Here is a 144,179-nt window from a genome sequence, read left to right on the forward strand (position 1 = left end):
CCAGCGCTCGCAGGAGAGGGGACCCCCTTGGGCACCACCCCGTCTCGCCCATGCTTACAGTGGAAGGGAGTGCCCAGGCAGTGTGGAGGGAGGAAAAAGTGTCCGTAAAAGCAGCAGAATTAGCAACGTCTTGCACAACAAAGCAAGTCCTAAAGCAGGCAAAGCAGCAGCCGGGGAAGGTAGCGACCCAGCCCCAACATCCCCCGTTGTCTGTCCATACACCTCGGCACAAGGTGGGAGGCAGCAGGCAGCTCCAGCGCTGGCACCCTCGCCTGCTCGATAGTGTGATGAGCAGGAACAGTGCTTGGTATCATCCCAGATATCTGCCTGCCTGCCTGGCTTGCTCTTTAAAACAAGCTGTCAAGCACAAATAGATGTTGAATCAATATGGACTTTATTCTACAGCCCGTGCTTGGTAGTTGTCAATGCCACTTCTGCTGACACGGGGTGGACTGCGCTGCTGTACACCAGGACGGATCCGGGCTACCAGGGAGGGGATACCAGCGCTGACTCTTTGGTGCCCGTCTTGGATGACTGTGAGAAAGCAGCCAAACAGGAAGACTTCAGAGACGGCGTCTCTGTGTTGCCGCTGCCAGACTCCCCTGCCAGTGCCAAACATGCATGTTTGCCAAGCACAGAGGAGAGTTTGGATACACTGCAGTCGGTCAGTCCTTTGGATGAGATGTGAAAGCAGAGGCTTCCTCCACCAGCCCCACAGAACCCATTGCACGTCCCAAACAGACTGTGAAAATCAGCCAACATCCAGATCACCGTCCCCTCTTCCACCGGACAGCTTCTCGTGCCCGTGCCAAGGCTGTAAATTGCTGTGGATAATAGCTGTGACATTTACCCGGACTGTGGCTGCCTACCTGTGCTTGTGTGGAGGGTCCGGTGCTTGATGGTCCCGTTGGAGAGGTGGCGTCTGGCTACTTGGAGCTTGTGTACTTGGTGACAGCCTTGGTGCCCTCCGAGACAGCGTGCTTGGCCAGCTCTCCTGGGAGCAGCAGGCGCACGGCTGTCTGAATCTCCCGGGAGGTGATGGTGGATCGCTTGTTGTAATGGGCCAGGCGGGAGGCTTCTCCAGCGATGCGCTCAAAGATGTCATTGACAAAGGAGTTCATGATGCCCATGGCCTTGGAGGAGATGCCGGTGTCGGGGTGGACCTGCTTTAGCACCTTGTAGACATAGATGGAGTAGCTTTCTTTCCTGCTCTTGTGTCGCTTCTTATCACCCTTCTTCTGGGTCTTTGTCACAGCTTTCTTGGAGCCCTTTTTGGGGGCAGAGGTGGACTTCGCTGGCTCCGGCATCCTGACAGCAATTTCTCTGGGTCTTGGAACTGCTTGAAAAGAACATAAAAAAACCCTCAAATTATTTTTTATTCTTCTACAGTATAATTTTACTGAAAGATGAGAGAGACTGAGTCGCAGACACGCAACATCTCTGAATCTGAGACACACACCCCATGACCCTGTGCAGGCATTTTTGAACTGCCAGTAAGAACTGCTCTGGTTTGTGTATGATTTTTTGTTGGGATTTTTTTGTTTAAAACCCCATAATGCTGGCCTTGTAAATGTCACTGAACCCAGGCCTAGTCAGCATCTACTTAGTAAATATGAGCTGGGGGTGAATATATTTCTGAGGACAACATTGCAGTTCCAAAGAAAACACTAGCTGCAGCATGGATTAAATAAAATCTTTCTGGAATGGGTTGGAGACTGTTACAAGATATAACTGAAGCCACCTTTGTATGAGACTGGTCAAAAATGATTTTATGTGGTTATTACAATCTCCAGTAGGCCCTTTATTTTTGCAAGTACGTAAAAGTTTATTTTGAGAGTGCTTGCATTTCTGTGGCTATTGTTTTACACTATGTATTCCAGTGGAACATAAAAATCATAGCTAGCTAGCTACCTGAGCTACTGGAATCTCTCCGTATTCACGTTAGCTAGCAAAAATACCAGGGAGTAGAAGGGCTCAGAGGAGGTGGCAGGAATCACCTGACAGAGAAACAGGAATGTGGATAAGAGGCAAAAAATCAAAGTGCCTTTGGGCTATGTGTCAATGGAGAGAAGCTACATGGACTGAAATTGTTTCCTGTTATCTGGTGCTCTTTGCTTTTGGGGTAGCAGGCCTCCGCTGGGCAGTTTACATCAAAGATGTGTGATCCTCCCTCCGAGTTTTTCTCCATTAGGCCACAACCTGCAGAGCCCTGACCTGCAGATAGCTGCTGTCATCCAGGAGTGCCATAACAAAAAGATAGTATGTAAACCTGCCATAAAAGTGGGTGTCTCCCCTACACTACAAATTTATGTGTGTGTTACTATGTGCATCAAGGGAATAACTGTAAACAGTTTTGTTTCAGAGTACACCTTGAGAGCTCCCTTGAAAGGCAAGGCTTCTCCAGGCTTTGCTGGAGGATCAGCTTCCAGCATCACCTCAGGGCTTGGGCTTTTATTGCTCTGTGCCTCCTTTGAAGATGACCTATGGATTACAGTCTGTTGGCCAAGAGGACTAGAAGAGAAAAAAGAGCTTCAGGGCTGATGCCGCATGGGAAAATGTTTAGAAGTAAATAGGAGAGAGAAATCTTGGATGTGACACATGGTCTGCACACAGAGAGCATCAGAGAGGGACCTAAATGGTGCCTGTGCCAAAGCAATGGCTGCATACTCAGCCCTGCCTCTCCTCCTTCAGAAGGAATGAGATGCCACCCTCCATCCCGGCCTGGTTTCTCCACTATTGTTTGCATCTGCAGTCAAAGCCAGACACATCAGCCGTCTTGCAACCAAATCTTTAAAAAGCTCCCGGTTGTTCCTTGTGGGAGCAGATGCCTTCTGTGCCGAGGCTGGATTTACATGCCCACGTCTCGGTGCATACCAGCTCCTGCTTCCAAACTGTGTGAGAAACCTCCGCAGCTCCAAACCCTCAGTACGTGAGATGCTGCCTTCCACGTGCAGCAAGCACCAAGGCTGCTGCTGGCTGCTTTACCCTACGACGCACCAAGGCTGGGCGCTGGTGGCCGCATGGTCTGGCAGGTGATGGGCAAAGGGCAATGCTGAGCATTTCAAGCGGGGACACGCTCAGATGCAAGGGCAGGCTGGCACTACTCGGGAGGCCAGGGAGCGGGGAGGCAACGTCTCCACCACAGCCCTCCAAAATGCCCACCTGGCTACAAGCAAAAGTTGACACCAATGTCCTTCACATTGAAATTTTGCTCAAGCAAAGCAGTTTCTTCCTTGCCATTAATGGGAGTTTTGCCTTTGTGAGGCCTGAGAGACCTGTTCAAGTTTCCTGTGCTTCACCTTGCAAAAAGAAGTATTTTGTCGGTCCAAAATGGGATATTGTCTAACTAGGTGGAAAAGGCCAGTGTACAGGAAAACTTCATGTAAGAGGCTGCAAGCAGACCACTAACTCTTCCTTGCACCAGAACCTCAAACTTCTCATGACTAAAGCATACCAACATTAAAAAAAAGACCAAAACTGGGTAAATACATATAAATCCCTCTCAAATCCCTGGAATAACTAGCAATCTAGCATCAGGTATGGAGGACAGAAAGAAAAAGAAAAGAAAAAAACAAACAAACAAATCAAAAGCTGTTGATTCTTTCCTCTAGTTGGCCTTTTGCTAGGTTCCGGAATCCTGTAGCTGTAACGTATACCAACTGGCAATCATACTAACATATTTTGCTGACTTTTTGAAGTTAAAGGAAAAGCCGTTTCATTGAAAGAGGAAGGGGATGGGTACAATGTAAGAGTAGTTCTCTTTCAGGTGAACTCACCCCTTGGCAAAGCTTCACAGCCCAGTGAGCTGATCTAGACGGAAAACCACAGAGACCACGCCCAGAGACACGTGGGATGCTCAGAGAAAAGCGGACTCTAAGACTCGGCATGGCAAAACACTCAGTTCGAGCATATGGAAAACAGTGTCACAGAAATGCCAGAAATGTGCAGCTGGAAGCCTCCAGAGCTCCATGCTTTGCTTTGAGGGTACCCAGGCATGCCCTCCTAGATCAATTTTTTACCTTTTCTTTAAAAACTCCAAATTTTCACTGAACTATGTGCTTGACTCTGCTACCTCATCCCCTTTACTAATTTTCCCGGGCATTCTTCCGAGTGGAGGTATTTGGAAGGGCAGGTGCTGGACCGCCCCTAAAGTCCTGGACACCCTTCAAAACTCTGACATCTTCCCCCTTACAAACCACATTTTCTTCCTCTGGTGAAACCATGATTTTTCTTCCTTTCTTCCTCTACTTGGGAAGCAATATCAGGAAAAGAAATCCCCTACTGCTCTTGTTTGCGGACTCAAAAATACGTCTTTTCAATGGAAAGGCATTTTTCCAAGAGAAGAAACAACTGTGCACTTGCTTCTTTTTCTCATGAGCTAATTTCCTGCCTGAAAAACACCACAACCGAAAAATGTAAATGACTATTTCTGAGGCTTTTTAAGAAGTGTGTCCTTCCAAAATATGTATTAATTGTTAAGTCCACTCGTACTGTGGCTTTTAAAAAATGAATAGAGCACCCAACAGGCACCAGAGTGATTTCATATGTCTCCAGAAAAGGTCACACCTACAGGACTTCTCTGTCCATTTGACCAGCTAATGCTCAGATAGTGCAGCCAGGATCTCGTTCTTCTCCCACGTATGGCTGCGATGAGGGAAGCAATGACGCTAAAGTTCAAAGATTAGCTCAAAAGCTTTGGTGTTCTTGCTTCCCTCCACCCATTTCTTTGCAGCCTATTATTTAACAGGTAAATAACATTTTCTCTGGGAACAGGTTGTCTTCCTTCCAGTTTGTTTGGGCAGTGCCTAGCACAAAAAGCCTGACTGAGTTTGCCATGTGCTAAATAAATAATGGTAATAATGGCCAACAGTATCACCAATCCTTTTGTCAACAGTGTAATGCACTCCACAGGCAGGTGCTGCTCTTGTATGAAGATGGAAGTAGTGGGATTATTCCCAAAGCGTCCATGTGGAGAGTTTGTTTTGGGAAAACTACGTGACCTTCAAAAAACACGTGGTTTTGGATGAAAATAGTTGCATTTTTTTCTTTTTCATTTAAATAAAGGAGAAAACCAGAGGAGGTTAATAATTAGTTTTTGCATTTGGAAGTGTTGCCATCATGACTGACTTCTCTACTGTGAGGGTGACCGAGCACTGGCACGGGTCGCTCAGAGAAGCTGTAGGGTCTCCATCCTTGGAGATACTCAAAACCCAACTGGACGTGGCCCTGAGCAACCCGCAGTGGCCAACCCTGCGCTGACAATGGGCTGGACTGGATGGTCTCCAGAGGTGCCTCCGGCCTCAGCCATTCTGCAACTCTTGGAGACTGGGTACCACTTGCCTAGAACATGCCTTAAGAGCTGTGTTCCCCCGGTGGACACTTCCTATGGCATACTGCAGCCAGAGACTCCCACAAGGAGCCCTAAGGAGGGGAGATGGTGTTCATGTCCAGGTCCAAGCCACTGAGGTCCCTGGGACACAGGGTATGGCCATGCAAGAGGAGGCACTCTGAAGCATCACAATGACATTTGGAAGGTTTCAAGGTTTTGAGGAAAGTATTTGGGCACATTTTTCTCTTTACAGCTTTGTACACTCTGAGTCAATCAGTTATCAGTGCTGGCATTTTTCCCTTCCTCAGAAAACCAACAACAAAACCAACCACAGTATATTTTCTTGCTGACTCCAAGCAGCAGCCTGCCTGCTGCTAGAAACCAGAGCAGTGCAGAGTGACAGATACATCTTCCTTTGTGTTGACACCCCTTTCTTCAGCATCATTAAAAAGAAAATGAACTGAAAACATATTCAAACCTACAAATCACTGCAGTCTCTCAGATCTGAGATGGGAGAGGAGCCCTGCTGAGAAATCCCACGTGAAGCCTGATGCTGTCTCTGTTTTCCCTAGACCTGATATATTGATGGAGAGGTAGACAGGCAGGGAAGCTCCTGCAGCATTTTTGTTTGGTTTTGGCCTTGCTGCTGAGTCTGTAGGACCAGTGCCAGGCTGGTGCCAGTGGTGTGCATGGGTGACCAGGGGTGGACCTCTAGCTGGCCTTTTGGATGCCTCCTCATGCAGGGGTGGAAACAGCACTTGGATTTTTCCTTTTTCCTAATAAAAGTTGCCCTTTCTGTGACAACTTCTGTGGCATCAACTGTAAATCCCCACACCCACCAGGCTGCTCTCTTGCTGTAATTACCTAAGCAACCATAAAAATTAGATTTCTAGAACTGGCACTTTGTTCTTAGGAAGTTTTGGTGAAAAATTAAACACTTGCAGGAAAAACTCAAGCTCTTACCTTTTGGACATCTGATATTCTGATATTTACTAATCTTCTGATGATCTATTTTAATTCTTGCTAGAGTAAATGAGAGCCAATGGGCACTTGCTGTTTATTCTGCCCCTTAAATAGCAATGTCCTGTTAGTTCTACCCAATTATGGTCCCTTTCCTTAGTTTTTCTTGCTGTATAAAATACAGAAAACTTGGCTTTAATCCTACACGTCAAGAAATGTGAAGTTAAATTAGCTGCTGCTTTTTGTTTTACTCTGAAACACAAAGAAAGGCAACAAATTAGGGAATGTTTCCACAGAAAGGAAAAGACTTTCTAATGGCTTCATCTGCTTCAAAATACTTGTATAAGCACAGACAGCAGATCTGCTAAACACAGTTTACAAATTACCAGATGTCAGCAAATGAATGTTGTTTCAACAGCGTATTTCTGCAGACTGCAAATCCCCTTCTTTTTATAATGTAGAGCGATCTACCTGGAAGTTATGAAACAAGAATTTGCTCATCCAACAGGTGTCATTAAGTAGTAATAACTGAGAAAACAAGCAGATATTTTACAGTTACTTGGAAGCAAGCTCTGCCTTAGGTAGTAAAGCAAACCAGAAGCATGATGAGTCACCATGAGACATCAGTGATGCTCCCTCATGTGCAAAAACTGATAGTCATATTTTAGACTGGAAAGAATTTTTTTCTCAGTATGTTGTCTAGCATGTGATGATGAGGTAATATTTGCCTTCTTCTGAAGTAACAAGGAGGAGAATTTCCTAGAATAAGGTAAACTAGTCTGAAATACATGATTTCTTCCAATGGTGGAGGGGCCAGAGAGCAGTTTTGGGATGCCAGGTCTCTTCCCAGGTAATCCATTACCAATAATAAGACCCCATCCCAACCCCACATGCTCTGCTGCATTTTATGTGATTGCTCCTGTTATAATTTAAATGGCTAACTTTTAACCTTGGATACACACATGCAATTCTTCTAGTGAGGAGATTCATGCTTGCGTGTTGGACCGTGAAAATACGTTAAAATTGAAGATGTCCCCTCCTTAACATCGAAAGAAATGCTACAAACTCACTCCCTGGCACAGATGCACTATGTTCAATGTGATCTTTAGATTTCTTCAGAAGAAATATAAGCAGAACAGAGCACTAAGATACACTGGTGTCCTAGCTCTTTGACTAATCCTTATCACTGCTTGTGTTAACACGTTGCCTGGGAGTTCAGTACAGGATACTCCCTACAGTAATATTTTCTTTTCACTTCTTTTCTTTTCTAGCATGTCCATTTACAATTTCAGAAAACACATTTTTAATCGCCAGCAACAGCTCTAATATCTTGTGCTACTTCTGCCCAAGCTGCAAATACTTCTCACGGTTGTGGGGGTATCAATCAGAGATGGTTATGTGCGGAGTAAGGAGCAGGACCCTAGACCAGAGCACTCTGCAGAGAAGATATATTGAATTTTTAAAGAAAAGAAAAACTTAGCCATGAGTCAAGTAGAGCAACAGAGGCACACAGTGCTGCAAGAAGAATGAGTGTCAGGAGGCTACATACTCCTGCCCTTACCCTGATTAAAGGAGTGCCTGAAGTCAATGGGGATTTGACCTGGGTCTGAAACCACAAATACAATGTTTAGAGATGCTCAGCACCAACAGCCAACATTGATTTCCACTGGAATCCAGGAGGCTCAGTACTTTAGAAAAATCAGACTCCACATTTCATCAGGGTTTTGTTACTGTGAATAAATAACTGAGTACTTAAAGAAGCTTTAGCATGAATTTATCTGCTCTTTATAAGCACTCTTGTTAGCTACCTGCTTTGGAATCTCCTTTGATCTACATGCTTGACCAACTGAACCTAATAAATGCAAAGAGGAGAAATGATGTTTTCTGTAGACCAATGCTCGTTAAATGTTTAAGAGAGTACACCCAGTACCAGCATCTGTTACAATTACACTCCAGTCAGCTTTACCACAAAGAGTGCCAGGGTTTACAGAAACATGTATTATCCCAACCAACCCCAGAAAGCTCTCAGTACTAATGCAACCCAACAGAGACCACAACCAGGCTCACTCCCTTCCTGGGGCTTTATCAGTAAGTCAAAACCTTCACACAAGATAAACTTCAGCACAAGCTTCCTCTCCAAGTTTCATAGTCATCAGGATTCGCTTCTTATGCCACAAAACCTTTCCGTAAGCAACAGGCTGCTGTTCCCTTCATATCCCACTTCAACTAAACTGGACCTACTGGGGGTCAACCCACCAGCAGCAACTCTGCCTCTTGGTGCAGGGTTTAGCTCCTGTCCTTAGACTAATTCAGGAAAGTTGCTCTGAAGGCAGGGAGAGGTCAGAGCCTGCTAACCACTTACAGGCAGATGATCTCCGGCTGACCCAGAGCCATCCTTTTGGGCAGCAGAAGCAAGGCACTGCAGCAGCTCAATTACTTGGCAGCACTGCATGCTGTACAAATCCTCTCAGCAATTTGCAAAGTACAGATGATTGGAAATGGGTGTGAGAAAAATAAATCATATGTGACTGGGGTCTGTAATACTAACGACCCATTACACATCAGAAAGGTGTTTTAGTTATTCCGTGCTACTTCCATTCCATTCCTATGCTACTGAAAATAAAAAGCCTAGATCCAAAATAAATTGCTCTGTGCCTAACAAAAATGAAAATCTCTTGATCTTTGACCTCATCATTTCAGTTTCTTTAGAAAAGCAGAGGACCATATACTTAGTCTGCTGTATCTAAATAACTCCTTCTACAATGGAGTCATGATCTCTAAACTAGTAATGGTAATAAGCCTGAAGAACTTCTGCGGCATTTAAGCAAATAATTTTTATGGATTCTATGGAGTAATGGAGAATAATAGAAATTCTGGACTATTTTCATCGGTGCTGAAGAAGGCATCCATTAAAAATGTACTAATTCAGCCACGGACAAAAATATGAAAAGCTACAGCCCAACACCTGCAGGCCATAAAGGGAAAGGGGGTGGGAGAAGGAGAAGCCGCCCCAGGAGATGAGGGCTGCTTCTGAGTTGAGGCACAAGTTACGCGGGAACCAATGCAGACACATGTGGCACCTCTTCCTCCCACACACTGCATCTCCAGGTTTCATAGCTTTCTATGACCTTTTTCAGTGCTACAGATAATTTATGTAACAAAAATAAAAAAAAGCAGGGACCTTAATCCCCAAATGTTTCATCTGGCCATACCACATTGACTGGGAATACAACATATGGATTGAAAACCATGCCAAAGTGGAAAGCTGTATTCCCAAGTTAGTCTGAAGATCAGACCAAGGTCATTAAAGTTTTTAAGAGTGATGCGATAGGTACAACCCAATGTAAGTATTACCATGTCCACAATGACAGGGGTGAGGCAAGCCCAGCAAAACATTTTAGCAACCTTCATGCCATGTGGATGGGTCTAATGCATGTATGCTCAACAGACCTGGGCAGTGAGCATGACCAACTCTTCTCCTACAGGCGGAGAAAGAGCCAGGCGAGGGCATGACGTGTGCAGCTGTAATCAATCACGACTGACATTCCTTCTACATGACAGTCTCTGACTTCAATTGTTGTTTCCCAGTTACACTACCCACATTTCACTGAGTCCTGAAAATGTTTTAAAAAAATTAGTGGAAAGCATGCAATTAATGAAGTATGTGAAAGCTGCTTTATCATGGCCGTAAAAGATGGGTGTCTGGGAACATGAAGTGTACATGCAGGAGCTGTGGGTACCACACAGGTACATCCAAAAGGACTGGGTGCCATTCCACAAGCTGAAGAGCAGCGAGTCAGATTTCATTGCTACAGGATACTGAAAATATTGTAATGTGTGTATTAATAATTAATTTGGCATGGTGATAGAAATTTTACTGTAAAATGGAGATGCAAGACTATTACTGGAGCCTGCAGGGAAACAAAGATAAATGTCCTTCCCCAGATCTCACATCATCCAATAACCGGATCAGGAATACAATCCAGGACTGCTGACACCTTTCTCTGCTGCAGCCACTAGATCACGTTACCACAGGCAAAGAGTCCTCTGAGCATTAGAGGTCATCTTCTGTACAAAGCAGGAAAATAGAGAACCTGTTAGATGGAATGAGAGGAGAAAAGCATGGCTGGGACAGCACAGCAAAGCCCCATCGAAGAAGGGTGCTGCCTACTCTCCAGAAATAGATAGGGGTGAGCACTAAGGACACAGAAGTTAATGAAGGTAAAAGTAAACTCTGGCACAAGAACAGACAATAAACCATTTTAAAATGTTTGTGGATAAATTTACACTGGAGATGAGAAGAAGGAACCTCACTTACATCCTTACTTGGACGTGGGACAATGAGGGCAACAGAGGAGGGGAGAAAGATGAAGAAACCCATACCTTTCATAGTTCAAACACAAAACCTAATTTTTTTTTCAAGATTTCTGCGATATGGCCCTGGCAATAGCACATAACGTAACTGCTCTGCATTAACCAGACAACACCTTTCTGTTCTATGTTGATGTGCTACTGAAGAGGTCCTTCTCTTTGCACTTCTTTCCGTTATTCTTTTCTTTATTCTTCCTTCCTTCTTTCTCTCACACCCATTACAAGTACCAGGAGGTTCAAAGCCCCAGCAGGTTTGCTGCCACTTGGTCCCATCCAACATGTGATATTTGTACAGAGACTAACACATTACTTTGAACAGCCACTGGGTTGAAAAGCTTGCAGTTCTCCAGGAACATTGAAAAGAATGGCTTTCAGGCCAGATTAGCCCATGCCCAAATACCACATTGTACAAATTGCCTGTGAATAGTGTTTTAATTTAGCTCTAATTTGTGACAGCATCATTATCACATGGACTTAGTGTGCGAGTCACTATACTGATACAAGCTAAAAAGGGCCATCTGCCTTCCAGAGAAATCAAAGCATAATTAGGGATACATCAATATTTGCATCAGGCAGGGCTGCAAAGAGCTCTCTGCTGAAGACTCAGTTGCAACCATTAGACCAGCAGTGAAGAAAATGGGGGTTGCTGGACAAAATGCCAGCCCCAAAATGCCAGCAGTCCTGGCTGGTCACTAGCAATCAGAACAATTAAATGTAAGGCTCACTTTTCAAAACACAGAAGGGTTTTCAAAGGCAGCAGGTTTCAAATGCCAGTGGAGTGTCATATTATCTGTACCACACTGTTGTTTTTAACGCTCCGTGGCTCCATCCTCCTACACTGATTATCCTCCCGAGAAAGTTTCCACCTTTAGTTTCCCCACTGCTATGGTCTCCCAACCTGTTTCTTCCTCAGAAGTGCCTCCCTCTCTGCTCTTCTTCCTCCCTGCTGGTGCCTCTCAGCATGCACCCTCCACAGAGCTCATTAGTGCCTCTGCTTCAAGCAGCACATCTTTGTGGGTGACTCCTGAGTCCTTATCCTGAGTTATGCCCCAGTTATTAGGCAGGCACAATCAATAAGAAGGAGCTGGGCTGAGGTCCCCCAGTGCAGGACAGGAGATAATACGGGATTAATTCTGGTGTGGGAGAATGAGGAAGGTGTGACAGCTGCAGTATCCCTATCTTCAGGGCAGAGCTGCTGTATCTGCAATGCATTTTAAAGCTTATACACATTGAGAATGGAAATAACCCATACTTGTATTATGTACAGTCAGACAGCTCATTCCTGATGGGATGCTCCCTGCCTCCCGTCCTGCAGCACCCCACTTGTCAATCATCCTCCAGGTCCCCAGGGACCCAAACAGGACTTCTCCCTTTCTGTCAACGCTGCAGCAGCTTCCCTACCCTTCCTTCATCCACATTTGTCAAGGGTTCACTTCAGTTCTTTTGCTTTTCCCTTCCTTCACATTCCTTGATTCTGCCTGCCCTTGTGACAGAGAAATGAGGAGACTCTTACCAAATGCTCTCCCTGGCCCTTCTTCACACTAAGTGCTGAGCTCCAGAGCGGTCTCGGCTGTTCCTTCCTCTCTGCCCTCCCTGTACCTCATTTCAAGAAATTTTTCTGCAAAAATGTCACATGCTTCTGTGCTCAAGCTTCCTCTCACTTTCCAGGGTAACTTATGTCCTCTTTGTAACTCCCAATGACCTTTCTGGAGATGCACTTTCAGCATCTCCTACTCGCTCTTCCATTGCCCCCTGCGCACACTCTATTTACAGTACTGCTACCTTTGTGTTTTGTTCCGATTCCTATCTTCCCATCTTCTTTCGTGTAGTAATTTTCTGCTTGACAAATATCAGTCTACTACATACAATCTCTATCCTCACAAGAGACAGGGTCACATAGGTTATATAAACAGGTTATAAGGAGAGATTTTATGTGCCCAAAAGCATGTCTGCTTTTCCTGGATCTGTTGGTCTAAAATAAACATTGCCTGTGCTGAAAAAACATGGCCCTCTTAGATCCTTGATCATCATAGCTACAGCCCCACAGTTTCTTCCTCAGCGCGCACCTCCTGCAACGATTACCTGGGGGATGGCCCTCTACCTTCAGCTGATGCATCTCAACTCTCCAGGAGGCATGTCTCATGTCATAGGTGAGTCCCCTGCAAACGGAAACTCTCTTCCCTGATCCTGGGGTAACCGCCAGTTTGCAACAAATAACACAGAAAACTTTATTGCAGTGGACCGCCTGTGTATTTTCACCAAATTCAGAAAAAAAATCCCTATTCTATAAGAAGTTTTAAGGCTAGTTTGAAGAATAAACAATCTCCCCTGACAGAGCCTTCAAGAAGGTTGGTGAAATAATATGACAAGGGTAGTGATTAACTCTCACCACACAGGAAAATGTTGAGTTGATGTAAGTGGCGTATAAAATCCCCCTCTCTCTTTATGAGTCAGGTAAGCTGCCAGAAAGCAGAGGTGGAATCTGTGGGACGGAGCTGTTTTCATTCCAGCCAGTTAGTAGTATGCTTTTTGAAAGACAAAAAAATAGTGTTATTATTAAAGCAGATTTTTTGTAAACTAAGAGTCTTATTCAAATAGCAAAATCTAACATTTGTCCTTGACCACCAATGATGCTGTTTTTAGTCAGGGATAGTCAAGGGGAAATATTATTAAACAACTCCACCCCCACCCCCTGAGGTTAATGTAGCATTTTTGGGTTATGCATCTATAGTTCCACCTCCCACTCACCCAATGCATATGATCCTACAGTCACAGCTCTCTCCTCTCCCTCTGGCTCCCAAAAAAAGGGAAGCTGATGAGCTGAGATCCCAGCCTCGCCCCACACAGAGCCCTTTTCAGAGGCAGAGCTTAGCTCTGATGAGGAAAAAAAGCGTTTCTTTCCCAATAGCTTCACAAAAGTGGCTTAACAAATGAATAAAATAAGACAACTGGCCAAAAAAGACAAGCATTTTGTGGGGTCTTATTTTGGATCAGTCCAGGATTCAAGGGATAATTCAAATAGATGGTGGTGTCCCCTATCTAAAATTATAGACTTTTCATTACCAAAAATCAGAAATTTAGAAATGTGAAGAAAATGCCTTCAGGTCCTTGGGTTCAGGGGGCTTACAATCCTCCTCTGGTACTGTCAGGGGGAGCACAATAACCGCTCTGTTCACAGTGCAGCCTGAGCGAGCTGCTTTCTCAAGTCTACTTTGGAATTTAGGAACGTTTCCCACATACTTAATTCTTCAGTGTATCCGATACGTGTGTTTAAGGATGGGCAGGAGCAGCATATTTCAGGTGCTGAGAACGGGATGCAGAAAGATCAGACTATCAACCTGAGTCATTTCTTTGTCTCAGCTGGAGAATGGAAGATCTGGAGTGGAGTAGAGATACATGTACACACACACACACACACACACACACACACACACACACAGACACACACGTAAGTCAGGAGAAAGGATGGAGGAGGACAATGACCAAAGGAACAGTGTGGGGCAAAAATGTCGAGAGATGGTATAGTAAGGCAGTGAACTGAAGTGAGATGTCAGAAAGGAGACAGAAAGACAGGGTATAAAAACTGGGACAGAAGAAGAAAAATAAAAGGATGGAAGAAGGAGACAATATATGAAAGGGAACAAAAATGAGAGAAAAGGTGTGAGTGGATAAAAAGCAGAGACAAGGGGGAGGGTAAACTAACCAGCGCAATGTTTGGCAAGACAGAAATACTGAAGTGTAAATGAGACACAGAGAAAAGAGATGTGGAGGGTCATAGAGAAAGACAGACCTTGCACAGCAGAGATGTGAAATAAACAGCTGGAGAAAAAAAATCACCTGCCAGAACAGCACTTCTGAGAATCACGAGTGAGAGGTGCTGCTGCCCCAGCGAGGGGCAGAGTCGAGCCCTGGGAAGCGACAGGCTAAACCCAAGGAGAACAAAGGATGAGGCCAGGAGAAGACAAACGATACCCTTGTACTAGGTTGCTGCCTTTTGTCTAAAATAGAAATCATGAAGGTCATTGAAATTGCCACTTAGATCTTACACCTGAAACTTTTTAAAAAACCTTATTTTTTCCCAGTAAAATCCATCATCTTCCTTCTTCTCTCCCAGTGTTGGATTAAATTAATTACTGTACGCTTCACCGTTACACCTCCCTGCCAGGGAAGAAAACCTCAGACACCATTACGCCTACAGCAGACCGTGCTCTCTGGCTCCCTTTGCACACAGAGGCTTCCACAGAAATGTTTTAGTAGACAAAGCCAGATTTCCCACAGCTCCAAAATTACCATGATGGAGTTGGGTATCATTAGCAGGATGAGGAAAGAAAGATGAAGCAAACGGGTGCATACTCAGGGAAAAGGCTATTTTTTTTGTTTTATAATTAGGAAATCTTACCAGTACAGAGGGAAAAAATTGCTGCTGGTAGATAATCTGTCTCTCCTTTGCAGATTAAATAATAGGAATGAAAGAGGAGGGTGTGGGAAGTACATTTATATTATCAGACCCTTTCTGTTATTAACATGTGTTCCATGTAATAAAAACATAATCAGGAAAATAACACACTATAACAAAAATATAATGGAGGCTATTGAGTAAAAACCCCAGAAAGATCAGTGTTCCCAGGGTAGCACCAGTCTGAGAAACCAAAGCTTTATTAGTAGTAACAGGAGCAACATATGGAGATGAATGAAACCATGTTTGTAAATGTGATATGCAATTGCACACTCTTGCTTGGCTTTCCTTTTTCACAATCTGACTCAGCCTCCACATGGCTCCACTCCCCCATCTTTTGATTCATAAATTCTGGATCTCAAAAAGTAGACAGTTACACAGACAGCATGCAAAGGGCACTAGATGACGTGAAATACGAGGACACTGGCAGCTGTAGAACGCGCTGTCCATCATCAGCCTGCAAACAGACAAATCTGCTGGAGAAAAGCAGCGGAGCCAGGGCCATCCCCTCTGGGGGCTCGCCGGAGGACGCCGCACAGCAAACCACGGCTCGTCTCCGTTGCGCTAGAGGCACGCGCTGAGGTAGACAAATCTATTACAAAATTGTACAATATTGCTTACGCTGCACAGCATTTGCTCCGTTAGGCAGTCCCTGCATTGCCAAACCCAGAAGAAGATGGGATGAGAAAAAAAGGGTTTCTTACAGCATATACTCCCCTCATTTCTTAAGCTACGAAAAAGAGATCAGGGTTAACGACAAGCACCGCAAAACATAATAAACGGTGCATAAGCAATGGTGTACAGCCCTATATGCTTACTAATTAACGAACAAGCATATACGGGGTTGACACAGAGGTGCCTACACCCAGGAGGGGCCCCTTTCCTGCAGGCCCGGGCTCCCGAGCGTGTGCGTGGCGAGGCTGCAGCCGGCCAGCCCGGCCTGCCGCACCGTCGGCCCGCCGCAGCCGCAGCCGCTGCCACGGAGCGGCGCAGAGCAGGTACCCCGGGCTGGACCGCGGCCCCCAGCCCTGCCGCCGCCTCGCCCGGGCTCGGGTGCGTGCTTCGCCTGCAGCCCCCGCTTAACCGGAGCGCGGCTGGCTCCGGCCATACGATTCCTACGATTACAGCAAATTGTGAAGCCCGGAGCACAACGGCGCCGCTGGGCTCAGGATCGGGCCCCCACGCACGCCACCCTACCCGTGCCAGAGCGTTACGGCGCAGGCCGCATGACAAATCGCACGCTGGGCCAGCGCGACCCCCGCTGCAGGCTGCGCCGGAGCGCGATGCAGAGCGCGGCGGGCAGCGCGGCCCGCGCCGCCGGCAGCCGCACGGTACGGAGGTGGAGGATCTTGCCTGCTGGGCGTCGGGACTCCCTCGCAGGCGAGCTCCGGGCGCCGGGGCGGCGCAGGGCAGGCGCAGCCGGGCGCGGCGGCGGGGCTGGGGGGCCGCTGGCTGCCGCTCCGCGCAGGGCCCGCGCACGCCGCGCCGGGCGGGCCGCGGGACCCGCCGCCTCCCTCCGCCTCTCTCCGCCTCCGCCGGCCGCGGGCGCTGGGGCCGGGCTGCGGGCGGCGGGACGCCTCCCTCTGCGCCGCCGCGCTCCTGCGGGCCGGGCCGGGCCGGGTCCCGCCGCGCCGAGCGGCCGCCCATCGCCCGCCCCCGCCTACTGCGGGCTCCAGCCGCGGGGCCGCCCGGGGGCGGGGCGGGGCGGGGCGGGGCGGGCGCGGCCCCGGCGAGCGGCTCCGGCGCTGCGGCGGCGGCGGCGGCTGCGCAGGGCGCTCGGCACGGCCTCGGCGCGGACGGGCACCTGCTGCCGCCCGAGCCCGCAGCGGGCAGGGGCGACGCGCTTTGTCCGGGGCTGAGGGGGCGCGCCCGGCCCCGGCGGCGCCCGGCCCGGCCCGGCCCGGCCCGGCCCGGCCCAGCGACCGGCGGCTCTCCGCGGGGCGTCGCCTGGCTCCGTCGGCCTGGGCACCGCGGGGAGCGTGAATGAGAGTTTGCTCCGATTTACGAGCAGGGTGAGTGCCCCGGCGGGCCGCCTCGGGCGGGGGGGAGGAGAGGGAAATAATAATAAAAAATATTTTTTTATTCTTTTTGGTTTTTTGTCCGAGGCTTCCCGCCCCTCGGGCCGGGGACTGGGGCAGGGCTGCCTGCGGGTCGCGGTGCCTCCCGGGGACCCCGGGAAGGGGGTCGCTGCCCCCCTTCCCTCCGCCGCCTTTTGTTTTGTTCGGCTCGGCGGGGGGCGGACCGGGGGGGCGGCGGGGGGAGCCACCGGGCAGCTCGGCCGGCGTCTCCGTGTTCCTGGGCCTTCTTCGCCCGTTTGTAGGGAAAGGGACGCCGTCCCCCTGGGCGCTGGGGGCGTCCGGTTGCCGCCGTCGCTGCCCCCGGGGCTGGAGGAGCGGCGCTGCCCCCCAGCGCTGGGGAGCCCTCCGGGGCCGCCGGCGCCCGGGTGCAACGCGGAGCAGGAGCCAAAGGCTTCAGGAAACACAGCGTCTGTGGGATGGGGGTGAACCTGGTAGAGGTCACATCTTTCCGTGCAAACGCAGCTCGTCCTAGCTGGCCTCCCGAGTTGTTGTCGTCTCGGGGACCGCGCTGTCGCTGCCAGACCTGCTCCTCATCTTCGCGCTGCCCTGCAGCTGGCTTTGGTGGTGGTAGTGTTTCCTACAGCTGCTTGCAGGGATCTCCCTTGGCGAGGAGGCGGGGGGCAGCGCCAGCTGCATCGCACGCGTCCTTCATCTCTTCCCGCCCCCCCAGGCTGTGGTCGCATCGGGGTGGCATCCGATTTAGAAATGAGACCTGGTAACGTTGATTTTGGTGCGAGATTTGCATCCTGAGCTTTAGCTGAGCCTGGCTGGACTAGGGGCTGGCCACATGTTCAGATTAAATAGTAGCCAGCACTGTGCCAACCCCTCAAAGCATACAGCGTCTGGTGCATCTTGGTGTGGAGCGATATGACACTGGAGTGTTGGAGGAGCAGGAGCAGAGAAATGCTGCTGGAGAGCTTACTTTCAAGGAGACTGAGGGGATGGCAGAGCCGTGGTGCTGGGGAAGTGGCTGTTTTACAGTCCAGCTGTCAACCAGACTCCTTCAGAAAAGCTCCGGTAGGCGTGCACATATCTCGTGAGCCTCCTTCGTGCTTCTGTGGGTCACCACTGGCCTCAAACGTATATATGGGGCAAACGGGAAAATTACAGCTTTTTGTCATGTTTTCGTGTCATGCTTCATTACTGCAGCTGCAGAGTTTTAGATTGAATAGATGGGATACTGTTAAGCTTGTGTGAATGTGGGATGAATGATGGACTGATATCGCGTTTCCAGCGGTGGTTGAGATGTGGGTGGGGAGGGGAAATATTTAACAGAGTAGGGATCCCAGGTGTCTGTGGTCGGCGTTATCTGACAGAATCCTGCTGTAGTTTTTAACATGTCGTAAGTAGTTTCATTCCTCAGAATGAGAGGTATGCACTGTCTTAAACCTTTTTTTTTTTTTTTTAAAATACCATATCTAGTTATCAAATTCTGTATCTAGTTATTCAGAAAGGGAGGACTTTTTTTAAGGCCTAGGCTGTGTTCTTCTGAAGCTGACATTCAAGCTACTAGCTGTGAAACTGATAAAATATAAAACGAATTGATGGTGTTATGATGCCATATTGTGCAAAAATCCCTGAAAGCCTGAGTTATGTTTCGCTGTTTTTCATATGGTGACCACAAGTACGTTTGGCTCATCCTTCTGCCATAATAAAGGTGGTTTTGGGCTGAGGTGCCAGACTGAATTGCAGATGAGCCATGTCGTGTTTCCAGCTCTGCAGGTAAGCACTCAGGGATGGTTTTGGCTGGTGGCAGATGGGACTGACCTGAGATAAAGCATCAGACCGAAGGGTTTGGGTTTTTTCTTTTTTAACTGTGTCACTAGTGAGACCTGGTCTGCTCAGTGTGTCCCGGGTCAGGGGGTGACTGTCGAGCGGCACGGGAGAGGCTGCTGCTGCTTGAATGTGTGCATGCCGCTCCTTGGCACGGTTCGGCTTCTGCTCTGGGTGAGGGCATCAACCAGGCTTTGATCTCCCTGCAGCCTGCCTTGCCAGCATTGCTGTGGCCTGGTGACCTGACGTCAGTGCCCCTGATGGGGGAGGGAAGAATTAAGGGCAGCAGCTGGGAAAAGCCTGTCCTGGCTCTGCTCTTCGGCGGGACCCAGTTTTGGGGAGACTGGCAGAGCAGAGATCCTGACTGAGGAGGGAAAATCAGGGGGCTGACATGCAGCCCTGCTGTCTTCCTGGCTGGAAACTAACTCCTGGTGATTTACAGCAGGTAGCCACTGCAGAAGCTGTTTCCTGGCCCTACCCCTTCTCCGTCTCCCGGCATGTGATATTCAAAGCTTGTAGGAACTGAAGTTCATTATAAGAACAAATGGCTGGGGCGATATTGGATGCCAGAGGCATTCTATATTGTTTGAGACCTGGGAAAAAAAAACCCCAACTTTAATATTTTATTCTGGGAAGGGAATGTCTGCAGTGCCTGAGAAGTGATTAATGCTGCTCTTAAAGGTCAGGTATACTTCTGGGGTACCGAACATTGTGGATACACGACATACGTGCGATACTACATATATGTGTTGTTTCTTCAGCATTGTTCTGACACTTGAGTATTCAGTCTTGAATACTGGGACTTCAAAGCTAAGGAGGAGCATTAACTGTTTAACCCCCAAAGTGATGACAGATCTGTTGGAAAATTAACAAAGACCCCATTTCACCTCATTTTGTCTGCTGAAAAGTCATGCTTTGTTTTTTGACTCAGTCACCACTAAACCCATAGGGATTCTTGAAGATGTGAGACTGTGCTTTGTGTAACATATGGTCCCATTAACAGTTTTATGGTGAATATCTATTTAGAGGAGTAATAGATCATATTTCCTGAATTTTTGTTTCATATAGGTCTGGAAAACAAATGCTATTTGGGAATTCTTGAGTCAAGTGCAACGTGCACCCTGCTGAATTTCTTAGGTTAAAGCTATGCTGCTACTCAGTAGCTTGTCCTGGTCTCTTCTTCCCTCTCCTTACCCCCAGTGTTTATCAGGCTTAACAGTGATAACTCTCGAACTTTGAAGTCCTGAAAGCCCTGGCTGTTACCAAAATACTCCAGTATTATGTGCAGAAAAATCTGCCATCCCACATTGGAGGCTCTCTTGTCCAAGGTACACAGTTTTCCAGCTTTGTCCTGTAATACTGTTTCCTTTTCTTTCCTATGTAGATTTTTCTCAGCTAAACAATATCTGCATGGCAGCATACACGTAAGAGGAGAGATGAGTTCCTCTAATGTTATTTTTATGACACAGAGTTTGATCAGAGGGAAGGCTTTTGACAGGAAGTGCTTAATCAGGGTCTTCCAGAAGAAATTACCTCTCTGCCCAGTACCCTGGTCTTGCACTGCAGCAGGTTAATCCACAAAGCAATCTGTGCACAGAAACACAGCTGTGAAACACAATTTTTGGGTCATAATGTTGGGTGCTTCCAGGCTTTATGTGTTTTGATCTTTCAAGTGTCCGAACAAATGCAAGTTTCTCTTTTCATCTTGTGGTCATTGTCATTGATACGGGGGACACACACAGACAAAACCCAAAGTGGTTAGGCCTTTTCCTAGGAGGTCAGAACTTATTAAAACAGTTAGTGGTAAACTCACCTTAAAATTTAATAAGTTAGTGCTGCTTTTTGTTATGACATAAGAAAATGAAGTAAGGAGTCTTTGAAGCTACTTCAGACTTCATAAATATTAACAGGCTCTGCAGTCTTTGCAGACAGCAAGTTCTGGATGTTTTTTCCTTCACCTTAATAGTACAGTTTCTTTTGCACAATAAATCTTCTTGCCTTGACTAAACTCAAAGAGCAGTTATCGGATGCAAACCAAAAATACTGTATTTGTGGTTAGGAGCGCTCTTGCTGGTTTTCCTCTCCTCTTTTGAACACCCAATCCTTTCTCTTAGTACACACTCATGGAATTAAATTTACTGCTACCAGACTTACAAGACCAGATCTTCAGAGGTGCTTAAATGGTGGAAGACGCAGTTGTTTGCTTCTGAGAATAGTGGAAGGTAAAGATTCCCAATGTGTTCACTTGTGCTTGAAAAATCCTTTCTATTTGCATCTTGGGTCACCATATGTGTTTAATACTTGTCTGTGTTAATGAGGAAAAAAAACCGCTGGCAGCATTTTCTAAACATGCCTTGAGAATACTTAAAATTGTCTCTTAGTTTAAAAGCTACGTCTGTATCGCAATGGAAACTGAAATTCCATTTAGTTGCAGTTTCTTTCAAATCCTGAGTTAATGCAGCAAGTTCTTTGTGATGGTCTGTGATGAACACATCACCTGTTCTAGATACACATGTTAACAAGAGTGCATCAAACTTACTGTAAAACTTGTTCGAGGTGTCTCATCTGTGAGAAAGAATCACAGATTTCACAGAATCACAGGGTGGTTGAGGTTGGGAGGGACTTCTGGGGCTCAGCTGGTCCAATCCCCTGCACAAGCAGGACCACCGATAGCAGGTTGCCCAGGGCCAAGTCCAGACGGCTTTTGAGTATCTCCAAGGATGGAGACCCCACAACCTCCCTGGGCAGCCTGTGCCAGTGCTGGGTTACCCTCACAGTGCAAAAGTGTTTCCTGATGTTCAGGTGGACCCTCCTGTGTTTCAGTTTGTCCCCACTGCCTCTGGTCCTGTCACTGGGCGTCACTGAGAAGAGCCTGGCTCTATCATCTTTGCACCCTCCCTTTAGGTGTTTATATGTGTTTATAAGAATCTCCCCTTGAGCCTTCTCTTCTTCAGGCTGAACAGTCCCAGCTGTCTCAGCCTTTCCTCACAGGAGAGATGCTCTGGTTCCTTTGTGGCCCTTCACTGGACTCTGTCCAGTATGTCCATGTCTGTCTTGTACAGGGGACTCCAGAACTGGACACAGTACTCCAGCTGTGGCCTCACATTTCCCAGTAAGCTGTAAAAATAAGACACTTCTAAAGTAAATTTTGAGTGGTTTTTTTTTTTTTAGGATGCAGGTCCGAGCGGTCACGTTGGTGCTTTAAGTCACTGATGCAACTTCTCGGAGTACTTTTGCTCTTCCACAGGAGCTGATGTTCCTTGTCAAAAAACCCTCAAATGCTTCAGTGTTTTCCTGATCCCATGAATGCAGGCTTTGACACTCTTTTGACCTGTGATCAAGGGGTTCATGACGAGGTTTGCTGGCTACACATGCCGAATAAGTGTAATGATTAGATGCTGAGTCACACGGGTACATGCGTTTCCTGGGGTGCGTTCATACGGACTTCTGTCTGAAACCGAGCTCATCTTGGTTTTGAGTGAATGCTTGCTTACGTTTGTGAGGGCATGTCCTTGCAGTGGGCTGGTTTGGCTCTCCAGCAGCCATCCCACGCTGCATTGCACTCTGTCGGGGCTGACCTGCCTACTCCATGGGCGCTTTCTACGTCACTGCGTTTCCCTTGTGACATGTATGAAGGTGAGCATCTGTCTTCTAAACTAAACTGAGTGAAGTTCAGATGCTTGCTTATTCTGCCACATCTGTTTTGTATGCTTATATATGTAACTCTGTAGTCGATGTTAAATATAGAATCTGTAAACAGGGGGTTCATTTTTAGGTCAGCACTTCAGGTGCAGAATAAAACTGTTAGGGTAATGCTGGTAACACCCCTCACGGACAGGAGGGAGAGAGGAGAACCAGAAAAAGGCATAAAGCACAAAATATCACTTTACCCTTGGGATTCTCATCAAACTCTGTGGGAGGGGACACTCTCATTTCTTGACCATTGAGTGTCCCCTCCTGTATATCTAGATGTGTAGCTGGTTAAGGTTTTTTTTTTTAAGGTTCTTAACGAATATGGCAAAATTATGTGGAGAAAGCAGTTAGCAGTAGCTTGCCTTCTCTGTGTTCAAATACAATGGTTAGTAGACACATTTTAAATTTCCATAGTACTCCCCTGAAAGTAACTGCGCAACGTGAGAAGTCTATACTTATCTTAATTAAAGAGAACAAAGCCATGCACTCCATGCTGGCCTGATGTATGCAATTAGTGACTGAGTGCAGTTAGTTTCCAACCGCTAAAACTGTCTTATCAGGGCTCTCGATAGAACTGTCAGCAGTTTGTATTAGTATCTGGCATTACTAATGATTGGTATTTTTTACCATGTTGTAAAAGCCACTTGTTCCTTCAATATTCATTTCAGGTATCAGATTACTTATATACAGAACGCTTCAAATTCACTGGTTTGGAAACCAACCCATTCTCTGAGACTGAAAATTAGTACCAGGTTTTTCAGTGATGGAAGCACAAGCATCTTTAGGTACTCAAAGCAGGGTTTATTTTGTAATCTGAAGTTCATCATTAGCTTAAATTTTGAAAAGTGGCTTCTTCAAGTTAGAAATGTATATGCAAAAGAGAGCTACTTAAGAGTTTTAGCTCTAGAGCTACCTTCAGAAAAAAAGTCTTCCAGTCTCTCACCATGGATTTTACTACCTGAGACTGCATGTTCCTTCTACATTTAGGAAATGGTTTGCATGTTTTTCTTCCCCTTTCTCTGAATCTCATCTCTGCACTCCCAGGTGTGCACAGTAACTGCATTTTAAAATAACTCGATGCACTTTTCAAGGTTAACAGCATGTTGTAATTCCTGGGGAAATGCAGGAGGGCCACAGAGAGGCATGTAGATTTATAACTGTCAGCAGTATTTAAGCAGCGTCACAGCCATAGGGCTGGAGAAATGTGAAGCCTCTAGAGAAGGATCTCTTAAAATGTAGTTTGAAGGCCGTGCGTAGTCCATGATACCGTGTTACGAGCCTGTCAAGGATATCTTTTTTCCATCTTGCTTTTTGTAGAGCCAGCTGATGTCTGTAGCTGTATAGCTCAGGGTCCCTCCTAGTTATGTTAGGACTGGTGTGGGTGTCTAAGTCCTGTAATTTACTCCGGACCTGAATTTAGGGAGCCATATAGTTGTGTGCTTTGGGCACAAGCTGCTTTCCGAGGCACTCCTGTAGTAGTGTGACCGCTGCCAGTATTGGGATTTGTTCCAGGGATAACGTGCTGCCAGAAACTTGGTGAGTTTATGCTTTCTGGGTTGGCAGGTAAGGGTAGCATGCCTAATTCGAGTTTCGAGGTCTGAGCAGGACAGAAGAGACCAGTCTGAAAACATCCATAACCCTGTTCTGGGGGTGAAGGAACCAGTGGGCTGGGCTCTGAGCATTTTGTAAGATATGCAACTATTGCAACAAGGTACCCCATTCTAATGGGGGGAAAAATAGCATGTTCAGCACCCAAAAGTGAAATGCTGTGTACCTTCAGTGTAATGTTCCTTGCACTTAGATGGCCCTCAACGAACACTTTAGCTACCTGATTCAAAATCAAGCTGCAAGAGGATCTGTAGCCTGGGATCCTTTCTCTGAACTCATTTTTGGGTTTGGGGATTTCTTCATCTTCCCTCTTGCTCACCTTTTCCCTTGTGACACAGGGAGTATTGCCGAGGGAGTTGCCTGCACATACCATCCTTGAAGATCCTGGATGCTTCCTCTTACTACATGTAGCTGAGAGGTTTGATTCCCAGCAGCTGCCACCCTGTTTGTGTGGGGCAAAGGTAGCTGTGAAGTGTGGGACCTGAGAGCAGGAAAACGGGTGACTAATATTGGGGTGACTTTGGACTGTGATCATCAGATAATAGTAAAAACCAGCTCTGTAGACTATGAAGTCTTGCATCAGCTTGCATGGATTGTGTCATCAGAAGGAGTAGGAATAAGTGGAGTCTGTATAACTATGTTATTTATGTAGTCTGACTTTTCAAAGCATTAAACCACTTCTAGGCATTATTCCAGTTTGATTAACTTTATAATTCTTTGCACTTCTGCAGTGCTTTTATCCAAGATCTTCACTCTCCTCTTAAAGGATAATCTACAAAGCAGCCCAAAAGATGTTGCTGAGTGTCTGGGATCACCTTTTGTACGAAAACATAGTGCGGCTAGGTTTTCTGTAAAACCCGGCGCAATCTCAACAGCTCTGTGGGATCACCTGGGATTGTGCAATGAGGAATGTCCTTCCCAATAAGCTATGGAGTGTCTGGCTGGACACACGGTTCCTTTAAGAGAACTGCCAGCTGCTGCAGGGAGCTCCTTGCTCACAAGATTTTTTTCCAGCTGTAATTAAAACTAATGTCAAGAGTTTGCAAAACACTGCAGAACTGAGGACTGTGGTCTCTTCCAGGTTATCTGGAGCTAGCCCTGTTTTGTCTCAGAGAAATGTTCTGACTATAAAGCTTTTGATGCTTATAAAAGGGTCTGGGCCTACTTTGAAAGATTTTGCCGTCCCTCCCCAGTGGAGTTGCTTGTGGGATAGATGAATGCACGCACATTCAACAGCTGGGTTGTTTGTTTTTTTTTTTTCAAACTTTCAGGTATGGGACTATCCAGCCAAACTGGGATAGTACTGACTTCCTCAAAAAACTCTGTTAAGAAACATTTTTACAGCAAATACACTTTTTCTAAAGCTGCTTCTGCTTCTTTCCTGTTTCTTCCAGTAGCAACCTTTCCCCAGATTAAGGGCTCTGCCAACGATTATTTCCTCTAATGTTGGATCACTTATCCCTCCACAACAACACAATGAAAACAAGTGAAGCACAAATAAAATTTATTGGGCTATTTTACAGGACGAATGCAGAGCTCACTTTGCTCAGCAGTTTGAATTTGCCTGGTGAAGCTCTCTGGCCCTCGGCAGTCTTCTGCTGAAGCAGAGCAGGGACAGCATATGCTTCTTGAACGACACACGATGACTAGCATTTTCAGTCCAGTTTTCCTGGTGGAATGCAAGCCTGGCTGTGTGCACCATCCGCTTCGCATTTCACTTGGATGCATAGAGCTATCCTGGTTGGAGATGATGGGATCTATTCAAAACTAATTTTCTGTTTTGTTGGTAATACTTTGAAATTGCATAAATATTTTTTTCTTTAGAGATAAGCTTTAAGTATTAAGCTGTTGTCTGTGACTCATTAGTCTGCTGTTGGTGACAATTTATCTTTTTTAAACTATGGAAAATCTTTCCATGCAGTTCGTATTCCTTGTTGTCTGAAGAAAACTACATCTGTTTATCTTACCCGGAAGGTGGCTTTCTTCTCAGCTGGCTAAAAGTTAATGATAATATCTGAGAGCGAGTATGAAAGTACAGCAGACCTCGCTCATTGCACAAAAAACTTCATGTGTGTATTTAACTGTTCAACAATTGTTAGATGAGTTTTGGAAACACTACATGGACTGACACAGAAAAGAGTGTGTGTTTGCTTTGAAGGCAGTGATTTGCTTTTTTTACTTTCTCCTCCCTTTTCAAAAGCTCCAGCTGAACCAAGTGTTGGTAGTTACATACACTGACATTTTCTAGAGCTTTTTAAAATTCAACTATTTAATTGCTACGAAGCTAATACTACATTCTTGTAAACGTCAGAAGAAGAGAAGGTAAAGACAGATATACTTACTGGAAACACTAAGAAGGGGTTGTACCTTGAAGATGACTGTCTGACCATAGATTGCTCGTTATCTGAAATGGGAGATGAGAAACCATGTTTAGGAAGCAGATGCATCGCTGGTGTTTTCGAACCGTGGAGGAAATGGCAGATGCCAACTCTTGAAGTAGATAGCTAGAAGCATGCAGATTTTCTTTCTTACAAGTTGATAATAATTTGAAATAACTTCTTTTTCATTTTAAATAAAGATTAACCAGTAGATTGAACTCTTAAAGTTTTTTTCAAAATGCAGTCATAATTAGTAATGTGAGTATTGTCACTGGAGCGTGAGGGAGAGCAAAGTTCTCTGCCGGCAAAGTGGAAAGGAAAGCTCGCCTGGTAGCCAGTCCATTAAAGAAAACACCTTCATTTAAAGGTATTCAATTGCATGAGGTTGAGTAGTCCTGTCGTTCCTGAAGGGAGACAGCTTTTTTTGTCCCCCACGTGCTTTTGTACACACCCTTGTGTAGGAGCGCCAGTAAGAAGTGGTCTGACCTCCTCTGTGGCCTTGTTAACTTATATACCAAGTACAAAGACACTGTTTTGTACATGTGTGAACTCTTAGTCAAAAGTCTTAGGGCTAGCTATATACAAATCAGACCCAGCTTTCCCGTCTTACTGTTTGTTGTGATTCCTGCACACCCAGGAACCTTTCTAATTACTGGAAAACAGTCTTCTAGTTCAGAGAAACTTGTTTTCATGTCTTCTGGGTGTGTGGATGCCTCTTCTGAAGGAGAGGTTGTTGCAATACAGTTCTTGGAGGCCTTACGCCTCTTGTGTGCTGTGGGGCATCAGGGTTGAGTGCTGCAATAAAAACCCAGAACAGTCCTTGATTAAAACTGCTGTTTAGTTTCTGAAGATTTTGTGTGATCCAATAAACAGAAGGATTTGGCAGGAGTGTCGGTAGGACGTAACTATCTCTTTGTGTTTTAACAACTTTTCACCCTGAAGGCAGCCTGTTCCTGTTTCTTGTCATCTCCTCTTCTGTGACTTAGGTCTTGCTTAGAACCGGCTCCTGTTTACAGCCATCCAAGTCCCTGCTCAAATTTAGTCAGCCTGTCTAGATCCTGCAGCTGAAGGCCCCGGGTACCTACAGCAAAGAAGTTCAAAGATGTTGTCTTTCTTTTTCTGTGCCCCGCCCCACCTGCCCCAGCAAACCTCATGCTTGCATTTGGGTACAGATGGGAGCCTCTTGGAATCGCTAAAATATTCAAGAATAATATTGTATAATGTTGGGTGTTTTTTTTATGGTGTGGTGGTTCAGTGTGATGGTTTTTTGTTGTTCATTTTTGTGTGTGTGTTTGTGTTGTTTTTTTTATATCGATGGCCATTATATAAGCAAATCAGAGGTTAGCGGGAGTTCAGTGCTAGCTGGTGGTTCGATCGTGTCCTGCAGTCTTCAGCATGCTTCTGTCATTAATGCAGAAAGTCTCAGAATTCCAAGTTTCCATGACTTGGAGAGACCGTATCTGTTGAAACATTTGTGTAGTGTAAACAAAAGGCTTAATATCCCCAAACCATATTTGAGCATGGTTGGTAATTAATCTTTTAGGATCCTTCTTGAAAAGTGAAATCCATAGTTCAGTTTTTAAAATTCCAAGATTTAAATATGTGAATATTAATGAAGTAATTGGGAAAAAGTGAGAGCTGGAAGAAGTCTTGGTCAAGAGACTGACAGAAGTGTCAAAAATGTTGCTCTCTGTCTTTGTTTCTACTCCTTCCCCCAGATTTTTCAGGGAGTTTTAGGGAGGTTGTTCGGAGGTCTGTGGGTGGTCACTGGGCTTCAGCTTTGTGGCCTTCCCCACCCCAACCATAACTGCTCAGAAAAATATACTGTGTGCATATGGCTCTTTTTCTTAAAGTACTTTGACCTTTGGACCTTTATCATTGCTAACCGAAGTATCATCATGGCATAAATAAACCCGTCAGCTCAAGTAGTGTAATTCTGGCCCTCATCCCAGTCTAGAGGCAGATATAAATGCCATCCTGTAGCTGGCTCTTAAGTTGCTTGGTCTGATTGAAATGATGACTGAAATAATCTTTTTCTTCTCCCTTGGTTTCTTCACTTTGTTACTAAACTCTCCATCCTGCTATCTTTGTGTTAATTTAAATCTATTTCAAGTCTGAAGGCTCAGCAATGTGCCAGGTTGCTATTTACTGTCATTGGGTTTGTAACATTTTAGCAGCCTGACAGGCTTGACGGTGTATTTGTGACATTTTGAGATGAGAAAATACTTTGTTTTGAAATAGAGCATGCAAAAAGTGTGATAGAGTGCTTGTACAGGCTTGGTTAATAAACCGAAGAGCTGAACACTACTGATTCATAGGTTACCCCATGTCTGGGGTCAAAAAACCAAACTGGCAGAGACTGTGTTTCTGCCTCTTCCTTGTGTCTGGTACATCTTGTGTTGAAACACAGTGGAAAACTTACTAATATGGCTCTATCAAGAGAGGAGCTGGCTTTTCTTGGGAGAAACGCCACTTAGCACGTACCTATACTTGGGTGATGCTACCAAGAGGAGGCACTCATCAGTAGAGGAGGGAAGCTGGGTATGTTGGTGTGCCCTGGTTTATTGAAAGGCTTGCTCTAAGATACCTTGTTCCAGTTGTTTCAAGCAGTTTCAAAAATGTAGTTGTTAACTGCTGTGTATAATTTTTTTTGCTATCTGCAGTTATGAGGCAATAGGATATAACAAGCACGATTAACATGTTAATTTCCTACAAATATGGCCAAGTTAGTAAGAACTGGGCTAGTTTATGGTAATAGCCTCAGCTGACTGGTTTACTTGCTGGGAAGAGGCTTTGTACCTTCCCTGCAGACTTACATAACACGTCATTTCTGTGTTTTCTTGAAATTATGCTATTTTTTGTTTAGTTTTCCTCAACTCTATGCATGCTTTAAGGAAGCCTCAAAATTGCTTATAGAATATGGCTGTATATCTCCATCTTTCCTCCCTTCTCCACTGGTCACACGTGTAGCCATGTATGCCAAGCTGCTGAAGGTGGACAGCCGAGCTGCGCTGTGTGTGGCTGGAGCCGCATGGGTTATGATTGCTGGCCGGAGTTCATTGTGGTTGAGTGTTGAGTGTTTTGAGTGATGAGTTATTTTGGGTTTGTTTGCAAAATGAAATTGGTTTAATGAACTAATAAAATTTGGGAGAAAAGACAAGAATGCGTGGGAAACTTAACTGGAGTAATGTTGTCGCCGTTGCCCCCTCCCCCCCCCCCCTTCTTTCCCTCTCATGTATTTCCCTATGAGTCTGACCCGCAGGCTCTGTCACTCTTTATGAGGTTATTCCCCTTCCTGACATAGACCCATGCTGTTGTCCCCAATCTATAACTGCTGGTGGGGTGAGGGGACACCCTCTGCTCAGCCTCACCTTGATACTTCTCCACCAGTTGCCTATTTAACTGTCACAACTGCTAAGCACGTATGGTAGCCTTTCCCTGGGCTGGACTGGTGTCTGTGTTTCAACTACTGTTTCCTCTACTTAGAGCAGTTACAGATATCACCAAAGTTGTGTTGTGTTTTGTTTTGTTTTTTTTTTTTTTTAATGGCGGTTGATTCTATGCACAGAGGTTATAGGGAGAGAGTGTGGAGGAGATGCCCAGACTACACATGCTTCTTGGAAAAATCAGAGTTAATAGCAAAGATTTCCACTTATTTTTGCTGTCCAAAGCATGTTAAAATCAAAATGTGAAATGAAAGTTGTGGCAGAATACCCAAGCAGTTTGCTAAACAAAAGAGTTAACTTTGAGGATTGTGTCTATATTCCTTGTGGCTCCGCTAGTTTCTCATAGGGATGGATATTCTGCTCCTTGGTCTGCCTATATCAGCTTGGTTTTAGTTTGGGGGTGGGTTGTGTTTTTTTTTTTTTTGTTTGGTTGGTTTTTTTTGTTTGGTTTTAATTCAGGATTACTCCTGTAAGCAAGGGGACAAAGAGCAGATATGCTGCCTACTGAGGGAATGATGCAGTTTGAAATGTGAGGGAATAGAGGCTTGTTCCTGTAAGGGAGATTACCTTGAACAGCAGGGCCTTTCAACCTTAAGCCTGCCATTTCATTGTGTTGAGAGAAGTTTGTTAAATAGCCAAATTATTTAAACAAATAATTGCAGTCCAGAAATCAAAACTGTCTTTTGGGTACTGTGATTCAGTCCTGTTTATAGCAAATGTGCCAACAGTGCAGACGAACCTACGTACAGAGTTTCTCTCTGAAGGAACGGAGGAAAGGTCTGTGATACCTAGAGGACAAGTTCGGTACTTTTCTGTGTGATGCAGCTTCCTCTGCTGCTTCCAAACTCTGCTATGTGGAGAAAAATATCCCTCTCATCTTTTGACGAGCTGTGTGGGTGGGAATGGAGGAGGCGGCTCTTTTCCAGAGTGCTGCTTTCCAACCGAGCTGCAGTTCACATTTCTGTTGGTCTGGTGGGAGCTTGACCTTGAATTTTTTACTCTGTGATAAGATTTGAGGGAATAGTTTACATGGCTTTTACAAGTGGCTGTGTAGTGCAGACAGTACCAGGAATGAAGCTGATGCCTGAAGCCAGACTTACTGTATGAAACTTGCTGTTTTTACATTACTCCTTCATGTAATTTGGATAAATCCCTACTTAATGTGTTGTGCAGCATAGCAGCCTTTCACACAGTGTCCTTTTACATCTTATGTGTGCAAGTTTTTATGCAATCCTCTGTGCCCCTTCATTTAGAAGTTGGCATGATGAGGAACTACAACACTACAAACTTGCAAAATCCACATAGTAATTTCTTTTTTTTTTCTGCCCTATACATTCTGTGTTTGTAGCACCATTGTCAGGAGCATTTGCAGGTTTTTGTTGAGAGGAAGGGATAAGGAACAGAACACAGCAGCACTACTTCTCACATGGATATGTGTGGGGATTTGAGGATTATAAACATTCTTTGTAAGCTCAGGCCAGTATATAGGATGGAAATTAAAGGTTCTTAATTATAGTGGTGGTTGTAATTTGGTATGTGTTAGCTATGTCTTTGTAGTTCTTCTTCATGTACCAAAAATGTTGAACTTATTTACTCATGAGGGGAAAAGTTAAAAAATTTTGACTTATTAAAATTATTTTTATGACTGTATGGTGGTTGGAGAGCTACTGGTGTTTAGTAAGACTCAGTTCCTTTTGTCAGCTGTGTGCTGACTACAGAAATCAATGATGGGCATCTCAAACACTTACCTGTTTTTCATGTGGTTTATTTTTGCAACATAGGTATTTTTGAGCCTTAATGGATTCTCAAATCAGCAGTAGAATAGTTAAAGCTTGCAGAAGCAAGTTACAAAGTGTTGTACAAAAAATCACCGTGTCCTGGGAATCTTTCTCTGAAATCTCACATCTGTGCTGTTTCATGATAACTTTTGTTACTTGCTTACGGAGCTGTTAATGTTGGGTCCTGGTGAATTGTCTCCCTAAACTGAGGGAAGCCCCTCAAGATAGACCAACTTGATGTTCTCAGTGAGGTGTCCCGATAGCAGAATGACTCAGGGACTATGAACGTGGCCCTGTGGTTCCTTTGCGAACAAAAAACTAGGGGAGTTCATTTTATCATTGTATATGTAGCACAGCAGTTGCAGGTCTGCCTGATAGCTTGAGTAACTCCTTTGCTGTGGTCTTGCCATTAGTGAAACTGTAATGCATAGGTAGCTTGGCACTGTGGCACATGCAAAGTGGTGTTCAAACCAGCAAGCTGCCTATGCATGGTGCTGTGAATGTTTGTTGGTAAGGGCTGGGTCAGGGCTCTCTTTCAGCAATGCCTTGCGTGCTCTCAGCTATGCTCAGTGGAGGTACAGACCTTGCGTGGAGGCCAGTCGAGATTTGTCAGGCTACAGTTGTTAGCCGTGAGTTGCTTCAAATCCTGCTTCAAATGTGTACCTCTTATTTTTTTTCCCAATGAATAGCAGGGTGAAATCTTTGCTTACCAAAACAGGGCTATTTCATTATTCTTCAAAACTAGACCATGTTTTATACCTTTGTTCTGTTCCTGAAGTTGCTGGGTGAGCTACGAGCAGTCACTCTGAGCAGATGAAGTGCTTGCCTGCTGCTGAGAGTCCCCTTCAAGAAATACCTGTTAAGTCCAAGCCATTCTGCATAGACCTTCCAGGGCTGTTCTCAAAGTGTCTTTTTCTAAGCCTCAATTGTGGTTTGTTTCCACAGTGTATTCTTGTAGCAGTACCTCAGTTCTCTGATTTACCTGTATTTATCATCCGAAGATAATGAACATGCAGTTAAGGTTATGAAAAATGCAGTCAGCCTCAAACACGTATAACTGCATTGGTCTCAATAACCTGCACTTATTGTACTTGAAAGGATAGAATTAAAATTCTTCTTCAGGGCTGGCATGGTTCACACTTCCTAGACAGCTTAGTGATCACTTTCCATAATATACTTACTAGTCTGAATAAGTTGTTCCATGCTAGTACGTGTACTTCTGACTTTTACCGATTTTATTCTGAGTGCTATGTCAAGCTAGGCTGCTTCTGTTTGAACAGTGGAAGAGGAGATACATGCAGTGATAGCCTAATCTTACCCTTTGTTATCCATGCCCCATCCTTTGCCCCCATCCGTCACCCCTATGTCTCTTTGTTTTTAGAGGCAGTTGTGGTGCGTGCTTGTGGCATTGCTTTCCCTGTGCCCTGGTTTTTTCCTTGGTTGAAGACCAGCCAGACCTGAGCTGCCTGAGCCTTCTTGAATGCAGAGGCTCTTGCTGAGCTGGTGATGTTCATCCTGCCATCTTTGCCCTCAGCTCCCCTGACTAGTAGGCAAAATTCAGAGTGGAGAAGCAGAAAAACCCTTGTGTCAATGCTGAGCTGTGACAAGCTCTTTCCCCATCCCTCAGAGGAGGGACTGAAGCTCTGGTGTGGGACTGATTTCTGAAATGCACCTTATGGCAGCTTTATAAATGTTGTCTTTAGGGTGAGGCTTTGCAGTTGTTTAACCCGATGTAAGTGCAGGTGGCTGCTGTAACAGGATGCTTTCTCTCTCTGCCCATGACCAGAAACATTTTCTGTGTGGGAAGGACCACAGCTCTAATAGCTTGTGCAACCATGAGTGAGGCCGCATAACTGTCTGCTCTGATTAGACTGACCTTGCCAGAAAACAAACACAAAAATTGGTTGTATCAGCATTGAGCTGATAAACTGCATGAGTGGTCAAGTGACATAACGGCCATGGCAGGAATGAATGGGGCTGCTCCCTGTGGTGTCAGCCTGTGATCAAGCAGACTTCAGGCTTGGCTAGGCTTGTCTGGGATTGAGATGGGTATGCAGCAGGGAGGACAGGGGTGGCGAGGGGGGGGACCCAGTGGGTGACCAGGAAAGGAGGGTTTCATCTGGAGGGTGATAAGCTTTTACTACTGTCACGACACACTACCCCTTTCACAGGATATCTGCCAGGCAGAATAGCTGGCAAACACCAGTGCTGAGCAACTACTTGCTGCCCCATGGCTTGAACTGGTGGCTTCTCCAGTCTGCGTGTGCTGCCCGAGCTCCTCTGTGGCTTGGGCTTTTTGGTGCTGCTCTTCAGATGGAATAGTAAAAGTTTCACTTTTTTTTTCCCCCCCACAGGCATCTTGAGGAAAAAATGGGCTTTATCTTCCTGTTTTGGGAGTTAAAATTTCCAGTTTACCACTTTACAAGAAATTAATTTAACAAAGCTTGCTAATTTTAGGTTTCATGATGAAAGAGAGACAGAAGTGTGTAGGGTGTCATCCTGTTTGTGGAAGGGGTGTGTTTTTGGAGGTGTGATGTTAAGTGGGGGATTAAGTACAAAGTAGGACTTCACAGCTACTCAGCTGAAATAGTCACCACCCTAGGTTTCTTTCTTGACACAATGGTGTGTGACCTATAAAGGTACATGTGTGTGGTTTGGTGTTTGTTTTTTTTTTTGTGAGCCTCTCCACCCACAATATTCCAGTGATGATCAAACCAAGACCCCCAGTTTCAGCTGGCTTGGGCACTGTCCCCCTAGCAATAGAAGCAGCAGCTTCCCCTTCTCTGTCCTTCCATGGAGGGTCACTGGAGGCACCTCCTCCTCTGGCTTGCTGAAGGGCCTGTCCCCAGGTGGTCAAGGGATAATGCCTTGCACAGGTCTGAAACTTTGCAGGGACAGAGCAGCTCATTTTGGGAACCTCTGCCTTGAAATGTTTGCCAAATAACGTCTGAAGTGCCCTCTGGCTGAGTCGTCAGGTACAGAAGAGAGTCCTACAGCCCAGTGCTGCCATGTCATGTGTGTACCCTCTTCCCCAACCCCTCCCATCTGCAACAGCCGAGCTGAAGGTTTTGAAGACAAGTCACTTTTATCGTACAACCCCGATTCATCTCCCAGGCAGCTTCATGTTGTAAGCTGAATGACACGTTAGTCTCTTTTGGGAAAAAAATAGATTTTAGCGTAATGCATATTCATGAAGCTGCATTATGGTTGCTGTGGCAACCTCACCACTGGCAAGCAAGATTGGTATGTTGAACCTCTGTCTCCCATCCCCGTGTTGTACCGTAGTGCATGGTACACTGCTTTCCACTTTTTTGTCCTCCCCTCCTCCACCCAGTCAGTGGGCAATTTCAATCGTTTCAAAGTTGATGCTTAATTAATAGCTGTGTCTAATTAAGCCTGCAACACTGAAGCACAACTTCCTGCTCATTTCTGACCCATGTTAATCGAGCGTTGCTTCTGCCAGCAGTCCGTAATGCAGGGGAGATGATTCTGGTGGTATTTCCTTTGTTCATCTCCCTTTAAACTCAAGGGAAAAATAAACCTGGATTACTAAGCATAATATTTCTCTACACTATAGGTAGCCTAACTGATAACTTCATCTCTCATACAAAAAAAAATGAACAGTCTATCCCTCTAGTCTATTGCTACCTAGTCTAGACTATCCCTAGAGTTTTAAGGACTCCTGACCCTGAAAGGGTTGGGAGCTTTTAGTAGGTGTTGCTCAAAACCAGAAAGCAGTTTGCTCTGTATATGCATTACATCATGTTATGACCCTGGGGCCAAGGGTGACGTAGTTGGAGGAAGGCTTTACCACGCTGTGATGCTAAGGCAGTGACTAATTTCAGGATGAGCCTGTGATGGGTTGAGTGTGGGCAGAGCTCCGCTCTGAAGGTCAAGCCCTGCATGTTTGTTGATGTCAGAAATTGAGGGCACTTGTGCAACGCTTATAACTTTTGGAGAGTGTTTATAAGCTGCTCTTGGCCAGTTCAGCTGGATGTTTGGCCCAAAGTATTGCTGTTTCTTCGTTTCCAATGAGAAATGATGACATCATTCTATACAGAGAACTTAACGTATTGCGTAGTCCTGGAGGATATGTCTCGCATGGGCGCCATTCATGAAAGGTCTCCACTGAGGTTTGTGTCCAATCTGTGTGCTTAAGCATCTTGTTGAGTTGAACTTAATGTAAAGTTTTCTTGAAAGGTGCCAACTTCATCTATGCAAAACCACTCCGTGTTGCTCAAGAAGAGACCCTGTGGGTAAGTTTTGGCTTTCTTCACAGATGTAAGCCTTCTGGAGAGCAAACTGAGAAGTGCGTGCACAGAGGGAAGAAAAGCTGAGCAGACAAGGAGCTCTCAAGTGCAGTCAATTGATCTTACTCTGGTTAGTTTCTTAAATATTAATAAGTACAAAATGTTCAGACAGTGACTTGAGATGAGATTCTGTCCATTAAAATGAGAAATTGGGGAGAAGAAAAATCGTGTAGCAAGAGGGAGCTTTTTGCACAGAGCAGTATATAGAGCTGGACCGTGAATCTGTTCTAGGCTTAGATGTACTCACTGAGGCTTCCAGTTTTAGTTAGACACGTCCAGAAAAACAGCACAGCAAGCTTTGTTTTCAGTATCAGTTGGTATGTGGATGGCCTGACTGTGTCTTGTGTTCCTGCTCTCCTGTCAGCTCTTTTAGGGTAGTATGCAGGGGCATTTTAGTGAAGTAGTAATGAATAAGTAACATAACACTGATACTTTCTACTCCCTCAATTCGCACGTCCCTGGTATGATCAAAACATCCTGGTATTGACACAGTGTCTGTATTTGTTCCCACACACAGCCTTGCTTTTCTTGGATACCAGAGCTCTTACCCTGGACTTCTGCAGAAAGGCATTTTGAGATTAGGAGAATCTGAAGGAGATGGCATGTAAAGATGAGAACTAGGGTTATGCTAGATTTGCTTCAACTCCAATGTTGTCTTCAGCTTTTTGAAATGCCTGTTTTCTACTGAAAGCAACACAGGTGCTTTGAAGGTTACTTTGCTGTGTCAGTCTGGTATGGCCTTTTTGACCTAAGATGAAATTCATTGACGATGTTTTAGTGGGGTTTTCTGTTTTTGTTTTTTTGGTTTTTTTTTTTGTCCCCCAGGCTCCAGATGAACACTTGCTGAGGTAATGCTGTTTGACTTTGTGTAGCTGGTTTGAGTTTTGTTAACAGCTAAGGAAAACTGAATTGCTGTGTTGCAAAGCAGAGTCCTTTTCCCAACAAAGCGCATGTGAAGATTTATCTGTTCAATGTCTGCCTGGTCTACCAGGCCACAGTCCGATTCAGCATATTCTTGTGTAAAAAAACCTGGATGCAACAAAAGAAAACCAAAACCTGTAAGCCACTTGTACAGAAGATAGTAAGGCGAGTTAAGGCAGATTTCAGACAGCAGCAGTGCACTGAGTGCTGCCCTTCCCTGAGTTCCCGCCTGCCTTCTGCATCCCAACCTCTTCCACGTTGATGCAAAAGCAGAGTGTGGGAGGAGCAGTGGCACAAAGGGGCGGGGAGGATGTCCATAGGAGCAAACGAATACCCTTCTAGGCTGTGCTCACAGGCTGGCTCTTCTCATTCTCCGGCAGCTGGTTGTCTTCTTGCTGAAGCCTCTCTGTAAACATAGGCAGAAAAAGCTGTGCTAGATCTCCGTATGATTTTTATGTGGAAGTTTGGTAAAACTTGTTTTTTCTCTACTTAGCATAAGTTTGGAATGTGTGCATATGTTGGTTTGGGGTTTTGGGTCTTGATGTATTCGCTTAAAACTGAACGTCTGACAGTTACTGGGGGGTTAATTAAGGGTTTTCATATTAGGTCCAAATAAAGTAATCTCTTCTTTGGCCCTCTGTAAAAGGAATAAAACTTCAGCCTTGAAGGATTTGCTTTAGCAGCTAGGTATTAGTGTCAACTAAAAAAAACACCTTTAAAGATGATTTTAGTTTGGTGGGGGTTTTTTTGTTTCTTTTTTTAATTTTAAAGTCTGGATAATATAGACCTTTTTCACTAATCAAGTCCTGCATACATAAACTGTTGCCTAGTATTTTACTAGATTATTTGGGACTTCGGGATAATTTTTACAGGCTGCTGTTTAATTTTGCTGGTTTGACCCCTGCTACTGCAACAAGAGAAATAAAAGCTACCTTCTTAAAAACCTGTTGCCTGAATAGCCTTGTTTGTAAGCATGTTAATGTAAGATATCCTTACTATATTACGAGAGAGGGCCTGCTAGTATTATTAGATCTGGCTGAGGTGCAACAAAGTTGGACCTAGATCAGTCTTGCAGAATCAGCGTCTGCCTTACTGTGTTCTGCCGCACTTGGTTACAGCATTGAATGTGGGAAAGATCTCCTGTTGCTTACGTTAACGGTAAGGTGTTTGTATGGAGAAATAAACTTGACTTGGGAGGATGGATCTGATTTTCATTTTGCTCAAGTTAATAATTTGCAAGCATGATACCAGTCTTAATTCTTACTAACATCTTGTTTGTTGTATGGTAGTGAGAACAATTATTGTTACATATATGACAGTGTTGGGAGATGGGTGTTTACAATGCATGGACTTAAAATGGTTTTATTTATATTATAATTTCATAATGTTTGTTTACAGTTTGAATGCAGAAAGAGATGCAGGTCTACATTCACACTCTGAGCTCTGCATGTGCTGAACTGCATGTTGGTTTTGCTGTTGCTGGTATGGGGAGTTACTAGAAACAGCCCAAAACTTAGAGCTGAGCGAGCTGAGGCCGTGATGTGGATGGGTAGTTGGGAGAGGGTGAGGGTATGAATAGCAATGATGGTGAAGCAAGTGGTTTTGATATTTAGTTACTGTATTTTACAGTAAAGCTAATTCTAGGTCAGATTCTGGTCTTCTATTTTACAAAAGCTTCCTCAAGCTTGTCTAAATTTGATCCAAGCTACTTGGAATACAAAGTCTTTGAGAAGTTTTTTTTTTCTAGTGAGCCTGAAACTGCTGAAGTGTTCCCGTATTTATTGATCTTTATCTAAAAAAAAGAAAAGCTGCTAGTTGCAAGAACAGCCTGCTGACATAAAAAGCCTGTCTTAAATTGTGCATTTGGCTGGAAGCCAGATGATGAGTTTCTATAGGAGCTTCTTGGCGAGCTTAGGTTAATCTAATGTAACTGTAAGTAATCTGGGAGCCTAGTGCACTCAAAACAATTTTTAGACAAAATGATCTTATTATTTTTAAATTATAACCGAGCAGATATTTTTATACAACAGCTTCTTCTACTTAAAGCACTTACAAAAATGACTAGGAACATGATTCTTTGACCATTAAAAGAGGAAGTAGTAACCTACTGAATAATACTTCAAAAATATTGACACTGATGACATCTCTCTTTGCTAGCCTCTGTGTTACAAAATTTAAGCTGACTGTGTTCAGTGGAGTGATCTGTTAGCACTTTAAAGAAAGGTTTGAATTTTTAAAAGACCAGGTGGTAACACACTTACGGGTAGGTATATCAGTTTTAGTAGTAAAAGAATACCATAAGTGTCTTCATGGGTACATCTGTTGGCCAGGTTATTCTGTGACTAGGGCTGAAGTGCATGAACCATCCTAAGAGAAGGCTGGAGTTTAGGACTTCATGTTCCCAAATGGTGTCCAACCCAGGTAGTTACATCACTGGGCCTTTTCACTGGCCTCATGGGTCTCTCATTCTTCATTGCCAGAAGTCAAAGTTTGAAGAGATGGGTTGGAGGTTGCTCTGTCTCAACATGTTTTCATTGCTTCTCACTTCTTTTTCGTGGTAAGTGAATGTGAATCCCTCTAAAGGGAAAACTGAATTCATATCTTGAAATGTCCATTGAAGTGCTGTATAAGCCAGTCTGTAAAGAGAGGTCTAAGTCCAGCCCCTGGTCTTTGGGGAGCAGTGGATAAATGTGGCTTTAACAGGTGAACACTGAGGAATCCTGATTCTGCCCAGGACAGTAATGTTCATCTGCAGCCTTGAGTTATTTGCTCCATCTGTAAGAGGGATAGAAAAGGCCTGGGAGGCATGCTTGTCCTCCATTGGTGTGGGCTGATGAGTGCCAACCAGAAAAGGGATAGCACCCTACCATCCTTATTTCTTCATGTAGCTGTATCATTAACAGTGACAGCATGGATGATGAACAAACTGGGCTTGGTTTGCAACTGCTTTGTTGTAGGTCTGACTTACATAGTATGTAAAGGTGGCTGAACGTAGATGAAGATCTTTGAGACGGGAGGGAGCATGACACAATTGTGCTGGTGCTTGTCTGAGGTTTAAACTTCCCTGATAACATTTGCTCTCTAGTTGCTATTAATAGTAGGGCCTAGAGATATTCCTGGATGTGATAGCTGACAAGTTTCTTCACCAAATAGTCAATGAACAAGCAAGAAGCGTTTCTATTTTAAACTTGGCTTTGACAAGTAATAGAACTTCAAAGAAAAGCTTTTCATAGAAAAATAACGTTGGTGTGAGTTACTGCAGGTGATTCTCTAAGTGAAATATTAAACACAACTTTAAGCATCTCCAATAAAGGAAGAGTTGGGGGGGGGGGGGTTGCCAGCTGCACTATAGGGGATTTGTATTAGCTTCAAACTACTGCGTTTAAGTGAAGGGTGCTAATAAACCTTGACAGAGGTGCAAACTAAGGCAGACTTGAAGGGAGTGATCTGGTTTGAACTTGGTGTGAATAGTCACTGCCAAAGTGTTAGGATAAGCAGAGAATCCACAGGGAAAGAGGAAGTGCTTTGTTGAAGAGAGGTTTGTGTTAGGTGAGAATTGCCTCAAGTGCAAAGGCTGTGGGAGCCAGTAGCGAAAGGCTCTCCTTTCTTGCTCTTTATTTATATGCCTGAAGTGGTGCATGTCTAGATCTGCCTTTTGCTTTTTCATCTCATAACAGTGCCTGGGATGATGTGCCATAGAATTATTAAGGTTGGAAAAGACCTCTAGGATCATCAAGCCCAACCATCAGTCCAACACCACCATGTCTCCTAAATGATGCCCTGAAGCGCCACGTCTACACGTTTTTTTAACACCTCCCAGGGATGGTGACTCCACCACCTCTCTGGGCAGCCTGTTCCAATGTCTGACCACTCTTTCAGTGAAGAAATTCTTCCTAATAACCAATCTAAAACTCCCCTACTGCAGCTTGAGGCTGTTTCCTCTCATCCTATCACTAGTGACTTGGGAGAAGAGACCAACACCTACCTTGCTACAACTTCCTTTCAGGTAGTTGTAGACAAGCTAAGGAAGAGGAGGGGAGTGTTGACCATTGCCGAAAAAGGATAGTCACAGGAACAATTGCCTCAAAATAAATATTTTACCACTGCAAAAGTCCATTTAGGAGAGCGTTGTGGCACCCTCCAAATGGAGTGCTCAGAGCTGAGGAACAGAATTTACAGGAGAGAAAAGTGTGTCTGGTTTGTCATAAACTGCCAGAGCGATAGCCACTTCATCTTAGAGTGGCACGATGAAGGACCTAACTTCTTTCCTAACTTTTTTTTTTCTTAAAGTTGGACCTCGGGACCTTTTGGTACAGAATGTGGTACGTGTAGAACACTAAACTGGAGCGATTCAGATGGTCTGGTTTAAATTAGAAATGATACAGTGCAGTGTCTTGGAATGCTACCATTACAATGAGTGTACATACATTAATTGAATTTTCCTCCATTGTCTTTTAAAAAGCAAAATCTCAGTACAATTTATGATTTATAATTTATAAATTAAGTATTGCTTATGTCAAATACTGTCTCAGGAAATGAAATGTCCTGGGCATTTCTCATTCCTCCAGATGCTGTGGCACCTGCACGTTCTGAAAAACTGGCTGCACAGTTTGTCTTACAGTAAAGTTTTGGTCATACTAGTTTAAAAAACAAAATGTGAAAGCATCACTAATAAAGTGATTCTCCTTTGCATCTCAAAGGAAGTAATAGAAATCTAGCAAAGGGTATACAGGATTGTCAGTAGTGGTAATTTTAAGGATTTTGGCAGTGCATTTGAATGTGGTTTATGGTAGATTTCAACAATCTCTAGTTTTTGGTGGGATCTTCTGCATGGATCTGTCTGGTGGCTTTCTTCAGTAAACCCTTGGTACTTTCTGTTTTCTTAGCTTGAAGCAGTAGGGAGATATGATAGCCTTGCTATGTTTTTTGCTCCAGTTTTTCTGGGAATGTAAAGATCAGTTGTGAAGCTTAGTGGAATTTCACGTCTCTGATTAGAAGTATCAGCAAGTTGAAGAATGTGGACTTATCAGCTAAACTTCTTTTTGTTTCAAGTAACCTGTTAGGAAGTGACTTCCTAATCTTTCTTTGGAGTGCAGTTTGTTAGCTTGTGCCCATTTTGACTTGATTCAAAAATAGCCATGCGAAAGAGGCCATAATAGTGTGGGAAGATGTTAAATCATCAACTACTGAAAAACAAATCGTGCATCTGTTACACTGTGGAAAAAAATGCCTGTTAAAAAAGCTAAGCTGCATCATGTTTTCCCTCCCGTGGCAGGAAGGCCCTTGAAAGATGGTTAGAAGTAGTCAGTGATTAGAATGCATGTATTTAGGTTTATTATAAGCTTTCTAAAGTACTCTTGATGTCCTGTTTCTTGCAGAGACTCCAACCGTCATGTTAAGGTAAAGCAGAAAAGTGCAGTGCTGAACATGCTAAAGAAGTTGGATAAAATAAGGTTCAGAGGTCACAAGAGAGATGAGTTCCTTGATTTAGCAGAGTCTCCAAATGCTTCAGACACTGAATGTGGAGATGAAATCCCAGTGAAAATACCTCGAACATCAACTCGAGACAATGAAGAGCTGAGAGACCCTGTAAGTACTTGATATAAGTATTGTTATATTATGCTATATAGCTGTCAGGCAGAAGAACAACAGAAATTAATAATTCTTTGTCCCTATATTTTGGATTTAACACTTGAAGATTTGTGGACTAGGAAGTAACCTTCCAATAATAGGTTTCCATTTTGTGGAAAGATCAAATTAATATCTTAGTGTTAGCGTTCCTTGTCCCTGCTATTGGTTTTAAATGTCATGGATTGACAGGTTTGTTAACCTTGGACGTTTTTCTGAGTGCTGTCTGGTTTTTATTTGCTTTGCTGAGTTACTAACAAACAGATCTGAAGGAAAGACTTCTTTTCAGTCTGAGAAGCTCAGATCGCTCACTGTCCAGGACTGTAGGTATAAGACTTCATTAGAGTTAGAGAATCACACTCTCTAGCTGGTGATTAGAGAGTCACTGGTGGCTTCATCAGAGTTAGTGTCACACAATCTTGTTCTTCACTGCAGTGTTGTATCCAGTAATACTTCCATGCTACAGAGCTGGCTTAAACCTGTGCAGGAGGTGAGCAAGGCTCTTCAGGTGCTAAAATCTTTTGGTGCTTGTAAGCAGAAGCACTCAAACAGACCTACCTTTTTAAAAGATGCTGTTTCAGGAAAAGTATTGATTAAAAAAAAAATCCTGCTTTAACAGTTAAAAAATGGCTGTGGATCCTTGAGCTTAGAGTACTATAATCTAAATTACAATTTGTGACCTGTATTCTAGAACGTGACTTGGAAGTCAGAATTTCTACCACCCTGTTTGGAAACTCGCCATGCAGTTTTTATCCCCAAAATGTGGTCAGGCTGTTGTGTGAAAGTGCATTTCTAGAAGCACAGGGCTTGCTCACCACAAGTGTTAAACTAAGACTTCTAACTGTATACGCTTAAGCATCTCCTTTGGGTTTGGCAGCTTGTATCCTGTTCTGTAGCTATTAAGTTCTTTTAAATTTAAGTGGCCTTGTTTGGTATCACATACAATCCTGCTTATATGGAGCTCTTTTGCCAGAGTTTTTTTTCCTATGATCATGGAACAAAAAAGTGGTAACAACATAGCATTTTTCAGTGACAAAGTGTCTATTGTATGCAGATCCTCAAGCTTCATGGACAAGGAAAGTCTGTTGAATGCCTTTCCTTTGCTTATTCTACTGAAGACTGTGATTTGTTAAGATATAAGCATTGTGTATGCTGGGACCAATCTGTGCTGCTGCCCTTCCAATGTGGTATTTTCTGGTTTTTTTGTAGGTAAATACTGGTTTATTTTCATTAAACTTAAGGCATTGTATTTATGTGTGGAGAGCAGGGAATACCCTTTGTATCTAATCAGAAGGGTCTGGATGGCAGAGCTAGAGACTACAGAAAGATCTGTCTTAAACTAAACCCTAGATACTATTTTCCATATTTCTTCTCCTAACTAAAGGAGGTTAGCTCCAGGATGGCTTGGCCGAGGGAATAGTGAGGTAAACCTACAGTTTTGACTAGTTATAAAGCCTTACAGCTACACATCTGCAGTGATGGTTTCTGTTTTCTCAAATTGTTGAGCTCTGTGTGCTGAAAGGTAATTTGAAGAGAAACACTTGGATTTCTGGCTGATAACACACTGTTAAGCTGGCTGTCATGATCTACGTTCTTGGGATACAGTTGAGTATAGTTCTTTAAAAACGGAGAAAGGGAGAGAGGAAAGCAGCAACAGCATCAGACTTGTTGTTTTGCCCTGCTCCTGATGTTTGGGAGCTCCAAAGCCAGTGTGAATCCAGAATAGTCCAAGAGCAGCAGCTGTGTTACAGATACGAGCAAAATAAGCAAACTTGCATGAGGAAAGAGGTCTGACGCATAAGGGATAAATTTCAGATGGGAAGTTTAGGGGATTAGCACTTGGCCCTCACTGGCATCTGCCCACTAAGTGCTGCTGCCCATCCATAAAATGAAGGGAGAAGAAGTAATCCCGTGTGCTGCACAGGTGCTGGGAGTAAAGAAAGTAATGCTTGTATATTTAAGTCAATATTAAAATAGTGGCTGAGAGATCATGTGAACAGGGCAATTCTGAATTATGTCTCTGTTTCTTATTGAGATTATATGGTTGAAGAGTGCCTGGATTGTTTTTAATTCAGTGACTAAACCTTATACAGAGTGATTTTCTTCTACAGGCTCTGTAAGCAACTTAGTATTATACTTTCATTATATCAATCATGAGAAGACCAAGTCTTGTTGGTTTCTTCCTGTTTAATACCTTTGGGGAACTGTTGACAGCATACAAAAGTCAGTGCAAGTCTTGTGCATAAATTGAAGTTAGGCTGCATGTTTTTTCACATAGATGTGAGCTGTACTGTGCTTCTAGTTCTGTTGCTTCACTGTTTCTATTGAAATCTGAGTGCAGAACTGATGGGCTTGCAAGAGCAAGACTGGTGGCTTGGAACCGAGCATACACATGTAAAATTTGAGTCCTGGTCCCCTTATCTGCATCTTCAATATGTAGATGTCTACAGCTCTACTGTCAGCAATTCCCTTGACAAGGGCTTAATCTCTGCCCCTCTGTACTTCCCCCCCCCCCCCCCCCCCCACTTTTTTTTGTGGTAGTTCCCCCCCACCCCCAGTCTGGTGTATTAATCATTATGGAGCCATTAAAGAAAGATCTCTGTCTATGAGAACAGTACAGCACAGTCATATGAATGAAAGGCCCTTCTGTACTGTGCCTCAAGGGTACGTAACACACTTGGAAATGTGCACATTAGGTGCCTCTTCTTTATGTATGTGCCTGAACTTGACAACAAGTGTATGCAAAAAACTTGCTACAAGTGGAGGTTTTAGACTAAAAAGCCTTGTCATAAAAGCTTGTGATTGTAGGGTCCTGACTATCTGCAAAGAGCATCCTCTGTTGCACACCTCCAGCAAGTGAAGTGAATGTTTAGTCCCAAGCCACAGATACAGCAGTGGGACTTAGTCCCAGCACTAAACATGTCTTACTGAAAAAGCATTTACAAAATTTACACCCTGTGGAAGGACAGAAAGGATGGCCAGATGAGGTCATCTTATAGTCTTTATCTTAAAACTCTGAGCTTTACCTGTTTAGTTCAATAATAAACATCCAAATTCATGTTTGGGTAAAGCACACAGCTTGGTCCTGGTAGGAGATCTCTGAGGTTGGAAGGATTTGTTATTTTCCTTTGAATTCTCCTCTGGTTTCTGAGACATTTTGTTCAAAAGGTGTCTTACTATTAATTTGAATTAGTTTGGTCTCAACTTACAGGCTGGCTGTTTGCTTGTGTGGGTACTTTTTCCCCCTCTTAAGTGCCCTGACTACCAGGTGTGTCTTGGATGGCAGGTACTTGGGTCTCTGTGGGTACTTGGACACTGTGATCAGATCATTGCCAAGACAGCCCTATTGGTTTAAAAAATAAGCTCTCTCCTAAACATCTCTTTCAGCTCCTGAATGGCTTCCCAGATTTCTTCTTCCCTTCCCTCTCTGCCATAGGTGGTTGGCTGTGTTTTTTAAAGCAAGAACATTCAGCACTGTATACAGCACTGTAATTTCTGCATTATTTTGTAAAAACACCACAATCATGAAATAGATGGAGGGGTGACTTGGTTCATTCCTATTTCCTAATAGTGAATGTATTGGCATTTGTCTTCTTGTGACTTTAGAAATTCACGTGATGCTTGCTCGGTAATTAAAGTTCCCTTTATTCAGTGCCATTGTGGTTTCCTGTTCTGTAGATGCAACATGGCTTTCTTCCCGCTAGACCATAATTCTGCACCTAAAAAAAGCTTTAAAACATTGCTCTGGCAACTTGATTTGCGAAGTTTCAAATGTTTGGGGATGGAGACTGTGCCCTGAAAATCATACATCACCCTTGTATTTGCCAGTTCTGGCTTGATTTGTCTCATTTTGACTATGTTTCATTTTTTTGTACTATAGATGAATTCATGTACTCTTAATGTGAAAAATGCCCTGGTTTTATAAAAGGGAGATGTTCAGTACTATGTACGGGTATACAAATGAACTCAGTGCAGAGGAGGATCATGTCCCCTTTGACAGAGGAGGGGAAAGAACAAATTTGTGTTTAAACCCATGGAGGTTCTGCACTAACCCGGCAGTGAGCATTGCAAATTGAAGCTCTCTTGTACCTGGCATATTGTACTGAATGCAGTCTAATCTACTTGTTCAAGTTTCCTGCCAGTGTGCTAGGATTAAATCTGAGTTATTGTAGTACAGAAAACATTAAATTAATTGCTGTTCCAGTACAGTATGGCTTTTCCTGAAACAGGTCAATTAAAACCTTAAACACTTCTATATCGGTCACCTTATTTACAGTGATTGGAAGATATAAAGTGTGGTGCAAACATTACAGTTAAGGTATTAAAGGCTCTAAACCTGGCTAGCACTAGCTATTTTTAAAATTTATGCAAAATATATCTGTGTTTTAGGAGCTTGCCAATATGGGTATGCTTCCCAGAGTGGCTACTAAGGATTAGCTATTCATGCAGAATGTTCTTGGGCAGTGTTGCTGGGTTTTCCCTTTCCTTACAGCAGGTAAATGCAGCAGCCACAGGGAACCCTTTCATAATTTGAAGCAAGAAAATGCACACGAAGTGTCAGTTGAGAAACTTGGGAGACTGTGACCTCTCTAGATAAGCTCCGTAGTTGTATTACTGAAGAATCATAGACTATTTTGAGTTGGAAGGTCATCTAGTCCAACCCCCTGCAGTGAGCAGGGACATCCCCAACTAGATCAGCTTGCTCAGAGCCCCGTCCAACCTCACCTTGAATGTTTCCAGAGATGGGGCATCTACCACCTCTCTGGGCAACCTGTGCCAGTGTTTCACCACCCGCATTGCAAAAAATTTATTCTTTATATCTAGCCTGAATCTGCCCTCTTTTAGTTTAAAACCATAACCTGTTGTCCTATCGCTACAGACCGTACCTGACTTTTCCCCCGCATAGCTGCTCGCATGAATGCAAGTTAAAATTTTATATTTTAAGCTACCTCTTCCCTGTGTTGTGTCCTGGTCACTGCTGGGCCCTGAGGAGTGACTTGGGTGGTTGGTTTGGCACATTGTGTCCTCATTGCTTCCCATCCTCCATGTTTGAGACCTGCTCTTCTCTAAGTTAATTACAAATTTGGAAATGAGACCAGCAATTTGTTACATATTCTACATATTCCTAGAGAAAAATAATTTGTGTATGATGATGTGCAAGTAAAATGAAAGGAGGAAGTTGGTCAGTTACGTTTCTGTGTGATGCTGAAGATGTGCGGTGCTGCAGGTGGAGAGGACAGGTCTGCATCTGTTCAGTTAAGGAGTGACTTGGACCTTGTCCATGGCTGTACAGTGAAGGCGGTGTTGGTGCTTGGTGCACAAAACAAAATCCCAGGGCTCACAGGATGAAGGGGGTTTGGGGAGGGAAGGCAGAGAGCTCTCAGGCTGGGAGGTGCTGTTATGAAAAGCCCGAACTGCAGATGGCTTGAAAAGACATTTGTGGGTAGATGTGGTTTTTCAGATCCGGAGCTGGATGTGGCTTGGAGCAGCAACTCTGAACTCTGATAGTGGGCTAGAAGCAGTCTGTCATCGTCAGAAATCTTTCTTTAACCCCTCTGGCTCTGACTCTCCTTGCTCAACTCTGGCATTTTGCTGGCTTACTAAGCACTGCCAAGCCTTGTGCATGGTCTTCACTAAGTAATAGTGATTGCCAACATTTTAAGAGGGCTCCTGTGTCAAATACTGTCAAAGCAAGAGAGGCAGAAGGAAAAGCAGAAATCTGTAGAAGCCTTCAAGGCTTTTACTGTGAATCAGAAGCAAGAAAGGGCATCCGTAGTTCAGTTAAAAGTGTAGTTAATCCATCCCAAATCACAGCACTAGCCTGCAGAGGCAGCAGAAGAAAGAAACTTTCCCCAGCTAATGCTGGAATTAATACAAGATATTTTTTTTGGTTAATTTGGGAGCTGAGGCAGTTATGCTAACTTCAGACAGAGGTACTTTTTAAATTCCAGGGCAGGCAATTGACCTTCAGCAAATGTATAGACCTTATTTCTTTTCTTTGTAGCCTGGTAACACCTCTTGACACAACGAGGTGTGTTGGTGTGGGGAAAAAAGTCTTCTGGGACAAAAGGAGCATCTGCTTAAATGTCTCCCATATCACTGTCCTGAACATGCTCAGTTTTCTGAACAGTTCTGACTTGTATTCATTAACACATTATGGTGTCACTAATTTTGGAAATTATGGGCTTGCTTTTCCACCAAACTTGTATCACTGTATCTTACTACTCTGGTTAAACCATTTTATTATTCCATGAGAATAGCATGATCTTGCTGCTAGTATTCTTAGCAAGCAGCCTTATGTTTTAACTGTGTGGAATTTTTTATTTTTTTCCTTTTTCTCTAACTTAGTAATTAATTGTAACCTTTTGGGTTTAGTTTAATGATGTGCACCTGCTGATTTTTAACCCATTAACTGATGTCAGACTTCTTGGGTCTAACACTTTAGCATATGCACACATTTGGAAAGTTTCTGAAAGAATTCTGTTCACTTAGTCCCCAGTCCTAGGCATCTTTTGCTGTTTCCTGCTTCCTAAGAGACACAGTCAAGGTATCCTGGACTTTAATGATTTCACATCTCTGAAGAAGCAAAAGTGGAACTGGTTCACTAGATGGATTTCTGAAACGTAGCTCATCTCTTGGTGAAATGCCTTGAGTATCTTCAGTGAAGACAAAGACTTGAATATGCTTAGATATCTGCTAGCCCCTTTCTTCTTCCTCTCCTCCCTCACCTCAGTCTCTGTGTTCCTGTCCCCACCGCAGCATGTGGGGTTGGGGACTGGTTGGGCAGGAGCCAGGTGCTGTCTTCTGATGAACTGGCTGCAACCCACATTGTCTCTGCTGCTCCTTCCTCCTCACACACTTCCGCTGATCCAGTGTGGGGTCCTTCCCACGGAGACAGTCCTCCATGAACTTTTCCAATGTAAGTCCTTTCCACAGGCTACAGTTCTTCATGAACTGCTCCAGCGTGGGTCACTTCCATGGAGTGCAGGCGGTATCTGCTCCACTGTAACCTCCATGGGATGCAGGGGACAGCCTGCCTCACCATGGTCTTCACCAGGGGCTGCAGGGGAATCTTTGCTTTGGTGGCTGGAGCACCTCTTCCCCCTCCTTCACGGACGTGGGTGTCTGCAGAGTCATTCCTCTCATGTATTCTCACTCCTCTCTTGCAGCTGCTGTTGTGCAGCAGTTTTTCCACTTCTTAAATACATTATCCCAGAGGCAGTACCACCATCAGGGATGGGCTCAGCCTTGGCCAGCAGCAGGTCCATCTTGGAGCCAGCTGGTGTTGGCTCTATGGGACATGGGGGGAGCTTCTGGCAGCTTCTCACAGAAGCCATCCCTGTAGCCCCTCCACTACCAGAACCTTGCCGTGCAAACCCAATACATGCGTGGACCCTGGGAGCATCTTGTTCTTTGACCTGTGTGTGATTTTATTTATTTACCTATTTATTTTTAAGCAGTGGCACTGTTTCTTTAGAGAGCTCCATATGAACTCCTGCGTGCTAGGGGCAGATATTGTCCCTTTGTACCAGATGTGGATATACAATATAGAAAGCCATGCTTTAATGCCTGGGCAGCAATCTGTATTTTAATAATGCTTTCCTTTTGCCTGTCTGTAGAGCGTGTTGTAAGGGTGCTGCTGTTTGACTTCAGCCACACCTTCCTCCTTGGGGCTTTCCAAGTGCCTGGCAAGTGATAATGCTAAATCTTCCTGCGTAAATAGATATGACCTAGCTCTATAGATAAGAAATCAACACAGAGGTTAATTGCCATTCCATGCTCATCTGAAAACAGACAGCTGTTAGTCTTCAGCAGCAGCTGGAGTGGTTGCAAATGATATGTCTTGCTGCACCTCTCTGGCTAAAGGCAAGTGCGAACGGGAAATCTGGAGCATGGAGAGGAGGATGCTGGGCTGTAGCTCACTGTGTGAGGACTACCCTGGGGTCTGTTGGTCTCTGCTATGGCATGGTTCATGCTGGCAGCACAGGGCTGCTGCTGAGGTAACAGCTTCTGTTCGTCGGGGCTGGCAGTGTTGGCAGAGTGCGGTGTGGGTGTAACTGCTGCTTTCAGGACTGGAAATAGTATCTCTGCCTGGTACTGTATTGAGCAAGCCCAGGCAGGGAGTTGGTACCAGGTAAATACCATGCAGTAAATGCCTACAGAGTGCTAATTTGCATGTACAGACAAATTCTGAGGCTTAAACTCAGCATCTGTTCAGCTCAAGCAAGAAAACAGATGTTTAATAGGTATTGGCACACTGTTTTATTTTAAAAGTGCAAATCATTACCAACAGTGAAGTACTTTGCTGTCAGTGAGCTTTAGGTACATCTTTCCTAAACCATAGAAAATGTCTTTTAATTAACTCTCTTGTAAACTAGTTGGATTTATATAAGTATGTAATTTAAGCTGTTATGGTTAAATATATGCAAGCTGACTTTTGAAAGCAATACAGCTCCTGTATGTTTTCAGAGCTCAAACAAAGGGGTAGGGGAATGGTTATGGTAGGTAAATAAATCACTTTTTTTGTCTTGAGATCATGTCTTAGATGTAGGCTTCTACACTAATCTATCACTTTGGTTTTGAGTATAAGCTGTTGGAGAAGCTCCTATAATTCTCATTGACAGACTTCTTGTACCTAGTGGGGACTGCACACAGTCCCTGAATAACCATTACCTGGGAGATGCCCTCACATACCCTTTCTCTTGCTGTCTGGAAATGCCCACTTTATGGGAGAAGGACAGCATCATCTGCCTTCTGCTGTGTGGGCTTGGGGATTTTCTGTACACCCTTCGTGGAGGTGGCAGTTGTCACTGCTCTTGCTAACTAATCAAGTCGCTTTGTTGTTATGTTCTGCAGTATTTCTAGTGCCATGTTTGTTCGAGGGGCGCTGGTACATCCTGAGTACCCCCTCTCCTGGCCTGCCAGGATGAAGCTTCTGGGCACCAACCACATCCTTTAGCAGTAACTGGGCAGTGCTGGTGGTGGGGTGGTGGTGGTTTCCTGCACTGATCTTCCTTGCAGAGAGACCATGCTCTTCAGAGTTACACATCCATAAATAGATATTAAAATATGCAATATGTGGTTTCTAATAACTTGGTGAATATTTGGTAAAGTATTACTTTTGCTGGTTTCACAATTTCGTATGTAAAGTATGTTGCATTGACCATCCATTGAAAAGGGAAGAGGAGAGGGATAGTGTAAGCATGCCTTTTAAATTAGCAGAAGAAAGGCTAAATGGTGATGCAGCAGAACTGATAAGGGAGAGGAAAAAACCCCCTTTGTTTTTTGTAACTCAGGTCTGCAGAAGTGCATTTTGTAAACTCATGTGGGAGAGATGCTGTGCATTTCATTAGCTTTTATTCATTTTGGTACTTTAATGCTGAATAAGAGGTATGCAGAGTTGTTGAAACTTCCATGTTTCTCATGTGGCTGTTTCTTTACTGCCCCAGAAGAAAGTTGATGTATTTAAATGTCAAAAAAAAAAAAAAAAAAAAAAAGTACTTCTGAGCTGTCAGTGTGTTCTGGCTTTCTTTTAGGCTGGTCCAGGGACCGTCATCATGGCTTCAGGAGTCCAGGACTTCAACAGAACGGAATCTGACAGACTGAATGAGATCAAAGGTCACCTGGAAATAGCCTTGCTGGAAAAACACTTTTTACGTAAGTATAAAATTAATGTTCTGTGGAAAGGAATGGCTTAAGCCTGCTGAAATAAGGCTTCTCTAAACTGTGGAAGTTGGCATCAGAATTTTGAGGTGGGCTTATGTGCAGGAAGAACGTGGGCTGACACTTATCTAGGAGGAACTTAAAAGTATTCCTAAGGTTTCTAGGTCATTTGGATTTTCTTTTCCTCATTGCATTCCTCAGAACATACATCACTACATGACAAAAGCTGCTTAGTTGAAGTCTTGATGTTGACATCTTCAGGTTATCTTAGAATTAATTCAACCTTAATGTGGTTCCAATAGGTGGGTTGTTTTTTTTTTTTTTTCTGGTAGTAATTGTAAGAAGGAAAAGATTTCTGAAGGGGTGACCAATGCATTTCCTTGGTAGCAGTTCCAACAAGCAATACTTCTTAAAACAGATATATCTTAACCGTATATGAATTACTGGTAAGTGGTATAAGAAATACAGTTAAGAGTATCTGTAGATTTCAAGTGTTACTTGTTTGGTTTTATGTTTGGGTATGTATATGTGTGTGTATACACATATATATGAGACAAAATTTTCATCCATGGCTAGAAGCACCTGTAAGACACTTGGGATTTTATCTTAGCAGATATGAACTGCTGACTTTTAAGGCAGGATGGTTAGAACTGAAGAAAATGGGAGACAAGCATTCCTTTAACTTGGTAGAAGTAGAGATCTCTGTAATCAATAAATGAGAATTCTTCCTCAGTTGCTTCCCCAAATGGTAATTTTAACAGATTATTTTTGAACTTCAGAATGAGGTTTGTTTTTATGTTTGAAGCTTGTCAGATATTTTCTAAGGGTTGAAATAACAAGGCTATAGATTTTATTCAACTTCTAGATTATAAAACACAAACCTTGTTGTTAGATTATCTTCAGCATAGTCCCAAGGATTTGGAATTTTCTGTGACTTTTTATCGTTTGGCCAGATTTCTTTGAAATTTTTTTTAAATAATTTTTTTCCCCTTGAATATGAGAAGGAGGCATGATAAAGGAGACTGGGCAAGAATTTACAGTGAGCTGCTGTCAGCTTCCACTGGTATCTGGAAGAGGTATCATGACTGGAATATCAAGCAAAAACTGAAAGTTCTGTTTGACTTGCCTTGTTGGTTTTGGTGATGTATTTGAATTCTTAACTGTGCAGTACAGCGTTAACCACATACTCCTTCCATCCCCAAAGACGTATTGCTTAAGCTCCTATTATCAAATTGTTTTTTAAACTAGATGGGACGTTTGTGATTTCCTGATGTAATGTGATGTGTAACAAACAGTACGACTTCCCAGAGCTGATTCTTGGTTTGAACTAGGATGTGCTTTTTGCTGCAAACACGTGGTATGGTTCCCAAACACTTTCATGGCTGATGAATTCGTTCTCATTCTTTAGTATGTGGTTTCAGTAACTACATGGGGTGCACATTTTTGTGAATATTTGTGAATATTTTTATTCTTCAGGTTCTTGCTGTAGTTTGAAAACCTTCTGATCAACTATGTTACCACTTTTAGCTGAATCTTTTTCCTTTGTACAGACCTTTGTAGCAAAGTTCAAGGTAAAAGGTAACGAAGCTCACCCTTTCGTGTAAACTTTGAGCATATGGCTGGAGGCTCAGGCCAACGGGCAGTTCAGCTGAGTGGCGTGGGTCAGTCCTGGGTGTCTCCAGCTCTTACTGCTAGGTCAAGAGCTCTTCACCAAAGCCTGAGGTTTGGTGTAGCCACAATTATAGTGTTGTCCTGGCAAGTTGGTTGTAAGTCTGTACATAAAAACAAACAAGAGAATGGTAAACTAGTAGAGAAATGTGCACAGTGAAGCTTATCCCTTATTCCGCTACACCACATTCAAAATTTTGGGCTGAAATGTGTAACTGTGCGTGTCAGTTGGAGTGAAGTAGGAGCTTACTGTTTGGATATGGTTCGTGTATTCTTCTATTTTCATCCTCCTCCTCATTGAGCTTGGGTTTGTTTTGTTTTGTGTTGTTTTCTAGTATTAAAAAAAAAAAAAGCTTCATTATATTTTTCATCCCAAAAATGAACTGATGGTGAGCAGAAAAATATTCCTGAAATGTGCAGTTTGTTTACTTTCATTTGCCCTTGGAAGAAACCCTGATTATTATTCGTTTTAAATCCTGTTGCTGCAATAGGTGTGTTTTAAGAAGGTTAGTCACTCAGCTGTATTTGCATACTATTTTTAATTATGGCATTATGAGGGGGGATCTTATCAGTGCTTATAAATATCTAAAGGGTGGGTGCCAGGAGGATGGGGCCAGACTGTTTTCAGTAGTGCCCAACGACGGGACCAGGGGCAATGGGTTCAAGCTGGAACACAGGAAGTTCCAGCTCAACATGAGAAAAAACATCTTTCCTGTGAGGGTGGCAGAGCAGTGGCACAGGCTGCCCAGGGAGGCTGTGGGGTCCCTTCCCCGGAGACATTCACACCCCACCTGGACGCATTCCTGTGCCCCCCGCTCTGGGTGTGCCTGCTCAAGCAGGGGGGTTGGACAGGGTGATCTCCAGAGGTCCCTTCCAACCCCTACCATTCTGTGATTCCTTAAGGACACCTTGCTATAATTGTATTTGTACATAAACTGTTTGCCACATTCTCTTACTCCATTTCCTCCAGCTAGGTGTGCAAAAATCAAAGCAACTGCAGTTATGTGAGGGAAATATTTAAAGTTCCATGTATTTGCTTTTTAATGTGTTGGGTTTCTAATCCCTGTCAGCCTGATCCTGTAACTTTATTTTTGCCTCTTCTATACCTCTTATATGTATAGGTGTGTTGTTAGCCAGGGGGTTTAAAGAGGAGACATTTCCTCCCAGCTACAAGTTGTGTATAATCTACGCATACTCAACACAGCTACAAGTCAGTGTGGGTTTGTAGTTGCAAGTGCCTGGTTAAAGGAATAGCAAACTGTTAGTCTTCTCTAAACTCCATTCAGCCATTACCAGGCACAAGTAAAAGGTGCAGTTTGGTTCAGTAGTGTTTTCAGTGAAACACATCCCAACCCAAACTGTAGCCTCTACAAGCTGCAGAGGAAATCTGGAGCAAGTAGTTACTGGAGACAAACAGTTGTCAGTAAGGGAGAATATCTTAATCTAAGACACTAGATGAATCTTCTCCCTAGTGAAGAGATGGAGAGGAATTGCTTAGCGTGTTGCATAGCTGTAAATGCAAATAAAATGTGACTGGAAGTGCGAGGGGTTTAAGCTGCAGACTGACAGGAGGGTGAGGCACGTGGAGGAAGGGATCTTGGATAATGACATCTTAAGCAAGGGAGGGATCAGCTCTGACTCCTCCAGCCAAAAGCTCCTTCTGAGCCATAGTACAGGAGTGCTGAAAACATTCAATGCATGTTGGGTCCGGCAATATTGCTGTACTGGGTGGGTTCCTGCGGAACAAGGCTTGAACACCTGCTGAACAAAAAGTGCAAAGAGCTCAGTCTGCTGGACCTCTGAATGCACGTGGACGGATGAAGTTTTGTCTTGGAGCTGTTGCCATCAGAATCATCCATTGCTGTAGGATTTTGTGTGTTACTCTGACCTTGTTTTCAATGCACATGAACGCTGCCTTGGTGCTAGCTGAGTTCAGGCTTGGAAGGCAACTACTGCACTGGGGTAGCTAGATTAATGTGCTACGGTTAGTGGTGGTTTTAGTGCTTCCATTTCAAAGCCTAGTTGTATCTAAACAAGGAATAAAAAACTTGCTTCCTGTTCTTGCATTTGAAAAAGAAAATGATAGGCAATGCCTTTTTCGGTTTGCACCTCACTGAGGTATGCGTTCTGCTTTTCTTCCCGTTACTGTTTTTGTCTGCTTATGGAGGGTAGTTTTGCAGATATCAGCACTCTGGTCCAGGTGCTACAAGATGCTTTGTAAGCACCCGTACATCCTCTGGTTCACATGAAGTATTAGCTAATTCCCAGACAAGGATGTTCAAGCCTTTTGCAGTGCTAATTTTAGCAGCTCAGGGAAGAGGAGTTGGTGGTAGCAGCAGCTAAGAGTAAACAAACCAGGTGGCTGTTAGAGAAGAGGGTTAGTCATGAACTGGTAAATTGAAGAAGCACCCCATGAAGATGAAGAGCTTTAAGAGGAAATAAAGCCCTCTCCCACAAGGGTTTTCCATTCCACTCTGTACAGCATGCTGTGGCAAGAGTCTTTAGGGGCTTATAAAACTGCTGGGTTTGGTTATGATTTTTATACCAGCATTATAAAAGTCGTCAGAATTATGCTCCCCCACACTCTTCATTCACGTGTGCCTTCTTAAACCATGTATATGGCTGACTCCACAGTGTTTTCTCTGGCTTCCACTTTCTGGTATAAATGACCAGATGATTCTTTGTAAGAAGAACGACCTAGCAGAATAAAGACTTAATGAAAGCAGAGCTCTAGAAAACTATGCATGGTCCTTGGACAGATCTGGGATGTTAGAAAGTGGTAAACCTTAGAGATGAATTGTGCGGTGGTGGTTGTGACCAGCAAAAGACCTGTACTACAAAGTCCTATTCTGTACAGAAATGCTAATACCTCCTTGAACAGGCCTACTAATTGTACGCAGCAAATTGACTATGAAGCCGAGTCAGAGTCCAGTTACCAACGGCGTCAGAACACCCTTGGTATAATTTCTCCTGTTGTGAGGGTCAAACACCTGCAGTAGCAGAGCTAGAGAAGAGCAGAGGAATAGTTTCACTGCATTGGTTTTACTGTCGTCTTAATGACCTGGCAGCCTGTAGTCACCTTTGGTTCAGAAATCTTGAAGTAGAATAAAGAGTTGATTTGTGTAGCAGGTGAAGACTCTGGTAGGAGAGTAAGTAGCTGCTGTGACTATCTGAGGCACCCAAACAGCTGTGGGCTGTAGCAGCCATACCTTGCTAGATGGTCAACCCTGGCCAAGGGTTCCTGACACTGCAGCACGAGCTCCTAAAGCACGCTGATGCTGGTGAGTTTACCCTGGGCTTCTCCCACTTTACTCCTCCCTCTATGCCTCCTGTCTTTCAGCTTAAAATCCTGGACTCCTAGATGCTAACAGGTCGTTCCTGGGAGATTTGCACATGTCCCTCACCCTTGTGTAGTTCCTCTGAGGACTGTGGTTTATGTATGGTGACTACTGGGGAATCTTCTTGAATGTTTTTAGTGGGCACCCAGCAAAGCTGCAGGAAACAGATGTGAGTCCAGGCTTTGCTGCAGAGCTGTCTGTTTACCAGACCCACTCTCACGTGCTTTGTACTAACAAATTTGTTCAGAAGTTTTTCTAGGTCTGACTTATGACTAAGAGGCTTCTCAAAAATAGACAAAGTTTATTAAGAGGTGTAGGTGCTTATACCCAGAGATGCTTACATGATGCACCATGTATATCGAGTTCACGTCTAGTCTTCCTGGACAAAAAAAATCCTCTGAAGCTCTGGCTCAGTTTTCCTGCAAACATTGTTGGAAGAGGCAATCGTGAGCAGGTTAGAGCACTTGACTGGGGTTTAGGAGGCCTCAGTACAGATAGAGGAGGATGCAGACCTCCATTTCTCATCTGCAAGGACTCTGCTCTGACTGGTAGAGGATGGGTTGTGCTCTTGCTCACTCTCAACTTGGCTCCCAAGAGCATAAGCTTCCTGAGACCAGGGAGAGGGAAAGGGTGTGACTCCTGCCCAGCGCAGCAGCAGGCTGGAGTCCTGGGCTAGTCCTTGTTCTGGGTCCAGCTTGTGCAATCTGCCCTCATCATTGGACAAAGCATGTAAATCGTGGTGGTGTGAAGATGCCAGAATGCTGGAGGGCCCAACCCAGGAGTATCACGTGCTGTCACGTCGCCTTTTCGTGGGGCTGATTAACCAAAGTGCAGCACTGCGCTGACAGAGGCGCATTGTTTTAGCTCCTCCACCGGATCAAACAGATGCCACTTGTGCAACATGTTATGTAGGTGGGGTGTGCTCTTGCTTCTGCCTTTTGTTGGGTGCCCAACTTGGCTTCATGAGTTGTGGATTCAGTGTGAATGCTCAGGCAGGGCAGTGGTCAGCACTGCTGTGCCGGTCCCTTTTGTATAACCGGGCCAGAGATTTTGGGAACCCCATGTGGAACCTGCCCTTTCCAGCTTAGTAACATAAAAGCTCTGAAAGAGTCTGCTGCTTTTTCCAAGCCAGACGTTGAAATGTTTATAGCCTGTTTCACTTCTGCCAAAAACAGGGAGTGAAAACAGTTTCTGCAATAATGACAAAAATTTTGCAGTTCCTTTAATTTTGCATGGATTCTGCAACTCTTCTGGCATTTTTAGACTCTGAAGTTTCTGAAAATTCATAGAGCAGCAGTACTTTTCATTACTTTTAAGCCGGCAAAAGTGTATCTAGCAAAAGGAAACTTCCCACTTGATGTTTTGAGATGGGGATCTCTCTCAATAAGCTATTGATCTTTACAATAGTTCAGATATTTTCAGGAAGCTTAGCTTAAAATCCTTCCATAATGAAGGGGAAATGATCCTGTGTGTGTTAAAACACAATAAGCTCCACTGAAACCACTATATGTAAATATAAAGTTACTAATTAGCTGTTAGCATAACTATTCTGTACATACCATAGTAATAACATCATAATTCTCTCTATCCCCACCCACTCGAAGTGGGACATAACAGGAAAGGTGAGAGGGGAGACTAGACCAATTTGCACAGAGGAGAAAGATCTTGTAAAATATGATGTGCTTTGTAAATCAGCCTCCCTCATCACATGAAATAGAAGAACACTTCACACTGCTGTTGAGGTGACGAAAATAGTACCAGGGGAGTGCTAATTGCACTGAGAAGCAGGGTGATGGTTCAGACTTTGCCTTCCCTCCGCTGCTTCTGGATCAGAGTTGGCTTATTTCCTGTCAGCACAGAGAGATCCCACGCTGCTCCCCGCCCTGTAGGCGTATGCAGAGAGACTCAAAAATTGGTCCTCAAAAGCTATGCTTATTGTAAGTACTGGAGCAAGAGCTCTGCCTTTGAAAGAGCAGAGAGGCACAACAGAAGGATGGAAACAAAAAAAGTAAAAAGAGGGATTGTTTAACTGGCAAACCTGTGTTAGGGTTTTTTTTCAGGCAAATTGGTGTGACTGTTTCCGAATATGACAGGTCACTTCTTCGTTTTGATGTGTACAGCTAAACCAGACTGAGCTGGGGAAAGGTTACAGAGAAAATGTGGGTTTTATATTTAACTGTTTCGCTTCTCCACTCTACCAAAATGCCTATATAAAACAGGGTAGGGAGGAGAAAAGAATATACACTCAATAAACATAGTTAATCTTTAACGTTCCTGTCTGCTTTTTATGACGCCAGTATTCCTATTAGAAAATCCTTCCCCCTTTTTTCTATATGAAGGACTCATGCAAACAAGCAAGAGGCCTGACCACAATGGAAAACCATTAAATTGACAAAGCAAGTTGTTCTCAAATACCAAAAAGCCATAATAATTCTTCCCTTAGTTTTCCTTCTTGCAGACTTGTTTCTGTTTTGGTGGGTTTTTTTCCCCTTATCTGATTAGTATTTGTATCTCTTACTTTTTGTTCCCATCCATTGACCGGTTGGGTTAAAAAAATAATCTTTGTATGTTTTTAGCATTATTTTCTTCTACACAGTGTAGCTGAGCAAAGATCAGTTGAAGGTAGTAGTTCAGGATGAGTCTTTTGGAACAACAAGGAAAGAAGTTTTTGAGGAGGAAGGAATGAGAGCTCATTGAGGATTAGCTGTGTAGCTGAATGTGTGGACAACTCATTTTGATCCCTATATAGTAGTAGATCACTCTTGATTTTACCTTTCCCATACAGGGGTTTCTTTGCTCACCTAGGACTCCTCACCACTGAATAAATAAGTTGTTGAATGATACAAAAAAATGTGACAGAAGTTCACTCTTGTTGTAGGGAATTTCACTATGACGCTAACTGCTAATGGTTGTGGAGTGGAGGTGAATCAGGGCTTGTAGATGGCTCTGTTCTATCTAAGTAGCTAATGCTTTCACTGACACCTTAAACTGTGCTCTTAGAAAGAGGAAACTCTAATCGCAATATACTGGGAATAGTTTTTGTGTAGTGCTCTCAGATGCTGTAACATTGGCTGCCGTGGCAGTGCTTAGCACCGTGCAGCACCTCTGGCAGAGGAAGTTCCTGCACTGCAGGCAGGTGGTGCTTCGGATGGTACTGCCACAAGTCCCTCTTCTTGTGCCAGTGGAAGAGTACTTCCTGACCATCGCCAAACAGGATGCTGGGCTCAGTAACTCTTTTGTTTCACTTGATATAGCCACTAAATGTTTGTATATGATGCTTAGCCTCTTCAGTGTTGCTTCACAAAATACCTACGGCAAGATAAAGAGGGGAAAATAATTATTCTTGGTTTTGTGTCTGAGTTGTCATAAAGAACCACCTCTGAGTTAGGCAGAGACTGAGAGCTGCTGCCTTCAGTTTAACAGGACCTCCCCTTAATCTACATGTTTTTAAAAACTAAATGGTGTAGTATGGAGTCCACATAAAACATAATTTCAAAACGAATTCTGAGGAAGCATTTGGCAAAAGAGGGATCAGTGATGATGAAACGCATTGTTATGCCTCACCAAGTGTACTCGTGGCTTTTCTGAATTAATGGGAATAAAAAAATAAAAATGTAGAGTGTGAACATAGGTTGGCTTTAGTCTATTGGTGTAAAAGGGTTGCTGGACCTAAGGTCACAATAATGTAAATTCCTACTTTTTCAGCAAAGAATGTGAGGACAATGTCTGGGGGGAAAAAATGATGAAGAACATTTTGAAAAGTCAGTTTACAGTGTTGTATTGAATCATCTTGGTAATAGTATCTAGTATTGTTATAGTAGGAAGGAATTTCTAAAACTGTGATCAGGTAATGCCACAGTCAGGCAGTATGCCCGCCCTCTTCCCACTGTTGCTGCTGTCTGTCTGCTGAGATGACTCTCCAGACCACTTATTGTCTAGCTCTGGAAGAGCTGTAAAGAACAAGGCTGGTGTCTGTTTCAGAAGTGACCACCTAACCACACAAAGGAATGGTTAGACAGTCAACCCGGAGTTTGGGGCTTAAGAAGGGAGGGGTTTTAGGTTCTTCCTTCTTAAAATGTGAAGAGTAGTCCTCCTAAGCAGGTGAGCTTGGTGCTTCCCAAGTGAAGTCCAAGCAGAAAAAGGACATGACCTTAAGAGGTGACTTAAAGAAGAAAGGACAGCTAATAAAGTGGAGCTGCTAGAGTGATTGCTTAGGCAAGGCCTTTTCTTTCCCAAGCATCTGACATGCAGAGTACTAGAATGTTTGGGATCTAAAGGCTAATGTTTTATCTGAAGTCTTTTGGATGGATCTGTGCTAAGTCTTTGGCAGTCTCTCATTCTCAAGTCACTGGTGGAGAGGACATAAGCCCTGAGGAAGGAGAGTGAGAGATTAGATGAAGAACAGGTAACACAGCACACAATTAGGGTGTATCCAATTATAGCTACGGATTGTGAACTCTCCAGAGGAGTAAGGGAATAACAAAATAACTGTAAATAGGAAAAAACAGGTCAAGGATTTTGATTGTGGGTCCTTCCTTCATCACTGCTTGCTGGTCAGACAATTCCTTTGTATCACAGGTGGTGGAGCCATCCTGTGTCTTTCACAGCATTGCCATTTGCTACTTGTGTTTAAGATAAAGATTAAAAGCTCTTCAGGGTCTATGGTGATGAAAATAGACATGTTGTCAGACTCCTAACATCTTGTTAGTAATGTCATATAGTCAGTTTAGTTGGGACAAAGTTAAAGTATTAGCTTTCTGTAGGAGTTGGGAGTCTGGCAAGGGTAGAAGCTGCCTGTGCTGGAGAAAACTCTCAATATCTCACCCCATCAGCGCGACGGGTGAGATCTACTTTGGTCTGTGGTTGGGATTTAGTGCGTTTAGCACTAATTAAACAACATACTTGAACTCTGGTGATGTTCAAAGGGTTGTGGGGAGATTTGCCGTAATTAACATCGACGTAGAAGGGTTATTTCTGTCTTGTTAAGCACTGGTGTTTCCCCACGTAAATATGACAGAGTACATGTACGCTTTTTGGCATTTCTAGTTTCTAACGCTGTCTCCTTAAATTTAATGCTAAACTGATTTGGTAGCTAGGAACAGTGGTCTGCAGTCTCTAGCTGTGCTCTGAAAGACTTTTTTAAAATTTTGTCGCTTTGTTCCAGGGTGGGATTTTGCAGCGTACCTGTAGGCCTATGAAGGAATGCTATTATGTAGAAGAGCTACTAGGAGATTCCCTAATCTACCTCCAATCCCCCTCTTAAGGGATATATCTGCTTTACTGCACATGCCGTATTGAATTAGAAATCCAACCTGCTGCCATGCCTTCCAAGCTTGATGTATCATCCTTCTTTTCTAAATACTACCCAGATACTGTTCAGTCTCACCTGAACTAAATACTTTGCTATGTAAGAGCTTTTAATCAAAATATTTCTTACAGGCTTGTGTATTCTGGGGAGCAAATTGGAATTTTTCAGTTGCTCTGGTGGCTGATGACATACGATGGTGCAATGAAATGCTGGGTAGCTTGTCTTTTAACAATTACATGGCATCAACTAAACTTTTTGAATTGTTAAGTCTTTAAATTTAAATGATCAAATCCTTAGAGTGCAGGTGCGACAGTTGTGTTATACCTCATAGAGGATGAAATGCCATAGAAGACCTGAAATGGATATGGTTTTTTGGTAACTTGTGAAACGCATTGCTGATGGTGGCCTTTCCTATGAGTGAACTCTCCTAAGGATTTACAGTGCAATAATATGGAAGTTAATGTAGTTGAAAATTGTTGTTGCCTTTTCTCACATTACCAAAATATTGTCCTGCTTTTCTGCACAAGTTGACTGTTAGAAAGACTTTTAAAGCATTTTTGAAGGGTCACACCTGCTGTCACGACCTAAAGGGTTACCCAGCCTGTGGTTATACAGAGGTGGTGACTGTGGGTTGGTTGGATTTTGCAACATACAAGGACATGAAGGCATTTACTCTAAATTTCTCTACTTTATTACAGATTTCCAAAAATACCACAAAAATCCCTACTAGCAACTATACCTGTGATTGATAAAGTGAATACATGTACATGAATCAAAAAAAATATGCCTATATATATGAAAAGCTGTTATAAATTATTGGCAGCAATCAACAGTATGGCAGCAACCAAGTAGGCGTATGTTATTACAGGTTACTACAAAGTTATCACTAGTGAAGCAAACTTACTAATAATATAACAGCAGAAATACTTATGATAGCTTACTTACAGGTGCACATATGTGCATGTTCACAATAATACCAGTACCGAGCTTATTAGACAGATCTCAGAACATGCCAGATCATCCCAGAGGGGAGGACAAACCTATGCCAGCGGGGGACCCAACCATCCCAGAAGTGGGAGGACAAACCAGACCTCCCCCTAGCAAGGGTCCAAGATCTCTTAGAAAGTTTGTGTGGAGAGTTCAACCCATTTAGGAAACGAAAAGTACATGCAGCATGGGAATTTGTCAGAGAGAGAAGCTTCATTTTGAATAAAAATAAAGTCCTTTTTATATCATAGAGAAATAAGGAGGTGTAGGACACTACCACTTCAGCAGCCAACAGATGCTGTTAATTTCTATTTTTCACCTGGAATAGCCAACAGATGTTGATGTTTCCTGTTCTCTCAGGCAATTTTTATTTTTCCAGACTGTTTTCCTGTTCTTGCAGATAGGTCAGCCAATGGTAGTTACCAGTTCTTATTTTCTCAGGATGTTTTCCCTTTTTTCCAGACTACTTTTCACCTTTTCAGATGGTAAGTTGCTGTTACAGTTCCTTGTTTTTGCACTTGTCTATGGTATCTCAGGATGTCACCGGTTTCTAGGTACCCAACTGTGTACTTCTAAGAGGCCAGCTGCACTTCTCAAGGATGCTTCTGGTTCCCAGGCTGGCAAGCATTTTGTCTGTCACCATTTCAGCATACATTTTCTTCTGTTCAGTAATTTTCCCCTTCTAACCAGGTCACCTTTATGGCTGCTCACATCACCTCATGTCCAGTTAAAATGTGCACTGAGCCTTTTGTAATATTTTAAAGTTTCTTGCCTGGCAGGAGTTACGGAGCTGAGATTGATACCCCTGGGAGGGAAATTATGGAAGCTGATTAATCTTGGACCTGAAGCTCGACCTTTTACGTTTTACCCTTTTGTGTGGGTGTGTAGGGGGGAGGATGTTTGAATTTTGACAGTGTGACGATGAAATCCAAGGGGCACTCTGTTCTCATGGTCAAGGAGGATACTCATCTATAAAGTTTAGTATATAGATACCACGGTAAAGTGTTCTTACAGGTTCCCTCAAGGGTCCGTAACCTCCGCTCCTTGTAGCCAACCTCTCTTGTTCTGCAGGAGGACCCCTCAGGGCTAGAGAAATGTCGTCTGTAAGTTCAGTTCAGCTTGGCCAAATTGTAGATTATTTCAGGGGAGAGAACAGGGAAGAACACTCCCTTCCCTTGCTTCCCCCCCTCCCCCCAGCTCATGGTTTCAGTTGCTTAGCAAACATATTTAACAAAACACAGAGGTTTTACAATACCAGACCACGCTGCTGTCAAGGTAGCACAAACACTGCTTTAAAGAACAGAACTTCCAAAGAGTTGTAGGGGCCAGAGCAGTCATAGTGGGGTGGATTTAGATTGCAAAGTCATGTGCTTGGAAGTTAGGAGATGCCATGAAAAGTGAAGCTGTGACAATCCTTAATGATGAGATGCTGTATTTCTTGTTTTGTTCTACAGAAGTTCTACGTTGTTCGTTTTGTACCCTTTAACACTCTGCCTCTTTGCATTAAGAAATTCTGCGTCTCTGGCACTGCCTGTCATCCTACTGGTCAAGTATCTGGGGGTTTTATTTTGTTTTTAACGGAACAAGATGTAGTGCAATTAGAGCAACTGGAATTAAGGAAGCTGGAAGATCTGCATAGACTTTCAAGGGCATTGAGGTTTAATTTACACTACTTGTGGTTTTCTTATGTACACACAATGCATAGTCACTTCCTCTAAAAAAAAAAAAAGTGCTTAATGAAGAATTTTTTCCATTTAATGGTCTTGAGAAGATAACATCCTTGTAAAGCTTTGGAACTTTCGTGATGTCTTCATGATATTGCACAACCTCCAGTGCATTTGAAGTGCAACAGAAGTTTCCCCTCAGCTGTGTGCATGGTCTTGTTCTGGAACAAGGCAAGCCCTTGAAAGTAGGGTAGTAGTTTTCTTATTGAATTTAAAATTCCTTGAGGACACATAATTACGAACAGCTCCATGTATAGGTATGCCCTTACATCCATTTATTTACAGAAGAGACAATACCTGCTGTAACAGTGAAAGTTCCCTACCCCACCCTTGGGAATAAACTTCAGTTTTAGTTGCTGGAGGATGACTTGGTTTCTGTGCTCCAACTCTTCTTTCTGGGGTCACTCACAAAGCATCAGTGGCGAGATGACAGCACTCCTTTCAATTTGGTGGAGTTCAACCTGCAGCTTGATGGTGGAAGCCATCACAATGTACTGCCCTCTTGATTCATTTACCTTTTTGCTGTCTCTCCTAATTCTGTGCTCTAAGTGTCATGGTGCTGCAGGAATCTACCACCACTGAACTTGCACAGTGGATAAAATGATCGGAGATACTGCACAACGGCCTCCCGCAGAGGAGGGAGACTTTATCAGTTCTTCTGAGTATTTGCACTAGGGCTTCAGACAATCTCAAAACACATAATGACTGGAGTCAGAAAGGCTCAGATATCAAAATTACCTGATTATCAAGGATTTACAGGGCAATATATAAAAAGAAGCAGAAGAGGTTGCTGGAGGGTAGAACATAATGTATAAATCTTGTAAAATGACATGAAGTCTGAACCCCTGTGTTTGTACTGATAGTGGAATTAGCAAGTATTTTCTGTTCTGGTTTGCTTAAAGCTTGAAATACACCTGCTGTTCTACTGTTTATTGTTGAGATTGAGCTTATAAACCAGCCCAGAGACCTAAATGTAGAGTAATTTTTTGATTTTGTGTGTGTGTGTGTTTAAGAAGGGGGGGGGGAAGATTCCCAATCTTCTTCTCACTTCTCTTTGGGAAAAGTGATCAGTGATAGTGACACTGTTGTAGCTCTAGAGTAAAATAAGGTAGTGAACAAGGATACTGCCAGTGACAAAAAAGCAAGGCTAATTAGTCACAAAAGAGCCTTATGCATAGCTGATACTAGGTTCTCATGAAAAAGGTTGTGAGACTGCGTATGTGTGTTTGTATAAGTCAATGTGTGTGTGTGTATATATTTTTATAAAAATTATTACATGGAAGTTAGTAGGGCACACTGTAACCTCAGAAAAGGGTAAAAATCTGAACTTGGTTCCCCATCTCATAACCCCTTCTCAAAACTGTAAGATACTCAGGTCCACAATGGGGCCATCTGACTTACATAAAAATACAAGGATGCCAGAAACTGATGGATAGAGGGTTATATGGCATCATATAACTTTATGTGAGTTCGTGTTTGGGGATTTTTTCTACCCATAGACATGGGGGAAGAGAACAGATACTTCTTTTTTTTTTCCTTGTTGTGACCACTGGGTTTAGCAATAGACAGCCTTTCCAGCAGATTATTTCTTTGGGGAATGAAGGGTGCGTGACATTGTACTTAGTTAAAGGTAGCTTCTACAAAGGGCTTATTTTTGATACATTGCATCTTGAAAAGAAAAAACTTTAAAGTTGATTTTCTCCTTGCGTTAACCATTGTAACTAAACATTTTCTACTTGATAGAGCTGTGAGCTTTTTAAGAAGTCTTTCTAGCCCTTGATTAGTTGTTTTTCTGGTGGGTTTTTTTTTTTGTTAATATATTTGGTATAGCACAAATAAAAAAATCCACCTAATCTGTCATAATTAGGTTATAATTCTCTTGTAGAAATACTTCAGGGTAACTAAATCTTTTTCTTCTCCCTTAATTAACAGAGGAGGAGCTCAGGAAGCTGAGAGAAGAAACAAATGCTGAAACATTAAGGCAGGAGCTAGAAAAGGAACGGCAGAGGAGATTAGAACTAGAACAAAAAGTCAATGAAGTTCTTAAAGCAAGGTAAGAGAAATATCTAAAGCAAGGTAAGAGAAATATCTTCATTGTAAAGCTGAAAACCACTTGAGATCTCTCTCTGAAGAGTTCTGGTGAAAGCATCTGTTTCTAGCCTAGGCTCTCTTAAAATAAATTAGTAGCTCACAGAGAGGGAAGCTGTCTGTTTTCCTGTAAAAGTACATCTTGTACACCCACGTATGCCTGAATTACTTGACCATACATACTGTCCAAGATACAGAGGTGTCCTCACACGTGTCTGGTTGGGATATTCTTCATTTCACCTTCTCTGATACCTTCCCTCTGGGATCTCGCCTACCTGGAGCTACCAACGTGCACTGTGTGCTACTGAATGCCAGAGCCGTAACCGTGCCATTGCGTATGCTTTGCCTCTTCAAAACCTGTGTTACCTCCAGACTGCCCAGTCCTTGTTACTCCTGTTCTAGCAGCAGCAAGGACATTTCAGTACCACAGCACAACCCTTAATGTGTGGGAGTGACTGGAGTTGGAGCCTTCCTTGCCACTGCAGTGACAAATGGAAACATGTCTCTCTATACTCCTAAGTCTTTTCAGCCTTAGGACACCCACCTTGATGATGCAAAACATCACATTTGTTGTTGTCTTTCCTTAGTCTGCCTAGCTGTATGGACTTTAGATCTTAAGACCATAGCAACTGCTTGGTGGCCTTGTTGGTCTAGGCCGCTTACATATGTAGCTGCGTGTGTTATCTTCCTCAGCAGTAGCTAAGATTACTTGGCTGAGCAGTAGGATCTGTGGTTCACCATCAACTACTGTCATCAGGAGGTTGTGCAGGCTGAGTTGGTAATGGCATGCGATAAGCACTGCCAGTTACTTAGAGGTGAGAAGCAAGAACGAACAGGCAAAACTTTTTGCTTGGATATGAGGTTTTCCAAAGCCAAACAAATTCTTTCCAGCCTGCTGCTCCCTTCTGTACTCTTTCTGAGTGTAAAAATGCCTTTCTGGTCAGGCCAGCAGTCTCCGTCCACTGGCATTCTGTAGGAATGGAAATAGGAGCTATTTATAGGAAATGTGTGAGCCTAGTTGCTTTCTGTGGCCTGTATACCTCCTACTACTGTGGAATCATAAAATCACTTAGGTTGGAAAATACCTTTAAGATCATTGAGTCCAACCATAAACCTGCCAAGTCCACCATTGAATCACATCCCTAAGCACCATATCTACATGCCTTTTAAAGACGTCCAGGGATGATAACACAACCACTTCCCTGGGCAGTCTGTTCCAACTTCTGACCACTCTTTTAGTGAAGAAATCTTTCCTAATATCCAATCTAAACCTCCCCTGGTGCAACTTGAGGCCATTTCCTCTCATCCTATCACTTCTTACTTGGGAGAAGAGACCAACACCCACCTCACTACAAGCTCCTGTCAGGTAATTGTAGAGAGCAATAAGGTCTCCTCTCAGCTTCCTTTTCTCCAGACTAAACAACCCCAGTTCCCTCAAGCAATCCTCATAAGCATTCACAAACACTGTATTTAGGGGTATCAGAAGGTACATTGCTGCCTTTTCACTTCAGTATCTGTTTGCAGTCCTGTTATCCATGAATTTATTTAACCCTCTTTTAAAAGTGCTGGAGCTATCGACTATGGGAAGCTATGGAGGAAATACATTACAGAAGTCCACTCTTTACTAAAGCAGCAATTAATTTTCTTTCCTTTTTAACAGATTTCTTAGTGGTTTCAAGAAGTGCCTCATAGTTAAAGAATTGTGAGATTTGGTGAATAACTGTTCAGCATTCAGCTTACTTCCCACCTCTGATCAGTCCTTCCCTCTCTTACTCTTCTTTCTAGATTGAAGAGTTCTAGCTTTTCTAATGCCACCTTAAGAGTACTCCATCCTTTTCATCACTTCAGTTGCCATTCATTAACTGTTGTGTCTAAAGATGAAGAGGCTGAGTTCATGCAGTATTCAAACTGTGGGTTTGCCAAGGCCTTATATAAATCAGGCCTTCTCTCTTATCCTCAGTACCCAATACAGTTGGGGTTTTTTGGCTGATATTTTCCATTAATGGTTTTCCAAAACCACTGGTTCTGTGCAGGGTCTGTCCATGTGCAGTCTTGACCTGAACTGCCAAGTTGCATGCTTGGAAGGGGTTCTGTGAGGTTCTTGTGGAGGACTCCTGTTCCCAGGCCAGTCCTGTGACCATGCACTGGGAATGTGATCTGGACAGCTCTGATCGGGGCTAATTTTTGGTGATGTTTTACAGTTGCTTGTACCTGGGAAGTGGGAGTGTATTGTTATTGCTTATGCTGGTTGGCCTGGCTGTATGCACATGTAACTTCCATTTTGTGTCTTGACTGATGTTGTCTGGTTGAGTGGTCTACTGGGGACAGTGGAAGAGGACGCTTTTGGACACGTCCCCATGCTGAGAAGTATGTTAGCTCCATAACAGTAGCACAAAGCAATGAGTATTGTTTTCTGCTGTTGGTAGATAAAGCTGATGCTTCAGGATACCTTCTGTCTCTGACTTGCTGCCTTGAAAAGTCATTGAGATGCAATTCCATGTGCTTATCTTTGAGCATGGTACAGGTTTGTACCATTAATGGTGGTGTAGGCCTTTAGGATTTCTTCTAAGAGCAGGTATGCCTGGGTTCTATGTCATGTGCAAATGAAGGGGGAGACTGATCCAATCATTGCTGGGAGTCCTGGAGAAGGATGAGGAGACGCCTTTCTCTGCAGGAAGGTTACCCATCATCCTGCCCTATTTGAGAGTCATGAGGATGGCCCAGGGTCTGATGTGGCCCACTGCAACTTATAAGTAGTGTGTTTTACAGAAAAAAAGAGTTTGAAGGTCTTAGTTTATCAATATTAGTGTCAACAGCTGTGTCTTATTGGATTGTGGACAACAGCAAATCTCTAGCAGGCGTGCCATTGCTAAATTAAGATAGCATGACCTGTCTGCTTCAACACTGTATTCCCATTTAGATATCCTAAGGATTACACTAGCCCTTTTAGCTTGGGTATTGCACTTGAGGATTACATTCAGGCAATTATCCACTTTATCCAAGTCTTTTTCTAACTAGTCTTGCTTCCAACCTTTTTGGGGCAGTCAGGTGTATGTAAGATGACAACAAAAAAAGACTTGAAGACTTTCCCAGTTTCTACCCAGAAAAAGAAAAATGAAGTTGCCTGTGGTTTTTCCTTAACTTGTGCCCCATTGAGTGAAATTCTTTTTCACTGCTTTTTATCTTTTTGCACTTCACTGCAGGCATTTTAAAATACTTTGATTAGGACTACAGGCAAAGTGTTGGCTGATGCAATCAAACACATAATAGACCAAATTTATGCCTGATGGAAACTTAATTTTATTAAGCAAAGTTACTGCAGAAAGTCATCTCTGCTTATGTCAACATCACCAAATTTGCCTTGCTTCTCAGTTAGCTAATTTTAATATGACCTTTAAATAGATATGCATATAAACATGTTTGTATGTACTCTTCTTTTTGCTTACAGAAGTGAACTACTAATGAAAACCAAATGATGCTGTGGTGTAAGAAGGAAGAAGTTATTTTAATAGCTACAGCATTTGAAAGTATTTGAAGTAGATCAATACATGTAGCTATATAAATACATGCTGCAAAGTGTTCAGCAAGGCGAAAACAAAGAGCTAACAATCTAGGTGTTTTTTATTGGGTTTTTTTTTTTTTTTTTAGTAAGGAACACGGGCTTCTTTCATTGAATAGTTCACAGGGAGGAGGGAGGAGTGGGAGAGGGAGAAGAGGATATTTAGTGGTTTCGCTGGTCATCATGTTCATTGTCTGTATGTATTGAGTGTTCAGAAACATGGTGGCCTCAGCTTAAGTTTTCCGCAGACACACCTTGGGACAGCCCTACATTTGGTACAACAGCTGAAGCTTATGACATTTTGCAAGTGGAACAATGCATAAATAATTTGGAATCGTGTGTGTGAGCAATGCTTGTTTAGTGTAAATTGTGGGCTGTTGCTGCCTTATTTTACAAATTGTGAGCTAGTTCCATCACACAGAAAAGAAAAAAAATTAACAAAAAGTTTTGCAACAACACCTACCAACAAGCTGTGACTTATGCAAACCTTTTTATTAGTATCATTGTGAGCTATTTTTAAGAGGAGAAAATAGACAATATTTCTGCATAAGCTACTGTTCCTTCTGTACCACTTATCTTGGTTAACTCTTCCTGGCCTCTTGTTAAATGACATTGTCTTCCACACATTTTGAGAATGGCTGAATTTGATGGTTGAAGATGTCTCAGCTTGAGATTGCTCTGGAGGCTGGAAGTGTTCCCTTCTGGAAGGACCCCTGTCAGGCTGGGACTCCACACAGGTAGCAAGAACCTGAGACCTGGGTCAAAAACTTCTCGCCTGGCTGCTGTGCTGTGCTGGGATTGCTGACATGCATACGTGATTGCTGGTCTACCCAGTTGGCTGAACTTCATGCATGCCCTTATTTTTAACTTAGTAGCTTTGGTGACAGGCTGCTGCTTTTAAAGTATCTCCTGTCAAGAGTTTATTTTAATATTTTTTTTCTGCCAGTGAACATGTAGATCTTGTACAACTTTCAGTTGATGATATTTCTTCTGAAACCTTTTCTTTTGTTTCTGAAACTACCAGTTTAGGACACTAGCCGTGTATGTAAAATGTGGGAGTATCTGGTGAGGACAAAGCCTTCTGAAATATTTGGTTTATTTTAATGGGAAGGAGATGCAAAATGTGAATATGTTTTAATTCAGTTTTGTGACAGAAGCCAAGTATACTTGAATCATTAGTCTTTAAACTAGGCTGTGAAAATACCTCCTTTATGCTTATTTTTGCATTTCTGAGGTTGTAAGGTGCTTTTGATGGAAGCGCATACACATTCATGTTGCTTTGGGCAGTAAGAAAGATGTAAGAGTTTTGACTGGCTTCTACAACAGCTGTCAAAAGAATGATGATGGGTTGCTTGTGAACTCAGTACTCAGAGTCAGCCTATAGGAAAATTGCTTTTAATATGTCTGAGAACATCCTGGCAGCAACTGGACCTGTTGTGTGCAGTGAGTCCCGTCTTCACATAGTGGTTAGGGAGAGCCTGTTGATTCACACACAACTCGCAACTGTGTTCAAGGCCAAAGATGCACAAAACCAAAATGTTTAGTTAAGGTAAATGGCCTTGAGTTCCAAGGCTCCCTTAACTTTTGTGTCGTACTTGCAGCTACAAAAATAATCCTTTGGCTCTGTTCTGTGGGGCAGCATCGAGTGGACCCTGCATCAGCGTGTGCTGGTCATTTTTGAATGCTACATGTCTGCTAGTCACGAACAGCTCTAACAGTCATGCTTACCTGGGTTCGGTATATATTTAAAAAAAAAAATTGGCACATTTGTGTTTGTCTTCTCCATTGGCTGTTGCTGCCTTTATCTTTTTTGATCAGCCTGTGCTTTTAAATGGGTGCAAACTCTAGTTGCATAAACATGACCTAGCCTCAGATTGGGGATCTGTTGGCATTGCAAATCACAGCCTTTTTTCTGGGTGGAAAGCGTGGTTCCAGAGGAATTCATGCAGCTTGTTTTCTTTGATGCAGGCTTCAGTAAGGAAGCCCACATAGAAACACAGTCTTTTGCGTTGTTCTGGGGACCATTTATGTTTTCCAGCCTTTTAACTGGTCTCTGGCATGAAGAGTGGTTCAGAAGCTGTAGGAAATATAATTCCTCCCCTCTGTCAGTGGTCTTGATGTACTGGCTGGTTCAAAATGACCTGGTTTTAGGATTGAGCTTCCCAATGGGTGTGCAAGCCTAAACAATGAATTCTGAGCTTCCTGGCCCAAATCTATCTGAAGTGGCTAATTATAACCTGGTTCACAGGTGCAGTAATGATCTGTCATTAACCTGATGATTCGTAAAGGTCAGGTTATTCACAGGGAAGGAGTAAGAGGCAGATGGCAAGTAAAACATTGCCAGAATAAAATGAAACAGAAAAGCACCAAGAAGGGCCAAAGCCAAACCGTCATGTGGAGCGAGGCTGCTATCCAGAGCTGCCTCTTCATGAGATTTTTTTGGAATTTCCACACCCCCCACCCCACCCCCCCCCGAGAAACACAGTGTGTAATGACACTGTGTTGCTTCTGAAAATATATCCCATCAAGGAAGACCCAGCCTGAAGGCTGTGATGGTTGGCAGTGGTGGGACCCCATCTTACCTCTGTCACTGGAGCTGTTCAGGTGTGACATCCCCTGCAGTGCCTTCACATGACTGGAGCAGGTTGAGTAACTGGCTCCTGCCTGTGTAACCTGCTTGTGAATGACTACATCCTTTCTTCCAAAATGTGTCTTCAGCTTCAATGAAACACAGTGGTAGTCATAGATTGAGGATGAAAATGTTCACCTGTATGGTATAACTGTCTGATGTGCTGATAGACGAAAACAAGACATTGCTATATAATAGTTTGTGCAAATTTGATCACACTAATTACTGTCTGTCTTTAGAGAGACAGAGCTGGAAATGGAGGAGATTCAAAGGTGGGGGTGAAAGAGTAAGGAGAGGAGGTGGTTTTAGGCGGGGAACCCACAGTTTGTATAGAAACTGAGGAAAAATAGCATAGAAATGAAAGATAAAGTTTAGCTAGAAAAAATAAACTGGTGGAATTTCAGGTGGCTTTTGAAAAGAAGAGTTGCTGCAAATGCAGAAGTCATGTGGAAGAGTCACGAAGAGGTGTGAAAACAAGTGGCGTTGACAGCAGAAACTGTTGATTTCAGCTACTGTACACTAATAGATGTCCAGTTATAATTTTAAATCAGTAAATTATTTCTAAATGTTCCTTTTAGAAATGAACCAGGATGTGGAAAGCTCATTAACTATGGGGAGTGCTTAGGAAGGAAGGGAGGTAATTAGTTCTGTAGTTTCTCTGTCATACTTGTTCTGACTGCACAAATTTGTAATGGCCTTTTCTGTGTGCAGACAGTACGGCGAGATCTTTCCCTAATGTACTTTCTAGAGGAACATCAAGAGAGAGGACTATATATCCATCTATATTGCTGCAATCTGCCCAGTACAGTGGGATCCCTCTTCCCACTCTGCATTTGCTGACCAGCATCCCACTTGGCTCCCTTTCTGAGGAGCAAAAGATGAGGGGGACATTTGAAAACACTTAGATTATCTTATAAATGAGTAATAATGAAATCACACGACCAACAAGTTTTTGTTTCAAGCAGTAATCTTTTCAATCATACAACCCCCTGTCAAGTAAAGCTTGCTGTGGCTGGTGTTATGTTGTCAAAGCTGCTGCTTCATTAGAGGAATATTTCTGTAGGATATCTACATGGATGGCTGAAGACTTCTGGACTGAAGCCTGAAGTGTTCTCAAGACAGGTTGGCAGTTGGAGGCTGGGGAGAGTACAAATGTAATTTGAAGCCTTGCACATGTGCAGAATGGCAAAAGCATTTGTGTTTTCCAAAATCTGTTCTCTTTTAATAGATGAGAATATTATCCTTGACTTGTTTTGAAAGATGAGACCAATGATGCCTGCTACTTGCCATATATTTTTAGAACATTTTTTGTTTCAGTTTTTCAGGCCATTATTTAAATTTTGCAAGTTTTTTAAAATATCTTTTTAAAATTGGTTGGTATCTGTGCATTTCAAGAGCTTACAACATAACATTTTAAATAATTCGTGACACCTCTTCCTCTTATTGTGAAGATAAGTGGTGTTTGACTCTAGGAACAATGGCAAAATTCAAGGTTCATGCATTAAACTGGTTTTGTTCTAGTATTGTGGTTATCAACTTGTGATACGGAATCCCTTTTCATTTATTACTGTGGGAAAAGTCAGGGCTTTATTACTGTGGGAAAAGTCGGGGCTCTGAAGTGTTTTCCTGGCAGACATTGCAATGAATATACAACACAAAGGCATAAGTAGTGCAACAGATTTGATGCTAAATTATTTAGTTGTAAGATGAAATTGAGCTGTTGGTGACAGGAAATGACTAAACCACACTTCTTCCAGTGGATGGTATTTCTCTGGATCCTCAGTGCAACGTGCAATGAATATTTTGAATCCTGCAAGAGGGCATAAGTGTGATTTTTCTCTTGTCGTGGTTGTATTATCTCAGCTATGGAAAACATGGAGGTTCCAGTGCTCCATTTACCTAAATGGGAAAATTTTAATCATCTGTAGCATTTCATATTGTTTCCATTTTCTTTGTAGGACGGAAGAGGTGCCTGCAGCTCAGCAACCTGCAAAGCCACAGACACAAGCCAACGGAACAGGTAATCTTGGTCAGATCTCTACTAGGAGTTTGATTTAGTCAGATTTATTTAACCCTCTCACCTGATCTTTGGAAGATCAAACCTTGCTGAAAAACTTGCTGATTCTTTAGCAGGCTTCTAAAGCAGCCAAATAAGAAAGACCATTTGAGCAGCTTACTACCTCTGTACGTGATTCTGCATTTAGTTTTTGTAGTTGACTGTGCATACGTGAGCAAGGAATTTATTTTGTATTTTAAAGCCTTTAGGAATGTAATGAAATCTGTTGCCTGACTTCACCATTCTTGCATGCATTGATGATCCTTGATTTACAAGAAAACAGGTGTAATACATAGAAAAGATGTTCTATTTGTTCTTAACTGTAAAGGATCTTTTATGCCGTTAACTCTATTACTTCCGTTTTTTAAAAGAAAAGACATTCTGGAGAAGGGATAAGCTTAAGCTACTAATTTTTTTTGGACGCCTCCACTGTCGTCTACAATTCTCAAGCTGCTGCTTATTATGAATTCAATAATGTAGTGATTTCTGAAAGAACTAAGGCAACAGGCAGATTCTCAACCTTTCAGTACACTTAAGCTTTCCTCCCCATGCCTCTTGATCGAGACAACCACTTAGGCTTCTAAATCTGCAAGTTAAATTTGAAGTTGCGCCTCCTCCATTCCCATAATCTCAGTACTTTCTGTTCCATGACCTACAACCTGCCACTGCCATTTTTTTCTGTCTTGTACTCTCAAATTTCTTTCTCAGTGCTATCAGAAGTATTAGCATGTAGGAAGCAACCTGATATTTTTTTATTTTCAAATATAAGTGTTGTCTCAGATGTAAACTGCCCTTAAATTCCTTGTTTTTCTAGGTATCACTGCCATTAATTAATAAATAGTTTGATTCAATTTTCTGGGCACCACTTGCTTTTTTTCACATGCTTAAAAGGACCATTTTGGCTGTTGTAGTTGGCTGATTAATCTTTCATGCCTCTGTCTAATCATATCTTAATTTTATGGAGTTCTGTACTAAGTTTAGTCCTGGAATAGTTATGACCGGTGTCCTCTTTGTGACATTGCTGTGTTGACTACCTTTCCAAAGAACAGTCAGCCTATTGCTTCTAGACAGTGATTTTTTGAGTTACAGGTAAAGCAAAAGGTGATTGTTTTGTTCTCACCTGTGCTGTCTTAAGGCCTTTACCCTTACATTATTTCCATATACCCATATACTTATATTTTTCCACTGAAACTGACTTACAGAAAGTGTGCATTGCTTCCTTACTTTGCCATATAAGACTTTCCAGGCAGTGTTATGACTATATGATATATTCTATATATAGAAAGTGGCATGTACAGCATATTTTCTGTAGCCTGGCTTCAGAAAAAAGAAAGCGCAAGTTATATATAATCTACACACACACACAATCTTTGCAGCCTATAAATGGTTGGAAAGTTGTAGTAAAAATGTTTCTCGTAGAATTTTGCTTAAGTTTCCACCTCCCTTTCTTGTCAAATTCATGTGGCTGCAGGTGGTTGTCCTGCTCTCTGCTCAGGAGTGTTTTGCTTTACACTTGCTTTTCTTGTGGTGACCCTTCAGCACAATAGGAGTGCCGAGATCTACGTCAGTGTTTTGTTTACAGGAACCTCTTAACCAGAAAATGTTTTTACAGTGTTTGCTAAAAATTGTCATTTCTTAGGATGTTTAAGTAATCTCTGTACTTCTGGTAATAAGATGCTTCCATGTGCCATACTTAGAGCAAAGCAGGTGTAACCTTTAGTCTTATTTTACCAGCTTAATGCAGTCAGGGTTTCTGTGCAAAAGCAGAAGTAAATTGCATAGTGAGTTTCTGATAAGAGTGTTGGCAAAGGACAGGAAAGCTGTACAAAGTCTGCTTCCCAGTGAAGCATGGTGTGTGGGAAAAGGGGCAGGCTTTGTATGAAGACATCTCTAGTATTATCCTGATACTTAGTGCTTCTTTTTTATAGATAAGCGTAGTCATACAGTCTGTTCGAGACTCCAGAAGTGGTTTTGTGACAAATTTGGGGAGTATGTTGAGGACTTCAGATTTCAGCCAGAAGAGAATACAGTGGAAACAGAAGAGCCGCTTAGTGCTAGAAGGTAAATCTCTAACATGACTGTGCAGAATTGTTGGCTTCTTTACAAGTTGCTTTCTTTTCCTCTCTTATTTTTTTACAACCTTTTACATGTTTGAGGAATGTTTGCGTAATGAGTAATAAAACTGGAAGTACAGAACCATCTCAAAAGGTCTATGAATGCTTTGGCCAAACATGAAATTTGAAGTTTATCTGCTGTCTGAGGTAGAATAAGAGTTATATTATTTACCAGGTTCCATTATAGGCCTCTCAAAAACTGTGGTCGAGGTCTTAGGCTGGAGAGCTTACATTTGAATTTTTGGTCTAATGCAAGGTAGGCTATATTAGCTACTGGGAACACATTTCATAACAGGCAAGAATGAAACTTTGTACACAAACATCTAATTTATAACTGTAAGCAGTATTTCAGGGACCAAATGTACTCAAATGTGTGCTACTTGCCTATTTAACAAGTTGCTTTTATCCATTATTTTTCAGGTTGACTGAAAATATGAGAAGATTAAGTAAGTACTTAGCAGTGTTTTATTTTCTGGAAGTAAAAATAGTTCTTATTAACCCTATTGGGAGGATTGCTGCATTTTAAAATAGTGTTTTGAAATAGTTCTGCCAGTTCATAAGCAGAAATGATTCTGAAATCCTGAATTAGTATTTGGAGTGCAAAGTAACTTAGAGGATCAGTGGTAGAAGCTTGCCTTTAGTCTTGAATTACATAGGGTATCTCTGAACTAAAAAAATGTAATTTTAATTAAAATGTGTAAACATTTTAAACAGACAACACCAAGTTGGGTGGGAGTGTTGGTATGTCTGAGGGTAGGAAGGCTCTACAGAGGGACCTGGACAGGCTGAGGCCAATTGTATGAGGTTTAACAAGGCCAAGTGCCGGGTCCTGCACTTGGGTCACAACAACCCCATGCAACGCTGCAGGCTTGGGGAAGAGTGGCTGGAGAGCTGCCCGGTGGAGAAGGACCCAGGGGTGCTGGTCGACAGCCGCCTGAACATGAGCCAGCAGTGTGCCCGGGTGGCCAAGACGACCAATGGCATCCTGGCTTGTGTCAGGGACAGTGTGGCCAGCAGGAGTAAGGCAGTGATCGTGCCCCTGTACTCAGCACTGGTGAGGCCGCACCTTGAATATTGTGTTCAGTTTTGGGCCCCTCACCACAAGGACATTGAAGTGATGGAGCGTGTCCAGAGAAGGGCAGCGAAGCTGGTGAAGGGTCTGGAGAACAAGCCTTATGAGGAGCAGCTGAGGGAGCTGGGGTTGTTTAGTCTGGAGAAAAGGAGGCTGAGGGGAGACCTTATCACTCTCTACAACTACCTGAAAGGAGGCTGTAGCAAGGTGGGGGGTCGGTCTCTTTTCACAAGTAAAGAGTGATAGAACGAGAGGAAATGGCCTCAAGCTGCACTAGGGGAGGTTTAGATTGGATATTAGGAAATATTACTTCACTGAAAGAGTGGTCAGGCGTTGGAACAAGCTGCCCAGAGAGGAGGTAGAGTTGCCATCCCTGGAGGTATTTAAAAGATGCAGCACTTCAGGGCATGGTTTAGGAGACATGGTAGCGTTGGGTAAATGGTTGGACTGGATCATCCTAGAGGCCTTTTCCAACCTTAATGATTCTATGATTCTATGTATTGAACGAGAACAGAGTATTTGTCCAATGGCAAAAGTAATAATGTTCATACATTTATGCCTGAGCTGCTTGTAGTTTGCTTGCTAGATATTAGCTTATATTTTCAAAGGAGGAGGGGTTGGACAATGCATACCCTGAGTGTGTCTTACATTTCTTTCTCTTGAATAGCTGAGGAATTATTTTGGAAGGTAGAGGATGCAAGGTGGCAGGTTAAACAGAGTAGTTAACCTCTCCAAAAGTTCTGTGCAGCAAAGAATTGCTAGCCTGAAAAAAAAGGCTGATTTGTGCTACAAATTGTTAACTTATTGTAGGGGGAAGCTGAAGTTAGAATAAGGGTCTGTAATCTCCATGTAAGGTCAGTTCTGTTCTTATTCTAATACTGGTATTCCTTCCAGTTTCATTTGTTCTCTGTGGTAGACGTGCTTTGACTTCAGAATAGCTTTAAGAAAAAAAGCAGTATTAAGCTTAAGCTTTGAGTGGTTCTTAACTTCTACTAGGTGAGCCACAAAATCTAGATTTCTGTGTCCAGGGGTACCTGACAACCACCTGGAGCTCCTGAGACCCTTGGTTGCTCTCAAGATGCCTGTTGTCACCAGCATTTTCCAGTTGTTGACCTTCCCTGCAGGTTTGATGTAGGATGGTGGAGCAGCACTTGAGTCCATGACCTCCTCCATGCATGCCCTTCCACTTACCTCATCTGCTGCTTTGTTTGTGCCACTTATGCTCAAGGAAATCTAGTCCTGGTTGTTTAATTACTTCCCATAGGGAATGTATCAAGTATAGATGAATTTCAAGCCAAACAAAGACAGCAAGTCACAGGCTGTCTTGAGAAAAGCTTTCAAAGTTGTGAGCTGTACTGCAAGTGAAGGTGCATACTCCTGGGGTCCCTCGTGCAAGCAGAGTCTTCAGTTTTCTCAGCAGGGAAGGCAAAACCACTGCAAGCAGAGAAAGCAAAGGTCTTTTTCCAGCAGCCCTATCCTTTTTTTTTGGTGTTCCCTAGATAGTTTGCCCAAGTGGTAAAATAGCTTAGAGGAATAGGAAGGGTAAAGAACAAGTGGTTTGTTTTGTTTTGGGTTTTGTTTGGGGTTTTTTTTGAGGGAGCTGAGGAAGAGCTCCTCTTGCTGTCCCTGGTTGGCTCTGGGCATCTGTGTGTGGGAGTGACACCTCTCCCAGCCCAGGTTTGTCTTCCGTGCAGTGACAGTGAGAGCAAAGGTCTGCAGAGGTGGGAGACAACAACCTTCAGGCAGGAAGGTCCTGTGGGTCCTGTGTCTCTTGGCTTAGGAATAGTAAGCAGCAAAATACTATCAGTGGATAGACTCCTGCAGAAACGTAGCCAAGAGAGATCTAGCCTGGTTTTAAGCCAGCTTGGTCAAGGAGCAGCATGTTGTTCCTTCGTGGCTTGGAATCCAGTCAGGCTGATTAACCTTGTTTTACAGGGGGATGAACTGACCTGTGCAGCAGCCTTCAGGGTAGTACGAACAGGGCTCAGAACAGACTATCAGCATCCAGGGTACCCTTGGAAAGGATATTGAGGGTTTGGTTTTGGGCTTGCTTTTTTTTTTTAATTTCTACTTAAAAGCTTAGACATAACCTTTGTCTTGAATAACACTAGTTTTTGAAAATGCATTCCATAGCTAATTGTTCAGTTACATTGATGGGTCTCATTTTTCTTAATTTGGATAAGCCTTTTTATTATTACATGTCTTGAATATTCCTGTTAATTTTCTAATTTGGTGGTTTGTCATTTACAAGTTACTTAATCACTGCCAGCTAATTCTAACGGTTGTGTTTTCTCTCTGTTTCTCTTTAGAGAGAGGTGCCAAACCTGTTACTAATTTTGTGAAGAATCTTTCTGCCTTATCAGACTGGTATTCTATCTACACTTCTGCTATTGCCTTTATTGTAAGTTATCCTATTCCTCCAGGAGCAGTAAGAATTTTTAAAATGTATTATTTACTGAAATTCATTGAAACTGCCATATCTGAGTAGGGGTTGTGCTATGTTTAAGTCAAATCAAATAGTGTAATTTCATTTAACACAAAATACCAGTAGCTGTCACTTCAATTATATTTCAAAGCCATTTAAATTGTGTATTCTGGGTTTATTGTAGTGTACTTTTGTTACTGTTAAAATAACTTATAGCAATCTGGGCATTGTTCTGTCATTTCTTGTTTCCTGTCTCCCAGTCCTGTAATTGGATGGTTAGTTCAGCCTCTGCAAAATCTCTTCTTGTCTAGGGCTGAAATACCGGTAGCGGCTATATTTGGTAAGGAGCTATTGTTCATCGTCAGAGCTCTTTGCCATTTGTTAGGATCATACTTACTGATGAGAGACAAAAGTGCCTTGTTCTGAGTATCATTTAATGTGCAAACATCTGGTCTGTGAGCTAAATTCAAGCATTCCCATGCTATGTAAGGAGGTTTGCATACCACGAAGTGACATAACTATTCAGTGGAGTTTTGACTTGTTTACCTTCTAATTGTTAATTAAATGATTTTAAATTGCTTTGGTCATGGTGTATATGAAATACTTCGATATCGAAGGAAACTGTTACCGGTAGTTACACCTGAATGAACCTGTTTGGTGAAAATGTCACACCCCTTTTTATTAAATGATCCCAGCTGTAAGTTATAGAGCCCTATTTAATGCTACTTTGCATGGCACAGCTGAAGGAATATTGAGGTGGAGACTTTCCCCTCCCAGTGCCCTTTATCCCTTCCCCTAACCTACCAATTTTTCTCTCGCCTCTCCCGACAAACCCATTCTTCAGATAAAAGCTGAAAAAAGGAACTTCAGCTGTTGTTCAGAAAGCTCTGGGACCTCGGAGCCAGAGCAATGCTTCATTTTTGGGGTTATCAGTAAAAAGCCTAATGTATCTCCTCAGGGAGGCTATAGTCTCTGTATTTTCCAAAGCTGGGAAAGGGACAGAATACCTCTTGGAGCACTTCATGTTTGTGCTTGTTAGGTAAACTAAAACCTCTTGTTCTGCAACCTTTTTAGGCTTGGTAAAAATATTGACCTGAAATAATTGAGGGAGAGTTTATCCTGTTGCCCTGTATGGGGCCAATTGTTATAACTCTTCTACTATATACTATTGCTTCAACTGCCCTAGGTGAGGTTAGACCATATCATGGTCACAGAGCAGATTCACAGACTTTGGGGTTTACTTTTTACTACTCCTTCATGTAACTGCAGTGTTGGAAATACTCAATAGTATCTCTCAAGCAGCTGAGAGCTAGTTAAGTGTCATCTCTGGAGATTTGGTTCATTCTTAGGTTTGACTTTACATTCACGAATGCAGCGCTGTTGTCAGTTGTGGTATGGCTAAAACTTATTAATTTTTGTGATCTGAATTGCATGATTCTGAACCCAATAGTACAGTGGGAAACGATATTTCATTCAACTCACTGTACCCCAGTTTATAATCCACATCTCTCTTTTTTTTTTTTTCTTTTTTTTTCTTCTTAATCTGCAGATTTACATGAATGCTGTATGGCATGGCTGGGCCATTCCTATGTTCTTATTTTTAGCAATTTTGAGGTTGTCCCTAAATTACCTCATAGCCAGGTATTTACTTAAATAATAGATTATTCTCTTGTAATCCTTTGCTTGAAAGATGTTTTGTTATTCTTGCATTGAGTTGTAAACTTTTTCTAACTTTGTGAGTTAAGTCTAATAAAGTGAAATTCAGACTCTAATATCCTTAATTTTATTGCTCAATTTCTGTAACTTCTTACTCTTCTAAGGAATTATCTTCATATCCTGTGACTTAGGTGACCATAAATTATGCTGCATGTTCTCAGACAAATCCCTCAGCATGTTAAAATTCTAAAAAAAAAATCTGCAGCATTCAGAGTAGTTGGAGAACCTCACTTTAAATATTGAAGCCTGCTGCTTTTCTCTGGAGAGAATTTTCACCTAGGCCTAAAATTGCAGTTTTGCCTTTTTCAGTAGCTCTTGGCATACTTTATCCAAAGTATCTTCCATTTTTAATTTCAGTTTCTATTAAAAATTAAGACTTCTGTACATTTTCTGTACTGAGAGGATCTTTTTAAAATGCTATTTTAGGCTGATGGTGTTTTTCCCCTTTAAAAAAGTGGAAAGGTCCTTACTGTGCATATTTTAAAATAATTTTCTGACTTATTCATTGATACTTACTGTTTGACACTATTCTTTGAAAGTTGCTGGTAGCAAATAAACTTCTGAATTAGTTGATGTAATTTTGTTCACATGAAAAAAAACAAGAAAAAAATGCTAATTATTTATTCTATGCACACAGTTCACTTTTGTTGTAAAACCCACAAGCAGTGATTCTGTGTAGTATCTCCCTAGCTAATATTTTTTTTTAAATATATATACCTTTAAAGCTGTCTATGGTTGGCAACTTGTGCTTTTGTTATGTTGTGAGTTCTTCGTTAATTTGGGGATTTTCATGGTTGTTTTTTTTTAAGCCATAGTGTTTATTGCAGAAAACTACTTTTTAACTTCTTACAAATAATCCATGTTGGCAGGTGAAGAAGAAGTACTTGCTCTCTTTAACTATTTCCGTAACTTCTAGGGGTTGGAGAATACAGTGGAGCATTGTGCCTGAAGTTTCTGAACCCATGGTAGGTCTTTGATAGGTTTGACCTGTATGCCTACATTAAAAGTTGCACCTTTAAAACATTCCTCTGCGTTTATGTGGGTAGTTGTGAAAGGAAGGAAGAGTGAGGTGCGAATAAAGATGCTACAACTTTTTTCTTTCTCTTGCAACTTTAAATTCTATAATAAGAAAATCTTCACTTAACAGCACTTCTAGGTTTGGGTGTTTTACCCTAAAATATTCCAAACTTGAATCACATTTCTGGAATCAATGTTAATATGCCAGCTTGGGACAAGTTAGATCCTATGGGATCTTGAAGAAACTTTGCGTTCTGTTTTCTTTATAACATTCTGAAGTAAATGTTTGCATAACCTTCTTAACCAGGAAGGATTTTAAGTGTTAATTTAAGATGGAGCTCTTTGAATTTCAGACCTTTCACTAAGACTTAGTGAGGCCTTGCTTCCCAGATAATTTTGTTATTCTTAAAAGGCCAATAATCTATTTAAATAAATACGTTTAAAAGTTCTAGATATAAAACTTCTAACAAAAATGGCATTTCTGTGCTAGACCAGAAATAGGTCAGTTTAACCATGTGGTCGTAGACTGAAAATCATTGTAACCATGCTGCTCCAAAGACTTACTGTGTCTTTCACAGCCTAATACTAGTATGTTTGCATATACCACGGAGGAAAAGCAATGAGAACTAAAGATAACAAGCAATGAAAGACACAAACAATAGATCTGAAACAAGGGAGGAACTTGGTAAATTTAGAGACTGTTTAAAGTGAGAGGACTATTGCCAAGAATGTTGAGGGCTCACCTTGTCTTGATGAGCTTGGTAAAATACCGGTTTCAGCTGAGCTGAAAATTAATGGATTGTCTCTTTCTTGCCCAAGGAACCCCCAAAAGAGGACCTGACTGTGTCTGAAAAGTTTCAGCTTGTTCTAGATGTGGCTCAGAAGGCGCAGGTACTGTGCTGCTCTCAGACCTCTCTGGCTGCTTCCTTAGAAACAAGTTGGTTCATAGTCCAGGTGGTCAAAGGATGTTGTTATGCAGTGTGTGAAAACAGACACTCAAGCAATATTTTTCTTGCATAAGGGACCTTTATCTGTGAGCAATAAAGTTCTCTGTAAGATTCCTGGAGCTTCTGAAATGGCACAGTGCTTCAGTTCTCCAGTTCTCCAGTCACAGCTCTGAGTGAGGTCTGGAGGGGAACAGAAGCAGCTTATGACAGCTTTTCCCCACATAAGCTTCTGATAATGTAGATCAGGTGATGAATCTTACCAATGTACTAGAGTGTGGACCCACATCCCAAATCTGCTAGTCACAAAACGGATGCAGGAGACCCTGTTCCTTCAAGATTTAGCTGAAGGCTGTCTGTTTAGCTATGTTAATTGAACAGTTTGTACAGCATCTCTGAAATAGCCTGTTTTAAACACCACCACCACCCCTGCCCCAGCCCTGAAATCTGCTGCTTGTGTGGAAGAGGATGAAGGAAGGTTTTCTCCCAGCTCCATCAGTTTGGCCAGCTACCCTAGCAGCTGAGTGACTCCACCATGCAGCTGAAGTGCAGCCTTGTGCCGCATCTAACAACGTGCCGCTGCTAAAGTAGCTTACCTTTTTCTTGCCAACTATGTACGCTCTTATCTTTCCTTCTGGTGGTGGTGCATATGTTTATATGAACACCTTTGGATATTTATTGGGAAGGTGAAATTTACAGGTGCTGTGACAGTAGGGATTGGTCAGAGAAGACAGCTGAATAACTCTCTTAGTCCTGAGCAGAAGTCAGTTTGCATCAACAATTGTTGGAATTATGTGGAATCTAGTAACTCCAAGGGTGTATTATAAATACCTACCTATAGTGGTGTGTTTCCAAAGAATCTAACAGTCCAACAGTTGGTGAACTCAGTCACCATTTCCTGAAATTTCAGTGCTCAAAATGAGCAAAGAAAATTCCCATTTTGTTACCTACTGACAGAAGCTCTTAGCTTTTAGACTGACAGCTTAAATTAAAATTTTTTGCAGTGATGTAAACACTTTTCAGTCATGACAGTGGGGTCATATAGCTGCTTCACTTCTAACAATCATGAATTACAGAACAAAGTGTTAAATGAGATGGAAGTCATTGAGTGTTGCTATTCTGTTCTGTATTTACTCAGTTGTGAAGTACATAAATGGCTAAAAATGAATTTAAAAACCCCACCACTTCTGGGAATTGCTTATTACCAACAGAGTAAGACCACTCTGATGGTTTCTGTTATGCGGACCAAAAAAACCCAAAATAATGCAGGACTTGGTTTTAATTCTCTTGCTTCTTAACAGAACCTTTTTGGCAAGATGGCAGACATACTGGAAAAAATTAAAAAGTAAGTTATCTGACATAAGCCTTCTCCCCCCTCCTTTTAAAACAAGATTTGATCAGTGTCTGGAATGCTACTAAGAAAATTTTACTTCTTTTTTTGTTTTCAGCTTGTTCATGTGGGTCCAGCCAGAAATAACACAGAAGCTCTACATTACTCTATGGGCAGCTTTTATTGCATCCTGCTTTTTGCCATACAGGATTATTGGGCTTGCAATGGGTAAATGCAATAAATAATTGAACTGTTAGAGTCTAGGCTTAATGTGTTAAAACTTAACGTGATCTTCAGAAGGAGAATTCTATAGCTTAGGAAAGAAAACACTGTATTAATACATAATGCAGTGTGTTAAAGTATTTTCATATGCTTGGCATAGTTTGTCATGTGCATTTCAAAAACCATCGCTAAATATATAATATAATAAGAAAGACTGGATAATGCATTCACTCCTTGAAGAGAGGAAGTTTGAGCTCTTAAGAGGTCTTCAGACTGTCAGCTGTAAGGCTTCCGGGAAGTTCTGTATTTGGGGATTTTTTTTGCTAATACATTATTGCAAATGGAATATGTTGGACTATATAGAAGGCACAAGGGTGACAGGGTTGGAAAAAAATTAAAGGGTTAGTGGGATTACTTGTAAAACTTGGAGGATAAGCTGGACAAAATGAACAGATTACTGTGGGTGAAGTTGCAGATACTTGAACTCTCAACTGGGAATTGGGAAAAAAGGAATTAGGAGAAGAGGGTTCTTGTTACAGCATGAGGCTGTCTTTTCTTTAAGATATGAAGCCACGTCCTGTGAACCAAGAATTCTCTTTTTTTTTTTTTTTGTTAAAGTAATGATATGATCAAATGAGTAACTTTTAGCGGCACTGAACTTCAAACTGTGTTAGCTTGAATATAAACATAGGTTTGCTTGAAGTGGCAATTGAATTAGATGTGTGAGACAGTATTTTTTTACTCTGACTCTTAGAAGGAGATCTGAATTGCATTCAGTAAAGTTTTGAGGGAGTATTCCAAGCCTTTTTCGATCTGGCAGAGTGCTAGAAAATATCTTGTATAAGATAAGAGGAAGTACTTGACTGGAAGATAGTTCAATGTAGTACATGAGAGCCCTCTGTTGCCATTTAAATTCTTGCAGGGAGCTGCACAATTTAATGCTCTCATGTGCTTTCTGCTTTTGAAGTACATCATGTTTTCAGAATGCTTCTGGTAATAAGGAATGTTTGTTTGAATTATTTTAATGTTATTCTGCATAATAAGAAGCTACATAAGCAGTTTAAAAGAACTGGGGGTGGGGAGGAAGGAACGTGGGCAGGGGAAGAAAAGAAAAATAATTTCCTGCCTTTGGAAGAGGAATCAAAATATTAAAACCAAGAGAATGGTTTAGCACTGTGACTGAAGATACTTACAGAATTTGGTTTCATTCATGAACTTGTTAAAACATGATCAAAATAGTGATGTTCTTAAAGCCCCTTGAACATGCATATGAAAGTGACCTTTTTTTTCAGGACTCTATGCTGGAATTAAGTTTTTCCTTATTGATTTTATCTTCAAACGATGCCCCAGACTAAGAGCTAAGTATGATACTCCTTATATCATCTGGACTAGTCTCCCGACAGATCCTCAGCTCAAAGAAAGGTCTAATGCTACAGTGTCGAGACGGGTAAGGCTAATAAATCTTTTTGTCCCTCTGTTCCCAACGTCTGAAAATCGGATCCCTTTCTCCCTTCTCCTTTTCCGCAGTGACTAGAGCACATTGAAGGGAAGATTAATTAAATCCTAACAGTCAGTGTTCTTTTTTTTATTATTTTCAAGATCCACAGAGTTTTTATATGGATTCTGTTTCTTGTATGAAAGGAATCTATTATCAAGATGTATATATAAACATGTATATGGATATCTTAGAAATTGTATGAAGCTAAACACAAAAATAACATCATCCGTATTCATATCAATTTCTGTAGCATACATTCTGTGTGATTTTATTGTCAAAACTTAGTCTTTTTGTATTCCCTTTCTCTGTTCTCAGACATTCTCTTTTAGTGGAAATGCATCTGCTTGCATAGATTGAAGAACAGCCAGTTTAAAAAAAAAGGCTCAAATATAATATACAGCTTACTAATGGGCTAAGCATTAATAGAGGTAATAAAGTAGTTTACAGATTTAGGCATTATGTCTTATGGTTATTTGTGTTAGATGACCTTTTAGCATAGTGGTGATAAATGACTTTTTTACCACGTTGGTACTCCAGCAGTATTTTTTGTTGTTGTTGTTAAAATCTCATAGTTCAAGATTTAAGTGCTGTGTTTTGTGCATCTCTGAAAATTATTTTGGGCCCTGACATGATAACTGAAAAGCAACTCATGCTTTTCCATACCCCTGAATTTGTCAATGTTTATTTAAAAAAAAAAAAATTGTAATAAAACTTAAGTCTAATCATGTTTTAGCATTTGCTTAGTGCTTCTTATCACAACATTTATTTGCATTCATGGGGTATCTGACTACTGTCATAAGCTCCCTGACTAAAATGTGCAGCACTTAGCAATAATTCAGCCTGGGTACACAACTGGAGAGCAAAAGGGACAAACACACGAACCCTCGGTTGTTAACCTGTGAAGAAGAAAAAGACGACAACACAGGGTTCAGAGGGAGATGGAGCAGTTTGTGGTAAAATAACTGCAGCATAATGTGAGTATTTCAGGAGGAGGTAGAAGAGGAAGACAGTCTCTGACAGAAAGTGTCTCTGTTTTCCAAGGATGAGAGAGGTGAATGAGCGCTTGGACGGAGCCATCTGTAGACTGTATTTCTCTTACTTGCAGAAGATGGGCTTAAAGTTTCTGTGCCTCTTGAGCTTACAGGTTATTGTTCACATACTGTGGTGGTTGTAGCAGCTTCTTGCTCGGTCTCTCTAATCTGCCTTAGAGGTGGAAAGGCTCTGAATTGCTGAACTTGAATCCATAACCTTAGAGAGTAATTATCCCTTCTGGCTTTTCCTTACAGCTTAAGTTTTGGCAAGTAGACCAGGGCTTTAGAACTGCTTTGTCTGACTTGATGGGCTTGGCTTGTCTCCCTGGAAAGGATGTGCAGGAAGGAGGGCATCATCTGCTTCCAAACGTCTTTGAAAACATTAACTTGGTGTCAATAATTTTAGACAAACTTTCCTATCCCTTGAGAGATTTATGGGAACCTTGTAGTATAATATATAGATTTTTGTACAAAAAGGCAAAAACCAAATATGTTTTTCATGATGTCATACTGAAGTCTAAACAACTTTTTAAAATCTCTTTATATAATGGGTAAGTAGAAAGCAGCATAGCAGAGAGCAGGAATAATCCTCATTCTAGCGCAAAAAGCATTGGGCCTCTTGCCCTGACCTTTTGTACGTTTGGGGCCATGGAGCTTCACCTGGTTACTTGTATAAGGAGCCAAATAACTTGTCCAAGAAAGCCTTCCAAAAATTCATCTGATCTTTAGTTGCACACAAATTGCTGGAGAAGCTGGTATTTTCCTTGGTTCCAGGGGCTCGATCATTGCTAAGGGCACAGCAGAGGGGCAGTAACTGAAGCAAGAGCACAGTTATCATCAACCATTTGCTTTCTGTGTCAACTTTCTTTATTCTTTTCCCTCGAGGCATCGTTGTATTACAGTTACCCCAAAAGCTGGATGGTAAATACCCTCTGTCATGCCTGTTTTGTCAGTCTGGTTTCTAGTCAGCGATTGCAGTGCGCATTTTTTCATGTGCTTTGGATTTCTTTTGTTAGCACTAAATCCTGCAAAGTGTCAAGTGTTGCCAACTTACGTGCAAAAAAAAAAAAGCAGCAGAGGCTGGTTGGCCTTCCACAGCATCGGGCCTTTACAGAAGGGCTTAGTCCTGAGCTTGCATGTTGTCAGTTTGCCAGTTGTTTAACTGCATGTGTATGGTGGGACTGAGAATGGAGCTGTTAATGCTTCAATGACAAAAGCCAGCCTTTGGAATAGTGTGGTGCCCCACCAAGATGAAAAAGCAAATGCAAGCAAGCTTTCCAGAAGAAACTGCCTGCTGTCCTAGAAGCAAGGCTTGTTTGCTAGGGCAGCCTCCAGTGGTTCAGTAGCCCTATTTAAAAGTAGATTTTACTCAGGTACTTTGGTTTTGAGAACTCAGTGCTGCTTTCCCCCCTCCTCCCCCAAGGATGCTGACCACCACTCTGATTTTATTTCACATGTCAACTCTCTCAAAATTCAGTGCATCTTTAAAGCAAAGGAAAGATCAGTGGCTTTAACGCAACCTGAATAAATTGAACTGGTGTCCTCTAACCACCGATAACTCTTCTTTTTTACATTGCATTCATTGTGAGTAGTCTCTTGGTTTGCGAGCAAGATCTTGCAGCTTCACGCAGTTCATGTTTTATTCTATGTATTATACTGTTAAATAGACTTCACTTTTTTTTTCCCTTTTGTCACTGTCACATTTGTGTTGTTTGTTTCTTTTCCTGCTAGCTGTCAGGGCATGAAAAGGTATGGATCCTAGTGTGGAAAACTTCCTTTCAATTTCAGAATATGTGTTCCTAATGAGCTGACGCAGTTTGGTGTGGCTTTTTCTTTGTTTGCTCTTTTTTCTTTCTAAACTTACTTTGTGCAATAATATTTTATGCTTGGTCTGTCTCTTGAAGACAAGCCAAGTATTGATATTATATTAACTGTTATTAGTCCCACTAGTATAATAATTGGAGTTGTGTGCAGTGACTTAGCTGTATCTAATCAGATAGATCCTTTACTGTAGAAGAATGGTAATTTAAGATAGGTACATCTAGCACCATGTGCTTTCACCCCTGCGAAGGGCGTCCATCAAAGGGCAGCACTTTGAAAGGTGATCTTCAGGTAGCACATTAGAGCTTTGTGCTATTGCAATAGTATAGTGCAATAGTCCAAAGCTAACTTTATTGAAGTAGTTAATGAGAATTGCTGCATTGCAGATTTGTTTGTTTGTTTTAGGAAGAATAGTTAGCCAAGTTATTTTTAAGAGCACAGCTTAAAGGTTGCTGTTCAAATTTTGGAATCCTGTTATATTTCTGCAGCTTCAAACAGCAGCATCCAGAAGTTATGTGGGCTCAAGCGCCCCAACCGGAATAAGCAAAGACGAAGACACAAGTCGTTTTCATATGACCAAGAGGGGGAATTTCCATGAAGTTTTTAACCTGTCGGAAAATGAGCGTCCTTTGGCAGGTATTATGCAACAGGAAGGCTACATTAGTAGAGTGTTTTCTAAAAAGCCAAGGACAGTTTAAAGTTGAATTCCCTTTCTGTGCAATGTACTGGTATAAACTTGTGATTTAAAAAGACTTGCTTTAAATTAGGATGAATGGAGACAGTTTCTTTCATTCCTCATCCTTACAGTTCTTTGAAAGAATGCACAGCCTGGCATGCCTTTTGTGGTAATGCAAATGAAGTAGTCAAGTTAAAAACCACTCGCACAATTATTCCCTTTGTTTTTTAAACCAGTGATAAAACAGATGTTATGATGTCTAAAAACACCTTACCTAGGCTTTTCTTTGTAAACACTTCTAGTTTTAGGCACCTGAAGTTTAATTTTCAGTGTGTTCTGCTGTTTTATAAAGAAACTGTTGGGGGTAATGCCCGTCTCTTAAAGTAAGATTTCTTGTTACGACTTTTTCAGTGTGTGAAAATGGCTGGCGCTGTTGCTTGATTAACAGAGACAGGAAGATGCCTACAGACTACATCAGAAACGGAGTTCTTTATGTCACAGAAAAGTGAGTCATTGCACTCCACACGTTTCTTAGGAGGGAAACGCAACAGGCAAAAAAATTGCATCTAAAAGTAATTCTTCAACAATATTTTGAAACAAAAATGCCTTGTCATGGTGGTTTAAGACCTCAGGAAAGCACTATAGGAGAGGGAGAGCTAAGTGTGGGGTGCGGTAATGCTTAACAGACATGATTTTGCCTTTGAAAGGCTTGCATAGAAATGGAGAGTAGCTCTATGTAGTCAGTTGTTAGTAGCTTGATGTGGATAACATACTATCTATATATATACTAATAAATAAACCTAAAAGTATATTTTGAGAATTGTGATCAATGGCTATTTGGCAAATACGCTTAATTTCTTTTTTTTAAAGCAAATTGAATGTGTGGCTTCCTTGAAACGATGTGCACCAAAAAGAAGATAGAAATTCAAGCCTTGATTTCAAAACTAGTACTTGATTTTTATTTGTTTAAACTCTTACTTACCCCCAGCCTTCCAGGGCTGCATAACTATCGTCACTACTGTTTGGGTCTTGCACTGAAATTCCTTTGCAGTGTAATGAATGGAAGTAAAGCTCATCTGTATGCAGCGTCACCTACTGATGGAGACCACTCTCCAGTGTTTAGAAATCTGAGTTTTTGTCTGCATCACAATAACATGAAACTACTGCAGTGTTTTCCATTAATCTTCTTTTTAAGCTTTTTAAATTTGGCATTTCAACTGTTTAAGGACATACCTGCTTCCTGTGTCTTTAAAATGCTTGTCAGGATTAACCATTCAGTGCAGTAATATAAATGCAGGATTCTTTAGTGTGTATGTACCGTAAGTTCTGGGCTTTCAGACACATTAGCCAGTTGCTATAATTTATAAATATTTGCTCTAAATTAGAAGCCATAACTGAATTGCATATTGTGTGCCTCGTTCCTTTTTTTGAAGCTGATTTTAACCTGTGAGATTTGATACTTCAGAAGTGGCAGAGGGGATATTGAAAGCTTTGTTTTACAGTACTGTATCAAAATAAGAATTTTCTTTCCTTGTCTTCAGTTACTTGTGCTTTGAAAGCTCCAAATCCGGCTCATCTAAAAGAAATAAAGTTATAAAGCTAACGGATATAACAGATATTCAGAAGGTATGTCTGTTTTGTGTTGCAAATTGGGGAAAGCTGGTTTTCTGTTCAGCTAGTCATGTTTTGCTTTTCTGCTTATGTTATTCTGAAAAAAGCATCCATTGATAATTTTTAATAGGTAAAGTGTAGTTCTTTGATCAAGAATATTTCCCAGAACTGCTTGTTGAGCCATTTGGACTCACCACAAGCAAGCTCACTATGAGCATAAACACAAAGTAGTTTACTAAACCTTTACACTTCTGAATTACTTTAATTTTAAAGTTGTGTTGTTTTTTAACTCCTGCATTGACTAGATCTGTGTAGGCTTTAAGAAGATTTATTGTTAGCAGGGATTGTGTAATACTAACTTCAGTTTGGGTGTTGATATCGGTAGATGCACAGTCTTAAATGTAGGTGTGTTGGAGGGAAGAGGGATTATTGTCAGTGGAGAAAGGTAAATCATTAGAATAGCTAGACTGGATCGGTCTGTAGTTTCATCATCTATATTGGGTTCCCATGACTAACAGAGGCAAGAAGTGGATGGTTGGAAGCATGGCAAATGTGATCCTTCCTCTGGTCGAGATTTACCAGCCTGCGGTCACCAATGGCTTTATAGGTGCCTTGCATCACTCTATATGGCAGTTAACGTCACTTCTTGTTACTGTCTTTGAATTTGTCCTAGTCTTAAACATAGACACCCCTGCTTTCTACTACATCCTGTGGCCGTGAGTGCCACAGATTAAATCATGCTGTGCAAAGAAATACCTCAGCCCGGTGCCTGCTGCTTAAGTACCTCCAAATTGTCAAATGAATTCCTTCTCTTTATATCATATGTCTGTAAAACAGACAACTTATGCTCAACTTGAACATTCCCTTTGGAATTAATAATTTATATTGATGGATTTTAAACATCGTACTTAAAGTAATGCTGGCTCATTGTTTAGTACGTCTTTACTGCCTTAAAGGTCTTTTTGCATCTGTGTAGTTTTTCAGTGAAGGTGAGACAGGGATCGTGCAGCCAAGCATAAAAATGTGCTGCACCTAGTTTTATTTCAGGGTGGGGAACACAGGCCAGACTCGGGGTCTCTTCCCCCTTAGGTGTATTTCCCTGTTCAGCCAACTGTATTCCTTCTTAGCATTACAGCCTTTCTTTAAAACAAAACAAAACCAAACACACCCAACAATCTATACATACCTTGTTTGTCTATTTAATTTTGAAAAAGAAACTTTTTCTGGTCTGCTTGCTGCTCCTTTGAACAGTGGGTGAATGGTACTTCGAGGGAAACCTCTAGGTGATGTTCCCAGGCACGGTCTCATGTACATATATAGACGTGGGGCTGGGATGTACTGCCTGCCTCCACCATCCAGCTGCTGCTGTGGTCCCTGGCAGCGTGGCTGGGCCAGCTCCCACGCACTGCGTGGTACCGGGGTGCTCAGTCTGGGACCGGATCTGGTTCCAGCAGGCAGGGTGGGTGCCACGGTGTGTGGGAAGGAGAGGAGAGGCAGGTTCTTGCTCTGAGTGATGCTCAGCCTATTGACTCCAGGGTCAGAGAACAGCATCCGGCCTCTTCTTGTTTGCAGCAGAGGTCTGTTAGCTGTGTTGGGGAGGATATACCAGTGACAAGTTGTGTAACCTTCTCAGCACCTTTTGCAATGATTCAGTACATAAGATATCTTTAGTCTGTGATTTTTTTTTTCCTTTTTAGTATAAAGTGCTCTCTGTTCTCCCGGGATCAGGGATGGGAATTGCTGTATCAACACCATCTACACAAAAAGTAAGTATCTAGCTGTATCTGTATGCTGTGTTTGACTACTTGCCCTTTTTGACTTCCTTCTCTGGCTAGCACCAGCATAAAGGGGTTTTTTTCCCTCCTTATGCCAGTGTTTGCTTTTTTTTTTAATTGTCTATTCGGTATATTTGTCTTCAGAATTTTAACGTTTTAAACATTTAGCTTGTTCTGCTGCATCTGGACTATTTTACTGTAACACTTCAAGATTTGTTCCATCCTTTCTGCTCCATTATTTCATTACCTCCTTTGACTGTTCCCTCAGCATCCTTCATTAGGAGTATGAGGGTGCTCTGCTGTGCAGTCTGGAACAAAAAGCTGATGGCTTGAGAGTATATGTGGGTGGAAGGACCTGATCCTCAGATGCAGTTTTCTTGTTACAGTCTTACAGTGCTAAAGAATTAAGCTTCTCTAAGCCTCAAATACCCTCTGGGCGACTGAAGCTTTTCTTAACATATGACTGAAGCTTATTTTAAACTAATCACCTATAAATAACTTTTCTCCAAGTCACACGACACTTGTACCAGGCTTTCTGCTCGTTGTTTTGATATTGAGAAGCACCTCTTAATTACAAGGTTGAAAATGTTCATGTTCATCTACCTAAGTAAATATTCTATGAGCCGAAACAAAGAGTCACTGATAAAGATTGCTAAAAATCTTTAATGGAGGCAGAGATCATTCAGGAAAACATCATGCACTGAGCAGATGGAGAGGGGAGAGAGTTGAAGTGTGCTCCATTGCTAATACTCTGTGCAGATGCATTTTATGCCGTGACTGTTTTAAGGAGATTGAGAAGTAGAAAAAAAAAAAATCTTAGAAACTCTGCCATATATGCAAGGATTTCAGAGCAAGGAGAAAAGGATTTTTGTGTTTTAATAATGCACTTCGAGTACAGTTCATCTCCTGTTCCTATTGATTTGGCCAAAACTATACCGAAAGGAAGATTTTTCTTTTCTGGACTGACATGATCTTTTTTTCTGTTATTTAGCCTTTGGTGTTTGGTGCCATGGTACACAGAGATGAAGCTTTTGAGACAATTTTCAACCAATATGTGAAAATAACCTCTGCATCGTCAAGCAGTGACAGCTAGTATCTTAGAAGATCTAAAGGAAACTTTCTTATTTTACAACTTGGTAGTGAAAAAAATGAACATCCTCATCTATTTTGCAATAATTTTTCTCGTCTGGTGGTTTATATTCTATCTGTTACATAAATCAAGTGTATTTTATATATGACTTCATGTTTGTTTTTAAGGGTTTTGTAAAAAAAAACAACCAAAAAAAACCAAACCAAAAAAACAAAATGAAACAAAACAGTGAAAGTGCTATCATCACTATTAGCCTTGCACATTAAGCACTTTTAATGTTTATTTACTGACATTAAAAGCTGGGAAGTTACTTGGAGAACTGACTAGATAACAAAGTGAAACAGATTGATCCCTTTAACTCTATCCTGATATCACTGGGGAAACATTTGTCCCTTTATCTTAGTTATTTTTCCTCAAGATGTGAGAATGACGACTGCAGCAGCCTGAAGTCTTTTTCTTCAGCTCAGAGTTTTTAATTGGGTTCTTTATTAAAGCTGATAGCAACACCAAGGAAGTATTAGCATCTCAGTATTTCCATATTTATAATTGCACTTAAAATAACTCCTTCTTGCTAATTCTTGCATTGCAGAAGGATATTTTACCTGTTTGGTTAGGTTCAATCTTTCCTGTGTAGATGTTTAAATTACTTGTACAGTGAATTGGAGGAGAAAGTTTGTGACTATATCTTCCTTTCCTAATTAACTGAAGTGAGAGGAAGGAAGGCAGGCAGATGCTTTTTATAAAAGAGGGCACCAAAATGTTGTTCCTAAAATGTTAGGCATCATATATTTGTATTTCTGTAGATACTTGTCACAGAAGGGCTCAACTATCGTACATGTTGTATGTACAAGGTGTTTGTATGTTAATGCATTAAAGACTTGCAGGCTGTTTGTGTTGGGGCAGGTGGGAATAATTAAACTAAGACATGACTTTTTTTTTAATTTGGCTTTTCTCTTGAGTTACCTTGTAATAAAATAACACTATAATATAGCAGCTGAAAGCACTAGTTCCTTTTCAAAGCATAATTTGAGGGGCATTGGTATGTTGCTGTCTTTTCCCTTGCAAAATTAAATTTCAGTAACAATTAAACCCAACTGCCAGGTAAAACAGGAAGGCTGTGCTCCTTCTCTAAACTCTCTCAGGCCTTTCTAGCAGCAAAGCACATATTGACCTTTGTCTTTAATATTGGAAAGCTTTTATACTGTATATAATAGCACCCACCTGAGAGGTTTAGAATTTTATTTGCATTTGCATGAAAGCACAGTAGGAGTTACGCCAAGCCTTCCAGTATGTCTTTTCCTTTGCTATGTCTTTTGAGTTGAGTAGTATGGATGTCTCCCAAAAAAGCAATGGAGATGCAAATTCTTATGTAAAAATGGGACTTAATGTCATAGATTTTTTTCTCTCTTTTTAAGCAGGGATTTTCTTTCTTTGTAGGGAAAGGGGTAAAATGAAGGAGGGAGAGGGGAGACAAATAACAAAGGGTGTTTAACTCTTAGCACAGTTTTTTTTTTAATTAAAGTCTCTCAACAAATACAGCAGTAATGAAGAAGGTGTCAGTCAAACTGTACAAACCTTATTTCAGTCTGGCCATAAAGAGGTATGACATGAAGAACTTAATATGGACGTGATATGAAGAAATACTGTTGAATACAGTGATTTGGTTGGGTATGGTAAAGTGAAACACTGATGGGGCAAAACTCTGTGCCCTGGGTGGAAATGTGAACAAGAACAGGGGAGAATCTACTGTAATGGCTAAAATGCTAATTTTGACCTCTCCCTTTAGAGTAGCACTTCAACATGTCTTTACGTGACCTGAAAAAGGGGTACATTTCTAGCGCTTCCTTAGGTGTGGTATAACTCAGGGCCTGAAAATGTATAAAATGTAAGTGAAGATGGTGGGAAGTCCATTTTGCTACCACGTAATGTGGATGTATCTTGACAGTTTATGGTTTCTTCCCTTCATGCATTCAGGTTTTAAGTTTACATAAAAACCCCTTGACCTTTAACTTTTCTCATCAAACCTACTTTAAAATCAATTAATGTCTTGTTGTAATTGCTGTGTATTATCATTTGGCTTTCCTTTCTAGAAGCTTCCTTGAATAGTGAGCGTGGCTAACAAATAGGCATTAAAATCGCTTAATGTTATATAAATCTTAATCAGATTCATTCATTTTGTCTTAAGAAAAAATCCCTTGGGTGTGTTTAAGATTATCCTTTTTTTTTGAAGAAACAGAAAACTATATTTTTTACAGAGACCATGCTCTTTTTCTTATTTTTGTATCATTTTTCAAGTGTAATTTATACCTTCACTCTGATCGTAACAGCAGTTTCAGTAGGAAATTAGTTGACTTGCACTTATTACCTCCTCCCCCTTCCACCCTTTGCTGGTTGACCCTAGTATATAGGGTTGTCCTAGACTCTGGTTCCTGGAGGAGCTATAGGTCCTATGCTGATGGTGCCAGGACAACAATTAACCATACCTAGGCTTCGGAGAGAAGAAATCGTTATCCTTTTCCCAGACTGAAATGCCTCATGTGTACAATATGCTCTTAAATTTTTTTTTCTGATCAAAGAAATCAGAAACTTCTTATAAAATCTAATGTGTCGATGTTTGAAATTAATCCCCACGTTAACAGTGTGAACGTAAAAATTAGCCATTCTTAAAGCAGTAAACCTACTGCAAACTGCAACGTAACATTGTTTCATTCTAAGATATTGAAAACAGACTGGATTTTTTTAAAAAAATAGTTGTAATATAACTGACAAACATCTATGTACATATTTTGCAAAGTTCACTTTACATTGGGTTGTCCAGGTTCCTGCTACGTAGCTGCTCCTGTGGCGTACGTAACATCAGAGACACTAGAAGATACTCCTGGTGTGTTTGCTCACAGGTGCTCCTGTGCTTTTCCTCCTGCTACACCCTCACGGGTTTGGAGGGCAGGAGGGGATGGGCAGCGAGTAAATACATACTTGACTTGTACAATTACACTGAAGTTCACCTTAAATTCCAATCTTCCTTCGTAGTTTTGCAGTATAGCCTGCTGTACTTCAGTAACAGGCTGGGTCATGCCACTTAATGTAAAGTGCTACTTTCTAGTAGCAGAAAGTGATGTTCGTGTCATTCTGTCTGTGTGTTTGCTGTTTATGTTTGCAGTTCCGTTGATGTCTGTGGTTCATTGCTGGATCATTCACGTGTAATTGGATTTAACTTCTTTAGAAGTGCATTGGTTAGTTTGAGTCCCTTTTAAAGAGGAAAAAAAGGGAGATGAAAACTGACTGCTTTAATTCTTTATCGGTGACCATTTAAAATCAAAAGGCAAAAAAAGCTGAAATATGAAATCATGCCTTTCTGTGCACTGTAGCTTTTGTGAGGCAAGATTGAATGAAACAAGCTATTTATTAGTAGCGACATCACACAGGACGCCAGCAGCAAAACCCTACCCGTGTTCCTGCAGACAAAGAGAAAAGAGATTTTACCCAATCGTGAAGAGATGAAAGGATGTACTTTTTTTTGGCTACTTAAACTTGTATTAAAAACACTGGTAGTTTTTATTGAATTCTGTACACTTTGGCAGATGTTTAATTTCTACTAATCATTGAAATATAATGGATGTTAAAATTTTTATGTCTGAAGTTTGAGTCTATATTTTGAAGTTGTAAATAATTCATTATCAGTGTAACTTTTGTTTGACAAAAGACTTATACTGTATGAAGAATTGAAATAATGAGATGATTTGCCCTGTACATTTTTTAAGAAAATCTTGTTTGTTTAAAAAGTCTTGTATAAATTATAATTTTTATTTAAATAAACCTAAAAATGCTTTGTGCTAACACTTTTTATGAAGTTTAATAACTTGTCTATCAAAACTACGCCTGATTTCTTGAAATGAGGTGAGTTAGTGCTTTTTTGGCAGATTCATAGCCCATCACTGTGGGGGGGAGGTGGGTGGGTTTTCTTTCTCATGGCTTTTGAAGCCTAAGGAACATGCTTTTATTTTAAATAATCCTGTTAATGTATTGGAGAGCATATGTATATTTTTGGTAAGATCTTTGTCTGTAAGTACATCTGTTACTTTATATTCATATGGTTAATTTTTTAAGGGATGAAAAAGCAACCAGCGATTTTTAAGATGCTGCCACTGCAGGAGGGCGTGGGTGACACAAGGCTGTCCACAGGAGTACAGGTTTTTATCTGCCGGAGTTCCTCCATGAAACAGATAGCTGCAGACTCTGCTACAGGTGGGCACTGGAGGTAAGAATAAGCCCTTTTTCCGCCCCGGAGGTATGCAGGAGGTGTGCTCAGCAGAAGCGTTTCACATCCAGTTATGGTGGCTGCTCTGCAGCACCTGCCCTCACTTCAGCTCACCGGTCACACCGACACGTGCCTAATTGCTGCGCCTGAGGCTGTGCTCCTGCGTAACCTGTAACCCTGCTGGGCATAAGTGGCAGGGGTTCTTTATCCATGGGGTGTGCCAGGGAGGCTCGCTGCCCAGCACTGGCTTGCGCTGGGTACACAGCCCTTTGCCTGCAGTTAAATGCAATACCAGGAGTGAGCTGCCTGGTCATCTAATCCAGACCAATTTGCTTGCCTCTACAATACTCCTTTCTGTGTTTTGCTCAGCTGAAATAGATCAGTCTGTGACAGCTCCTCCAGTCATGAATGTATGCTGCTTTATTTATTTCACTGTTCAGTTTCCTCATGATGGCAGTGACGCATCTGGCAAGGCAATGGTGCTTTTAAACTGGTATTTTATGTGTTCTGAGAATACTTCACACTTGTGCTACTTTAATGCATTTTTCATTAAATATTTGTACAAGATGAGTTGCATCTGCGGCAGTACTCACAGAGACTGGATTCAACCCTGCCTGCCTGAGGCCTCGTGGGGGGATAGTGTGGAGCCTGGAAGTCTCATCTGGGCCATGAACTGCCTGGCACTTAGGAGGGGAGGGGACAGTCTTACTGAAAACAGCACTAGCTTTCTCAAGCTCGCTTTAGCAGCCCATGAAAACAATAGATTTGAATGAGCAATTTACCTGCTCTCTGTGTAACTTTTAATGCTTATGCAAGGAAAAGAGGCATGCCAGCAGTGGTCTGCAGGTGGTCACCAGCAAATGCTGGCTTAATACAGGTGAGCAGATAAAAGCATGGCCTTGTGCAATACCAAGATTAACGATAAAGGACAGTTACAGTATTCAGCTTGGAGAAGCTGAGGGGGTTTCTTTGCTGTTACTTATAATTAATCTTTAAGTATGAGCTCCTGTACTGAATTTCCGGATTCACGGAATTCCTCTGTTTAAACAGTTTTAGGATAAGCTAAATGTTTCACTCAAAGTTCTGGCTCCTCTGACCTTCAAATAGACCTTCAATAGGTTTAGGTTGGATATTAAGAAAAATTTCTTTACTGCAAGAGTGGTCAGGCATTGGAACAGGCTGCCCAGGGAGGTGGTGGAGTCGCCATCCCTCGAGGTATTTAAAAGATGGGTAGATGCAGCAATTCAGGGCATGGTTTAGGAGACGTGGTGTTGGGTTGACGGTTGGACTTGATGATCCTAGAGGCCTTTTCCAACCTTAATGATTCTATGATTCTATATTTTTCCTACATCATCAGAAAAAAAAGATGCAAGGGGTTCCTCTTCTCTGGTAGAGAAGTCAGGGCACTGCAAAGGAACCAGTGCCTTGCAGCAACAGTGTCCTCACTGGACTGTGGATGCTCTAGAAGTTAAGTGAGCTTGATGGAGTGCATCAAGGATGAAGTTGTGAACATGCCTTTGATATGATATCCAGCCTGCACTGATGCTGGATTTGGTTGGGAGACAGAGAGGGAAGATGGGGGGAAGATAAATACCTTCTGATTTTGAATACCTGGCTTTTCCCTGTACCTTGTGTGCTTCACAGCCTATTTGAGATGTGAATTAGGCAAAGTCTCTGCTTTTGCATCCTCTGTTGAAGCTCTATCCTTGACAGTTTCCATGGAAAGTAGTTATTTGTCAAGAATTACTTCCTTCAGTCTTCCTTTTTCACTATGTTTTTCTATTAACTACTAACTTTTTTTATTCTGTAGCCTCTCCCTGATGCTTCACCCTTCCCCAATTTTCTGTATATGTTTTCTTTTATGTTTCTTTCTTGCTTTTTCTCCCTTTTCTTTATCCCCTGCTCTTTATTTCACCTCTGAATGATCTCATGTGAATGGATAAAAGTCCTACCGGCACTTGCATGCCTACATGAGAAACTTCATTCCTACTTTATTTAGTAATTTGTGGCTGGTCTTTACCTTATAGTCTAGCTGAAAATTTAAGATGAATTATGTTGAAAGAGAAGATGCTTTTTTTCATTCCTAAACCACCCAAATTTCTGGTTTGCCTTCTATGTGACTACTCAGCTTTTTTAATTGAGAACTTTCCTGTTTCTTATTTGTGGTTTTCTGCTTCAGTATTGTTCCAATTTTCTTCAACTAAAAAAAACACCCTCACACTTTCAGTCCTAATTATTTAGAAATACAGACTGACTGTGTCCTGATGAACATGTCACAAGTTCACTAAAGCTCCCTCCACCTGTTATATCTTCCATTTTCTGTAAATTGGAGCTAAATTACTGTCTCCGCTGGTTTGGATTACTCAGTGGCTTCCATTTTCTCACACTGCTGTGTCATGTCTGCTCCTGGCGACCTGCACAACTAAGGGAGAGGATACTTACCGAGACTAGCGAGCTCTTCAAAGCAGACAATTTCTTCCTGACAAAGCCAGTTTTACTGGCAAAATATGTGTCTGCAGAGGAATAGATGTTAGAAGTAACTGCCTGCTGCAAAATGGTATTTGGCAAGGACTGTTTGAACCTAAGCTAGTATTTGCTCAGGCATCTCCGTGCTAGTCTCTTCAGCACAGTACATGAGGTTTTACCCTCTCACAGCTGAGTCTGTGAGAACTTCTGAAAACCCTCTCCATAGTTTGTTTAGGTCAGGTAAGTGTTTGGGAAGTACTGTTCCTAGTATAAAGTCTGTAAACCAATCGACTATATCCAGTGTTGGTTTTGCTTTTTTGAAAAAAATCTTGTCCTCTGACCAGAAGTGTCATTAGCCACCCACAAATGTTAACCAGCCACACAACAGGAATAAGAGTCACATGAGCTGTTTCTAAACCCAACAGTCCTTAAAAATATCATGGAAGTGTATAAACTTGCAGAAATGGGATCTGTATGAAAAGCATTTGGGACCAAAAGAAGCTCTTTGCAAAAAAGGTTGGGGAAAAAGATTAACTCTTCTAGATGCTATTTGGAAAAACCTGGGGTGCATCCTACAGTGTAAGCTAACAGCAACCTCCATTGGGCAGTTCTTTCTGGAGTGTGTCTATACATAATGGTAGCATTTACCTTTCTTTACTCTCAGGGGGTAGGATTTAGTATATTAATGCAAGGCTTTCCCATGCTCAGATGGGATTTTCTTGCAATACCCTGTGTTTTGGATGCTTGCAGGAAACATCTGAATGGTGTTGCTTAGTAGACGTGCTCTAGGAAAGTTTCCAAAACTACCCAGGGCATCATTATTGCTCACCTGGCAGGGAAGAGGCCTCAGAAAACCGCCTTCCAGCTCATAGATGGAGTTTCACATTGTTTCTCATGGTATGTTGACCCCTACGTCTTCCCAAAATAAGCAACCCTGACTGCGTAGCTCATGGGGTGGTGTCATCTGCACTCAAATCTTTCCACAAGATGAGTGGCTCTGGGCACTTTCCAAGGAAGGCAAAGCACAGTGGAGGGAAGTTAAGCCCTAGGCTTGGTCTAGGTAATGCAGGACTGAAATGGTGTGTGCTGGAAGGGAGGACAGATGGGGTGCTGGGGACAGGCAGCTTTGAGTCCAAAACTGGACTTGGGATGACTGTGGGTGCTCCCTCTACCATCTGTGGCTGAGGAGAGTTTGGAAGGGCTTTTAGAAAGGGAGAGAAGATGCTGTCTTCAAAGATGTGTGAATGTGTCAAGACCGTGCTTTTAAATATACCAGAAAGTGTATAAGGAATGTTTATGTGAAGAATGTGGATTCATTGTATTGTCCTCACATCTGTTTTCAAATACGACCACCATGGTCTTCATGCAAGGTCACTGGCAAATATCAGTTGCATTTGGTGACTTTTGGGGAAAATAAACACACACAAAAATCACATATGGCCTCAGCAAACAACCTGAATGTATTTCTCTACTAATCATGCCTAAGATTTATTCCTAATATTTGAGTAGGTTTATCGTTTATATTCCTGACAATGTGGACTGCTTACTAAAGCCTTACTGTACACCATACAGCTTTCTCCTAACTTGTAAATGACAGGAGCCTTTTAACACCTACTTCTACAGGTGTGCCGGGCTCCAGGTCCAACTGGATAAACACCTTCTCAAAAACCCTGTGCTTCAGCAAACATTTTAAGCTGACTGTGGTTTCATGCCAAACTAAAAGCCCCCTGCCACCTACCTTATGCCAGCACTGGGGCTCACCCGACCTTCCTAAAATGGCAGAAACCCAGCAGAGGACATGAGATCAGTTGAGTAGAGCAGTGTACATCTCCCTTTCCAGCGCAGCAAGCTGTTACAGGGCTGGCTTTAGCTGCCCTTGGATCTGCAGCCCCAGGTATGTTTTTGGTGACCACCATGGAGCTGATACATATAATTGCCTCTATGTTCCCCCTTTCAGTTTTGCAACGTCCATCAGATTTCAGTGGTAACTTTTGAATATAAATCGGATAAACATTAAAGGCTGGTCCTGAGTTTATAATACTAAAGAATTATGCAAAGAAACTGAGCTAAAACTAATGTCTGGGTGTACAAGTTAACTCTGCACAAAACCTGATTGTGCAAATATTTAGAGAGCCGGTATGCTGCTGTTAGAGCTACACTTTGCTAAATCCAATTCCTTCAAGCACTGACTTTTCCCCAGCTCATTCTCTCAAAATTTCTACCAGACCTGGCAAAAAGCAGGTGAGGAGGGGGTGGTAGTTGTTCATCTAGTTTTTCTGGTCATCGCCATCAGGGCAGGGATGGTTGTAGGGGAGCGAGGAAGCACGGCCAGGAGAGGTCATGGGCTCTCGGTTTGAGCATGTTGCCTCGGGCTGTGGCTGCTGGGAAATGCTGAGCCGAGTTGGGCTGGTCCCTCTTGAAAGCTGGGGGGCAGGTGGGTGCAGCTGTCTCGGAGCACCTATGCAGGAGGAGCAGAAGACTTGTCATCTGCAGGGCAGTGCATACTCCTCCTAAAAATCACAAGTAAAGATCTCGCATGTTGTTAAATTGAAATAAAAAAGGATTTATTTGTTGGGGTGTTTTTAACCCATGTTACTCTCCATTCTTACATTTTCTGTGCCTTTGGGCACGTAGCTGTGTGCCCTGACAAATGGGCCAAAATCTTACCTTTCAGTGCACAGCAGATGCGTTCGCGTGAGGGTAGGCTGCCTTTATCCAGGCGTTTAGCCCCAGCCTTGCCCTCGTGCTCCTGCAGCTCTCCCTGCTTCTGTTCCCGAAGCTGCCTCCAGCTGCCCCAGGTTCCCGCAGGGCCAAGGGCCTCTGCGTGGCTCAGGTGGTGGTGGCACTGCCCCGGTGCTCCTGTCGCTGGGAGACTCCTCTGTCATTGCCTGGGATCTGCGATGCTGCAAGGGTGGGTGTGCTCCTGTCTGCTTTAGCTGGTTAATCACTTTTTGGTTAAAGCTACTGGGAGGTTTGGCCTCTAGAGGGTTGGGTCTGGGATGAGTTTTTGTCAGAAGGAAGCTGTGGTGCCTCCTTTAGCAAAAGGGGGTGGGCAGAATAACTGGCAGAAATGGTTTTATCTCATTTTTTGCAGCCCCCACAAGGAAGCACAACACCCTAGCTGTTTTTCCTCTATGCCCAGTGCTCATCATCTCCTTAAAGTGCAGCTTGGGTCAGACCTACACTCGACTCAGCTCCAGAGGATCAGACATGGGTTGGTATAAAAACCAGGTAGTTACAGGATCAGATTGTGACCCTGCGCGAAAAGGGTGTTGCTGGAGGTGTTGGTGTCCTGAATCTTTGCAAAAAATCTCATCCTTGATTTGTAAGCTGTGTGCAGAGGTGACACTGGTTGTACCAGCAGTGGCAGCTGCCAGGGGGAAGCTCCAGACCCCCATTGTCATATGCCTGCATTTTTCTCAGAGACCATGTATACCTAACACTTGATGCCTTTAAAGCCTAGAGAGGAGTAACTTGCATTCTCAGATGGGTACGTCCTGCTCCCGTTACACCCTTGTACCTTAATCTGCAAAGAAAATATTATCTCACTGTTAAACACACCCAGATCTGTGTCCTTGCACTGGTGCCAGCGATTTCAACATTTGTTGTATTTACCTCTGTCCTTCTGATTTTGTTCCCTTGATTTTCAAAAGCATCAGCTCTCTGAGTTATGGAGCTCACCAGCGCAAGACTGGTGTGGAGACTGGCCATGACTTGGCCCTCGGCACTGCCCGTGGCCCTCGGTTCTGCTGATGTTGAGAGGTTCCTGTGACAGCTCTGGGACCCTGACCTGTAAGGTCCATGTGGAAATGCATCACTCAAGTTCCTTTATTTATATTATGCTATAGCCGAGGTACTTTATAATGCTGTATTGTAATCCTCCTTGCTGCTAACATTTTTGCTGGAGAATATAAAATCAAAATACAGGTACCAGTTTTCAGTTGCTTCTAAGTCTTAGTTCTTGTTTTAGGAACTGAAGTTTTTTTCATTACTGTCGAGACAGCCCTGAGGGGAGAGACACTTCCCCTGCTTTCAGCAGTGTCATTTTGGCAGTTGCATTAGATTGCTGAGAAACAGATCAGCTGATGAGAGAAGACCTCAGCACATGCTGTGCTGTGCAATGGGACACTGACAGGGGGGTGCAGTGATGGCAAACTCACTCAGACTTCTGATTTCTGGCAAGGCTGGATCTCAAAGAGGGATTAAACCCCAAGTGTAGGCGCTTTAAAGCTTCTTTGGCAGGCACTCAGCCCTGCAGTTGTCCAAAGGACAGAGCTAGCTGAAGCTTTTCAGCCCAGAGCACAGCCACGGTGCCCTCAGGCTTGATGACTCCTCTGACCCTGGCTTGTGCTGCTCTCCTAGCTTTAGAAATTGGTTGGAGGTGCCTGCACCAAGCTCCAGGCTCCTACACAGCTCTACAGGGAGGTGGGAGGGAGCAGCTTGTGTCCCTCCAGCACAGAGCAGAGTGAGGTGCTGTCCCTCTGCAGCTCCTGGCTGCGTACAAGTTACTGCTTTGTTCTATTGACCAGGAAAGTTGTCACCCCCTCATGGTTGAGCTTATCCCAGCTGGGACAAATGACAGAAACACCTGGCTTTGCGCCTCTGGCAGCTGACACTGTGGCCAGTGCTGTCCCCAAGCCATGGGTGGGCAGGGGTGGAAGGGGTCCTGCTTTTCTCTCCTACAGCTGGAAGGGATTTAGTCAAAACCTGAACTTTTATCTTAGCAAAACAGAATGCCTGTTTAGGCCCTTATCCTTGTTTCCACCCTGTTGTTCCACATTATATAGTATAGGTTCTAATCAGCCAGCTCTGTGTGGGGAGGACTCCACTGTGCCTTGTGCCAATGACAACAGCCATAACCATGGAATCACAGGACAGTTTGGGTTGGAAGGGAGCTTTAAAGATCATCTGGTCCAACCCCCGCTGCCATGGGCAGGGACATCTTCCACTTGACAAAGTTGCTCAGATCCCCATCCAACCTTGCCTTGAACACTTCCAGGGATGGGGCATCCACAACTTCTCTGGGCAGCCCGTTCCAGTGTCTCACCACCCACATCATAAAAAATTTAGTTCAATCTAAATCTACCTTCCTTCAGTTTAAAACCATGGCCCCTTGTCGTATCACTACAGGCCTTGGTAAAAAGTCTCTCTCCATCTTTCTTATAAGCCTCCTTGAAGTATTAAAAGGCCGCAGTAAGGTCTCCCCGCAGCCTTCTCTTCTCCAGGCTGAACAACCCCAACTCCCTCAGCCTTTCGTCACAGGAGAGGTGCTCCATCCCTCGGATCACTTTTGTGGCCTCCTCTGGACCTGCTCTAACAGGTCCATGTCTTTCTTGTGCTGGGGACCCCAGAGCTGGATGCAGCACTGCAAGTGGGGTCTCATGAGTGGGGCACCATTACAGAAGAGACACTTGCCTGTCCTGCATCATTTATCCTCTTATTAGGGTAACTGTTTTTGTCTGGTTTTATACTGTTTTGTGCGGCTGAGGTGCAGGCACTACCTGGTCTCTCCTTTTCAGAGGCCAAGTCTGCAGATCAGAAGCACTGCCAGCAGAGCTGGGGGACTGTACTGTGCCAGGCTGGACTCAGATCAGGGCACCCTTGCTCTCTGGTTTCTCTCACTATTGATGTGGCTGAGATGACCTGAAAACCCTTTCCCTCTGTTTGTTTGTTGCTGAAATACAGCTGATGAGTGAGACTTTTAACCGATTTAAAGGGAAGCCCTTGCAGGGGTTGAAGTGCATTTACTAGATGTTGGTTTTGAGCTACACTGCAGTCTGTCTAATTTTATGTGTTTAATGAGTAGCAGGCACCTTTGTCACCAGCGCTTGTCTATCAGCTGCTGCAGTGGGTAACGCGCAGGCGCCTGTTGAGCTGTGATGATGTTCTCCTGTGCAAAGGATGGGGAAGAGCCGCTCATCCCCACGCGGTACAAGAAGTGCTGTGCTGGACCTGCAAGTCTCCATCACCCAGAGCATTGCTCAGCTGGGCACCTCTGAGATTTCTGGGGTTGGTATTTTAACCAATGTGTTTTCCATGAGCTTTCGGCTGGTGGGTCCCTCTGCATTCAGCTCATGGTTAAAGATGACCCGCATCCCCGACGAGCCCTTGGCATGGCTGGGTACCACCTGAAGCTGAGTCCATCTGCTGGTATTTAATAACGAAGGAAAGGAACTCAGAGGAAGTGTGCTGTGTTAGATCTGCTCATTGGCATTTTCTACACACTTCTCACCACTGACTTGCAAGGAGCCCCTGGCTACACATCAGCGTGCAGGTCTTCGAAAAGATCTCCATACCTAGTGATTACAGTGGTGTCTGGATGCAAGTTTTTGACATACACCCAAGTTCCTTAAAAGAAAAAAGCTATGTACATTCCAAGAAGCGAAGCAATGCGGTTAATCCAGGTGCTCTGTAATACTGAAACACTTTTGTATGAAGGTGGAGGCTAAAGGCTGAAGTAATACAATTTCTCACACTTCCTGATGCAGAAGCCTGCAGCTGTGGGCAGGGTGGGGAGGGGTGGAGTGGTCTTATCCCTGGCAGGACTCGTGCAGCTTCCTCAGGCTCTGGCAAAGCGAACTGACTGGAAATAGCTGGGAAAAGGTCTTTGCCTTTAAGGGTGTGACATCTGTCATGTTTAATTGGTGACTTGAGCAGCCCAGGTCTGGCTAGTGTGACTGGGGGTAGCTGTCTACTGCTCCACCAACCTGTCCTCTGCCCATGGCTTTGCTCCCGGGCTCCAGACCCTGTAGGGTAAACCCACCTCATGCCTTGGTTGTCAGGGCACAGACCCCGTACTGCGCAGCACTGTGGCGTGCCAAGGGGCAGCCCCTCCAGAGCAGAAAATACTCACCACTGCCTTTTTATAGGGTTGGAAGGGCCTGTGTACCGCAAACCCATGTTCTCTAAGACTGCTAAACAATGCCTGCGTGCAGGCAGGTGTCTTGCCTGTGCCTGCTGTCTATTTTGCCTATTTAGTGCCTAAATAGAAGAACTGCTCTCTGGCATTTTGGGGAGGAAGAGCTATCTTTCTTCTTGGGAAGCCCAGAGCCCTGCTGTGGTCAGTGGCTTGGCAAGATAATGGAAGTAAGGGGTAGGATCTGGCCAAGGAGAAACCGGCCTCTGGCTTCCCCCCTGCTTCTCAGCCCCAGACCCAGGGTGGTGCCATGCACTGGTGAAGGGCTCGTGGCAGAGGAACATCCCAGCACTCTGATCTGAGCTGCAGCTGGCTCGGTTTTCACAGGAGTTTTTATCCAAAGAGTTTGTCAGGTATATGTGCATTTATGATTCAATAGTTAAAAAATAAAAAAAGGAGAGAGATATTTTTAAACAGTTTTGTTATACCTCTTTGGCTCAGTTTGCTTCTTCCTGAGACCTATCAAGTCTTCTAGAAACAGGGAAGGGTAGGAAAGAGACAATACACAATAGTTATTTCAATGTCATTATTTTTTTGTAGACATATCTAAACTTTTTAAGCCAGGTGATAGCACACACTTTTTTTTTTAATTTTTATATCTCATATCTAATATAACTAGCTGTGGTTGCCAGTGTCTAAGAAACAATTAAAATAAGAATGTTAGACTGTGATATATGTCATGACAAGTTATACAGTCTGTGAGTGTTTACCAACGGAAGGAGGAGGCAGAAGCAGGAAAAGTCATTATTTAAAAAACCCTGAAGCCTGAGGTACAGCAGGACACTGGTCGTCTTCCAGACCTCAGTTATTTGCTTTCCCAGGTGTAACATTGCCTTTTTGCTACTGGAATGTGTTATTTACTCTAGTGCATACTTAGATCCTTCCTGATGTACTGATTCCTACTTGCTTCTCTATTTATGCCCCTTAAACTTTGCCTCAATAAATAAGAAGTGTAGATTTGGGGATATTCAGTGCTTTAATGAGAATTTTCTTCTTGTTTCTTTCTGGTCTGTTATCAGGTTCAAAATGGGAAGAAACACAATTTTTCAATGAAAAGATGTAAGAAACCACATTCCCTTTTAAGACACCAAATTCTCTTGATAGTAGTTCCCCTGACTGCTGCTTTGTTGCTATGGTGATTACTAGTCCATTTAAGCCACTTTAAAATGGTAACGATGAGCAAGAAAACAAGATTCATAACAATGTCATTAGCATAGCTATTTTTGTGTGTTTCATGAGATTAGGAAATGGCCAAAACCTGATGAATAGTAGCCTGATTTACTTTCAATTTTTATGGCCACTAATGATTTAATGGCAAACAGATCCGATGCAGGCTGCATCAGCTCATAGCTCTGTGACGGTAAAGCTACAGGACCTTTGTGATCCCCTGTGGTAGAGTAAGCCAGCTTGAATTAATTAAAATGCCTTCAGGGACATCCTCCATCACTGATGAAACATCAAACATGTGCTCTGTGAGGAATCTGGCCCTGCTGCAGTGGTACTGGGAAAGGGAAACCTCTGAAGGTGTTAACCTGCTTCCCAAACTTTTTGGACTCTCAAGTCCTCACAGCCATAAAGCTGGATGGTGGGACTCCATGTGCCACCACCCTCGGCACTTCAACTGAAGAACTGCAGAGTTGGTGCTGTGCTTGTGGGCCAGTAGCTTTGATTTAGGAAGCTCAGTGGGGGACATGAAAGGGGGCTGAAGGAGACCTCAGCTGCAGGGCTCAAAAGGGGAATGGACAGAGGGAGAAAGCCCCAGTACTTACCATAGGACACCTCTCTGCCTGTCAGAACATACACCTTTGCTAGGGGACTTTGTATGAATGAAAGGCATTGCTAATGCTGGCGAGTGAAGCACCTGGTAAGCTCCACAGGGCCGATGGCTGCAGAGGAGGGCATGGAGTGACCCACTGGGCAGGTGGCTGGGGCAGGAGCAGGAGAAAAGCCTTCGAGCAGCACCAGTGGGGGAAGCTGGCACTGTTCAGACACACCTGCATTTCTTTTAGCATTTTGGGAACTCTTTCAGAATATGATAATGTATTTATCCCTTTGGTGAAAAAAGTAAATGTGTTTCTTGTCTGTAAGAATCATTGCACAGGGTGTTTTTGGTTATTGATGCCAGCAGGAATTGCGATGCCCACCAGCATTAGGAAGGATGCTTGCACCCTGCTGACAGGCATGGTATGGGGACAGATGATACAGGGTGCTATACCAGTGAGACGTGGTTGGCACAGGCAGGTGCCAGCCATCACCCCTTGGCCAGCAGCAAGTGGGACATGAAAACAGGTCTGAACCTGGGATGGGTGCATATGTATTACAAATAAGAGATTTTCACGACCAAAAATCTTAGAAGTATTGCCCAACTCAGGGAGCGAGGGAGAAGGGGAAGAGTTAAGGTAACAAAATAAAATAAAAAGGATGAAATGGCAGACCCTGTGCTGCCGGTGTCGCTGATGTTACTTTGGCTTAAGACTTGTATGAGGCGAGAGAAGTCTAAAGTCTCAGGTATGACAGACGGGGGTTATTAAAGTTACTATGAGTATTTTTATGAGGCATCTGAAATCTATCACCTGCTATTCAAGGCCAAATTCTTCTTACTTTTGAAATGGGCAAAATGGGGATCTTGTTATATCCTGGGTCACCCAACAAGTGGGGAAACTCTAATTTCAGAGGCAAGATGCTGCTGCTTACAGCTGCTGCAGCAGCCTTTGCATGGCAGGAGGCATGACTGGAAATACTCATCCCAGGACCTGGCTTTAGCGTCTGTGTGCCACTGGTTTCAGCTGTAATAAATGGTGTGAAAAAGAAAAAAAGCTAGATATTGATTTAGTGGTGTTTTTTCCTGACCTTCCTCCCTTTATCTCTGGGTAAATGTGTTAGTAGTTCATGAACATGTAGTGCCAACAGCCTGGTTGGCAGCATGTGATGTGTAGTGGGTTGTCCTGCTCTAGAAAACAGGCTCTGCAAAGCCGAGAGTCGGGCAGGACATTCCTAAAAACCCCTCCGGTGTCATTGTCACCGAGCAATGCCTTGTTAATGCAAGACTTGCTCCTTGGTCCGTCTTCTGTAGTAGAGATGCTTAAAGTGCTTTTAGTAAATCCAGAATTGAGACTGCCCCCTTTCCTTACTTTGCCTCAGAACTTGATGATCCTAGAAGTCTTTTCCACCCTTAATGATTCTATATATGTATACTTTGCTATATATTAAATGAATGGATCTTGTCAAAAAGGCTCCTATGGATTTCAGGTTCATTTTCCACAACCCTAAGAGCACCAGTGTCCTTTTCCCCAGTGCCACAGAAAGAAGTTAGTGCCTTTGCAAGCATTGCAGACTAGTTTGAAGAAGGGAAGCCAAGATATCCTAAAAATGTTGGACCTAATAAATTCCTGTAATCTAACACCAGTATCTGCCTACCTCAGCAGAGTGCTGACCACCCTGACAGAAACCAGTACTCTGTCTTCTGCACTGGCTGCAGGTGCTGGGTCAGCTGGCATTTGGCTTCCCATTGTCAGTGTCACAGAGATGTCTGTCGCTGCGGCTCATGCAGCACAGAGGAGCTGGAGCCCAGGGACAAGGTGGCAGGCTTGCGGGGAGGAGGTGTATTTGGATGAGAAGTTTGCTTTGTAGTCAACCACGGATACTAAAATTATCCCACCTGTTGCAGTCCAAAATTGTTGCTGCTTTCACTGGGAAAGATAAAATCACCCAGTGATTCCTCTTGGAAAAATACAAGATATGCAGGATCTTTCATGTGTTTTCCTACACGAAAAATCTGGGATGCAAGAACTTTATTTTAATTCAAAGCCTGTACAATATAACATTTTGCTTTATCGCTTCCATCCATATGTGGCTTCACTGTGAACAGCAACATAAGAAAAACAACATCAAAATTAAAAAGAAAGCAATAATATTTTTGGCCTGCAAAAATTTCATCAAGCACGTCATCACAGAAGTGACTGAGCACAGACAGACTCAGCTTGTTATTTTGGATGCAGGCAAAGGGAAAGGTAAATGAAAGACAAAGAATGGAGGTGTTGGGTCACTATCTGTAATAACACATCTAATTCTGTTTTTATTCCATCTCCAGGTTGATCTGGGGAATTTGTTGAACTGTGAATTTCTGTACACATATAAAGTTCATGCTTCAGTGCACAATGCTGATTGCTCATCAGAGGCCTGTGAGTGAAGGCAGCTACTGCAGAAATTCAGTTCTCCTTCTGTAATGAGGTTGTCTAAAAGAAAGAAGAAAAAGGATTAAAGTTAGTTATAAATTGTGTGTGTTTTATTTTCCATTATAATCTTTCTTTGCAGACGTCTTAGGTTTCCCTCATATGACTTTTTTACAAATGACAATATATTCTTTTTCTTCATTTAAACATAACACCAGATGAAGTCTCTTTGTTACAGACACAGAATAATCAAGGGAACAAACAAAAACCCACTGAATGATTATTTATTGCCTGTGGTGGTTCAGTGAGAACAGCCTTCCTGTTACCAAATTAACCAGCTTCCTTCTCTGTTTATTTGACTAATGGATGAACAAGTCAGCAAAACTGAAAGAATTTGCTATTGTGTCTTCTCCCGAGTAATGAATCAGTGGTGGAATGAACTTCATTGCAAGCCAGTGAATGCAGCAGAGACCAGCGCTATGCTGGCAGGGGGTCTACTAGCTGTGGCACTACTAATGTGAAATGTATCTCCTTTCTAGGAGGGAGATTCAGCACAGCAAAAAGGGACTTTTAAATAAATGGGCCATTGAGAAACCATTCACACAAATAGGATGAGTCTTAGAGTGTGTTTTAGAGCAGTGACAAGGATAAAAGTTTGATAGGAATTGTCTTCTGTTCATCTGCTATCCTGTTTAAGGCTATTAATTATTTCTTTATATTGGAACATATATTAAGGACAGCTGAATCCTATTCAGCTCTGCAATGATGGCTTTCTATTTACTTGTGAGCCAGCGACTTAGGGCAAGTTAGGGTCTTTCTTAGAAGATTCACAGTAAAATATACTTTAAAATAAAATTAAACTCTGCAGGTTTTAGTGTAATTTCTTTAAAATCCTGCCTGTGTAATCTCTGCTGAGTATTACTGCATTTTCCACAAGGTGGCCAAGCTGCATTGCTTCACAGCAGCTCCCTGCCTGCATGGCAAGGGCTGGGAAACTGGCTTAGATCCCTTTGCCATTCAACAAGTGGTGGCAATAAATCCTGTTTCCACTATCTCAAAAGCACTTCTATTTCTGTTTTTCATTAGGTCTTAATCGTGGCCTGGTAGTAAAACCACACAGCTCTATAAAATACCTCTCGTTAAGGTAATATTTTCTATCCCATGTATCACTTAAGTGCTTGCCTTAGTCTTGTTTGTCACCCAGGGTACCATCAGCAAAGGTCAGGGTCCCAAAGCCCGGCTGCTCTTCAGAATTGCAATTCTCCTTATACTGCAAAGTCAAGTAGGTTTTTTGGTCAGGTGATTTTTTTTTTGTTTAGTTTTTTTTTTGATTGCTCACAGAAGCCATTAAAAAGTCAGTGTTTGCCAGTTCTTACCACAGGTATAGTCTGTTTTTAATTAAGCCTCTAAGCTACTGCGGATTGTTTATTTTCTACAGCCAAGTAGAAATTAGGTTTTTCATCCCAGGGGAAAAATGAGTTCTTCAACATTTGTTGTTTTGTCCTGATGCAGGCTGGAATATTCACGTGAGTGCACATAAAGATCTGAACAAATTGTTCAAAAAACACCATCTAATTTGGAAACATCGAGACATTTTTGCTTCAAGCTGCAATCTATAGCACGTACCTGTCCCTAAAGTTGCAGTCTGTGAGGGTATGAGTTTACATTCTCTTTGCTCCCATTTTCCCCTGTGGCATTAGTCTTCAGGGTTTGCTACCTCATAGCCAAAAATCCTGGGGAAGGAATGCCAATTAGGGAGCAACCTACTTTGCTTTCTCTCATTTACCTCTGTGGGTCCTTGTCAGCCTCCTGAGAACATATGAAAGGCTGAGGGCCTAAGGATCCTCTCAAGGATCTTTTTGGTGGGACTACGTCTCCCAACATTCATCCACAGTCATGCTAAATCAAAAAATCCTTTTGACAGAAAGCTCCTGATGACTTCATAAACTCTTTTGGTAATGACATTGAATTCCCATCTTGAAAAAAGAGGCTTGTGCAAGCCATCACTTTTCTATGTGATGAAATTACCTGTGCTATATTTTCTCAGTTACTTTCAGAAGCTGTGTTGATTCCCAGATTGCTCTCACGTTAGACAGGGCCCAATTAATATTTTTGAGTTTGGTGAGATTTGTGTCTAATCAGGCACCATGAAATGACTAAAATGATTTCTGGGTGCAATCACAGAGGAAACAAGCATTAGACTTTACATTCTTCCCGGCTAAAGGCAAAGCAACATTTGTTTTCCTTTCCTTCGGTTGTTTTAATGCCCAGGTCTGCCGAGTCTATCGACTGTCCACTGCATGTTTACCTGCCAACACTCATTTCAGATCCAGAAACAAAATTAAAATTGCAGAAAGAGGGATAAATAATAAATACATAATAAATAAATGCTCTCATGTCAGCAGATGCAAAAAGCCAAGGGTCCTACAGAGACTGTAGGAGAAGAAATTAAGCATGAGAACAAGCAGGTTAGATACCAAGACAAACCTAAGAGTATGAATAACAGACTAGGCCATGGTGAAACAGGGAGCTGAGGCACTGATAGTGCATGTGCCTGGGAACAGGTTGGATGAAACATTGGAAGAAATGGCATTTACAGTCTTGTAAAGATATCGCTGAACAGAAAAGGCAAAGAGGTCTTTCTTTGCCCAATTTTACAGGTACTTCTTGAAAAAAACAAACCCATTCTTCTCCTGCCACTTCAAAAGCAAACCTATTTTCTGTGCTTCAACTGTGATTTCACCATTCAGTGTGTTACATATTCTTTTTAGTATTTTTAAATAGGCTTAAATGATCAGCTTTCCATTTAGAGCTGTGGGCAGACCAATATCAAAGCTCATTTGGATCTCAGCACTTTTATTCAGGACAATCTGGGGCCAGGCTAGAATTAAAAGCATTGTTTAGATGTACATGGGTTCATGTGGGTGGAAAAGCTGCTGGTGGATCCAGACATAGGATCAGACTCTACCTTTTGTTTAAAAAAGTCAGACCAACAAGTAATCTCCCTCCTATTCTGGTGAATTACAACCTCAAGCTATTTCTTTTATGTGTCTGTGATATTTTTTAAGCCATAGAGAGGGGTAATTAAAAAAAAAAAAACAACCAGTAATAAGTTGTTTTGTTTTCTGCTGAAGATTAAAAGCTACAATTTGCTCGTCAGGGTTCAGGTGTCCTATACAGCTTCTCAGCAAAGTGCTGTCTGAGATTTTCATGGTTTTGGTGTTTTGCTTTAGATCAGAGTGGAAGTCTTCAGGACAGGTTTTTTTTGCTATTAAAATGGATCTACATTTCTCTGCCATCACTCTTTAAGGCATTTGAAGGATGTAAAACCATCTGGAATTGGAATCAATTAAAAACTAAAGTGAATCAGATTAAACCACTTTGAATCATCACTCTGAAAGAAATGCAAAATTAGAAAAAACGATAAAGGGGAAAAGATTTTTTTTTCAAAGGTTCAGTTGAAATTCTCTAAGCCATGGAGATTAATTGAGGTAAAGATTTTTAATTAACATGATTTTTAAAGTAAAATATAACCCTGTAGCACAAAATCTAATATTGAAACATTGCATTCAACAGTTCCTTGTAGCCTCCTGCTGCTATGGGACAGAAATTAAGCAAAGAGCATTCAGCAGCAGTACAGCACTGCTGCTCGGGTGTGTATGGTGATGTAGTTATTCACATCACGCAGGTGAGAGCTGTGGAGGCTTTTTTCTTCTCCTCAAGGAGAAAGGGAAGGCTGGGGAAGGTGTGCGGGTGGAGTGGATTTACGGTAAGGAGAGATGAAGGCTTTGGTGCTCATGGAGCACTGTGCCTGAGGGGACATGTGCTCCTGGGGATGGGATTCCCTCTGGGGTGCTGTGCCAGGCAAGGACCTGATGCTCAAGAAAACTGGATCAGGATAGCTGAGGGGCTTCATGTGTGCCAGCCTTCCTGGTTAAATACAGCTGTAGAAGCACTAATCCCCTATATTTCCAGTCTGAGGCCAAACTTGCCAGGGATATGCAGAGTAGCTGAGCTGCATGTGCTTAAAGTTTTAGAGGGGAGTTTATGGTTGTACCAGGTTTTCCTTTCTTTAGTCTTCGATCTCCCAGTTCACTACTTTCTCACCTAGACACACACCAACTTCTAGTATCCATAAAACCTTTGTTTTGCCCTTTACTAGCCAGCTCCATGGCCTGGAATAGAAATACCAGAATAGTGGATAAAAAAGAGGTAAAGCTTATGTGTTCATCTAACACGTGGCGGTTTTGGCTGGGATAGAGTCAATATTCTTCATAGTAGCTGGTATGGTGCTATGTTTTGTATTTGCAACCAAAACAGTGCTGATAATAGAAGGATGTTTTGGTTATCGCAGAGCAGTGCTTGCACAGCATGAAGGCTTTTATTGCTCCTCACCCCACCCCACCACCGAGTGGGCTGGGGGGCACAAGGAGTTAAGAGGGGCCACAGCTGGGACGGGTGACCTCAACTGACCCGAGGGATTTCCCACACCATATGACATCATGTTCAACATATAAAGCTGGGGGAAGGAGAAGGAAGGGAGGGATGTTCAGAGTGATGGTGTTTGTCTCTCCCAAGTAACCTTTACATGTGATGCAGCCCTGCTTTCCTGGAGATGGCTGAACACCTGCCTGCCCATGGGAAGGAGGGAATGAATTCCTTGTTTTGCTTTGCTTAAATGCACGGCTTTTGCTTTACCTGTTAAACTGTCTTTATCTCAACCCACAAGTCGTCTCACTTTTATCCTTCTGATTCTCTTCCCCATCCCTCTGGGGAGGGAGTGAGCAAGTGGCTGTGTGGGGCTTAGCTGCCAGCTGGGGTTAAACCATGACACATATGCTTAGACTAAATCTCAGTATCTATCACAGTAGGATTATTCTGATACTTAAGCATGTGCTTGAACATTTTAGTATATTGGAAGTTAAATTATGTGATATTTATGAATGCTATTATGAGTTGCTCTGTCATTAGAGGTTTATTATCTTAATAGAAAGTGAAAAGCAGGTAGCTCATGACCATAATTAAACTGTTTGGCTATGATTTTGACAAGGGTTGGTGTACAATATTTTCCTGTGTCTATTTATTATTTTGTTTCAGGACAAATCTATATATTGTCCCACTCAACCACTTATTGGTGAGGCTGGAAGCACCTCTGGAGACTGTCTAGTCCATCCCCTGCTTAAAACAGCGTCAGTCACAGCAGGCTGTTCAGGACCATATCCAGTCAGGTATTGAATATCTCCAAGGGTGGAGACCCAACAACTTCTCTGGGAAGCCTGTTCCAGTGTTTGGCCTCCCACACACTAAAAAAAGTGGTTAAGTCTGTATCCTACAAGTTCTGGCTTCCTTAAATCACCATACAATGGCAAAATAAGCATCAGTTTAAATGCACAAATGTCCATTTCTCCTTAAGTAAATTTTCACCACAATATATTATTCATTGCAATAGGGAAAATGCTACTAGCTGGTAAGCCCTGAAAGTGCAAAGATGGCTGGATGCATAAAGCTATTTAGGTATCTCAGATTCATTCAAACCAAGGAGTATGTACAGAGCTTCAAAAACGTGATCTGAATGACTTGGCCAGGATCAGGGTTGAGCCTGGCTCCCCAGCTCACAGCCCTAAACCTCTCATCTTACCTGGTCCATCTTCTGCCTCCCTCCTCATGAGATCTGAAGTAACAGTTTTGACCTTTCCAAAGCCTGAGATGGTTTATTCCTCACAGAATTAAGACACTCAGACTTAGTAAAATGTGGGAATACCAGGGATGTTTTTTGCTACGTGGACTGTTCATTATGAACCACACCTGACATTTAATGAAAATATGAAAAATTTGGATCCTTTGAAATTGAAATCTTTACTACTTTAACATTCGTAAACATTGTATAAGGGTGTGCAGATCCTATGAAGTATGATTTTCTTTGTCCAAAAAGAAAAAAACAATCATTCTAGTAAGAGGGATGATTTTTGAGTATGGAGATTTATCTTTCAGGGAAGCAGAAGTAGCACACGCTGAATACTTGCAAACCAAATCCTGTGTAGGGAATTTAAAAAAGAAACAACCAAAGTATTAACATCGTAAAACCAAAGCAAACCATTATTTAAAGTACTCATCTTGAAACCTCTTCTCTTTGACACCCGCAAAACAGCAGCTCACATCAGCCCCTTCCAATGCTGGGCAGACAGAGCCCTACCTGCAGGGTCTGAAAATCGGAGTCCCATCATTATGAAGCTGTCAGCAAAGTCAGGTACCACATCTTTTCAAAACACTGCTACAGCTGAGCAATGCGCTGGCTTATTGCTGTAAAATACCTGTAGCTCTTCTTCTGCAAATGAGGTCAGTGAATTCGTTAAGAGCCAAATATTCTTGCTTTGGGTTAGCTCTTAATAGTGAATGGTGGAGTCATATCTTACAGAAGCACTGGATGGCAGTAAATGCACAACAAAACCGAGGCAGACAAAGGCAATTAAATAAAGCAAGGCAGAGAGAACCTGAAAACTTCAACTGCTTCAATGATCAGTTCTTTACAAATGGCTATTATATAATATAATAAGAAACTAGTTTTACTTATTCATTAGAGAGTTTTGTGCATGACTACAATCCATCTGCTTTAAATGGCTTGAGAGTGAAATTAGCTGTCTCAGATGTTATGGGAGTTGCTGAATATCAGGAAGGAGTAAAAACCTTTCTGTTTTCAGGAATATTGCAAAGCGGATGAACTAAAGATTTTTTCTTTGAAAATTTAAATAACTGAATATATTTTCTTATTTGCTGGGTTTTGCAGATTGATTGCTTTTTTGTATGCATAGGCAAATGAGTGCAGAGCGGTATTTCTGTCGAACTTGATATTGCTTTTTCTTTGAGATGCAGTTTGACTGATAAAAGTAACAGCATTGGCAAACTCGACACTGTAAGGCATTTCATTTGATAATGCATGACATTCTGCTAAAAAAATAACCATTTCTGTACACAAGGCAATACAAACCCCTATCAAAAGGCTCAGAAATCGGCTAATAGACAGATCTCAGAAAGAAATTATATCTGAGAAACCAGTCTCCCAGTGCAGCGTGCTCGCCAAGATTTCACAAAGTGCGGCTCATGGTCCTGTTCTCATCAAAGTCCTCTGCGGCTGGGGTGCAAATACACCCCAGGGGACTTGGCTGCACAAAGCAGGAGGGAAGGTGATAAAGGGCAGCCCTTCAGAGCTGTCTGATGGCAGAGCAGCCTGGGCTTCCTTGAATAATGTGCTTTTTAATGTTGAGGGGAATTGCTGGAGACAGAACTGTGTAGCTGGAATATTTTTATGCAGGTACCAATGATAGGACTTGGGACTGTATTTCAGCAAGCTACAGCCAAGAAATGGTTTCACGGTGGATAGCTGACTGCTGATGGGCTCCCAGTCTAGCCAAGAGGCTAAAGTGCTAAAGCAATCCTTGGCTGCATGGGAAGAAAATACTGATGTGAGGTGGGAAGAGAAATTATCACTCTATGAGGCATTAGCAAGAGCATTACTGGAACAAACTGACCACTTCTTGGATCCCCAGTTTAAAGAGTATGCTGATAAATTGGAAAGGATTCAGAAAAGTACTGCAAGAATGATTTGAAGTCTGGAAGAGCTTAGAGAATGCCAAGAACTGAATATAATTTATCCAGAAGAAGCTTAAGTGCCTTGGTCATGGCCTGTAAGTCCCTAGGCAGGAAAAAAGGTTTCTGAAGTTTCTGAGTCTCTAACATAGCAGAGAACGGATGGAGCTAGGGTCAGAGCAAGGCTGAAGATCTAAGCTGGAGGACAATGACTTTTTCAAAGTGTTTGTACATTAGCCATCAGGACTCTGGGCTCAGCCATGCAGGGACAGCCATGATGGGAAAAAAAATGAGCATTCTGTGGATGGGTTTCTCCTCTGGCACAGCAGTGGGTATCTAGATGAGAAACTTAAGTCAACAGGTTTTTTAGATTTGTTCAAGCATAAATAAGAGCAGATTTTTTCTGCCCTTCACCAGACAAACTGTAATGTTCCTAATTTTTCACAGCAATATTAAAACAGAGAGAACTATGTTGCCATAAAATAAACTGTAGAGTGCTCAGAAACAGCATACTGTAGACAGCAAGGTCCTTAGGATAAACAGATATTTTTGTTGCAAATACAACAGGGTTCTTTTATATAAAGAAAACCAGAGATATATCAGATAAAAGCCTTGGTACATAGCTAGATAACAGACCATATTCAATAAGTTTTCTAAACATCTTGTTCTGTCTGTCAGATCTAATGATGACTAGTGACTAGACACTTCAGAAAAATGCTGCTTTGCTATTTATTTCTCATTTATTCTCTTGAGAAATCTCAAAACATCTCCAATTTGATTTAAGGAAGTTTCATGAAGTCAATTGAACATGCTACAGAAAACAGTTCACTTTCATGGTCAATATGCAGTCTATAAAGAACAATAAGGAGAAAGTAATTGCATTTTGATGATGCTAACCTTGTAAGTTTATGCTCTGCTTGGATTTTAATCCCCCTGTCACTTGCTCTGAAACTTGCTTTATGTTGAATCCTTTTGTCACATCCTTTGTCACTGAGATAGAATATAAGGATGCACCTAAACTTTGCTCACGTGAAGGCCAACTTAGTCAGCAGCCCAAGAGGCATGAAATGTGTTTTGAGACACAGGAAGTTCCATCTCAAAAGGAAAAAAAACTTCTTTCCTGTGAGGGTGGCAGAGCAGTGGCACAGGCTGCCCAGGGAGGCTGTGGGGTCCCTTCCCTGGAGACATTCACACCCCACCTGGACGCGTTCCTGTGCCCCCTGCTCTGGGTGTGCCTGCCCATGCAGGAGGGTTGGACAAGGTGATCTCCAGAGGTCCCTTCCAACCCCTACCATTCTGTGATTCTGTGATTTTGTAAAATGGAAGAGTCCGCAGCCACAGACATTGGTAGAGTGCTGTGTGATGGGACTTGAGCTTTCAGCTCGCCCTGTCCCATGTTCGCAAAGGTGGTGTCCTGTTTAAACATTCCCTTACCTGCATTTGAAAGTGTCACCAGGGAATTTATTTTTGCCAAAGATAATGGGATGGTAAATCACTGTCTACCTCTAGCACCAAAGTCCCTCAAGCCAGTAAGGCTACTTTTACAGTGACAGCACTGACCTTTTAGACCACCTTCATATCTATACCCATCCTATGGACTGCAAATGCTTAGGTCTGATCACCAGTGTCCAGAAGATGTGCCAGCAAACCCTGGTTGTTATGGCTGTCTGTGGAAAGGAGAAGCTGCCATTCAAGAAGACAGCAAAGGTTCTGTGTTTAGCCTGGTAAAATATGGACTGAAAGCAGATATGCTCACTGCAAATATATTATCCAGGGAATGGCCCTCAGGGAGATTTGATCTGAAGGACAGCTTAGGTATGGGATAGAAACTGGTCTTGAATATGCATAGGCTGGAAACTACCAGAAGGATCCCAATGTATTAGAAGGGTAAGATCCAGGAACAGTGTCCTAGCTGAGGAAAGGTAATTATCTAAATAACTTCAAGGTGGACCTAGATCAGTTTATGAAGGTCATGCTACCTGGCTGCTGAGACAGCAAAGGCTGAGCTCCATGGGCAGGGAGGCCTGTGCAGCCTCAAGCTTCTTGCTGGCATGACCCACTTGTCCAGATCAATCCCTGCCCTCCTAAAAGTCTTGTGCCAAACAGCAGCCCTGGTGCTTTTCTGTTCTCTCCCTCCCACACACTGTTTATTCACAGTGATGATAAGAAATCTTCAGTGGTTTCCAGACATTGTGGGTAGAGAAAAAAAAAAACAAACCAAACCCAGCAACCAAACAATAGTTTTCCAGTGATATTCAGGCCTGCAGTACTTGTCTGATGGTTTGTTGCCAGACTAAACTTTTTTTGTTTCTAACATCATTAAGTGTAATAATTACATGATTCAACAGTGGGAAATTTGTATGTGTGGACAAGCCAGCTCTGTGTTTAAATGATACTGATGTATATGGAATTTTAAACAAGATTGCCCTTGGTGGGCCATTCATCTCATCAAGAATATGTAAAATGTTTCATTTTCTGTGGAGTCTGGACAGCAGTGAGAGACAAGCATTTGTCCTGCCACCATGCAGTTAATGGTGTCGCATCTTCCATCTGCAACCAGACAGGAGAAATGGGGACAGACCCATGCGGCTGCGGGAGCCTGGGTAGCAGGAGGCAGTGGCTTGGGAAGCTGCTGTGATCTGAGGGTCAAGAAAGGCTGATAGAGCTTCAGGCATGCTGCTTTGAGACAACTGAAGGATGCTGAGCCCCAAAGATCTCTGGGCTAGAGTTTCTTTACTCGTCATATACAGAAATGCAGCACATGGGGATGTGTTGCTACTTGCCCCTTCCACTCCCTCCACTGTTAGTCCTAAATAAAATACAGTAATTTCATGACATTCACAAGGTCCTCAGCTCTTTGCAACTAAATCAAAGACTACATAGCCTTTCCTGGTGCGGGCAGCAGACTGCTCATGGCTGAGTCAGTGCCTTGGTGGAGTCTTGGGCTCGGGCACCCTGTCCTGGGTGACAGGCAGGGCTATGGGGCCAGAGGATGTGGGCAGCAGAGGGCCCTTTCCCTAACCATCCCTCTGGGGAAGCAGAAAGCCCGTTTTCCCAGGGCTGGGAGCATGGGCAGCTTCCTTCCTCCCACCAATCTGAATTTCTTGTGAAAGGTTTAGCATCTGTATTAGCTCCCTGCTGGATCAGAACCCTCACTGACTTCTTGCAGGGACTATTCTATCTTATTGCTGTAGAGATGACCATATTCTCTGCCCCCACACCTCCCTCCCAGGCATCACACCCACAAGCTTTCCTGGCTAACCATTTCTTGCACGTTCATGTGAGGGCTTTTGCAAGGCTGACTGCACTTCTGCACCAAGGTTTTTTTTCTGCAGATGCATAATACATGTTGTTTTTAATATTTCTGAAATTGCCCAGTCCTAAGAGAACTTAAAAGTCCCTCATCTGAGGAAAGAGCTCCTTCAGCTGGAAGTAGCTGAACCACCTGCCAAGTCTCCTTCCTCCATCTTTCTCTGCTTTCTCCTAGTTTCAAGTTCAGTTTAAGTGTTGAGTTGCATGTAGGGGGTGTAAAAGGAGAAAATATTGGCACCAAATACTTATTTGGCTTGAATAATATGTTTTCCTTGCATTTTCTGGCAGTTAATGGAAGGCTGATGTATTAAAAATACCATTTTTGTTAACTCCTCATGTTAAATTCTTCTGTAAATCCAAAATCTGATGGCCTTACCCTTCAGGATGCTGAGCTCGTACTCTCACTCCCTGGGGGAATGGAAGCTTCCCAGTACCTTGCAGGGGAGCACTTACTTCCACGCTGGCATGGAAATGATGTATCACAGAAAAGCTGGAGCTGAGTGATCAAGCAGACGGGTACCTTGCTACCTCTGAATAGTTTTTAAGCTATGGCAGGCTGTTCATTGTCAGGGTGCTTATTGGGTTTGGTACTGAAGGAGTTAACAGTGGCAGCCCTCCATGGCTGTGACAGAGGGCTGGAAAACACACTTCTTAGCATAACAGTGCCTTGCCCCCTGAGCAGCATTTCCAGATCAATCATATTTCTGTTTTAAATTCACATCCTTGCTTCAACAATATGCAATGCCTCCATCTCCATGGAAATCCTGGTGTTGTACAGCATTCACAGCACACAAGGACAAAACGCAGAAGATACATTTTTCCCTTGTAAAGAACAGGCCCAGATCCTCCTGCAGCTGCCAGGGGCTCCCCGCTGCTCTTTGCTCATTCAATACTGCAGCTCGGCTTAAAATGATTTTTAAACGTCAGCTCTTCAGCCTTTTGCTGTCTCAAAACACCTTTAAGACATCTGACCTTGCAGTGGATTCCAGGTCCGTGCGAAAGACCTGCAGGCAGGTAGAAAACTCACTGCAAATGACCGCCCCTCTCCTGGCAGCGTTTGCACACCCCGCAAGTACACATGGTTAGTGAAGTGACGAATGAAGGATGGCTCTGAGCATCCCTTGCTCCTCACATAGAAAAGAGCAACTGGGTTACTGTGTACAGGTCTTTTTTTTAATGTATGCGTACTGTGTATTTATTGAAAAAAAGCAAACAAACCAGGAGGTCTGCTTTATTATCACAGTGCTAATTGACTGTTTCTTCTTTCACCAGCAGAAGGTAGAGAAACAGGCCTTCAGGCCGCCCATCTCAAGAAGCTGAGAAGATGTCCTTGCCTGGAGAGAGCCCTTTCCCTGCACCACCAGGTCCCTGGCAGCAGCTGCCACCCAGAGGCTGCTCCCACCCGCTTAGCACCGGTCCCCATCCTGGTAGGCACCTGGGGAAAGGAGCTTGTGAGAGGAAACCCAGTGCAGGTCAGGCACACCAGCACAAGTGGTGGGGAGGCCAGCGTGAGAGCTGGCAGAGTGGGAGGCTGGTGGGATATGCTGGTGAGCTTGGCCATGTCTCTTCTCTTTTCAGGAGAACATGGAGAATGACAGTAATGTCCTTTTGTGGGAGTGCTTTGAAATCTACAGATGAAAAGCCACTACATAAAGGCTAAGTACTATTATTGCTACTTCTATTCACACAGTATATGCTTGAAGCACTCTCCCGTCTGCTCTCATTTTTAACACAAATAGGAAGAAAAAAACCACATCTAAGAGGATGGCCAGCCTATGGTGAGCTATCTTGTAAGAAGTTATGGTTGTTTGAATGAGGCAATATTTCCCTAAGACCTGCTCAAGCTCCCACCGGCATCAGCCACAGTTTGTTCCCATCTGGTGACTCCTCACTTGCACCCCAGGGCAGCGGCCGTGGGGCTGCGGGCAAAGGGTGCCTGTCCCCTTCTCCCTGGGCAGGCTGCAGAGGAGAGGGTGTTTTTACCTTTCGTTAACTATTGGTTTGAGGGGGATTTCTATTAAAGTGTAGTTTGTGATGAGTAAGACTTAATAAGATGTTGGACAAGCCATAGATGTTCATTAATCCAGAGTAAAGCTAGATAAATAGCTTGGAGCTTAGTGGGGTTGTAGTGTGTGACCAAGACATCAAACAGGCAAGAAAACCTCATCGCTGGGTTTTGTTGCAGCAGTTGTCACTGCTTATAGCAACATAGATTTGCGTTTTGACATAAATTTGTATAGTTTCTAATAAAGAGCCTGGACTGCATGTTTGAGGCCAACCCCAGGGCTGCCGTGTGCTGCTTCTAGAGTAGCACCATGTACCATGAGCAACACCCACACAGCATCCTTTTGCCCCTTGAAAGGAAGCTTTTTTAAACAGCTTCACTGTGCCATGCTGCCATGGGGAATGACAGCACTTCCCAGAAAAGGCCAGGTCTGCAGAACAAGCAGGGAAGAGAAACAGGCCAGAGCTGGGTAATCAGAGGTAATGAGCCAGGAGGATTCTTTCCTTGCATTTACCTGACTGTCCAGCAAATGCTGCAGAGGAAAAGGCTTTAAAGGCTGCTAGATGGAGAGAAACTAGGCTTTCTAAAATTGATAGGCAAATACAAGCTAATGCTTAGTGAGAAAAGCTGCTTATATGAGGATGAATATGGTATCACATATAACAAGGAATTATTGGGTTTATTTTAAGCTGATTTATTTTAAAATAATTTCTGAGCTCCTGAGGAACTACATAAACATTTTTCACACTATTTTACTGCAATAGCATAAGATCTGGGTTTTTAATAGGGCTTAAAATTTGTCTCCAGACCATGCTGGTTTTGTGTATCTGCTGAGGAGCTAACACATTTTGGCTTTTTGGCAAACCTAGCCCAAAGAGGAACTGCTAATAACAAGGTAACTATTAAAATAAATGACTGTGGAATATTCTAACCATGTTCAGTTGGATTCACCTAGTAACACCGGCAACCTTGATTCTCCTCACCAGGAGGGGAGAGAGACAAGAAGAGGCTCCTCCAAAACACTCTGGATGTCCACAATGCCAAGTGGCTGCATCTGAGCTGGCCCCTGTGTTTCCCCTGGTCACAAGGGAGACAAACTGACTCATTCCACCCAGCGGAAGCCACTTGAGGATGCTTTGGGTATCTGACATGCCCTGAAGCATCTCCCATGGGTGGCACTGCAACGGTCAGGTGGAACAGGGAGATTGTCTCCGTGACCCTGCAAAGAGCATCTCCAGGTGGTGGAGAACATGGCTTTGAAACAGCCCATCCTGCTAACAGGGACAATCCCGCTGGGGGATTCAGGCTCAGTGGTCATGCTAGGGGAGATCATGGGCTGTGCCTTGTGGGAGGGAGTGAGCTCCAAAAAGCCACCCTGAGGTCGCCAAGGATGTCTCTTGTTCTCCCAAGCTGCTTCCCTGGCTGTGAAGCAGAAAATGCCACATTGACACTGTGCTGCAAAGCCCTTGGGCTGGATACAGATTTTGGAAAGTTTGGGGCTGCCGATTCCCAAAGAGCGGCTGCTCCTGTGATTTCTGCCACTGGCAGTCCCAATGTTATTACAAGTGCAGAAATTAACACCTCTGTCTTTATAGTCTGTGAAAAACCTGATGGAGTTATTTTTATAAATGAGTTGCATATTTTTATGGGCTTAACCTTTTATCCTGAAACTTCTCATAACTGTTTTATTAATGCTCAAGAGATGTGAAGTACAGATTGCTCAGCTTAAATAGTGTAGGAAATTTAAATTACAGTTAAGACTTGGCAGGAAAATTAACCTGAGCCACAGCTGCAGATTGGAACGAGTGGCTGGTGGGTTAGGTACCTGCCACTGACCATCTGCTAGACAACCTAGATTTTGTACATTCTGGTGTAAATGAGGGATGATGCTGCAGAAGGCAAAGGACCTTAACTGCTGTGACCAAGATGCATTAGGTATCCCTCATCCTATGTGCTGCTTTCCAATGGGTTGTGCCTGGGGCCACAGAAGCCCTGAACTCTTCCTAGGCTTTCCCATGTACTGCAACCCTGGCTCCTCAACAAGGCCACTGGGCACATCCTTGTTGCCCTGGAGCTAAGAAGGGTGCTGTGACTCAACTCTGCTATAGGCTGAATTTTGGCAGAGGCAGAAGCTTGTTTTGTTCTGAAGTGGAAACTCTTCCTCCGTTAAAAGGTGCAGCACCAAGAGATCAAACTAAATCAGAAACATACCAGTCTCACTTGATAATCAATTAGAGGTGATCTCTAACTTTCAAGTTTTTCACCTGGTTCTTCAAATGCCATGTTAATACTGTAATTGACATTTGTTTTTAAAAAGCCACAAAGGTTCACTTTACTCTGATTCTCAAGAAAAGAAGATGAGGACTTTGAGAAAAAAATTCAAGTCTTATCTTCTAAAAAAATATAGGCACAAGGGTAAAGCCAGCAGTACATGCTTCTGTATCTTGGGTGAAGGAGAAGAAGCAGGGAGCACCAGTGTGGCTTAGAGGAATGTGTCACGTGCAGTGGCAGGGGATGGGGAGCCATCACACACAAGGCTGGGCAGAGAAGAGCGATCAGCTCCTCTCCCTCTGTGAACAGTGGAAAAGTATATGGCAGAAGGACTGAGCCCAGGAGGAAAGGCTGAACAGAGACAGCCAAAGGACCCCTGTGAAGCCAGAAGCATACAGGTGAGGATTTCAGAAAAAGCTAGAAAAAGTAAATGAGAGGGTTATGACATGAAAGTAAAAGATGTCTTCTCTTTCCTTCTTCATGAGGATATAGAAATTTACCGAGCATCTTTTGAAGCCCACAGGATTCAAATGTCAGCCTGGGAAAATAGTATGGTTTAATTCTACTGCAGGCCTGGACCAGACAGCGCTAAGTCTTGCATTGGCATTATGGTCAGGTAGAGAAAGAACTGCATCAATTGATTTCTTGGCTGGTATTACAAAACTTGGGTGAGAGGCTTGTGCTGGCTGAGTTAATGTGCAGGCTCACAGAGTTAAGGCTGTCAGGATTGTCTGGGGGCATCTGGCTCAACCCTGCAATCAAAGCGCAGCCAACTTCGAAGTTAGCTTCCACTTCAAAGGTAGACCATGTTGCTCAAGGACATCTCCTGAGGTACATGTCTTATACCACATAGTTCACCTAGCTACACGGTTCAGTGAGGCATGGGAAACCAGGCGTTGAAAAATTAGAGATTCTTTCTGCCACCAGAGTCTCTGAGGAGGATTGGTGCCAACAGACAGTGTGCTACAGTTCATTGAACTAGAGATGCCGCTACTGGGCTCAATTAGGTTTACATTAGGACCTGGAAAACTAGTATGGTAATGAGTCCTGCAAAAGATGCTGGTTTTGGTTGGGTTTGGTGCCACTGGCATCATGCACATTATAGTGAGTCACGTAACAAATGTGGGATTCCTGTGAGTGAAATGCCGGTGCCATTGCTGTGTCCTGCAAGGCCTGTTTGCTGAGATGGGGAGCAGTGTTCACTGGGATGACTGATTTGCTTTAGGGCTGGTTGCATTTCTTCATTTTCTAGGGGATGAGATAGGTAGATATGGGGTAGGGTTTGGAAATCAGGGGCTGAAAAATAATTTTTTTTATGATCACTGCACATCATGCTGTGCTACTACCAGGCTTAGAATTAGCTCTGATCTGATGGCCTCATTTCATAGCAGCCTTCATTCCTTTATTACAGGCTTTCAGTCAAGCTAAGGGAACAACTTCTCCCTTATCTTTAAACAGAGTCCATCTGTACCACCACCGTTAGCTCCCACATCAGTGTGACGTGTTTAGTTGTTTCCTTCTGCATGCAGAGGAAACTTTTTCCTCTGTAGAAAGTCTCAACATGAAGTTTAAGCACTTGGTGTACTTAAGGCCATAAATAAATAAAATACTGAATAGTCCACTGGAACCCATCCCAGCTCAAATCCAGCATGTGTTGTGGGAGGCAAGGAAGAAAAACCTAAATTCATCAACTCATGAGGTCCCCACTTCTGGCCTGAACCAAAAGCCGAGCCTTCATCCCAGTCTACCAACCAGTACTTAGTTGCATTCTCCACCAACACATAGCTGCACAACCCTGAATCCTAATTCTAACTCCTGTTGTGTTACAATAAGTGAGGTTATAATCTCAAAAAAAATATAAAAATTCCAGTGTATGTTAATTTCAGCACATAGCAGCCTGCCCCTTAGCCCTGATGGCCACAAGGAAGCCTACTCGTCCAACTCCTGGGGCCCTCAGACCTAGATTCAGCTGGAGCATTAGCTCTTGCTCTATAGGTGTGCCCAGAGCAAACCTCAAAGACTTGTACCCAGGTCACATCAATGGCTACAGGGTGGGTGGCAGGGAGCAGCCCAGGTCCCAAGCAGGCATTTGCCCTATTTAACCATCAAAGAGATAGACTACAAGGTGGGTGAAAACCTACCTGGCCTGTCTGGCTCAAAGTGCAGTCAACAGTTCAAAGCCTAATTGATAATTAAGTAAAATTTACATTCCCCAGGGCTCATTACCAAGGTCAGTACAGACACGGGTAACACCAGACTGGGAGGTGTGGTTCTTGACCGGAGGGCAGGGCTATCATTCAGAGGAGCCTTGAAAAGATGGTAGAGTGGACCAAACGGGAACTCATGAAGTTTAGCATGGCCAACAGCAAAGTCCTGCACCTGGAACAAAATAACTCCATAAAACCTTGCAGGTGGGCAACAGAGTGGACAGAAAAGGACCTGGGGATGCTGGTGGATAATGGGTTGTGCCCAAGCAAACACTGTACCCTTGCAGCTGGGGAGACCAGCCACATCCTGGACTGCACCAGCACTTGTGAAGCCCCTTCTAGATTCTGCATCCACTCTTCAGCCTATCTGCTGTAACAGAGATGGAGGGAGTCCTGTGGAATGTCAGCAAAATAGTTAGGAAGTTCAAGCACACATGACGTACAAGGAAGAGCTGAGGAGGCTGGGTTCATTTACCCTTGAGAAGAGAAGTCTAAGTGGGATGTAATTGCTGTCTCTGAGGGTGGGGTGGTTGTAGAGATGACAAATCCAACTGCCTCTCAGAGATGCAGAATGAAAGGATAGGAAGTGACTTTCACAGGCTGCAGCAAGGGAAATACCAACTTGACATAAGGACACTGTTTTTCAAGGAGGGTCATTATGTACTGGAACCAGATGGCCTAGTCAGTTGTGGAGACTCATCTTGGGCAAGGCTGTGGGTGACCTGCTCTGCTTTGTACAGAAGGTAGGACCAGAGGCCTCTGGTTGGACATCCTTTATTATCTAAACTGTTTTGCAGTTACTGGGTTTTACCTTTTCAGTCCTAGAGCTTAATTTCCAGCAACAATATTTACAACAGGGACCTGGGAAATGAATCATTTATTGTTTATCTGCATTGTACTCTGCCAAATCCTCCATACTAGAATCAAGACTGGTGCCTGAGGGTTGAATGACTTGTATTTTATCTAGCAAAGATAGCGTTTATGGCATTACAGTTAAGACAGATGGAATGGGATAAAGAACATTCTTTCTGATCTTGGGGTCTGCAGGACCATATTCATTGCCATATCTCTGGCTGTATCTATACTAGTAAACTAAACAGAGCCAAGATTTGCGATTGACCATGTTGTTTAATTGTTAGCACAGTCCCTGGCTGGGCATTGGATGGAGTCGGCTGGCTCAGACACTGCCTGCACACAGTTTGGGGCACAGCACCAAAGAGCTGGGGGTGACATCTAGAGATCCTGATGGGCCCAAGTAAGGGCTGGTTCCTCTGGGATGCACCTTCTCGCAGGTTGTGCCTCTGGCTTAATGCTGAGGTCAGCTTAAAAGCCAGGAGTTAAGGAGGAAGGTTGCGCACTGCCATCCCTGTGAGGCTCCTGTGGGCTGGCATGGGCCATTGTGTATTTCGGGCACAAATGGAATTGCTAGGCCAGTAATCAGCACACCTGTGGCCACAGGTCTTCACTGTAGTCCTTGAAGGTGTGAAACATAAATCTAGCTTTTCAGTCCCTTCCTCACACTGACCTATCAATCCTGACCAAACCCTGAGACCTTTAGGATTAAAGACATGATTTGGGCTGGCATCACGGAGGGAAGCATGAAATACCAAAATAAGAGATGAAGTGTGAACAAATGTATTCTGGTTAGTGATAAGCTATGTTTATTCCTCAGTCCTGCAGGCATTGTCATGCCTAGAACAAGGTCAGTGCCAGTATGAAGGAATCCCTCATGTTTAATTCTGGAGGCACAGAGGTATTTCTGGGCTGGGTTTAAAGCTAGAATTTGGGTTGAGGGCTAAAGGTAGCAAGGTGCAAACTTGGTGTGTTATTTACAGGATCCTGCAAGAGCCATAAAGTTAAAATGAAGCTTGATTCTCACATGAACACGTGGATTATAATTAGGTCATAATTGTTCTGATAAGTTCAGAGTTAGTGTTAGGCTTGGGGATTGTGAGGGCAAGAAGTTCTGCACCTACTGTTGGAACCTGTGAGATCCCAAGGACAAAAATGAGGCAGGCATGGGTATGGGTGAATTAACAGTAGTACCTCTTCTAGCAAAAATAGATAAATGAGCAAAGGGGGGAGTTGCACAGGATGGCATGCCTTGGAATAGAAAGCAGCCAGGAGAGCATGGCAATGGCAGAGGGGAGCCTGTCTGGGTGCTCTCTGTGTCCAGGACTGACTTCTTCCTTAGGTCTGTCTGCTGCCAGATTATCAAATGCAGCTAGGAAGGCAGTGTCCTTTTCCAGCTGAAATTTCCAGTTCCAGAAGAAATTGTATGCATTTGAAAAGGGGCCAGATATAAAGGGACTGACCTTTTTTCTCTGAACATTGGGCAGTATATTCATGTCGTGGGGAAGCGACCATATAAACCTTGATAAAAGGATGAAATGGAAGCCTTCATATGGCACCCACTGTAATTTTCCTGACCACAGAGGGCAACGTTTAATATTCGTGCTTTGGATGTATTAAAAGATAAAATATGAATCAAATAGCATGACTGGAAGCTGATTTGTTTCAGAAGAAAGCAGAAGTTAAAACTTCTATGCATCTGCACATCAAAGCGTTATTACTAGCTAAGGTTTCTTTTTATAATTTAAGCCCATATCTGAATTAAATTTCAATGGGCTGGTTGTGCAATGTACTCCAATCTGCATATCAGTCAAATTTGATGAACACCCTAAAGCTCAGTGGCTGAGAAAGAGAGAAGAAAAAGCATGCCTAGGAACATCAAATGGGAGTGCAGGCCTGGTATCTTTTGTCAGTAGAAAGATTGTTTTAATACCCTGTCGGTCACAGTAATAACCTTAAACAAATAGATCACTTGTATTTACTTTGTAATATCAGTGCTTTTACAAGATTGACTACCTAGTGGGATTGTCTGTACAAATTCCACAATTGTCCCCAGGCAGCTCTGTGAAGAGGACACTTTAACTCCATATGCCACAGAAAGATGCCTTCAGTAACGCTCCATGAATTAATCATGTCCCTGGGGGCTGTGGGAGGATAACGGTAGAAAAACCCTGCTGGAGTGACTTGGAGAGCTCCAATGAGCTGCCGCAGCACCTGGCCACTCTGTGCAGTGGGGAGCAGTTACATCAAATAGGCTGCTACCTGCATGAGCAGATAGCGCTGAACCTCACCGAGCTGCCGGGGCGAGGGAGAGAAAAGCCAGCGAGGCTGCGAGATTTGCGTGATTTCCATTACAGATCGGTATGGGCTCCCCACCGACTGGGGCCACAGGGGTTAGGAGAGAGAAAAGGAGGTAAACATTTATCTAGCAGATTACTCTTTTTTTCCTAATCCCCACCACTGCTCTTGAGTTACAGAGGCCCTGTAAAGACAAGCTGTGTGCACTCTTTTTGCTGATAAAATTGCTAAGCAGTGAGCAGAAGGCTTTGATGAACAAGTGGGTTTTTTCTTTATTGGTTATCCATTGCTTCTTCCCAACTTCTAGGATCCTACCCTCAAACCTATGGCTGTACCCAGCCATTCCCAGGAAACACGGCTTGCATGCAAGCATGTGCATCCCAGGAAGATGGGGATAACTGCTTGTAATGAAAAGGTAAAATTATCCCTGAGACCACCTCATGTTTTCTATTCTTGTTATTTCTAGCAGGCTGTGTCAGATCTGGTTTAATTTCTTTCATCTTTTCTGGGCAACAGAAGTTTTCCCTTTATATGAACATAAATAAAACCCTTTCAGAGTAATGATGTTTGCATGGAGGGTGTGTTAACCTACAGAAGTGTGAAGTAGGTTTACATTCAGAGAACAACATGTGCATCAGGATTATTCCCTCACCCCCCCCCCCCCCCCCCCCCCCCCCCCCGTGTGAGACCTTTTCCTCTTTTGTTTCCATTTGAGCAAGGTGCCAGTTCATTACTCTCAGACATTTAAAATACATCAAGTGCAAGTAATGCATCAGGTTTTTTTCCTAAATGTTTTTCAGTTGGTCTGTTTCTACTGTGTTTTAAACCTGTTTTCCCTGACAAGGCAACTCTTGCCTAGAAAAACATGAGCACAGCTCTGGCTTTGTGTTTCCTTGCACCTTATTCTGCATTTAGCAAGATCCTGGCTACAGGGTCTGATTAACCTCTCTGGCTGTGCCAAAGGACTCCCAGGAGACCATTGGAGAAACTCCTGATTTACAGCCATAGGAAAAAGCAGGAAATCAGACCACTGCTTAAAGCTTGAGACATGCCAGGCATGAATCATCTGACTACACAGTCACTTGAATGGCCAGAAATGTAAGCCAGATCTGGAAAGATCCAAACACCACTCTGCCCTAAACCTGCCTCTTTCTCCCAGTTGATAGAAAGGGAGCCTTGGTGTGAGTAGCTTGGATGCAGCCTTGCAGGCATCTCCAGTCCGAGTGAGTGTCCCATCTTTCCTTTTCCTAGATTGTCACTCTCACTATTTACCTTCATACCTTCATCCCATCTTTCCTTTTCCTGGATTGTCACTCTCACTATTTACCTTCATGCAGGGAATTGTTGTCGTCTAAAGACCTCAAGGCTGAAAACCAGACCCCATCATGTCCAAGGTGTAGCACCTTAGAAAGAAGTTCATCAAATGCTGTTGGTTGCTATCTGGTTGATAGCTCCAGCCAGTACATTGTAGCCCGAACAGGCAGGGAAGACCTTATTTAGCCATGTCAGGCTCCACAGGTCAGGCCTTGGCCTGCCAGGGCAGTTAGGAAGGAACTAAACCTGCTCAGAGATTTAAGCAAAAATTTCAGGAGCCGTTACTGCCAGTCAGCCTCATCTCATACTTGCTGTTTTCATACAGTTACAGAGAAACATGCCCATCTCCTAGGCACAGATGATGGCAGGGCCAGATCCATCCCATTGGGTGCTGAAGGGGTCTGCACCCTAACTGAATTTATTCTGCATTTTCTACCTGCTCTGACAGAAGAACCAGGGAAATCTCTTCTCCAAGCTGCACTGTAGGAATCTATCTTCTGTGGGATTTCACAGCAGCTTTGGTGCCCTAAAGTTTTGGTGGGTCTGACCTTTTACCTCTCATGCCCTTTGTGAGATTTCTGTCTCCTTTCCTTTTTGCATATAGTGGTGGTTTTGTATTTCTGTTGAACTGGAGCGGGCTTTGGACTGGTCAGGTACACAATCCATTTTACTTTTACTGTGAGTAAAAATCTTAAACTGTTTAGTCAACACATGTCTTCTCCAGAGAAATGCCTCATTGCCTGGCTGTTTCATGCTGAAGCCTTGTAGCCATGAAATCTGCTGGGAAAGCACAGACAGTTGTGATTACGTTACAGCTCTAGGAAATGGCACAGAGACAAGATCTGTCTTTGAGATAAAAGTACTGATTGCAGGTGGAGGTTGCAGGCAGATCTTTGAAACTTCTTTGTAACCTTTGGGCTCTTGGGAGCACCAAAGGAGGGGATGCCCTGCCAGTCTGCCTCAATGAGCAACAGTGATTTGATACTGCTCTTTTGTCCGACTGAAAGTCATTAGTTTTGTTAAAGTAAATAGGATTGGGGGTGTCTGTAAGTGTGATGCCATTACTCTTTCTTAATGTAACCACACTATTACACGGAGGATCCTAACAGTACCGAGAGCTGGTATTGTACGTGCTGTACATGTCCCTTCTGAGAAGCAGGTCCTGACCTGATGTCTAAATACTCTATAGAGGGAGTGTGGAGAGTGGGGGAATTTTGCACCATGCCAAGCAGAAAGTCTGTCCAAAAGAGTCAGATTTTGGAGTGCTAAACCACAAATTATTCCTCATAGCTGTGGCTGGAACAAGCTACATTTGTGCCTGGTTATTTTGCAGCGCAGCTCAATGGGACTACAGGAGGCTCTTTCAGATGCTGTTTTAGCAGTGGGAGACCCAGGGAAGTGTTACCTCCCGGGAGTCTGCTCACTGTCTCATCAAGCTCTCCTTAGAGTAGGTTTGGAAGAGCAAGTTTATAAAATCCATTGTTTCCTTCTTTCTCTCTCATCCCTGCCTCTTGCTTTTGAATGTATTAGTCCATCTTGCAAGCACTTTCACAGGCACAGAGCCAGAACAGGCTGGCTTTCTCAGACACACACCACTCATCTTCAGATCTGTTCACTTTCCTTTTCTCCTGCAGCCTGCCCTTCTCCCTCCCTTGCACTTTCCTACACCCTGTCTTTATCTTCCAACTCTTTTTTCCCCAAGACATTTTGCCGATCACAGTCTCCCAGCCATTTGTTACTGGACTATAAAGGGCCTTATACACTCTTCCTTTTCCTTCTCTCTCTCTCTCTCTCTCCCCTCTTCATATTTTCTCCACAAAATAACTTTCACCGTTAGAGCCGATATGCACCATCAGCAACAGCTCCCGCCTCTACGTCTTTGTGTGCGTGACTGTGCCCCAGCACCCTTTGTGCCACAGGCAGGTGAGGGAGATGATCCAGTCCTGCAGGCAACTCCCACACAGCAAACTCTGTGGGAATATAAGCAAATCCCAGGGTCTTACTCATGCCACGTTGTGGTGGTGAATCTAGTGGTGGGATAACTTAAAATACCTGGTGGTTATACTTTTCTTGGTTTTGCTTTTGAAGAATGCCATATTTGGGCTGCAGGGACACCCAGACAGAAAGCCAAGGCCAGAGGCGCGTGTCTGTCAGGCAGAGCCTGGTCAAGGCAGTCACAGATTACAGGCTTTCTGTGCACTCCATCCCGCTGCAGACCTGCGCTGGGCCAGCATGCTGCTTTTTTAACCAATTGCATATAACCACGGCAAGCCTACTGCGCTCTGAAAAATCAGGACTGACTAAAGGAAGCCAACTGCTGAACTGCCCCTACCTCACCACATGTCACTGGGGAGTCAGCCTTATGCTGTGCCTACCCTGTGGCTGGTTTGACTTCGTTTGTGCCTAAATCTCCTGACAGCACAGCACCAAGAAGTGACGCTTGAGCAGGGAGCACTGCTCTCTTTCAGTAGCCCAAGTCGTTATTAAAAAGGAGGGGCAAAAATATAAATTTATGTGGACTGACTTGGACTTTGGGACCTAACATAGGTAGCACTCAGCTTTAAATTCAACTGTCCTGGAAAATTTCCTCATGAGATTTTTGAACAGGAAAGTCAGAGATATTATAAAATGGACTGTTTGCTTGGGATTTCTACCAATTCTAGGCAAAAATCCTATGAGAATAGATGTTCTTGTGAGTTTTCATCTGCATCTGAACAAGAAAGAAAATATGTCCTTGAAGCATTAAATCTTAGTCAGATCCACAGCGGAGCGATATATCTGGAAATTCAATTCTGACAGTTCACGAAGACTGAAAAATAAAGTGGGTTGAACTGCATGAGACTTTTTTACCCCTTGTACATCCACAATATCTCCTACATGTAGGACAGGCAGTGCTCAGCTCTGCTGCCTGGCACAGGGAGGCACCTCAGCCTGGAGGTGGCACAGTGGGACACGATTGTCCCCTGAGGTGACTGGTCCTTTGCAGCCCCACAACCAGCATGACTCTGCAGGGTGGGGCATCACCTCTGCATGTGTTGCGGTGCCCCGTGAACAAGCAAGAGACTGGACCAAGCAGCCAGTTACTGGCAGTGGAGATGGCTGAGGTGGCCACAGTCCAACATATTGTGACAAACTAAGGGGAAAACCCAGTATTTTCATCTGCTTTTGTAGAAAGAAGAGGGGAAAAAAAGTACAGCCTTGTAGCTGCTGTGGGTGAAGCACTCAGGTACAGTGCGTTCTGAGGATGATGGGCTTTTGGGTACCACCATCAGCTCCAGCTTCTGGGGATTGCGAAGGCTGCTTTGCAAGGGGTGACCTCAGGAGATCCTGGCATGCTCCACGCCCTCACTACTGGGCACTGTCCCACAGCCCCAAGCAGGCGAGCATTGCTGGATGGGTGGCAGCAGCAGGTCCCATCCATGAGCCAGGGACAGGGCTGGAGACAGACACACCTATGGGGGCACAGGAATGAGCTGAAGTGGGCTTGAGGTGGTGCAAGCATCTTCCTGAGAGATGTAGCAACCTAAATCTATAGGAAGACATGCAAGAGCTCCCCCATGACAACAGGCAAGGAAATTCTGACACCAGAAGATCCTGCCTGGGTTTCTCCAATGGTAAGACTATGCAAAGAGCACTAGCACTGGGTGGAAGATCTTGGGCTGCAGGCAGAGCCCCAGCATTACACTGTGGCATTCAAGTGGTGTCCACAGCTTACATCCCATGCCTCTGCCACCGTCTGCCTGTGTCTCCTGGCTGTGGCTATGGCCTGGCAGCTTGTTTCTGTAAATTTGTGCCACACCTTTCACCAAACCCATAAACCCATTGTTAAGATGTGGTCAAACCAAAGCAAGGACTCCTCAGAACATTTTACTGCTTGTGAAGCTTAAACACGTGATTATTGTATAGCATAAGGTGCAGACAGCTTCGATGTGGCCAGGGGTGGGTTCTGCACCTCTAAACTCCAGATGGGTGGGGATTTGTGCATCCTGCTCCTCAGCCAATGGCTGGGAGCAGCTGCTCTCCTCCAAGCCAGCTCAGCCCTCTCACCATCAGCATCATGCACAAAGCAGCAGCCACCACCCTGGTTTGTGGGTGCCGGGGATAGAGGGTGTTGCCTTCGATCATGGTGCTGTGCCCTGTGGACCTCTGCTTGGAGCTGAGCACCTACAGCTATGGTGACACCATGGTGGCAGGTGTCGCACACTTGCATGGCCGTGCTGCTCTGATGGCTGAACACATGGCATTTGCTGGGCACTTTCTCCCAGGGCGAATTCCAAAATTTCTCACTGGCTTTTCCCAGCAGGCATGGAGGGGGGGGGATGATGCTTCCTGCAGAGCCGCCATCCAAGGCACTGCAACAGGGTCTGTGGTTGAGAGGGTTGTTTGCAACCAGCTCAGATAACAGAAATTTCAAACTGCTGATACATTAAGAAATAAGCAGGAATACTTTGCATTTGGTTTTCATAAGGAGGTTAGATATGACCTGAGGTATGCAAATACCTTCTGATGCAGAGAAAAAGATTTCAGGGCTGTGGAGGTGTAAGAGTTGGCAAATTATGCAGCATTATGGAATAATACTCCATTTTTGTGCAAATTGAGGAACAACAGCTGTTAAGCATGTCAGTATTTGGGGAGGCTAATTTTCAGAGCAGAGGAATAGAAAGCATTGCTGTCATACACAGAGAGGAAAGGAAGTGAATGCAGCAACGAACAGGTGAAAGAGCCTCACGTTGTTATCCATAGAAGGATAAAAGCACTAAATCCTTATTTAATCCTTGCAGAGTTATTTAAAATATTAAAAATAGTGAGTCTCAGAGGGGAATTAGAATGGTTACAGAGGGTGAGCTGAATTACAAAGTGCACATTTGAGGTTTTTGGACTTATTTGCAGGAATAAAGCAAGAACTTCTTTTTCACAATCCTTTCTCTTTTTTTTTTTTTGTTGACAAAAAAATTCACACCACATACTCTTCTTACCAATATTTGTGTCCTTTAAATCCAGAGGGTGAACCCTGACCTCACCCGTGCCCCTGGTGCTTACCCTGCAGAAGCCCCCAGCCCTGGTTACCTGACCCCTGGCTCAGATGCTGCTGAGGACTCACATGTCTTGCATTCTCCCTCAGCCTTAATCTCCTGCCCTCCCTGCCTCTTTCCTCCTAAAGTGTAAGCAATGATCTGATTTTCCACCTTCATAAAGCTGACACTTGTCTCCCCTGCTTCTTGACCCCACTTTCTTATACCTCATTCTCTAGACTCAATGAAGGAGTTCAGTCTTGTCCACTAACTGCACCCTTGCTCCTCCCAGTCCTTCCTTTGCCTTCTGGGACTGGTCTCCCTCAGGTTGGTAATGATCCATGAAAGATTCCACTTATCCAGTTTCATTTACTTATCTTCATGCTGACAAATCTCAAGCCTATCTCTTACAATCTTACAGTAACCTCATATTAACATGGACCTTGGGCAATTGGCTCTAGGTGGCCTGCTTAAGCAGGAGGATTGGAGACAGAAGCACTTCAGCTGTGACACTTCAGCAGCTGAAATGTTTGTCTTCAACATCAGAATGGTGTCAGTTTTTCTGCATAAACAAGTCCAGGAGGACAGGGTGCCCTCCACACCCTGGAGGAGGGATACCCTGGAGCACCTGACTCCGGTACTCTAAGCCTAGGGAGCTCTGTGAGACACCTACCCACAGCTAGGGGTTAGGGAGCCCCATACCCAGGACAGGCAGTAGAAGGTGGGGTTTATGTACCTGTGTTAAGAGAGGACAATTTGAGATGCTCTGCATGTATCCCAGACAACTTCACCAGGCTGGCAGATACAGCCCAGGGTGACCATGCCCTTCTGAGTCAGCCACAGTATTTGAGGAAGCAGATTCTTGAGCATCTCAAAAATCACTAGAAGCCTCTGTTTAAGCAACTGAATACAGTCAATTTGTATTGTCAGTCAATACAGAACCCTGAGAGCAAATTTTCCTCCCAGCTATTGAAGGTGCCAAAACATAGTTTCTTGCATTATTCTACATGTCCCAAGATACCTTGCTTAGACTGGTGGATATGGCAGCAAGCCTGTGAGATCACCGCTGGGATGCCAGCAAGGTGGCCACGGCATCTCAAATGGTACTTGATGTCTATGTTTGGGCAACTGAATCACTCTAGAGGTGACTTTGCTAGAGTAAGCTGAATCACTCTTTGTGCTCCACAGACTATCGACTAGGCTCCCCTTGAGTATAATACGAGCTTAAATATGCAGCTTAAATGGTGGCACCTTGATTTAGTCTGGACCTGAATACTATCCTTAGAGTTGGCAGTCTGAACATAGTCCTGTGGTTTTCTGTAGAGGATTTAGCACAGTTCAGGAGTTAAAAGTCCTAATAATGATGGTAGTGTAATAATGCAAGTATAATAATGTAATTATTCTTATTCTAATTTGCTAATAGGGAAGTCCTATTGATTCTTCTATTTCTATGGTTCTGTAGTAAAACAAAAGATGGGGTTCATTTGCCCTCCAGAGCTTAGCTGTAACTACATTACATATATTTAAATGGAATTTGCATTATATGTAAAAAAATTACATATTGCTCACATGAGAATCATGGAATCATGGAATGGTTTGGGTTGGAAGGCACCTTAGAGATCATCTAGTCCAACCCCCTGCCATGGGCAGGGACACCTTCCACTAGACCAGGTTGCTCAAAGCTCCATCTAACCTGGCCTCGAACACTTCCAGGGATGGAGCATCCACAACTTCTCTGGGCAACCTGTTCCAATGCATCACCACCCTCACAGTGAAGAATTTTTTTCCTTATATCTAATCTAAGTCTACTCTCTTTCAGTTTAAAACTGTTGCCTCTTTCCTCCTATTGCTACATGCCCTTGTGAAAAGTCTCTCTTTAGCTTTCTTGTAGGCCCCCTTCAGGTACTGAAATGTTGCTAAAAGGTCTCCTCCTTTCCCCTCCCCTCCCCTCCCTTCCCTTCCCTTCCCTTCCCTTCCCTTCCCCTCCCCTCCCCTCCCCTCCCCTCTCCCCTCCTCTCCTCTCCTCTCCTCTCCTCTCCTCTCCTCTCCTCTCCTCTCCTCTCCTCTCCTCTCCTCTCCTCTCCTCTCCTCTCCTCTCCTCTCCTCTCCTCTCCTCTCCTCTCCTCTCCTCTCCTCTCCTCTCCTCTCTCTTCTCCAACTGAACAACCCCAACTCTTTCAGCCTGCCTTCACAGGAGAGGTGCTCCAACCCTCTGATAATTTCTGTGGCCCTCCTCTAGACTTAAATCAGCAGCAAGTCCATGTCCTTCTTACTTTGGGGGCTCCAGAGCTGGATGCGGTAGTCCAAGTGGGGTCTCACCGGAGCAAAGGGGGAGAATCACTTCCCTTGACCTGCTGGCCACACTTCTTTTGATGGAGCCCAGGATACGGTTGGCTTTCTGGGCTGCAAGTGCACATTGCCAGGTCATGTTGACCTTCTCATCAACCAACACAGCCAAGTCCCTCTCCTCAGGGCTGCTCTCAATCCATTCTTCACCCAGCCTTATTTGTGCTTGGGATTGCCCCGATCTTGCACTTGGCCTTGTAGAACTTCATGAAATTCGCACAGGCTCTTGTCTCAAGCCTGTCAAGGTTCCCCTGGATGGCAACCTTTCCCTCCAGCATGTCAACCACACCACACAGCTTGGTGTCATTGGCAAACTTGCTGAGGGTGAACTGTCCTTGTCATCAACAAAGATGTCAAACAGTGCTGGTCCCAATACCGACCCCTGAGGAATGCCACGTGTCACTGGTCTCTACTTGGACATTGAGCTGTTGATCTCAACACTCTGAGTGTGACCATCCAGCCAATTCCTTATCCACCAAGTGGTCCATCCATCAAATCCATGTCTCTGCAATTTAGAGGCAAGGATGTCATGTGGTACAGTGTCAAATGCTTTGCACAAGTCCAGGTAGGTGAAGTCAGTTGCTCTTCTGTTATCCACCAACACTGTAACCCCATTGTAGAGGGCAACCAGATTTGTCAGTCATGATTTGCCCTTAGTAAAGCCATGTTGGCTGTCACCAGTCACCTCCTTGTTTCCCATGTGCCTTAGCGTAGTTTCCAGGAGGATCTGCTCCATGATCTTGCCATGCATAGAGGTGAGACTGACTGGTGTGTAGTTCCCTGGGTCTTCCTTTTTTCCCTTTTTAAAAACAGCGGTTATATTTCCTTTTTTCCAGTCATTGGGAACTTTACCCAACTGCCATCAAAGAAATAAAAAATACTCACTAGAAGAGGTAGAAACTAGAAGATGCTGGCTAAAACCCCTCTGGAGCAGTGAAAGTTCAGGGTCTTACCTGGAACAAAACCAATTTGTTTTCTCTCTTCCACATAATGCCTTCAGACACGCAGAGAAATCCTGCCTAATGCTGTGTTACCTAGCCATGGCTATCTCAGCCTCCCTGCTCTTGGCTGCTCG

The 144,179-nt window shown here is 43.1% G+C and overlaps 2 protein-coding genes across 4 annotated transcripts; one reads left to right on the forward strand and one right to left on the reverse strand.

Annotated features, from left to right (window-relative positions):
- Positions 1-377: 377 nt before the first annotated feature.
- Positions 378-16,766, reverse strand: LOC104041682 (histone H2B 5). 3 transcript variants are annotated; one of them, XM_064445491.1, is made up of 2 exons: positions 16,470-16,766; positions 378-1,339 (listed from the first exon to the last, which is right to left on the reverse strand). In XM_064445491.1, exon 2 carries the CDS (start codon positions 1,305-1,307, stop codon positions 927-929), a length of 381 nt encoding a protein of 126 aa, XP_064301561.1. In that variant the 5' UTR covers positions 1,308-1,339; positions 16,470-16,766; the 3' UTR covers positions 378-926. The 3 variants fall into 3 exon arrangements, with proteins under 3 accessions (XP_064301561.1, XP_064301557.1, XP_064301558.1); XM_064445487.1 differs by having other exon boundaries at positions 378-1,336; positions 16,470-16,765; XM_064445488.1 differs by lacking the exon at positions 16,470-16,766 and adding an exon at positions 13,050-13,157 and having other exon boundaries at positions 378-1,336.
- Positions 16,767-16,841: 75 nt separating this feature from the next.
- Positions 16,842-99,932, forward strand: GRAMD4 (GRAM domain containing 4). The gene is made up of 19 exons (XM_064445505.1): positions 16,842-17,128; positions 42,480-42,690; positions 52,266-52,386; positions 67,350-67,470; positions 75,652-75,713; positions 77,678-77,810; positions 78,284-78,309; positions 81,245-81,336; positions 82,910-83,001; positions 83,993-84,041; positions 84,913-84,984; positions 86,339-86,382; positions 86,486-86,595; positions 87,882-88,036; positions 91,428-91,575; positions 92,027-92,120; positions 93,157-93,241; positions 94,924-94,992; positions 95,993-99,932. Exons 1-19 carry the CDS (start codon positions 17,100-17,102, stop codon positions 96,092-96,094), a joined length of 1,815 nt encoding a protein of 604 aa, XP_064301575.1. The 5' UTR covers positions 16,842-17,099; the 3' UTR covers positions 96,095-99,932.
- Positions 99,933-144,179: the final 44,247 nt, after the last annotated feature.

The sequence above is a fragment of the Phalacrocorax carbo genome, chromosome 1 (genome assembly GCF_963921805.1).
Source record: "Phalacrocorax carbo chromosome 1, bPhaCar2.1, whole genome shotgun sequence".
NCBI lineage: Eukaryota > Metazoa > Chordata > Aves > Suliformes > Phalacrocoracidae > Phalacrocorax > Phalacrocorax carbo.

Excerpts from the sequence above, each read along its gene's own strand:
- LOC104041682 (XM_064445491.1), bottom strand. The coding sequence starts at position 1,307 with ATGCCGGAGCCAGCGAAGTCCACCTCTGCCCCCAAAAAGGGCTCCAAG.
- GRAMD4 (XM_064445505.1), top strand. The coding sequence starts at position 17,100 with ATGAGAGTTTGCTCCGATTTACGAGCAGG. Across the intron at positions 67,471-75,651 it reads AATGAAGTTCTTAAAGCAAG|GACGGAAGAGGTGCCTGCAG; the intron begins GTAAGAGAAATA and ends TTTTCTTTGTAG. Across the intron at positions 94,993-95,992 it reads CAACACCATCTACACAAAAA|CCTTTGGTGTTTGGTGCCAT; the intron begins GTAAGTATCTAG and ends TCTGTTATTTAG.